Here is a 144179-nt window from a genome sequence, read left to right as displayed (position 1 = left end):
AGTGCTGGCCTTTTCTGATTTTTCTGGATGCTACTTTGAATCTTCCCAAGGACATTTATTATTAGCTCTTACATTGCAGCTGACTGGATATGGGTGTTGAAAGTTTAATCTGTTATCTCCATAAAATATAATTACTTGTACCCACTAACCTTGAAACAAGCCCATATTTATATAAAAAACCCTAACTATTTCTCAGTGAAAGCAAAATTTACTAGCTACCTCATGCCTTCCAGAAATATTCCCCAAAACTGCTTGCTTCATTAGATATATATCATCTCTTTCCTTAATCTCAGCTAGGCTGTCATATCTACGTGCATGTGCCTAATATTAATAAAAGTAAAATCGTACAACCTCCCACTCCCTGTCCCCAGGAAGAAACATGTTGTACCTGATTTCCTTCAAAACTTCCTGAAGATTTCACTGACACTGTGTAGTTCTCTGGTTTTTAGTTTCTTTTCCCAATATTAGTGCCTGAAACAGGTTCAGGTGGATCAAATCTGGAATGCCTATTTCTCTTCATTGAGTGTAAAGACCAGAAACTCTTGCAACAATAGAAATTGCATCTTGAACACAAATAGAATTATTAGGCTCGAGGCCTTGTTTCCATTCTCTGTTTTCCCTTCCCCTTTCCCTCTCATCCTTCCTGGGCAAGAATTTGTGGTTTGCACCAGACCACGCCTCATGACAGGTACATCATGGATCTCTGTGCTCTCAGGAGCAGCAGTCAACTTTGTGTGACCTTGAAAACTGCACATAGTTTATGCCTGGACCTACAGGGACCACAAGCAATTTTTGACACTGGAACTCCATAAAACATGTGGCCAAGCAGTGACTTCTACCAGCCCTAAGGGGATGAAGCTTGAGCTGGAGGGTACCCCTGCCACCACAACAAACCACCACCCAAAAGAAAACCTCCTCAAGTCCCTGTCATTTACATTTTCCACAGCTGATTTTAGAACATATTTTTGTGACTATCAGGGCCTTTATATTTATTAGCTCTTCTTGCTTCCCAGGTTTATTGTTTCACTGGTGGATTCTCTGTCTCTCTTTTTGCAGTTTGTTTTATTACACTGTGTAGACCAAGATCATTTACTCCTCTCTTAAGAGCAAAACCTTTTTCCTTGTAGACCTGAGTAATTTCTCTTCCTTGGTGAGGAACAGTCAGGAGAATATTAGATATGAGTCCTTTAGAGGGCCTTTTTGCAGGGCCATTAATAAGAAATCTCTCTAAATAGATACTAATACTTAACAGATAGGAAACTGCACACCAGGAAATTCACAGAACTATTTCACCCTGTGAAATATCTCTCCTCAAATTTTGCTATTATGGCTTTCATCATAAAATCATTTGGGTTAAAAAAGACCCATACGATCATTGGGTCCAACCACTGAGTCTTACCGTTGCCATTTGTTGGAATAAACAACAATCCTGTGTTAAAATAAAGGGATCTGTGGTTTGAACACCAGAGAAGAGAAGTAGCTGTTGAATCGTGTCCTCTCCTGCTGTGACCAACAAGCTCAATGACAGAGATAAATGGGTGCTGGCAGCGTTACTGGATCCATATTTTAAGCAAAAATTGAAGCCTCACTTCTACAAAATGCTGACAAGGCTATCTAGAAAGATGAACCATTAAGTGCAGGATCCATCCTCCCTCCCTTATCTGCTGTGCTGAGTGCTCTGCAAGTTGGTATTTCACATATCAGTGGAAAGATCCATCTGATGAAGTTAGGAAAGTCTTCTGAGTGGAAAAAAAATACCCTGAAATGAATCTCAGTCCTGTGCCAGTGTTTTAGGTGTTCTGTTGCATCTCATATACCACCAGGCACTTATGTACTGAAAATGAGCTGATCCCCTAACGCACTGAGCCCCTAAATGTGAACTGTTGGATGTATTTGTCTTTAGCTCAAACTGAATCCCACCTTCACATTTGTTCAGCTGAATCCCCCCCATATCTCTGACCTGAAGGTGTGGAAGCAGGACAGGAAATAAGGACCTCTGTGCTGGCCCCTTGGAGGACATAAACACAGTCCCTGAGACCAAAATATTGCCATTTATTATTTCTTGATTACTTGGTCCTAACTGAAAGGAACATGCCATTTGTTTCAATATAGCTCAGCAAATATTTGTGAACAAGACTCTGGTTACTTTAATCTTGTCCATTCTAAGAACAGGTTGATGAGAAAATCACTTATTTTGTACAATAATTAATCTCTGTTTTGCCTTAGAGATTCATCCATCCACCAGGAGCAATTTCCAGGTTTGTCCTACATTTCCAGAAAATCCTGTCTGACTTGAAGTAAGTGGTTGACTGCTAAGTGTTGGCCACTTGTAGATGTCAGCACCTTCAGTCACATGTCTGAGTGATCAGCTATTTTGAAAATCAAGCACATTTTGTCTGAAGGAGTAATTCTGGCTTCCTGTGCATGAAATGCAGTGTCAGGATAGTCCTTGCAGTCCATGTTTCCTATGTTTTTATCCCTGCACCCACCATTTTCATGGAGGAATTGGCCATATTTCATATGTGCTAGCTGTTCAATTGCTTATACTGGTAATGCTGGTATTAAATTATTTGGAAAAGGCAAACTTATTTCACTGTTTAATATCACATTTAGGAAAGACCACAAGAAAAAAGTCTGGGGATTAATCTAAAGAAATATCTTGATTAAACCTTTGTATTGAATTAGAGTGGATTCAAGCTGTAGGGCTGATACAGCCATGATTTTCCAACATTTCCCAAAGCCAGTGTTCTTTTGTGCTGCCTGCTGGGTGATTGTTCAGGATTATGTATTACCTTCAGCTCTATTTAATTTGTTCCCATACGAGGGGTGTCTGACAACGACAAAAAAGTGCTCTTAAAAGTGGAGCCATTATAGTATCTTCTTTTATTGTCTGGTGGCTACACTGTGTTCTATTACATTACCTGAAAAATAGAGTGTCTCTTCTCGGATTAGATAGAGGGGAAAGATGGGCACTGTATTTTGTCAGAATTTACAGCAAGTGATAGGGGTAAATGAATAAAATATTCTAAGTCAGTGTTTACCTTGTGTCCTCCTTTGCTGGCTATTGAGATCTCTTCAAATTCTTTCCTTTTATATAACAATCTTAGCCAGAAGCACATTTTTCTTTTTTTTTTCCTGATCTTCATCATTTTTTTAGTGGATGCTGGAACTTATGACAGTGATTCCAGGTCTTGCAGCAGATGGCAGTTTTCTGAGAGGGCTGGCAGGAGGATTTCTCTTGCACTCCCTAAAATGAGGCATTTAAATAAAAGGGTGGCTGAAGTTGACCCCGAAAATCTTCTAAAATCAACACTAAGAATTGTTCACTCTTTCACTCTGCTCATGTGTGTGGAAGTGAAGAAGTTCTGTGGTGGAAAAATCTAAATCAAAAACCAGAATTGCAGATTTCTCTCTCCAGAAGTTTAGCCTTTAATGCATGTATTTGCCTCCTTTTTCCCAGCAGGGTGTGGAGATCTTTCACAGGAAAGCTGCCATAGGAAAACCAACCTATGAGTGAATAATTCCCACCTATTACTTAATATCTATTACTAGTTCTACAAAAAGCTATCCCAGTGGAAGAATGTAATGGTCTACATCTCTAAAGGAGGCTGGTAGTTTTGAGGGCCTAATTTTCAAAGTAATTAAGTTACCAAAAATGAAGGAAAATCCCCTCAGAGCCATTCTTGACAATTCACAGTCAAGTCATGTACCTTCTTTTTCTCATGATAGATTGGTTTGTTGTTTTTTGGGCTTTTTTGCAAGCCTGAAAATCAGAGGCAACTTTGGAAGTTTGTGGCATTTAGGAGAGAAGGAATTCCATTCATGCAAAGCAAAGAAAAATGAAACACTTCTCTATAAACGAGCTCTAATCCATCTCCCATGCCCAATTAAGATGTCAATACATGTCTTGCCTGACTTATGTCTCCGCTCAAACTTGACATTGGTAAAACAGCATTCCTAATCTCCACCCCTTCCCTGAAGTTGCATCCTTCTCTCCATTTCAGTCATTCTGAAAAATAACACTATCACACTCATCAGTCAAGCTTATCATTTGGGCATGATATTTACACAGATGGATTTCTCTCCACTGCGTCAAGCTGTTTCTAAATCTCACTGACACTTCCTGACAAAACGCTACAAGTATTCTAATCCATGTAAGGAGTTAAATTGTATCCAGGCTCTTACCACCTGATGTCTCAAGCTTCCATAAACATAGTTCTTCCAATTTCCTTTTTTCACCTCTTCTGCAATGTCTATAAAAACTAGATAACATTCAGATCAGGTGGGTTTTGCAAACTACTCCCTGTAACATCCTCAGTTTCTTTGCAACTGCTATTTTACTTATCTATGAGAAACTACCTGCTTAAAGAGTTTTGAAGGAATCACTTTTTCTTTCATGTATGTACAGTAGCTGTAGAAACTTCAGTAAGATTAAAAAAAAGATGGCTATTACCTTTAAATGAAATTATTGAAACCATTTCTAAAAGTGAATGGCTTTTAAAAATACATTGAAACAGCTAGCTCAATTCTGGCCAAATATCTGAGTAATCTTGTGAGAGTCATCCCCATCTTTATTGAAAATAATGACCTGAAATAAAGGTAAATCTGAAAACATTTGGAGCTATCCTTCTCTATAAGACTCCAAGGCACACATTTAAATAGGAGCAGTGTTTACCTCTCATCTTTACTGAAATGATAATTTACTTTATTCCAGCTTGGTTACTCTACAAAATGAAGCTAATGCCTTCTAATAATGGCTGGCACAGAATACTGTGCTACTTGGACATGTTTACATGAATTTTACATAAATGAATAAGTAAAGTAATGGTGCCTGTCACTGCAATATTTATCATTACTTACCAAATTGCAAGTACATAGTTTAAAGGCCACAGCTTGCTAGCAGTGAGAATCTGCACAGGTTGCTCAAGCAAATGCAATTTTTTCTGTGATTTTAGTTTCAGCTGCAGCCTAGTGGCCAGCTGTATTATCTGTGATTCAGCTGTCAGCAGAACAGAGCTGTGTCAGTGTAAAGCACCTGCAGCCTCACTGCTCTCCTGGGCTGTGTTACTGGGATCCTGTCCAGTCCTATTCACACAGGTACAACTGACTGGGGACTTTTGGGGAGCTCCTGGAGGGAGGTGCAGGAAGGCACAGGTGTCCCACAGGATCTCCGGGCCAGGAGGGAATTTCAGATGTTTTGGTGCATCTCTAAAGGATTAAAATCTGGTGTGAGAGTTGTGATGAGTCCCTGGGTCATGTATAAACCTTCCTGTAGATGCCTGCCATAGCTGTGAATCGAGACTAAAATACCATTCAAGGTGTCTGTGTAGCAGACAGACTGACAGACAGACAGAGGGGAGAGGGACATTCCCTGAAAGTCAATCCGCTCAGCTTAAGACACAGAGAATTAAATCATCCCTGAATATGCCCTGAAGATTATTTCATCCAATTGGCCAGGCTCAAAAAATGTCATAACATTAGACTTATAAAGTGTGTGGAAATTATTCCAGTCCCAAAATGAAAAAAAAAGGAAATTACAAGGAATTGGAGCACAGGATTTTTACTTAATGTAAATCTGTCTGCTGACAGAGAACATGGATTAAGAGGGTGGTTCATCAGCACTGAAAGCACATGACCCTGTCACACAAGTTGCAGAAATAGCTCCTAAGGGTTGGTACAGATCAATCTGAATAGTCTGAGGTTGTGTTTTAGAAACATCTCTGCATGTGTCAACCCTCACCATAGTATTCCTATATTTAATTCTCATTGTTACCATGTACTTGCAGATAGTCCCTCAGAACTGGGGCTGAGGTTGAAAAAAAATCAGAATCACCTCACAACCCAGTCCTGACAGACTGAAAAGGTGAAAAATCAACCTTAAGTAGTTTATTTCTGAATTTACATGTGCAGAAGTCGAGGATGAGCGAAACACCGGAATGAGCCCAGCAAGAGGTGGCAGGAATTGGCAGCTGAACCAAACCCAAGCTCCAGGAAGGCAGTTAAACTCACTCCAGAGGAAAATGTTCTTACTAAGGATAGCCAACTCTCTCCAGATTTTTGTTTCTTTATTTTCTGTTTGCCTGCTTGCTGCTTTGTAGCCAGTGTAAGAGAGGCGGCACATCCCCCAGATCCCAGAGTGCTTCCAGGACATGGTTCATAGGAATATGGATAGATTCAAAGGAATAAGATTTCCTTTGGCATATTTCCAAAGTGCACAGGCTGGCATGGTGTAGGATTCTAGCCTTATGAGGGGAAGAAGGTCCTTTTTTTTTGGTTACCTTTCACATTCCCAACATCCAGTGCAACACCCCTACATCTGCATTCAGCCTTATTGCTCAGGTTTAAATTGGCTTAATTAGTAGCATTGATTGAAATGAAGATCATGGGAGTGGGGGGAACTTACATAATAACTTTTCATAATAGCTTTTTTTGCTAATTTAATTCTGAGTTGTGAAACACTGGAACAATTGTCAAGGGTAGTCAGCCATGGAGTGGACATTGTATTGGAGCTTGGGCCAAGTTGTACCCTACCCCAAGCTACTTCTAATATTAACTGAGGTAGCTAGGAGAGCAGAGAAGAGCAAAATTTGAGGAGAGATGGTAGGAGAAGAAATGTTTTAAACGAGATGAGCAGCTTGTTGTGACTGATGCCTGAGAGCAATTCCTTATGGCTGCCTGATCTGGAGCCACCCTGGATGCAAGTCATTGCCATGGTGGATGCTGAGCTGGACTCAGCTGGCCACGGGGAGGATATTTGCAGCCATTCAGAGCTTACATCATCCTAAGATTTTGACTTGGTGAGGTTTTAGCAGATGATTCCCTCATGTCTATAGATTTCACAGTGTCACTTCTTACTAATGGACAAAATCACCATGACTGTGAGTTTTTTAAGCTCTAGCTTCAGCTCACACATGGAATGTGCCTGGGGCAGGGTCTAGGTTGGCCACAAGGCTCAAAGAGAGGAGGAGATAAAAAGAACTAACCCATCAACAGACTCTCTTTAATTTGCCTTGCATTTAAAATATCTGTTCCAAGTTATTTTAGCTGAGAGATCACATTCAACACGCAGAGCTGAGATTTCATTACACAGTTTATCACACCCCTGAGTTTAAATCAGGAGTAACACTCCCTAGTGCTTATCATGGCCACTGTGCTGCATATAAAACCTACCAAGCCCCTCCTCCATGAAATGAAGGGGATCCACACAAACATCAGCAATCAAGGTGGCAGACCCTCCTGTGCCTCAGCGCCCAGGTTATATATATAATTACAGCTGTAATTTAGTTATAATTATATAAATATAACATTACATATCAATTAAATGCACTATAGTGTATAATTATAGATGTATAATATAGCTGTATTACATGTATGATTTTATCTGTGCAAGAAAGAGTATAAATATAAATGTATATAAATGAAAATCATACCTTATGCTCTTTCATGCATAGGTAAGTACTAAATCAGGTCTTGCTGTGTATCTAATGAAATGCAAATAATGTCTCCACCAGCTTTTTTATCAACTTACCTACACACTTCCTGTGTGCTCTGTTCCTGGAGGGACAACCATGTGGGCGTGGGTGTAATCTTCACAAGGTGTATGGCCTGCACTGCAGTGTGCAGCCATTCCCTTCCCCAGGGTTTGCATTTTGGTTATGATTTTCTCTCTGGATAACACAGGAAACATCCTATTTGAGATTCTCAGATACTGTTTCCACAAGGAGCAGGATTGCAATGTCCCTATTTCTCCCAGTGATCCCTCAGGCAGCTGCATTCCCTTCAACACCTGGATGTTCCACATTATGCAGACTGCTCTCTGTAAAGGGCTGGGATAAATGATGAGATTCAGCTGCTGGGGGAGTAACCTAATCAACATACAAGGTCACATTCAAAAGCTTGAATGTTGCTTCCCAATTAGAGCTATGTATCAGATGGAAGGCAAGGGATTAATTATTGATGATTTTCTTCACTGGGTTAGTGATTTTTTTCAGGGAAGCAGTTGCAGTTTCTCAGCCTTTATCCATGTGCCAGATGCATACTTGCACTAGGGGTTTGTTTTGGTTTTTTTTTTTTCATTAAATCAGAAGAATAAATCTGAAATAAAATTTGAAAAAATACCCTGCAGTGAAGACAAACTCAGAAGTGTTTTGTTCTGTTTTTTCCCCCCATTATTCTTTCACATTCTGGATAGAAATGGCAAAGGTAATTAGCCACATTCCATTTCCAATTACCCCAGTTTCCTAATCCAAATTCTGCTCTACTGATATCATTAGGGATTGCAAAGACACTGCAGAGCAGATTCAAGTTCACACATGTTCAAGGCAGTAGGTACTTCCAGGTGATGAGCAGGGTCTTTGATGGGAAATGTTTCTGGATGAGATCCAGAGGGAGCCTTGGTGCACTGAAACACCTGAATCTGACCGCTGTGAGAGATGTTCAGGACAAGGGACTTGGATCACTGGCACTGAATAGGTCTTCCCTCTTCTGCTTATAAAAAGTGACATGGCAAAGTATTTCAGTGACCAGAAGAGATTTCCAGCTGCATCTTTCACAATGGCAGTTTCAGGGCTGTAGCTGTCACCACACTGTGTAGCCAGAGCCCTCTGTGCACCATTTCCCTATTTAGTGAATCACGCAGAGGTCTGGGTTGGAAGGGACCTTTAAAGGTGCTCTGGTCATGAGCAGGGACATCTTCAGCTACATCAGGTTGCTCAGTGCCCGGCCCAACCTGACCTTAATTGTTCCTTACCCTTTTTACCAATGATTCATTGCCTTCTCAGCATCACACATTTGTGCTGTGGAAGAGCTGGGTGCAATTTTTCACTGATTTGTAGACTCATTGCACGAAGGCTCCAGAGCAGTTTGAAAGTTGGAGAACAGCTTCTGACTACAAATATTGGCATTTATTCAAAAGTGTTTCTTTTCAAACTGAAATATTCACTCCCTCCGCCAATAAAAAAATGGTCCCACATCACCTCGTCTTATCACAGAATTACAGAATAGTTTCTGTTGGAAGAGTCCCTTAGAGGTCATCCAGCTCAGCCCCCCTGCAATGAGCAGGGTCATCCTCAACTGGACCAGTCTGGACAGTGCTCAGACCGCCTTGAATGTTCCAGGGATGGGACATCCACCGCCTCTCTGGGCACCTGTGCCAATGTTTTACCACCCTCATTGTCTAAAAATCCTATTTTATGCCTAATCTAAATCAAATATCTTTCAGTTTAAAACCACTACCCCTTGTTCTATTGCAACAGACCCTGATAAAATCTTTCTTCTAGGCCCCCTAAAAGCCAAAAAGCCCATGGTAAAGTTTCTCTGGAACCTTCTGCTCTCCAGGCTGAACAACTCCTTATAAAATGATCTGAAAGTAATGAAAGGGGAAAAAAAAGCCCCAAACTAACACTTTCATGTCAAGGCCATGAAGTCCATCCTGGCCTGAAAATACTTTGTTTGCCATCTCCCTTTGCTGAGACTCTTAACCTTTCTTGATCACTGGATATTTTTGCTGTAATAACTGCCTCATTGTATAATTAATTTCACTGGAGAATTCATTCGTACAGTCATTGCTTTGCATTTTTCAATAATTAATTCCTTGCAAGCAGGTTCATATTTTTTGTATATTCCCTGTAATATTCCTGACTTGTCTTTAAGGTTACTGAACCAATCTTCTCCCCAGACGTTCTCTCTGTCCTTTTCTTGTCTCCCTTCCTCTGCCCCTGAGTCCTGCAGCACCCTCCAGTCCTCACACAGCAATGACAATCTTTGTTCCTTTCTTTGAGGGCAAATGAACCCAGTTTCAGGATACACACAAAAATTAAAATAAAATAAATTGTGGATGGATGAGGCAGTTACAAGGCTTTTTGGAGAACAATTCAAACTAATGCCTAACTCTGATCTTGGCAGTGGTAGGGTAGTCCCAGGGCCAGCAGAGTGGGCTGGAAGTGGCCAGTAAGGGTTTGTGAGGTCTGATGTTGAGGACTTAGAGGACTTTAGAGGACTTTATAAGGTTCCAAAGACTTGGAGTGAGTAAAAGGACCTGAGAGGAGATTTCAAGGTGCCTAGTGGGAGAAACATGTGATGAGGCCATTTAAGGGTGTTTTGGACGGCTTTTGGTAAAAGGAGGTTGTTTCTCTCTTTTCATGGGGAATAATAAATAGAGCAAGTTTGGCAACTCTTGGGAGTTTCAGGAAATATTCTGTATATTTCTGGATCATATTGCTCAAGTCTTACTCATTTTTGCTTTGTTTCAAATGTTGTCATTCACAAAGTTTGTGTTTCTTCCCAGGATGGTTGCTTGTCAAACACAGCCTTGATCTCAATACCTGTTTCAGAATTTCACAGAAGGTGATTTTTTATCAGTTGGTGTCCCCATATTTGAGTTTTCTGATCAAACAAATCAATGTTAGCGCAACAGTGCTTTGGGGTTTTTTTTCTGTATGATACATGATATTGATCACTGTTAATAAGTAAATGGCTTCTTGGTACAACTTGTTTTTGCAAAAGTGATTCTGACTCCAGACTTTTTAATCTTATACTGGAGTTATGCCACTGTTACACAGAATGGACTTGTTATACCCCTTAGGTAGCTACAGTTGGTGAGATGGATCCTCCACACAGTCTCTTAGAAGAATTTCTTAAGTGAATTTTTGTGCTTCCAGGTTTTTAAATTTGGAAATATGTAAATTATTGGAAATATTTTCTATTTCCTTCTTTTTTTTTTTTTCTTCCAAGTAAAATTCCTGCCTCAAACCTTAATTACTCTCTAAAGGAGGTGAAAAAAGAAAACTCAAAAAAAATAAATCAATGTATTATCTGGCTCCTTTGCTCAGTCCAGAGGATACAATCCAAACTTTCCTGATGACTTTGCTTGCTTTTGGGTTAAGTTCTGACCACAAAGTTTGGGTTTCAGGCACGTTTCTGAAGCACAAAGTACTGTTCAAATCACCAGCCCCAAAGGGATCTGTGCTTCAGGGGAAAGCAGGCAGAGGACAATTAAATGATGATATCTGGATTTGACAGGCTTATCGAGAATTTTTGTATCAGAGCAGAACTCACATCTTAATATGTCAGGGCTCATCTACCTTAAATAGTCCATGATATTCCAAATATTAGGTTCTAAGCTGCATCTGAAATATTATCAGTAACCATTGTTAGAAAAGTGATACACTCTTTAGGGATTAATCCAAATATCACTGGAGTTGTTAGGAGCTTTACTTTAATACATTGGATTGGAGATACACCTGATTAATCCACTTTTAATCTGCTGATTTCATGGCCTTTTGCAGCCTGGTATGAGTTCACTCAACCCACAATCTGCAATGGCTAGAAGCTATTGATAATGGCAGCATGATACTGACTTTGAATTATGAAACTCTTTTCCCCTGTGCAGCATCAGAGCTGGCTTTTCACCAGTCATGACTCTGCAGCTTCTCCTCATCTTGGCGTGTGGACACTGGAGGAGCTCAGGTGTGCACACAGACCTGGGACTGGCTCAGCTGGCCACAGCCTGGTGCTAAAAACACCAAAGCTGTAGCTTTAATCCCTATATGGACCATTTACTTCAGAGCTGGACATGGTGATCCGTGTGTGTCCCTTCCAATTCAGAATATTCCATGAATTTGTGAATAGATCAGATCCTTGGCCCTACTGGAAGCACAAAACCTTTGCTGTTGGAGCTCCTTATGCAGGCACAGCACATCAGGATTAGCACATTAGATGGACTCAAGATGCTCAGGAACTGTGCCCTTGCTTATCCCTCATTAAAACAAGATTTAATATGAACTTTATTTGAATACATTAGCATACATATATTACCATTATTTCTTAATATTTCATTGTTAAAACATATTAAGATGGCTCTATACGGGAAATTAGTCTCTGCTGGATGACATTTGCCTGCATAATGCATTCACACAGGATTCAAGCTTTCCCTCATGTCTGCCAGAAGAAGGTATTGTTAATAACATTAAAATGAAATTTTAAAACTGTGAAGACAGAGGTGTACATGGTTCACTGCCATGGAAAAGGAAATTAAATTTACAGATCAGAGAAGTTAAATTTAAAAAAAATAGGTTTAACATTGCACTATGAAATGACAATTCCAAATTGAAAAAGTTATGAGTTATGTGATATATTTGTTGAAATTTTAATTCTAGTTTAGAACTGAAATATTTTGGAAAATTTTTTTCCAATTGCGCAAATCTCAGTGTTTCCCTCAGGACTGAATCTCTCATTTGCTATTCCACAAATATAATGTACAAATTCTGGCAAAGACTATGTCTTCCATTGGAGAAAATAGAAAATATTCTCACTTGGCTCAGGGTCTTTGCACACTCAGTGAATGCCTGAAACAGAGCTCCACCTCCCCAGCATTTCTTGCTTCTTCCTGCAATAACCTGTGTCCATTAGCCATGTGCCCTGTAACCCTAACAAGAGTTTCTCCCATGAAACCCATTCTCCCATTACTTTGTGAACCAGTAATGGTATTAATTCTGATCATTAAAATCAAACCTTGGAATGCATCCTAATCATGAAGAGTAAATATGTGCAACTATGCTTTTCTTGTCATCTCAAGGAGATTTTTCAATGAGATTGAAACTCTAAATTAATGCTCTTGACAAACCCATATCAGCTTTAATCTGAGAGGACTGCAGAGGGTTTATGCTCAGCCATCTCTCTCATCAGTTGCTGCTGTAGAATTTACAGGCTCCATAGGTTCTATCTTTCTTATACAGAGATAAGTGTAGACTCTGTAAAGATGATAAACTTTGGATGAAGTTTTCTCCTATAGAGGAAACTTGTGGTTTCTTAAGCAATTTTGAAGCCCTGTTATTTTCAATAAAGATTTCTTTTCTTCAAAGAAATGGATTCCTGGGAAAATCTGCATTAAGACTAATTCAATTTGATCATATGTTAGTTTTACAAAGCCGCATATTCCAAAGAAAATCCATCTTACTTTTAATTTCTGTATAGCTTTCATGTCCAATTGTTCATTCTTCCTACCACTCAATCACACTGAGTCTAGGAAGAGCAGCTGTGACCTCCAAGAATATCAACACATGTCGCAGTTTATTTATTAAAATATCCCAAACAAGCACCTCCTCCCCAGAAAACTCCATAGCTATTTACTTCTTGCTTTAGTTCCCTTTCATTTTAGTGGTAGCTTAATAAGATAATTTTTTAGAAGATGTAAAGAAAAATTACATTTTACACTCTTTAAGCCATTCTCCAACATTTATTTCAAGCAGTCATATTCCCTTTCCTCAGTTTTCTTTCTGTCTTACACCTTTCTGCTCTTCACTTGCTGTCACAAGACAAACTCATGGGATTTGTTACAGTTATGCTCAGGACCAAGTTATGAGAACATATCATGTTTACATTTTTGGCTAAAATACCCACAAAATTTTACATCTGATGTTTTTTGATATGTACTGATCTGTGAAACTTGGTGTTAATGCAGTCATGCCAAAAAAACTTAAAAGAAAACAGAGACTTGTGACTGAAAGCTAAATTGTTTTCTTCTACAACCTCCTCCATCAGATATATCTTGTATTATGTATTGGGTTTTTTTTTAATGCACATACTCTTTAATATTACTGGAAAGTTTGGGAGGAAGAAAAGGGAATGTGTTTCAATGATGGATTCCAGCCAGACTTTCTTTGGCAGGTCTGAGTGAAAAAAGAAACAGCAAAGTTTTCAGAAACCTCCTTTAAAGAGAGATCTTTACCAGAAAAAAAGGGAAAAAAAATTAAATTGCCTTAGCATATTAAAAAAGCACTAAAAATTTTAGGAGTGAAATCCTGACTTCATTGAAATCCCTGGCAAAATTCCAACTTGTTTCAATGAGACCAAAAGTATTTGTTGTAAACTCTGTGATCTTGGAAGATTTTGGCTGGTGGAAGTAATTGCAGATGACCTAATTTGGAAAAGGAACAATCAATTAAATTATGAAGGATGTCACAATATTCAGCAGCCCACTGAAGAAAACAATCTTATCCTGAAAGATTGCAAATATCAAGTCAGGCAGGGTTTACTGTAAAGAACAAAATTAGACTTACCCAACGTTTGTTCTCCTAACTCAGGCCTCTTCTCTGAGCTTGTCAAGGCTGAGCTCCAGTTTCAGACATCTCCATGCTGGCAGAACTAGGTGGATTCCTGAAAGTGTTTAGATTGCTAATAGGATCAGAGGGAAGCTGGTCAAGCAACCTGCAAAGCAACTTGACTCATGCTACACTCAGTGTCATGAGTCTGTTCCAAATCATTCAGGGAGGAAAGCTGCTCCTCTGGAGGGAAATTTATCCCACTGATTTTCAGACAAGATGGACTGTGCTCCCCTACAGGCCATTTGACTCCTCATTGACCACAGAGGGAGCCCAGAAAATGAAAATAATTGAGCTTAGACCACCAAATTGTCTTTCAAATAAAAGAATCTTGTAACAGAAGGGCTTTTGCAAATGTTTGTGGCAGGCTGGCATGTCAGTCAAATTGATCCCTAATTATTACAGACATCTACTTTACTCCAGGAGCTTCTTGGCAGACAGAGGATGGTGATGGGATAATAGCTCAGGGAAAAATTTCTGGCTAGGAAAAAAAAAGTCAGAAAATAAGTGGCAATGAAACTTTGAGATCAATAAGGTGCTTGAAATTTCTGTGGAGGAAAAACATGTAAATGTTTATACCAGCCTTGAGCAGCACCATCATCATGTAACATCATAACTTCTGCATAAAAATATGTTTATTTTTAAATAAAAATAAAGGGGAGCATTTAAATAAAAATAAGGGGCAGGATTTACCTTCCTTGGCATGAGGCTTTTTTTTGACATCCTACTTAGGCATGAATCCTTAGTGTGCTTCAGAAGGGAAGATGGCTGAAAATAGAATCATTGCTGTTTTAAAAATAGGAAAGCTATTAAAAATAGGATGCTACAGCTTGAAAAAATAGTATTTTTATAAGTAAAGGCTACTGTGAGAAAGGCAATTCCAGGAGTCTAGCATTCACAAACTAGAAAATGACAGGGATGTAGTGTAAAAAAGCTATGCATTTAGAACTGGAGATAAGGAAAAAATGTAAATTAGATAAATGCTTACCTTGCCATTGGAAAACAGAACAGATATTTATGTCCCTTTTGGTGGCTCTACATAAGTGTTATCTGATATCTATCAGGAGCTGTGCACACTTGCCAGAGTCAGGCAGGACCACAATGCCCTTCATGCCAAACTTTCCCCCTCTGAAGGTACAGTTAAGCAATTTGGAAGTTGTCAAATACCCTGAGGGACTGGAAAGTAGAAATTAGGGAGTCAACATGGCAAGATCAGCATCTTTGCAAGCAGGAGCAGCATGAAACCCTAAAGAGAAGAGACTGTGAAGCTGCCAAATTAATATCCACAGCCTCCTTACCAGGGCTGCACATCTCACACTAGAAATTCAGTCCCTCAGTGGGAAGTCTTCTTGTTAAAACTAAAAATATTGCCTCTGCTTCTAATGAACACCAAAATCCTAAGAGTAGAGCTTATGTTCTCTGGGTGGAGGTTCACAGGAAGCCGCCTCTGTGAGGGGTAACAGAAGCAGGAAATTTAGACTGAAGGCAAAACATAAATGCAAGTTGTCAAACTGGAGAAGGAGCAGCTTTGCAAAGGTTGATGAAGGAGGAAGGAATTTCTGTATAGACACTACCATGCATTTTATTAATGAAATTGAACTAGATGGTTAAAATTCTGCTACAGACTCAGCACCCAAAAATTTATGAGCTTTCTACCCTGGGAATTGAGTCTGTGAATGTTATTAATTGGCTACAAATGGCTATGGTCTCTGCTTTTCATGGATTCCTGTTTATTACAACAGGAGAAAGCATCACTAAGGCTAACGAGAGGGATGGTCTTCAGGGGTCTCTGGACAGAGAAATTATCAATTCTTCTAAAACTGTACACCCTTGAAATACTGGAAAATCTTGTAGTTTCTTCCAGGGAGCACATATTTCTTGAGTAATTAGCAAACTAGAGACAGTGACTTTTCACTAGATCCACAATTTAAGAAATGTTTGCTAAAGAGTTTAATTTTTTTTTTTTTTGTATTGGAAATACTACAAATCATTATGGCAAGAATAAGCATAATTTGCCTGTTGCACTGGGTTGGTTTTGTCAGGAACCATATCTGGCCAATCTCAGAATCTTGTATCTTCATGCAGAAGTAAATTGATGCAAATTAACAACGTGTTCTGTTTACATTCTATTTTAAAATTTCATTACTGGGCACACGGTTAGGGTGATAATTCCCCATAAGATATCTGGTGCTACCAGGTTGCTCTCTTATTTGTTCCCAGGCACAGCAGATGAATTATTAGCATCCACAGAGAGGCTGTAATTCTGCAGTGACATCTTGCTCCATGCCCTTCATGCATGTAGCTCCAGAGTAAAGAAGGAAATAGGTCCCCTATTTCCATCCAGCTGCCAGGACTTTCCCCACTTCTTTACCCACTCTGATCCATCCATGAGCATTGATTCAGCCCCATCACCTGTGTGCTCGAAGACCTGCCCTACTTTGCTCAGAGCCTTCATTGGTGTGAAGCTGGGAATACCCACAGAACTGTAAATTCAGTACCAAAATTTGCCTAAGGGATAATGTCAGTGCAATACAGTGCTGTGACAGGATAATGGTCTCCTGGCACAATAAAACTGCCAAAAAGAAGCCAAGCAGTTTATGGATAATAAATGTCAAACAGAGGTAGATGTTTATTTTCAGAACATCACAAGCCTATTATCCTGTCAGACCCTCCTGTTTCGATTTCTTTATTTCTGTTACAGTAAATGAATAAAGAAAAGTAAAGAACGAGGTGTCTTGCAGGCCAATCACAAGCTGGTTCAGCCTGAAGCCTCCAGTAAGGCATTAGTTTACTTCAACTTACATTTTCTTGAGCATCTGCCTTGCTCTGGTTCACTGTCACATGAGCTTCAGTTGGACAGGAATGCCCCCATCTCTCCCAGGGGTGTTTGTGTTCCAGTCTTCTATCTCTCAATGCTCTTAAAACTTTCAGTCCTGTTAATTTTCATTCCGAAGGCGGGTACATGTGGCATTCACATTTTCTGGAAAAATCCCTTCACCCAGGATTTTTCTCCTGGGAAGCTGAGACGCCTCAAAGGAAAATGAAAACAATAATTATCTCCTTTTCTTCTCCTCTGTTTTGCTCATGTGGAATGTGTTTGGAGATTGTTTATCCAACAGGTGATTGTTTCATTGGTTTCTGTGTGAGTTGTTTTTATTCTTTGGCCAAACAGTGCCAAGCTGTGTCGAGACTCTGGAAAGAGTCACGAGTACTCATTATTATCTTTTTAGCCTTCTGTAAGTATCTTTTCTGTATTCTTTAGTATAGTATAGTTTAGTATCCTTTAATATAATATAGTATCATAAAATAATAAATTATCCTTCTGAGAACATGGAGTCCGATTTATCATTCCTTCCTCCGTCTGGGGGAAATGTAAATACAATAGGCACACAGAGGGGAAAAAAGGAGAAAACATTTGTCCCTGTGTCACACTGCTGGCATCTGAATCAGCTTGGCAGAGATGAGCATTAAATGGTCTTTAGATGGGGGTAGATGAGGGTTGTGGGCAGAGTCAAACTGGATGTGTTGATGTGGGTATGATCCCCCCTGAGCTTCTAGAAGTGGATAATGGGTATCTCCATTTATGTCCACATTACAAATAGATGTGTGTTGAGTAAACCCAAAGTCATATTTTATCATAGAATCACAGAAATCACAGAATGGTGTGAGTTGGAAGAGACCTTAAAGTTCCAAATCCCCTGGAGGCAGCGACACCTTCCACTGGACCAGGTTGCTCCAAGCCCCATCCAACCTGGCCTTGGATACTTCCAGGGAAGGGGCACCCACAACTCTGGGCAACCTGTGCCTGTGCTTCACCACGCTCATAGTAAAGATTTTTTTTTGACATCTGTTCCTTCAGATGAGCATTTTGTACTGTTTACTCCTTTTTTGTTGTTTTTATTGCTGGTGACGGTATTTATTAATTCTTAATTATCTATATATTAATATTTTATGTTGGTGTTTACCAATTAAATAATCCCTACATTACTATTAATTTTTATTTGTATTAATCAATAAGTATGGTACTGGTAAAAACAATCTGTGCCCCAAAAGATGGCACAATCTGTTGCTGAACAAAAAAAGGAAGTAGAAGAGGAGATGGTTGTGCTTTTATTTGCTGCTGCATATAATAAAACTCAGAGCTGCTGTAGTGGGCAGGGTGTCATGAACAAGCCATGGCAGGCTGGGTCTGGAGAGCGGATATAAAGGCAAGCAAGCAGGAGTACCTGAAATGGGGTGAAAAGGGTGTTTCCACTGGAAAATACATTGAAGTAAAGACCATCATGCGGGAAGAGTGCTGTGGTGACATTTGATCTCACAAACATTTTTTTTTTTTGTGTGCAGCTTTCCATTCACCATCTAAGTAAAGTCAAAAGGCCTCCAGAAAAAAACCAGCATGACTAAGGGAACTCTTGGCAGTTTTCCTGTGCAGAGAATGCCAAGGGCACAATATTAACCTTCAGACTTCACTCTGGTCCCTTTCTCTTCCTTCACTGGTTTTCCTGAGATTGCTCCACCTTCTCTTGAGGGAAGGGCACTGCATTAAGATTTTTTTACTCTCCTTTCTTTATGGCTGAAAGAAAAACATCCAAGACAAAACCCCTCCACAGAGGAGTGATCTGGACATAAGCCCTAATATTCCATGGATAACGGTCTGGACTTCAGCACATGTAGTGCCTAGGAATGACTGAACATCCAAGGATCAGCATTTGAAAACAGCATTTCCAGGGGGAAGATGGATCTGGGCACCAAGGGAAAGGCAGGAGGGTCATGATAAGGCTGCTTCAGGATTATCTCATAGTAGATGGATGCAGTTCTTTGTGCTTGCTGTGACTCTTAATTGCATATGTCCACAGAGCCTCGTTAATTAACATTGATGCAGAAAGGGAACAGATTTACTGAAACATTCCACAAATTCTGCCCATAGGGATCCTTCCATGCCCTTTCTGACTGGGCTTTTCTTCCCAGTTGCAGGGAGTGATGTCTTTGGTAAACAGCCTGGATGAATGATGGCACCTGGCAGCACAAGTGACACTTAGACTCTCTAAGAGTGAGGTCATCTCACCTGATTCAACCACCTTTACACAGGCAAGGCGTTACAGGGCAAGAGGGAACAGCTTTCAAGTAAGAGGGCAGGTTTAGATTAGATTTTAGAAAAAAACTTTTACTGTAGAGGATGGCAAGGCCCTCACACAGGCTGCCCAGAGAAGCTATGGCTGCCCCTGGATCCCTGGAAGTGTCCAAGGCCAGGCTGGATGGGGCTTGGAGCAACCTGGGATAGTGGAAGGTGTCCCTGCCCATGGCAGGGGTTGGAATGAGATGAGCTCTAAGGTCCTGTTCAGCCCAAACCACTCTGTGATTCTCTGATCTGAGGGATTCTCTGATCAGGCCAGGGATCTGGTCTGAACAAACCATCAAGCAGCCATCAATAGTACCTGGGAGCATACAGTCACATCCAAAGGCTGCTTCATCCCCATCTAAAAAGAGTTAAAACTCTAAGATGAATCCTCTGGTGTGTCACATTCACATTTTCTGAAAAACCCCTTCACCCAGGATTTTTCTCCTGAGAAGCTGAGAAGCCTCAGAGAAAAAAGAAAACACTTCTTATCTCATTTGATTCTCCTGTGTTTTGCTTGTCTGGAATGTGTTTACCAACAGGTGATTGTTTCATTGGTTTCTGATGTGAGTTGTTTTCACTCTTTGGCCAATCAGAGGCAAGCTGTGTCAGGACTCTGGAGAGAGTCACGAGTTTTCATTATTATCTTTTTAGCATTCTGTAAGTATCCTTTCTGTATTCTTTAGTATAGTAAAGTTTAGTGTTCTTTTAATATAATATAGTATCATAAAATAATAAATTAGCCTTCTGAGAGCATGAAGTCAGATGCATCTTTCCTTCCTTCGTCTGGGGGGAACGCAAATACGATACTGGTGAAGATGTCTTTTTGCTGATTATTAAGGGACCTACCTAAACTGATAAGACTAGGCACATATTTTAACAGCCAAAGTTATGTGAGCTGTAGTCCATCCCATAAATGAATTTCTTTACTTCCTATTGTGTGTTATTTCAATATTGCAGTACAAAATACGCTCTGCAAACTGAAATCAGAGGAAAAATGAATAGTTGATAAAATTATGAAAGTTAATTATATCAGATAAAATGATGTGATTTTCAATTATGTTTTTATTTCAATATTAACAGTCCTTAATATTTAATTTTAAATTCTGACACCTCTGTTAATCTACTTAAAATAAGTTGGGACTGAGATATTACTTCCATTTATATAAATAATTTAAACTAATTTCAATAAGTTTAGGGTTCTTACCAAAGTTATAAAATGTGAAATCATCTAAACTGTGAAAAGCACTGAGCAAGTAGCAGGAAGTTGGAATTTAGGAATCAAAAAGGTGGGAAATTCTTTATTTCTGTCTGGAAGGATGACATTTGCTATGGCAATGCTGTGATAAAATCTTATGGAGTTCTAAAATTATCTGTTCAATTTATTTGTACATATTAAAGTTTAGCTTCATCACAGATGCAAATCATGTCATTAAAAGCTCTCCAACCTTGCTTATGCATCTAGGACATACAAGATAATTTTATTTAACTAATAAAAATTATTTTTAAAACCTTGGTTTCTGTACTTTAATTAAATTCTTGGATCCATGTGTAAGTCATTTGGCACCTATTATGTAAGGGGAGGGGAAGTTAATTACATCTTTAGAAAATAAGAAATTTATCATTCACACTTTTTTTAGCAAAAGAGACACAGAAACCCCTAGAGAACTCAAAACAGGATATTCTGTGTTATTCTGTATATTTTTTTATTTAAATGCATACAGATAAAAAAAATCCAATATTTGCAAAAGTATGTCCCAGATTCTGCCAACCACAGAAGGTGAACATAAGGATAGATAGATAGATAGATAGATAGATAGATAGATAGATAGATAGATAGATAGATAGATATGTTAAAAGTATTTATTCCTTTCTCTTTGTACTATAGGGAAAAAACCCTCACCATCCATGTTTTCCCTTTTTTTCATCTCTGAGGAGGGTAAGGTTGGAGAAGTATGATCTGCTCAAAGTTGATGAGTTTTGCATCCACAGTTCAAGACAAGGAATATTAGGAAAGTCATAGCAGGCTCCTAAAACCTTCTGATGACGGAGGTTGGGCCCCTTCTCCACTTGGTTGGTGCCAGCACTTGCCTGTTCTGTGTTAGAAGGTCTTAGTGCAACAACCTGCTTAAAGAAGTTTCATGTTATCCCAGCCACCAAGGTCATGCAAAACACACTAATTCTTTCTTCCTTTATATCTGCTTTCCATAAATTTGAAAAAGACCATTGTGTCCCCTTTATTCTTTGCCTTTGCATACACATTCTGCAAGGAATATCCTCAGAGGGACCAAGAAGATAGAAAATGGGTAAAGCAGGAAGAACTGAAAAGTTTGCAGAGGGGAGATGGTTTTGGATTAGGGACAAGTCTCATAAACACTTGGGAAGGGGAAAGAGTGTGATATTGGTGGTGAGACACTGCACAGGCTGCCCAGGGAAGCTGGGGATGCCCCATCCCTGGGAGTGTTCAAGGGAAGCTGAACAGGGCTTGAAGCAGCCTGGGATAGTGGAAGGTATCCGTGCCCGTGGCAGGAAGGTGGAACTGGATGATCTTTAAGGTCACTGCCAACCTAAACTTTTCATGGTTCTGTGATAATTCTGTGATTCCCAGAGTATCACATCATATTCAATGACTTGGTCCTAATATTCAAAGTGCTTCATGATCTTGGCATGGCATTCCTCAAAGACAAATTAATCCATCTCCTCTTGGCAAGACAGAGCCATTCACAAAAAAGACAGGGCAATCAGGTTGACTTATAGCAGAGCTCTGTGCAATTAGTTTACTGAAATTCTACTTCATAATCCCTCCCCATGGGAGAGTGTGTGACTGAATTCAGCTCAGCAAAGATAAAAGAGGTTCTTCATGGGTTTCATAACCAATTCAGCAGGGCAACTTAACTTTGTGGGAGATAGAGACAAATATTTGAACAGAGGTAAATTTGCTTTTGAAAAGTTTTGTTTATCTATCTATTTAATTAAAAGCCATTTATAGCAAATCATGAGGTTTCTGCTGCAACAAGTTGCTCAGGCAGTTGTTTTCATGCTGATGATAAAAAATTATTGAAGCCAAGTCCAATAATTAAACTTAGCAAAGAACATCAGAGGAAAATTATTTACTGAGGCATCAGTTCATGGTTTGTTGAGGTATGACATCTCATGACAGAACCTGCTTGTTATGAAGTCTGTCTGATGCATTTTGAGGCTGTTTCTTGGATAAATGGCATGAGGGAAGTAGGCATTGATTCCTGAAACTTGCTGTCATGCAGATGTGATTTTGCAAGGGAGATAGAAAGAGGACTGCAATGACAGAGCTCTCTACAACTCAGGGAAAATGCAGAGGCTGTGATGATTTATGCCCCTTTTGGGATGGGAGTAGAAGATGACAGCCACATTATACCAACCCTGACTTATCTTGTCTCCTTATGGCTTCTCATGAAGAAGCAATGGAAATGGTGCTTCAGGAAATGAAGCAGAGGTGACCTTTTCAGTACAAAAATAGAAATCAAAGTTTAGAGTACACTATAACACAGCATTGAGGCAGGATCTTTCAAACAGCAACTTGTCCTTGAGCTGTTCACTCAGAATTAAAATTTCAACTCTGGACCATGCTTGCCCAAATCAAGTCTGTTTCTGGTTCATCTCTTTATAACTTCCAGCAGCACTGATGTTAAACCAAATCATGCCTTAAGGTGTAAGCAGCAGGATTAAGTGACATAACTTGGAGACACATTCCATATGAGGTTGGACTGTTTTGGAAAATACCCGGGGTTTTTTGAAACATGCTCAGGTTGTGATGAAGTGAAAACTCATTCTCCCTATTTGATCATAATCATAATTCAAACTACTTGGTGATACTAGACCAAAGAAAGAGTCTTGACTAATCTACCACAGTACATCCATTTGGAAAATGAACCCATGCATGATAATTACTTTCAGACAGTCATTTTCTAACCAGTGTTCCATCCATCTTACTTTAGAATTAGCATGACCATCTTTCTCCAGTTTGTTATTTGTGATAAAATGACATTAGACAATATTAGCAGACACCCTACAGTATAATAGTTAGCAACTGCTTTTAGCTATACTGAAGCCTGCTGCAGAAGAAGCTGACACTTTTTTTCTTTACAAAACCACGTTTATGCTCATTTCCTTCTGTGAGCTTTCAGATAGTTATTGTTTCATTACCTCTGGTTGACAGGTCAGTGGCCTTTGGCTTACTATTCCTCCTTTTTCTTTTTAAAAACCTCTACTTTATTTGCTTTATCCTATCTTATGGGACCTACCTGACATCTTGGAGTTCACAGACATCAGACAAAAATTCCAAGATATTTTTGATTTGTTATCTGGGAATCCAATTTAAATTCATCAAAGTGTTCTCAGAACCTCTTCTACTTTTGTTCTGCTTTAATTTGCATTCCTCCGCTTCTGGCATCACTTTTTTAGCCATGTGATTTGATCACACCTCAACCTCTTGTTGAAAATAGAAGCAAAAATGTTACCAAATATTTATAATACCCTGATGAAGAGTCAAGAGGATCCAGTCTGAAAAAATGTTAATTAATGTGGTGTACCACAGTGTGCATTCCCTCATGGAATGATTTAACCATCACACACCTCAGGTCTTTGGTGGGGGTTAGGATCCGTCAAAGGCAGAGGAAATTGCTTAAAGGAGAGAGTTTTAGAGAACCACTAAATGCAAATGGAGAAGGAGGGGGGGAAGCAGAGGGGGATGCATTTGTGTAATGGGGGAGGCTGTAGTGACAGTGTCAAACTTTCAAGGAATAAATGAGGTTTGTGTCAGGTCAGAATTGCCTGTTGATCTCCCTGTTCTATACTAATTCTGACATTTCAAGATTAACAGGTCCATTTGGGACTGGGCCTTTTTTATTCTGCAGTTGCTATCTCTCTCCTTTCCTCTGTATTCCTCCTATTCCTCCCATCAAAGTTGTCTGACATTACACCTCTGAACACAATCACAAAAAAGGAGAGGCTTTGTAAAACACGGGAAAATTTACATACAAGCCAGAGTATCTTGAGTGCCCAAGAGATTCTAGAGGAATGTTTTCCAGAAAAAACAGAATCCAGGGGATGTTCCAAAGGGTGGGAAGCCTTGTCAATAATATATATGTCAATAATAAACAACAAATGATATCTCCTGGGAAAGCCACAGCAGCATCAATAACTGAACTGATTGGGGGGGGGGGGCAGGGGGGAAGGCAAAATTAATGAAGTCTAAATAAGTAAGTAGGAATGTAATTAATTAATACTAGTCACCAATATTTTACAGAAAACATCCCATAAAACAAATGCAATTTAAATTTTTGATGATTTTCCAAGGGTAGCTAATTAAGGTAATAACAAAGCTATAATCTATTTAGAGTTCAGTCTGATGTTTGACTTTTTGCTGCATAACATTTAGATTAAAAAATTGGCTCCACATCATATTTATAAAGCAAATCATAGGAAGGAGATTAAGAGGGTAATGCAGAAACCTGCAAGAGGATTTTTCAAGATGGGAAACTTACTAGGATTCTGCACAGGCTGTTGCTTGGTCTGGTGCTAGCCTGTATTTCTGGAAGACTGGTTGCAATTGCCATTGGTTGGACTCACTGATCTTAGTGTTTTTTTCAGTCTTAATGATTCTCTGATTGTTCTTACATATCTTTTCCTTAGGAGGGATCCAGTTTTCCAAGGTTGTCCCTCTAACCAATAGCTGTATTTTTGGCTCCTATCAGAGCAGTCCTACAGTAAGCACCCAAGTTCCCAGGCAAGAAGTGATGACAGGTGACTTGAAACCCTTGTAACAATCCACTTTATCTAATTTAGGTGATTGAATTTAGGCAGGCAAGATTTCTTCTTGGAGGCCTGCAGAGCATCCTGTCTATCTCCATTGACCCTGTCGGGAATTTCAGCTCTTCTTTTGGGAGGAGCTTTACACTGAGTCAGATAAACTGGATCACATCCCCTTGGATCACTTGGCCTATATAAATTTACAGTCCCAACTGATAGGGAAGTCTGTATCATTCACTCAGCCTTTCTTGCTTTTTAATTCATTAAATTAGTCCAGAGCAACAAAAACCTGATACCATGCATGGGAATCACCTTTACTCTCTGTAGTGCATGTGCTGTGTCAAGAGTTAAGAGCATGCAGAGTTTTCATTAAGGGCAAAATATGACCTGAATTAAATTCTTGCTTTGCCAGGAATTTAGGGCATGAAAATTGAATTTCAAGCTGGTGTAAGTGGAGACAAAATCACCGAGTTCCTGGTTTTATGAAGAAATAACAGTCTTTCCTTTTTATAACATTCTGTTTTCCTTTTCTCTTTGCCTACGTTTTAGCTCCAATCATTCATAATCTGCTCTTCTATTTTTCTATTTTATAGCCATCCCACAGGAATAATGTGAAATATAACCAATCAGTATTTGTAAAGCACTTTGAGGCTATCAGGTGGAAGGAAGTGTATAAATGCAAATTGTTACTATTGCTCTTACATTGCTGCCAAGGGACCTGCAAACAGAATCAGGTCCCCATATATTCAGATATACACAGGCTTAGTCACATCTGTGAAAGCCTCAGAAGATACAAGCTGAGGAAGCATAAGAGGATAGAAGTTTAATAAAATATGGGAAAAGGTCGTTCAGGGATTGTTTATGAGTTCAAGACTGAATCACTTTTCTGTCACAGATTTTTGCTCCATTTTACTCCTGGCATTGTCCTCAATACCTGCTTTTGGAATATTATTACTGTGTTGTATATACTGGTGTAATCTCATGCAGCTTTTATGAAGCAATCCTCGTGACTGTGGTTAGACATTCACTTAGTGACAAGTAGATCTCATATGATGAGACAAATTATGGCCAAGTGCTTCTTGTCACTGACTGTACATTGTCTGGGGCAGACCCAGACTACTGTCCCAGATGTTGGCATCTACATTTGATTAGACAAATACCATCCTATAATTACCTCTGTCAGTAGATTAAACACTGCCAGGGATCATTCCCAAGCACTGGAATGAAATCATGTAAATTCTTCAGTTTTAGAATGGTGCCTGGAATTATTCTGGCCTGAAACAACCAACACTTTCCCAATGCATTCCTGAGAGTGGCTCAGGAGCCAGCACCAGCCAGGGACCATTCCAAGTGGTTAGTTTGGATGCAGTTACCCTATTCCAGAGACAGGGATATTTCATGGCTATAGACACTGACAGGATGTGCCAGCTGGACTCAGAGTTAGAAACTGGACCCTGTCACTGCTTGGTTTACCAGGGGAGTCGTGCCCACAGCTCGACACCCATCACAACTGTGACTGGGAACATTCAGTGGTTCACAAAAATGTGTCCTGATGTCCAAAGCTGACAGAACATTTAGTGCCCTAATGGATCAGAGCCTTTCCAGTACCACTCCATGGGAACAATGTGGCAAAGGCAGGAACAAGACCATATTCCCTGCAGGCAGCTTTCAAACACTTCATGGTCCTGCAACCACAGTCACGCTGGGTTTGGTTTGGTTTTTTGATTTTTTTTTCCTGTTTGTTTTCCTGGGGTTTTGTTTGTTGTTGTTGTTGCTTTCAGATTGTTTATTTGTTTGTTTTTGCTACTTTCGGTGTGGTTTTGTATTTTTTGTTTTGATATGGGTTTGTTGATCTGGGCTTTTTCCAAATGTTGCATTACTCTGTAAAAGACAGAAAGAAAGAAGCTGTGCTGATACATTTTGCATGGACTCATGACCACGTAGGTTTACTATTCATGAAACAATTTCTCTAGCTCCCTGTTATAAATATCTTAAAGCAATGCAGCTTTTAGGAGTGAAAAGTACTTTAACTTCAGCCTCCTTTCCTAGGTAATAAATTTATTAGTTTTCATATTCTTTTTTACCTCTTATTGAAACCACCATGCCCTCATGATGTCTAATAGCCAACAATATCCCAAGAAGAGTTATTGCATATCTCTTCATGTCAGTCTAAAGGAGTAAAGTCCTGGATTTGGCTGCTCTTTGCTCCTCCCCATCAGTTTCTCTTACCACACTCATCCCTGTCCTCACAGGATCACAGCAAAGGCCACCTCAGGCCACCTCCAAAACAGCAGACTAAGGAGGACAGAATTAGCAGAGGCAACTGCAATAAAGGAGAAGTAAGAAGCCCCTTAGGAGGATGTTTTATGAAGGTGATCTCTTCTACAAGATCTATGGTATTGTCTTTCAATCCTGAACCCACTGTTGTAAACAGAAAATAACACTGCTGTGATCAGGGCATCACCCTCTGATCTGGGCTAAGGACAACACTGCCTTCCATCCTCCATCAGGAGGTGAAATAGCACAAGGCAAGCATCCAAGATGTTGTCAGACCAAGAATTAAATCCATCTATTTTCTTACTGGGATTCCTGTGCTTAGGAGAGGATTTCCACCTTCCTCTGGAGCTGGAACATTAAAAATACATTGCAGTACTTTCCCCAGCCAGTTTGACAACTCACAGCACAGCTTTGGTGTCTGTGTAAAGCCCTCACAGAGGACGTGGGGAGCGGGAGTAATCGACAGTGCCACAGATCTCCATCTAGGGATGGGTTGTAGCAGACACCTTTGTCTTCAGAGTACTTTTCCAAATAGGCAGAGACATGAGAATCAAGTCATATGGTGACAGAAGAAATGAATATTCATTGTTTGCCTTTTATGATAGTAGGAAGCACAGCAGCAAGAGCTGAAGAGATGGGGTTTAATTGTTGCAGAAGTGATAAGGAACACACATGGGAATGCATTCATTTGATTTTTTTCACTCCTATGAGGGAGCTTCCTCAGTCATTTCCATTTTCTCCAGATGAATCAATATTTTCTCTCTAACAAAAGAAAACAAAGCCACAACTTAACCTCCCACCCACACAGAACATATTACTTAACTGCCTGCTGCTCCCAGCTATCTTCACAAGCTGTGTTCCTGCAGCATTTTAATTTTTCAGTCCTCTCAAGAAATGTCATAACATTAACATTATGCATTTTATGATGCTCTTACTTGTTACAGATCTTGCAGTTCTTTTCTAACACTGGGAGCTTTTATCAGGTTACAGGGCGAATTAGCTGTAAAAGCTTAGAAAATGGCAAGGATGGATTTGCAACTAAAAAAAATCTAAACAGCAGAAAAAACTGTCTGTATCTTCCTAAAAAATTTTCAAGAGATCTTCTAATTTGTCATTAAAACCCTTAAAACCCTCAAATTTAATAAGATTTTCAGAATTAATCAGGAGGGAAAAATTACCCAAAGCATTCTCCCAAAAGCTGGACTGACAAGCTTTTCATTTCAAAACTAAATTTGTAGGAGAGACAAAACAATCCTCTCAATGTATAATAAAGCACTGTGTTTGCACACAATTCTTTTCAAAATATGTTTTTCATATGTGAAAGAATTGGCCACGTTTATTCAACAAATATTAACCCTTGAAAACCTGTCTTGGCATTTTTTACTTATGTGAGCAGTATTTTAGCAACTTCCCCAATCACTCTGCAGCTCCTTAAGGAAATAAAACCCAACTGCAGGAGTAAAACTTCCACAATAAATCTAAATAGTTGAAAATATATCAATACATAATCCAATACTTGTTTCCTCCCATACCAGAGATTCAAAGGCTCTTTAGCTTTTGTTCTTACCTATTATTACCACTACAGCCTCCTGTGCCTCTTCTGACAGCCTGGCTGTCCAGACTTTTCAGCAGTGTCTGTGTTTCTGCATAACATCTCCAGTGCCAATGGGTGCAGGTTTCTGCTTCTGCAGGGCCTGACATTCTCCCTAAAAGGCACCTCAGTGTTTCATTCTCTCCCCTTCTTCAGCGGGAAGGGTTTTCTCAGCTATTTTCAAGACAACTACATAGCACAGGAACAAAACAGCCAATTCAACCACAGGTTTTGCTTTGGATTATTTTCCCTGAAGGGTCACCCCTGTTCTTTTTCCTTTCTCCCCTGCTCTCACCTCCCAGAAGGATAAACAAACCTCCTCTGTCTCCCCCTTTCCATCCCTGCTCTCCCTGAGCAGCGCTGGCCCTGCTGTTCAATGAAGTTCAGAACTGAAACAAGGATTCCTAAGGGATTTTTTCTTATAATCCATATTTCTAAAACTAAACTGTATAGCACATAAGACTTTTTCTTTCCCAGTTTGAGGTAGAAAATCATAAAAGTGTATGAACATGAACTATTTGGTCTGAAGTTGTTTTACTTATCTAATGTTCATAGCCTCTGTTGCTATTCTGAATTATCCCTCTGCATTATTTTTTCATTATTTAATGTCTTTTTATACCATTAAGTTTTACTATATCCACCCAGCTATTAAACCATAACAACTTAAAACCACTATGTCAATAGGACCTTTTGTGCCTTTACTTGTTTTTGAATCTCCATATGGCAATCTGGCTCCTGGGCACCCAATATACCTTTTCTTAGTACCTAATCAGTGCACTTATGCCAACCCCTCAAGACTGTTCATAATTCTTATTTAAACTATTGTGTCCCAGTAACTCTTAGATCTGAACACAGTCCAGAAGTGCAGCCCCATCAGAGAATCAGAGGGACTGTTCCAGTCCTCCTTGCTTTAGGTTACCCTGCAAGTAAATTTGGTTTGCTTTGACTTTCTGCTCTTTTCCAAAGCTTTTTCCAAAACCATGTCTGCTTTGCCTTGTGCTGTAATCCCATTATTTTCTTTTGTTGAAATGCTGAATCATTTGTTTCTAAAGTTGTCTCCTTTCTGGGAATAGGCAACTTCAATAATTTTCCTCAGACAGACCTGCACTTTTTCCAAGCTGAATAGTCTCAAATATTTTGGAGTGTTTTTAGTTTCTCTCTGTGATTTGCTATTTCTCTGAGCTCCAGGCTCTGTGAACCATCACTCAGCTCCCCCAGCTAACATCCCTGACATGTCTGTTATTCCACTTTAAACAGGATTCATTGGATGACACCAGGGAGGATATAAATATCAGCATATCCCAGTACTGTTCTCAGAAAAGGTGCTGATGCCCTGCTTGTTTCTGAGACGTACTTCAAGCTGACTTTTTAGATCCTCCATGGATTTTGCCATTTGGGATGACCAATATAATGCACTGTTCACTTTATCATCCACGTTACCTGCGGGGTAACACTTGCAGGCACCTTCAGATCAGCAGTATCTGGGCTTAAAATCAGCCTGAATTTGAAAGGCACAATGTGTTTGCAGCACATATTCAAGTATCTAAAAATTAGGCCAGTTTTACTGACACTAATGTTGGATTACACATTGTTACTGTGTACTCCCAGGGACAGGCAGGACCAGCTGGCAGAGCCCTTTATTCTTTACCTTCCTGCTCAGGAAGGAAGCAGCACAGTCCCAGCTGTCACTGCACAGCTTTCTTTGCCCCCTCTCTGTCTGCTCTGTGTTTCAGCCATGCCATGCTGGATTGCTCCACTGCAGCATCCTGGCCATTATTGTCCTGGTGTGGTCCAAGACCTCAAGAAGCTGCAGTAAAAAATCATCCTTTTCCATATCTTATTCAGGCACAAGAGGGACATGCCTCTCCCAGGGTGGTCCAGTTCAGTTTGTGCTGTGTTCCTGAACTGCTCCTGTGGTCACTGCCTGTAATGAATCATCTCAACTACTGTCTGCAACCTAACAGGTCAATGGGGAATGTCTTTAAGCTTAAAAAGGTGCAGGTTTAGATTAGATATTAGGAAGGAATTCTTTACTGTGGGGTGATGAGTCACTGGATCAAGTTGTTCAGAGACATTGTGGATCCCCATCCCTGGAAGTTCAAGGCTGGGTTGGATCGGACTTTGAGCAACGTGATCTAGAGGAAAGTGTCCCTGCCCATGGCAAGGGGCTGGAACTGGATGTTCTTTAAGGTTCTTTAGAACCCAAACCATTCTGTCATTTTATGATCTGGCCAAGATCCTGAGCTCCCAAGCTCCTCAGCTCTGTGAAGGACCCACTGGACAAAGCCACAGCAACCAAGAGAAGTGATTCCAGGTTTCTCCCTGCCAGACCAGCTCCCAACACCATCTCAGTCACAGGAGCAACAAGTGCCAAGGATCCAAAGGCTCCAGGCCCACAGCAGCCAGGTATCTCTGCCACCCACAGCTTAGACATGGTCACAATCCTTTGTCAAGGGCTGTTACAAGCCTGCACGTGCAGAAATTAGGAAACAGGCTCTAGCTTCCCACTCAAGGTCTCCCTTCTGATTTTAAGTACAAAGGCTCAGTAAAGCCTTTGCATTTAGACTTTATCCTCTGGGACCACTTAACCACTGGCATAAGTACATCATAAAATAGACAAAGAGCTGTAATATGTACCAATGGAACTTAGCATTTCCTGGCGTTATGGAGGAAGGCAGTACCTTAAGATGTGCAGACAGATGGCTGACAGGGTCTTTTCTGCAGAACTTTCTACCTTAGACTTCTCCTTGTTGCTTGTAAGAACTCCAATCCACCTTTGCAGATCAACTATATCTAGGCCACTAAATAAAAACAGCCTGAATTTGAAAGCCATGATGTGCTTGCAGCACCCAATCAAATACCTAAACATTAAGCCAGCTTGACCAATGCAGTAGTTTCCACACTTCTGAAAGGCTTCTGGTTCCCAAACTGAATCACTGCCTCTGCAACCTAACACAGGCCCTCCAAAGCCATCTCAGTTTGGCTCCTTCTCCACCAGTCCTGTTCATCCACACAGAACCATGGAGCCATAGCATGATTAAGTTGGAAAAGACCTCAAAGGTCATCAAGTCCAACTGCTAGTAGCAGTAGAAGCATGTGTAGAAGGGGTGTAGAAGCATGGAAGGGATTGCTGAATATGCTGCTTCTTCTCCAAAACATTGATAAGTACTTCAAACTGAGTGCAGCCTAGCACTCAGTTTTTGTCTAGTACTGAATGAGACAGAGGCTGATAACTGACATTTTTTGAGCTCCCCAGTTTCCACTCACCCTCCTGTTTCTGTAGGGGATTATTATGGAAGAGCCTTGTTCTCTCAGACTTTGCAGTGTCCTTGGTCCCATCCCAAGATAAATAATTTCTGCTGGACAAAACTCACTAAAAGGTAGCAGAAATTTGGTGGAAGGGGAGACACCAAGCTGTGGGTTTGGGGTTTTGCTTTTTAATTACACGTCTGTGATTTAGAATTACAAGTTAAGTACAAAGCTCCTGCAAAGCCAGCCTGCCTTTCCTCCTGCTTTTCCTGCAAGGGGCTGTCAGCTCTGCTGGGGCTGGACCTGCTGTCCCAGCCAGTCCTGGCTTAGGCTCCCAGAGGAGCAGAGATTTCTGTCTGGAGAGTTGGCGGGCAGCTCGCCTGCTGCAAATGCATTTCTCTGCTGCTCTCCTTTGGTCCGAAGGAGCTGCAGAATTCTCCTCCTCTTATGTAATGGCCTGCTGGTGTCTTTGCTTGGAAAACCTCTTTTTCAGCTGGAGGGTGTCAGGAGCTGTGTCCTACCTCTCTTGGGTCACTGCTGAGAGAGCATCTGGCCGAGGGAGATGTGCCAGGGTGTGGGGCAGCAGAAAGGAGCAGCTCCTCTCCCCTTCCTCCCCTTGTGTCCAGCATTTCCTGGGGTCTCCCTGTTCCTCTCAGGAGCATGGGGCATCTCCATCTGGGAGACCCCGGGCAGCAAATGGGGGAAAGGGGAAATTTGGGCTGGGAGCTTTGCCTGGAGCAGTGTGTACCGTGTGTACCCACGCCCCCAAGAGCCACAGCACGGATGGGGCAGAGCCGAGTGCGGGGGGGACGCGGTGGGACAGGGGGATGAGAGCAGGGCGCGGTGGGGCGATGCAGTGGGATAGCGGGATGAGAGCAGGGAGCAGTGGGGCGATGCAGTGGGATAGCGGGATGAGAGCGGAGCGCGGCCAGGAGATGCAGCTGCCGCGGGACCGGGGGATGGAGAGAGGAGTGCGGCGCGGGGATGCTGCAGCCGCGGGACCGCGGGACGGGAGTGGAACGCGGCGGCTGCTGCTGCTGCTGCTGCTGCTGCTGCTGCTGCTGCTGCTGCTGCTGCTGTGGAAGCGGATCGCCAAGTCTCCGGGCGAAGCTCTCCCTCCTCCGGCAACCGGCGGGGATGGGGAGGGGGAGCGAGGGAGGGGCACGGAGGGGTCAGGGGACGTTAAAATGCAGCATCATCCTCCGGCCCCGGCGAATTCTCTGTGTGTGTGTGTGTGTGTGTGTGTGTGTGTGTGTGTGTGTGTGTGAAGGGGCGGAGGGGTGATCGGCAGCGCTGCCCGCAGCTCCCGGAGTAGCGGAGCCGGGCGCGGGGCTGCGCGGGGCGCGGAGCGGAGCGGGCACTGCGGAGCCGGCAGCGCTCCCGGTGCAGCGCCCGAGCCTCGCCGGAGAAAGGGGGGCACCGCGCGGGAGGGGAGGGACGGGAAGGGGGGCGGCGATGCTGCCTGGCTTGGGGGAGGGAGGAGAGCGGGGGGGCAAAAAAAGGAGAGAAAGAGGGAAAAAAAGGCAAGGAACCCCCACCCCCCCTTTCCTCCCTCCCCTGCCCGGTCCCTTCCATCTCCGGCACACACACACACACCCGCACGCACACACACACCCCATTGATCAATATTTGGCTGTCTTGCTGCAACTTGCTGCAGTCTTTTAAAGGAGTAGTAGAGAGAGAGGGAGAGAGAAAGGGAAACTGGCAGGAAGGGGTAAGGAGCTACACATGTCACATGTGCTTTCTAAGACGGCCAGGAGCATCTGCAGGCTGGATCTGGTGGAGGATGCTGCGGCAGGTGATACACAGAGGGCTCCAGTCGTTTTTCTACAAGCTGGGCTTATTCGTGAGCAGGCATCCGGTGTTTTTCCTCACTGTGCCCGCAGTCCTGACCATCATCTTCGGCTTCAGCCTGCTCAACCGCTTCCAGCCTGACACTGACCTGGAGAGCCTGGTAGCCCCCAGCCACAGCCTGGCCAAGATCGAGAGGAGCTTAGCCAGCAGCCTTTTCTCCCTCGATCAATCCAAAAGCCAGCTGTATTCGGACTTGCACACCCCGGGGAGGTATGGCAGGGTGATTCTCCTCTCCAAACCCGGAGGCAATATTTTGCATCAGGCTGATGTGATCCTGCAGATCCACCGAGCCGTGCTGGAAATGAAGGTGAACTACAAAGGCTATAATTATACTTTTTCCCATCTGTGTGTGTTGAGAAATCAGGATAAGAAATGCGTGCTGGATGATATTATTTCAGTGCTAGAGGATCTGAGGCAGGCTGCCCTCTCCAATAAGACAACAGCCAGGGTGCAAGTGAGCTATCCCAACACTAAATTAAAGGTATGCTCTTACTGCATGCTTTTGCCAATTAAAGAGGCAGCACTTCATTTCTTGTCCTAAGCAGCAAAGAGAAATATAATCATATCTCTCTCTCTCTATGGAAATGTGTGTGATCTGGGCTTTCCTCGTGAAGCAGCTGAATCTGGTGCCTTGCTTTGCTCTGGGTGAGGAGGGAGGGTGGGGAACCGGACGCTGCTGCCAGAGCAGGAGAAGAAGGGAGCGGACAAGAGCCTGAGCACCGGCAGACCTTGCAATGCCTTGAAGGTTCAATTCACGGGGGGAAAGGGACAGGAGGTCGGTGGGGGGTGGAGAGCTGGTTTGCACTATCACCTTTTCCAGCCTCACTGCTGTGGTGGGATAATTTGTCTTTAATGTGGCCAAGAAAAGCTTTCCTCAAAGGCACAGTGAGGTCCTGTGTCTCCCTGCCCCTGCCAGTGCTGTAAGAGCAGCAGAAGGTTGGGCCAGAAGCAATTTCAGGTGTCCTGCCTTCTTTACCTGCATGCAAAGAAGGTGAAGGGAAGTGGGATTTTTTTTTTTCTCTCTCAGTGTAAAAATTGTTAATTCTGTCACTGATGGATGGGCTGGAGTTTTGGGATGGATCCCACCAGCTAGAGGCTTCCAGCAAAGTTGAAACAAGGTGAGAGGTGAAAGAAGTTTCAGTCCTCCCAATTAAAAGAATAAGCAATTTGGCACAAATTATCTCAGGACTATTTCCTTGGCACACAAGCACCCATCTGCTTTCCCTCCCATCTGGGGCAATTCCACTTACCAGGACTAACCTGCTGTGAGTAAATAAGGTACAAAGTTTGCAGTTAGCTCATAAAAGAAGTTTTTGTGGATTACAGTCCATCGGCATGCTCCCCTGGGCATTGCACCAGAGGCAGGATTTATTTAACAGAGTGTAACAAACTCCCTAGGACACTATTTACTCGTGGCTCAGGTCACAGGGGAGAGGACATGCTCCTCCTTGTAAACCAGAGATCTCTGGGGTTACCTCTCCCCCTTTTTCAAAGAGTTCCTTGGGGGTAAGGGACATGCTCTTGCAAGTACCAGCACTAAGATCCTGAAGTTATAATTTGTTTCTTACTGTACATTTACCAGAAAAAGATCCCATAAAGTCAGTGCCTGTTCCGAAATCTGAAGCAGAGACATAGATTGATTTTATTTGATTGTCTTTTTTCCTTCAATAAAAGTGCCAGGTGGAACAGCTTGGATTTGGTCCCGTGGCTGTAGATGTTACAGTAATTGCTTTGTACAGAGTTGTGGCTGCCTGAGTGGAGTGTGTGGAAATGAAAAGGTGTCCTTGCTACTGCTAGAAAGTCCTGAGTGCAAAGAGTGCTCAGAAAAACAAGTTATTCTGGATTAAATATCCCTGAACAAATTTTATCTTCATGCTATTACTGCAGAATTAAAGCAAATCCTTTACATTTTGTTTATTTTTAGAATTAAAATTAAGGTAGTTCAGTGGAGAACACTGATAATCTAGACTAACAGTGTTATAAAGCAGCTTTATACAGAAATAGTCATCATATCCTCTAAATCCAGGTTAATTTTCTTCTCTAGACAAACCCTAACTGATCTTATCAAAACTAGGATGCAGTCACTTGCACTGTGTTTTTTTCATTAGAAGATTGCCTACAGCTCCTCCTTTTTTTAAAGATAAAAGCAAAGGAAAAGATTATGTGGTCTGGATTAGCTACATATTGGATTGCCAGATAATTCACATACAGAGAAAAGTTTTCCCAAAACATAGAAGTTTAACTGTGAGCACTTCCAAACACCATCCCAGCACCTTCAATCTCCCAAGGAGTTGTGTTTCATCTTCTGGGTGAGGGAATAAACACCCTTAAGTAACTCAGTTTAAAGCTGGACAGAGCAGGGTGGGGAGCTTTTTGTCCTCTTGCCAGGGAAAGAAGGTAAAGCCACCAAAGCCTGTGACTGCACTTCAGATAAAAGCCAGCAATTACAACTCATTTCTGTGGTTCCTGCTTTTACTGAGAAAGAGAACCACACTTTGCCACTATTTTCCTTCTTCTTATATATTAAGGACTCTATTATGGACCTGTGGTCAGCCCTGAACCTGGGCTGGTCTTCAACAATGGTGTGTCTGCAGAGACTCACCTTCTCTGGTCTCTTTGGCTCCAGCTGCTGGGATTAAATTACTGTTTCGTATAAAATAATTCACTAGTTTATGTCTGTCATCTTTGCTGTCCCATCTACCAAGGGTTAGGAAGTTGTGGGCAAGATCTTGGTTTAATCCTGGCTCTCAGGCTGTATACTGACCTTCCTCTCTTTGCACCTCTGAGCAAAGGCTGTGGAAACTCAGGCCTGTATTTCTTGTTTTGATGTGTCTCATTGTGTTTAAACAGAAACATTTCAGATGCTGCACTCATTTGGGTAGATGAGTTTCTGGATGTCTAGCAAAGGCACAGAACCCCTGTGGCTGTATCTGTGAGGTTTTGTATTTCTTCACACTTGAACTGTGACATTAAGGAAAAGTTGTGGTTAAACCTCATGGGACTGCAAACAAGAGACCCAAATCTGCCTGCTCTTATTCAATGTGGGCCAGTGTTCATCGCATTCACTGGTCCATGCCCTTGGGATTCTTCTCAGCTAAACTTTCCTGCAACATTAGGACCCTGTAGGATCTTCTAGGTTGCCTCACTTTCTCAAAGGTCATGTTGCTTGGTTAATACTGGTAGGTTTTGCTCTTTTAATAACGGCCTCAAATTAAACAAAATTTTTCTGAAAACAATATGGGGATTTACAAACCATGAAGGTGCCCCATATGTGTTTAGTTTACAGAACAGTTTAGTTTACTTGACATGGGTCAAGTGTCAAACTGTGCTGGTCTGGGACACAATGACAGTGTTGAGCTCTTTCCCTCCTGCTCCATCTGGGAGCAGCAAAAACATCTTGTAGTTTTTTATTTCCCTCAAGCCTTGTGAGAAGCTTTCACTTTGTCTCTCTTCTCATCTCCTGATGGAGGCCAAATCAATTCAAACCTCTCAGGTGAGGCTGGCTGAAGGCTGACAGGGGGTGAGTTCTTGGCAGATTTGCCACAGGACTTTCTGGGAACCACTCAAGCAGGTTTGGGCAAACTGCTCCAGTTTTGAAGCAGCTGTTATCGGGCTGCAAAATCTGATGAAACTGCCTGGCTTTTCCTGAGGAAATCTGGATGTAAAGGACAATTGTTTAACCATTACATGCTGTAGTGTTGGAAGAACTTACAGCCCTAAATACTTCTACCCTCTGTAAGGCAGGAACTTGGTCTCTCCACTCACCAGACAAGGAGCAGAGACACAGCATTCACATTCAGAGCACAGACTGCAGGGTGGTTTCAAACGCCTGAGATGGGTTTAAAATCCACTCTGGCTACTGAGGGGTCATTGTAGGCAAGTGCAGGTGAACCAGGATGAAGGAAAATGCCAGCTCTCGTTGTTTTGGGGACACAGTAGCCTGCTCACTGCAGTCTGCAGCCCAGCCAGAGAGTGACTTGCCCAAGGTCATGCAGATGGACCGTGGCAGAGCAGGAAAACAAAGCTGGATATATGAAGTCTTGATGAAGATTTTTGAGACACTTCCTAGAGAACATTGCTCATGCCTTCCTCAGTTCAGGACATAAAAAAGATGCTCCTGTGCTTGGAGTCTGGACTGTGCCCTAACTTGCACAGACTGAGCACTCAGCATCAGTCATCAAACTGTTAAATCTCAAGTTTTGGCAAATATCAGCTTTGTTTTTGTCAGCTGAGACTTCCAGAACAGTGACTGGGCATGACTTGGGAGACAGCATGGAAAAGAGTCTGCTCTGGCTTGGTAAATCCGCTTCATCCTGCTGATAAAAGTGTGTGGTGTTCTTAGAAGTGAGCACATTGTGCCCCTGCCTCCAGGGCCAGAATGTGGTCTGAGGCACAGTTTATTTGTTGGTATAAACAGAATTATTGATTACCTGAGGATTACTTCTTGTGTACCATGAAATATGAGGGAAGAGATTGCTTTTTGACCCTGATTCGCCTATAACCACAGAAAATTTGCTGTCCTATTCCAGAAAAAGCCAAAAAAAAACTCCAAACAAAAATAATGAAAGTTATTTCTTAACACAGTTTTTATATGGAAGGGAAAAAAAAGAAAAGCATAAAAACATTTTTCAGGTATTTCATTTTATTGTTTCTTTGTTGCTTTTCATGTTTATTTGTTACTTTGTCTGAGAAAAGATAATAACTGAGAACTTGCCTGTCTGAGATCAAAATAAATATGACAACTGCTGGTTTAAAGAAACCTTTGTCAGCAGATTGGTTCCTGTAACATTGCCTTCAATTAATTAAGTATCAGTCATTTATGAACACTAGGCAAAATAGCAGCCAATAATCCAGAAATCTCTATTACCACATTTGTTATAAACACATCAGCTGGATATTGAGTCTGCTCTTGCTTAAGCTGAAGCATTACTTGCATTCATTTAACATCTTGAAACCTCTAATTGCAGTTTTGCTACTGGCCAGATTCTCAATTTTTCTCACATTAACAGCTGTACTTTTAAATGAGTCTCACTCCATTTGCATTTGTGGAGTCTTTCTGACTGATCTAAAATTAATCCCTCCTTATATGTCCCTGAGGGGGACACCTCTATGGGACAGAGAAGATATGAAACCAGAGCCAACCTCCATCAGAGTAGGCATCTATGCATCAATAATATCCACAAACTGATTATCCCTTCAGTAAAAGCACTTGGAGTGTAAGATTGCCCTAACTCCAACGAGCAGATGCTTCTCAGAAGCAGTGTGGCTCTGCACCCATTTGTGATACCACCTGTCCCAGTCCAAGCATGTGGTTCAGGATTTTGTGAAGTGTTCTGTGGCTGGAAAAAGCTACCAAGTCAAAGCAAAATAATAAAACATGTGCAGGGAGAAGATCAGAAGAGGGAGGCTGGAGGCTGCAGATAGTTTTCATCTCAGCCTTGCAGATGAAGACAGGATGGGGCAGGCTGAGCTCAGAATAACTGCTCAGTAGCATGAAAGCAAGTGGAAAATGTTTGAAGCCCAGGAGCATCTTCTGGCTCACAGATTGGGAAACTACTTTAGGGAAAAAAAGACACTTTTACCCTTCCAACTGTGTTTCCATACCGTCCAGCAGCACTGAGGAGGGTTCCTGACCCTCCTCACCTGGATGGGCTGGTGGAGCTGTGCCTTTGCTGGGAGATAGCTCTGCAGATATCAGCTTTTGAGGATGTGATCAGGCATCCTGTCTGCTCAGTTTGGGCAAGAAAATAAGTGTTTCCTTGCATTTTAGGAGAATTCTCCACTCCTCCCTTTGCTTAGTACATTAGGAAAGGTCTCTGCCTCGGCTCAGATAGGCCAAGCATTAAGGTAACACTCTCCTCCTGTAAAGCAAAGCCAGACTATGAGCCCTGACTACACTGGGAACATGAAACTGGGTTAACATGTACCAGGATAAGCCACTCCAATGTAAACAAACAGCAGAAAGGCAGCAGAAAGGCAGCAGAGACCAAGCAAAGCAAGAATGAGTGTTTGGGTGTTCTTTTTCAATTGTTGTTCTTCAGTTCAGAGCTTAGTTCCTTGTCAGTCTCTGAGGGACATTCCACCTTCAGCTGATGAGGGGTGTAGAAACCAAGTTCCTTGGGTGTGGGGCTCATTCCTTCCCATCCAATAGCTGAAAGCTCTGGCCATGTAGAAGACTGCAAGGAAAGTATTCTCCATTGACCTTTTGGATGACCTTGGTTGTCTGCTTCCTGCCTTTCCCTCCCAGCTATTCCACTTTTACTTTTGTCAGCACTTGCAGGGGGACATGGCCTTTTGTGCAGTGCCAGGCCTTGATGTGAATAATAATAAAGAAGCAATTGGAAGGTTGTTTAGGAGGAGAGAAGAGCAAGATGCAATTATAAACCCCTTCTGCTAGTGATAATGGCTCATCTCTGGGGATCTGGGATGAATGTCATCTGCTTGCCAAAGGGAGAAAGCCCAGCAGAACTTTGCCATTTTTCTAAAAAGTCCTCTGTGGACATAAAAAAACATTTATTTCCTTTACTTAATATTTTGTTAAGGCTTGCCAATGTTTCTACACTGATGTGATGTCTTCCTATAACAGCCATCTCTGTGTTTTCCCAAAAGGTCTTTGTAGCCCCCTACTGTACTGGCTGTGTGAGCTCTTGGAGGGCTCTGAACTTCTGTCTTCAGTTTTACAACAGATGGGTATTCTTGGTATCTGTAACAAGAATTAAAACAAAAATTAAAAAAAACAAAAATCAGGTACCACCCAGAGAGGCAGGAGAATAAAATTTATTAGCATTAGTAAAGAAGGCATGACATATTCCGAGAGGAGAGGAGAGGAGAGGAGAGGAGAGGAGAGGAGAGGAGAGGAGAGGAGAGGAGAGGAGAGGAGAGGAGAGGAGAGGAGAGGAGAGGAGAGGAGAGGAGAGGAGAGGAGAGGAGAGGAGAGGAGAGGAGAGGAGAGGAGAGGAGAGGAGAGGAGAGGAGAGGAGAGGAGAGGAGAGGAGAGGAGAGGAGAGGAGAGGAGAGGAGAGGAGAGGAGAGGAGACCCTCATATAAGTTAGAAGTCATAGGAACCTTGTAAGGATGAAATTAGACTGATAAATATAGCCAAAAAGAAGTTCTTACATTATTTAGCATCCATGTAGGTATGCATTTACAGGCATATCTTAGTGGGCAAAAAATGAAGCTGGGATAGGTGTTTGTAAAACAGTAATCTAAGAGCAAAACCCATATTAAATCTCTTCAGACACTGAGATAGAAAACCTCTATGCAGCGGTTATTACAAAAGAACCCACCTACTGGTTTTCCAAGAGACGTGAATTGAGTTGGGGACACCGTGATCTCGCATTTGTATTGAAAGCTTTTAATTTATGCAGGCCCCGCATCCACTGCCCCTTCACAGTGCAAACAGTGAGACATGGCTGGGACTTGAGCTGTGAAACAGCTTTAAACACAAATGAGAATCTTCAACAGTGCAGGGAAGCAGACACTCTGAGTGATGGAAAGGAGAGGGGAAGGAAATGAGATGCTGAAGGAGCAAGCTATGAAGTCTTTTATACCTCTTTTTCTCACTGTATTTGTCCTGTTCTCTGTTGTCCTACCTGCCCAGGGGTGAGGTGCTCATGTGGAGAATAGGCAGTAAAGGAAGTTCTTGGAAGTGAGGCTGTGAAGCATCCTACAAAGGGAGAGAGCAGTGACCGAGCTCCTGAGCATTGCAGAGATGATCCCATGCAGTGGCGCATGTCACTGCCCTAGCCCTGGACTCACTGGGTGTAAATTGGCCTCACTTTTACACTGGTCAGGCCCCTCGAGAGCAGGAGCTTAAGGTGAAGTGCTGGGGATCTCTGATGACACTGGCAAGGGTGAGCTGGTGGCAGCAGGAAGATTTCCATCTAAAAAGATTTACTGTGGGATCAGCTCAAGGGCAAACTGGCAATCATTTTTTTGGTGGCAGCCCTGGTATGAAATTTTGCTGAAGTTCTTTTTCTTCTCCTTAGCACCACTCATACATTGGTGGGCAATTCCTACACAACAACATTCCTGCATGCCAGCAGCAGCTCTGCAAGACACCAGACAGCCTTCACAGCTGTGAGCTGGCCAGATCAGCTTTTCTCCCTGGTTTTATGTTTTGCTATCAAACACTCCCTCCTCCAGTCCACTCTTGCCAGCAAACTGGCATCACAGACAGGGAACTGCTGGGTGAGCATGAGTTGTGAGACTGGCATGTCACTAGCTGGAGAATTTGCAGAAAGTTTTGGTCTGATAATGATCTATAGCTAAAAAATTAGTTGGCACTACATCTGTGTAACATTTCCTGGGTACGTATGATGGCAAGTATTTTGGTGTCTTGCAGACCAATTCTTTTTTAAAAATTATACAAACCCTAAAGCCTGCTTGTCTGTGCTAAGGGCATCTGAGAAGGTAAAGGGCAGTCCTGCCTTCCTGCCCCACACCTTTGAAGGCAACAGACACCACTGAGACTCCTAGTGCAATGCAGTGTAAGCAAAGAGGATTAAAGATCCATCTCCAGCCTGCCACAGTTATTTCCTTGTGCTAATGATGGGACGCCTCGGAGACCCCAGTTAATACTTCCACAGGGAAGCCCAAACACCTGACATGTATCTCTCACAATATGTAAGGATAAACACCACCTGCAGGGCTGGTTCTGGGGCACTGAGCCGTCATGCCCAAGTTTGGCACTGAAACAAGAAAGAAAAGCTTCCCTTACAATTTGTGTAATTGTTTCCACCAGTGTCACACGAGTGTTGTCAGCCTGATGGGCAGGTGTTATTCTTGCCACATGCATGGTGCATTTTTACATACGAGTCAACATCTTCCTAAAGGGTGCTATGATTCAGCAGTGGCCATGGAGGGTTTTGGTGCTTCTGTTCTAAATGTTGAATTACCTGGACTAAATTTTGCATAACCCCATTTTTTGGGATGGCCCAAAAATCTTCAGCTGCATCTTTTTCTATCTGAAGTTACAGTACTCTTGAAACCAAAAGCATTTTTGAAACAATGTCCATCCTGCACCTAATTTCATTTTGAAGGATGGAAGGATAAGGACAGGTCCCCACAGTTTCATTTTGACATGCCCTAACAAAATGTTCCTGGTTTTTTGTATTAAAAGGGGTCATTCTAGGTAGTCTTTCAAAATTATTCCAAAACTCACATTATACTTTAGATTAGAAAATAAAGGAGGAAAAAAAACAATGTCACTTTAAGAGGAAATTTTTTTCTTATATTCAAACTTTAGGGAAGGAAAATCACAGCAAAATAAAGTCACCCAGCTGGCTGAGGACACAGCCCAGTGCCCCTGCACATGAATTTACCCACCAGGAGGGTGCTCCGGCTCTTGTTAATGCAGTTTTACACTGAAGACCAAGGCACTGTATTGATGGGACAAGTGATTCTGGCTTCCAGTTTTCCAAGCCCGTCTAGTTTGTAAAAAATTGTGTGGTTCATTAAGAAGAAAGATGTTGTTAGCAGTATTTCATTATGCAATTCCATCTCTTTGGCAGAATCTGTGACTTCAATATAAATCAACTTTTTCGTAATCATTTTCCAGGATGATTTCTTAGTGCAGATTTTAATACATTAAACAAATACATTAATAAATTCAGTGCCAAGTAGATGCAACATGGAAATATTCATGTGCATTTTTCCCCTAAAATTTACAGTTCGGTTTGTTCATGTTCTTGACTCTTTGAGTGAGGTTTTATTCACAGATAAGCACAAAACATCCCTCAAAAGAGATTTCACCATGTAGACTTTTGCATCTACATGACAAACCCACTTCTCTTCAGGAATGTCTGGAATATGTGGTAATAAATATTCTTACAGTGGTGTTTCTTTGTTAACTAACCTTAATTTTCCTGTCCATAACTAATTTCCCAACTGCATGTAGAAAACACTGGTCACCCAGTGGATGCACAACAGATTTGTCATTGTAAGTGGCATAGAAATTTGGGACACCCACAGAGAAATGCGAACATTTCTGAAGATTTACAAATGTCTCTCCACTCTTTTCTATCCCCAGGCTTCAAGATTAGCACAAGCATTAGGCTTTAGGTATATACCCTAAAATAAATTTCACAAGCTTGACAAGCTTAAGAGCTCCCCTGGTCTCATAAAGCGTTTCACTTTTGGTTTTGAGAATTCAATTCTAAAGAAAAGGGTGGCTTTTTTTTTTTATACTCCTAAAAGAATAAAGCCTGTATCCTTACAACTTTTACCATCTTCTTGCCTTAATTATCGGATTTTGGAAGTGGGAGAAGGAGGACATCCTTGAAGGGAAATTTGTCTCATATAAATGTCAAATGCTGTAATTGCATATGATCCATGGTTTTTTCATTACAACATTCACCTCAAAAGGCAAGTTAAAACAGATCATTTGTCACTACTTAACAGATATGAACAAAGCTCCTTTAGGAGCTATTCTGATACTTCCATTGTGGAAAACCCAATTACATTTTAAAATAGTAAAAATAACAGAAAAATAAGGCAGAATGGGATGTGTTTTCATTTCCTTTAGAGCAGCTAAAGAAAAGATAACCAGGATAGGGAATAGCCCAGGATGAAACTCAAAAAACTCAGGTTCACACCTAAACAATTTGAATTGCCTTTTCCCACAGCTGCTTCCATGAGGATACAGCAAACACAAAGGACAACATTCCAGATGTTTGGTAAAGGAGCAGTTTGGGATGTTGGATGGTGGTTTTGGTGCAGGGCTATGCATTCAAGAATTCATATTCTGCTGTGACTTCTCCTTTACATTGATTTTTCCCATCATAAAGGAGGGCTGTGGTGCTGCTTGAGAAATTTAGAGCTGTTGGAGTTTTATGAGACTCTTCCATGTAACATCAAGAGGTCAAACACATAAAAGGTTTATAAGGTCAGTCTAACCCATTCCGTGGCCTGTGCAGGATTATGAGGAAACCCTAATAGAGAAATTAATTCATATTGGCTTGGATGGGAAATCAGTCATGTGGGTTGGAAACTGGCTGAAAATTGTAAACGAGGAATCATGATAAATGATAATATAACAAGTTTATGGAAGGTATCTTGCAGGGTATCTGGAGAATTTGTGTTAGGTCTGGTCTCATCTAACATCTCTATTAATTATCAGGAAATGGAATTGAATTGCACAGAAGTGAAGTTCACAGATAATATTAAGCAAGAAGGACATGTCAGCAGCAGCTGAGTCACAGAATTTACACAGACAGATCCAGAGCAGTTAGAAAAATGAGCAGAAAATAATACAATTTTCTGAAGAGCTCTGTTTGCATTCTGGTGCCTAAAGGGCAACATAGACTCCTCCCTTGGAACTGATTCATGTTAGCTGAGTTCTGCCCATCTCAAAGTGAAGGTGCAGCACTTAAATGACATGACCAAGGTCAAAGACAAAGTTGAAGTTGAAGTTGGTTTTGCAACCCCCAGAGAAAAGGCACTTACTTTTACCTCTGACTCTGACACTGCTTTGCAAGTAGGGACATTTCAGTACTCAATGTTCTCCTTTCTCCTTCACCTTCTTGCAGATCAAGCTCAGCAGGACACACACAGCTCCCTGTATAGAGCTTGAACAGTGCTTTGGAGGCTGCAGAGGATGTGTGAAATTGTCAGGGAAGCCTTGATGGAATTTTGCTTCTCTTTGTTCCTTTTGTTCTGTTCCTTTCTAGAATGAAACAAGTCCTCTTCTGGAGTTTTGTGCTGACTGTGGATTTTTGATGGGTGATTTGATTTGGATTTGGATGATTTGTAAAAGTCCTTTTGCCATGTTGTGCATTGTTTGATTGTTCCCTAGCACTTCAAATTTGAAAATCCTCATACCCCTAATGTCACAAATTGGTCCATTTTGTCCCTGTTGAATTTTGTCATTTCTTAATTGTATTCTGGTTGTGCCAGGGGAAAATTATGGTAGCAGACAGTCCTAAAACTTAGTTGAACAGGATACTTATGAAATATTCAGCTGGATCATATCCTATTTCTTGTCCAACTTGAGCATGATTGCAGAACGATTGTCTAGGAAATGGCTGGTGATGTTTGTGAAAATAATTGTGGGGTCAGACCATTTCTTCTCCTCTTTTTGTCCACAACATCAGGGCCTTTGCTGCAGTGGATGGGACCTGGTCTGGTCTTCAGAGTCAGGCTGGGACCCTTCCAATGAGGGTCTGTGATGGAGCAATTTGTGGGTGCTCATGCAGAGAGTCACGATAACAACACATCTCTTTCCTCTAATATGAGCCCTTTCCTATTCAGCATCTAATCTAAAGTGTGCAAACAGAGGATAGAAGGGTGAATCTGCAGGAGTAATTAATTTCAGTTTTTCTAAACATCTACATTAGGACAGGAGAAACTCACCATTCAAAGACATTATGGACCAGAGAAATAATATTCATATTATGCATTAACCTTTCAGATGGTGAAAATTAGGTGATGTGAATGAATGCCACTATACTTTTATTTCAAATCACCCCAAAAAAAAATTCCATGAAATTTCTGAAGTATGAGGATATGCTAAATCTAGAGATCTTAACAGAAGAGACTCATGTCAGATGAAGATTTTCCAAAAATCCTAGGGAATAATTAGTGTTTGCCCTGACATGAGAAAAAAACCTACTAGAATAATTTCACAGGGAAAATCCAGGCTGCTTCTCAAGTCCATTGCAACTTCTTCTCACCCCAAATCTCTGGCAGGGCTTTGAAAAACTCTTTTTGGAAATTATTATTAGACAGTTGCAAAAGAACTAAAATACATTAATCTGAATAAGGAATTAGCTCCCACTGAAGGAACTGGAATTAAATGCCATCCTCATCCAAAATAGATTGCCAGATATTGGCAGTTTATTGCAGCAGGGAGACAGAGATTTTGCAGAGTGCTCAGAAGACAAATGCTGAAATTCCATCATCTGGAAGTGCTTTACCATTTGATTACTCTTTGGCTTACACTATCAGAATTTTTCCCTAAATATTTGCTTGAAATCCAAAGGTGGCTAGATACCACAAGGTCCCACCATCTGCAACATTTTTATTTTATAATTAAAAGTCCAATCTTTCCTGTTCTGCCAGAACCAAAACCCTTCCAAATAGACTATACTAATATAAAATTGAAAAATCACTTTGTACAGCAGGTGATTTTGAAAAACCTTTTTTGTTTTTTAACACCTATGGCATTACAGTAATTGTAAAATATATATTTGGGGAGAAAAGCTTTGATGTATTGTAAGGAAACATCTGAAATAGTTGAAAAGTTGAAAATATGGTTGTTAATATTATTTACAGAGAATTTCTGCATTTCTCCAGAAGTGCTTATACACAGTAATTAAATATTAATCTCACTTTGTATCTTGTGCTCATTCTTAACAGCATCACTACATTAACTTATACATCTAGGAACAGACATAACCTAACTTCAAGCATTTTATGAAGGTACATAAACTTGGCTTTGGGGTATTGTATGCTTTAGGAGGACTAAAATCCCTAAGAATGAGAATCAGTCCATTTAAGATAAAAATTGCCCTCCAGAGGTGCCCTGTTTTCCTGTAGCAGCCAGTGAAGTAGTCCTGACATTTTCACAGTAGTCCTGACATTCCCAACCTGGTGCCTTGGTTAGACAGCCTGGCTCAGGATCTCAGAGCCTCAATTGGGGCTTCTCATGCTTTGTTCTGGCTGAAGAGGCACATCCAAATCAGAAACTCTCCTTGAAGATAATCGAGATTGTGTATCCAGAGTAAGGACAAATACTCAGCTGTGAAATACAGCCACCTTCAGGTATGGCACAGCTGATATCACCACCAGACCAGGGGGTCTGAGCAGAGAAAATTAAAGAAACCTTTTGTCAGATGGCAGTAAGGAGGGAATGAGGGGATTAAATCTTTGTTTTTTCATTTTTTATTTGTTTGTTTTTTTTTTTCTTTTTCCCTTCCTGTTCAGTTTGCATAAGCCTGGATTATTTCCCCAATCCATTTCACCACACACCACATGAGCAGCTGCTCCCATGCTTGGCAGGGAAGAGATGCAAGCTTAGGACAGAGAGGAAAGGGACCAGCATCACCAGCTCACACTGAGAAATACAGCTACTAAAGAAAGTCCAGCACCAGAATGGGAGGATTTGTGGAGCATGGGCAGCTTCTCCAGCTGTATTTGCACAGCAGGGTCCTGGGCCCTGCCGAACCTCACTGGTGACCAATGATTATCGTCTGACCTGAGACCTCAGCATCTGCTGGACTTTCTCTGTGTCATCTCAGTCCTCCACAGCACAGAGGCTGCATTGAGATAATTTTCTAGGCATGCAGACCTTGCTCAGTGGCACCCCTTGCAATCTCTAGGTGAAGGGTTTGGGATGATGTAAAATTTCCTGATTGTCTCACACTGTTGTGTAACACTGGTATACCACTGCAATGTGCCCTGTGCTGAGACAGTGCAAGACACCCTCTCCCACAGAGTATGACTGAGAAAATACAGAAATCCAACCCTCCTAGTGCTGGTGAACTTCCAGTGTAAGAGCTCTGCAGTGATGAGAGCCAATGGGAAGCCCAAAGTGGAGAATCATAGAATTATTTAGGTTGGAAAGAACATCAGGTCCAACAACTAACCCAACACTGCCAAGTCCACCATTAATGTCCCCAGACACCACATCTACATGTTTTTGAACAATTTCACATTGATGCCATGGCATGATGTGGTATTACCTGCCATCATGCCACAGGCTTTCCTTTTTTAAATGGGATAAAATTAAAGAAGACCTGTTAGAGGATTGCACATGACAACACCTTCATCTCTATGGGCTACTAAGAACACAAGATTTTACCAAGAAGGGAACACATTCCAAGGTGATCTTGAGCTATAATTTAAAAATATAAAAGCTACCTGCTGATGTTCAAATGTGGGTGTCAAAAACCTCTATGAATGTACTGAATTCAAAAGTACCCTGGGTGGGAGTTAGCAGAACCCCAGCTTTAGTTAGATTTTAATGCATAAACACAGACCTAGTTAAATGCCTCATTCCCACTTCCCCTTCCCAGATCCTTGTCCAGCACCATGAAAAAAAAAAAAGAATAAAAAAGAATAAAAAAGGAAAGCATCTGAAAGTAGACATTTTTTTGGCTCTTTCCAGCTAACAAATGGCCAAACTCATTAAAAGCCAGTGTGTTCTGGAGAGAAGGGAGGGATGCTTCACGGTAGAGAAATTGCTGCACAATGCCAAATTCGAGAATAATAAAAAAAAAGGGGAAACTGATTAATTATCTCTTAGAAAAGAGGAATTTTCAGCTAGAAGTGTTAAGTGTCCTCAACTGTATCTGCTTTGTGCAGTGCCTTGTTATATCTTACTGAGCATTGTGAGAGTAGAAGTCCCTGCTAGGACTTGGATAAGAGCACAGCAGCATCTTGTATTCAAAGGCTGGGTTTATCTAATCCAGTTACCTGTAAATTAACCTCAAAACTATTCTAGCCTCAAAATCTTGCCACATCACACTTGGCTCTGTCTGATTCTCAGTTACTTCTTTTCTTCCTGCCTTTGATAGAACATTTTTGCAGTGTTTCAGTACTTTGGCTGCTGATCCCTGGAGAAAAGAGGATGAGCAGAGACAGATAAAATTAAAGAGATGTTTGCCAACATAAAACATAATTTAAAAAGAAAAAAAGCACCCTTTTCTGTGTCATTATTGAAACTTCAGATTGTAAAAGCTTAAATGATTCCTGTGGATCTGCTTTACTGCTCACTTGTTATTCTCTGCTGTTTGTTTTTTAACATTTCCTTTAAATGAAGTAATAAAACCAGGCAAATCCAACACCTTTCACTTTCTGGCAGATTTTCTTCCTATTTCTTCTGTGTATTGGACTTCAAGGGGTGTAAGGAAAGCAATTAGAAGAGGCACAAGGTGGGATGCTCTCAAAGCAAGAGGGCCCACAAATCTGTCAGTGAAAATCTGTATCCTCTCTTTAGAATCTCCTGTCAGGGACAGTCACTGGATCCCATTCTCATCCACCCAAATCTCTTTAGCTTGGGTTTATGGAGTATGGGATGAAGTTTTTCAAGCAGTTTTTGTCCTTTTTTTTGCTGATATGGATAGAAGACAAGAAAGAAGGCTTTCTATATTTCTGGTGTATTCTGCTGTCTTTTTAATTTAGTAATTAAGGTCTTGTTTAACCTGTATCTCCATGGACCTCAAGAAATCTTAAGATTAAATATTCCCAAGAGATAGAAATAATTTGGGTTGTCCTGTTTACTCCATTTGGAGAAATGCAAGACCCTCTTGAGATAACAAAACTGTTGAATTTCACTGGGGTACAAAGATAGCTTTAATTCATTAATTCATTTGCTTACTTTTTGTTGCTAATATAATTCAAATCACTGCATTTATGAGAAGAATTCATCTATTTAAAAAAATTGAACAGTTCTATTCCTCCTCCTCCTTCCAAGTAGGTAATTTCATTTCCTTTTTTGTTGAATAGCTGGAAAATCAACAATACTCTGAGACTCCCAAACGCATCTTCCATCTGTATTGTGGAAGACACTGTCTTGGTGCATCATAGTTTAGAAATGGACAGAGAGTGAAAATTGGGCTAGATGGACCACTGGTCCGCACTGAAAAAACACTTCTTATTTTTTTAACACTCGTAATTTTCTTCCTTTCCTTTGAACATTTTTAATATTGCAGTTAAGCTGTGGAGGAAATTGGAATTAATATAGAGTATTTATTGATTAAAAGTACACATGATATAGATTCATAGAGACTGCCAAACATGAGAGACAGTAAATGCATTCTCACTGACATTCCTGCATATGTCAGTGAGAGTGTTTAAATACAGTGTTAACTGTGTATATCCAAATATTGGTGCTTTATGCAATTCCCTCGAGGCATTGCTGTCAATGATTCATTCCTGTGTTTGCACAAGCAAAATCTTTTGAGATGAAGAGTAGCTGTGGGCAAGACCACAGAAACCAGCACCTTTTTCTTTTTTTTAATTGTATCTGGGCAGTTTTCATGGCTTAACAACTGGCAGAGGTTTGAATGTTTTCTCAGTTTGCATAGGTGGACAGTCACAGCTCTACCAAGCAATGCAGGAGCTTGGATTTCCCCCACTTGGCATCTCCTTGCAAAAGTTCTGATCTGCACTGGCTACTTTCATCATCATACTTCATCCTGAAGGACTTAGGGGCCAGATGCAGCCTTACCTTTGCCCTGGTAAAGAACAGGCTGTGAAAAGCAGAGGCTGGTCCCCAGGTTCTGCCTTGAGGGCTTGTGATCCTGGGCAGGGCAGAGCAGAAACTCCAAGGTCAGTAAATGGTGAGGGGGGAGCAGGAGCTCTGTGCCTGCTGGAAACAAGAGGACAATCATGTTTTAATACCTGGTAGATTTACACACCCAGGGTAACCTGCAACTTCAGAGGTCCTGCTGACACAGATCTCCTGTGAAAGGTGAACTTGTGTCACCTACAAACCTTTCTGAGTCACCCACATTCCTCCTGAGTGAGCCATCCCAGCGTCCCCAGGTTGCTGGGCATCCAAAGAAAGCTGTGCCCTTCACCCCTGCACCCATCTCATGGGGCTGGGATGCTGAGACCAGCTCACCTGCCTGAACACTCCATGCCAAAGCTGTTTCACTGCTGTGCCTGTGTCCTGCTCCTGATGGAGGGCAGAGAAGAAAAAGGCAGAGAGACCAGATGTAGCCCAAAATTATCCCCCAGTCCTTGCAGTTCTCTTTGTGCTGTTGGTGACACCCCCATCTTCCAGCACCCTTCCCACCTAGGGAGAAGAAAGATCACAGCCCACGTGGGTATTGCTCATCAGCTTCAAGGACACCACTGTGTCCTTGGGTGCACAGGTGCTGTTCAGGACAGCTGGGGACTAAGCTCTGCTGGGCACTTAATCTGTTCCTCTTTTCCCAAAGGAGCTGGGATGGGATATGAGATGGACTGAATGGGAATCTGACCTTGTGGGTGAAGGGATCAGTTGGGCAACAAAGAGCTTGAAGATAGACAAAGAATGAAGGGGGGTTGCAAAGGATGTAAGAATGAAATATAGTCTAGGAGGGAAGTGGAGTGAAACTGGTGTAGGAGGGAGAGAGCTTATCTTGTATTTTCTTTTCAGAGGGATGTGCAAGGGAAGCAGAAGGTGAAGTTAGAACCTTTTTTCCTTCCCTTCTGTCCTTCCCCTGCCTTGACAGCCATTGAGGCTGATGGGACACAGGGACAGCTTGTCCAAAGAGATGGTGGAAGCCCCATCCCTGGAAACATTCATGTCCGGGTTGGATGTGGCTGAGCAACCTGGTCTAGATTAAGATGTTCCTGCTCATTGCAGGGGGTTGGACCAGGTGACCTTCAAAGGTCCCTTCCAAACCTGATCACACTATGATTCTCAAAAAACCTGACAGGGTGACACTGAAGGAGCAAAGTGAGGAGCACCACTCAGAAGCAGCCTGTCCACTGCCAGAAGCTCCTCCAAAGAGAAAAGCTCTCTAACAGCAGTCACACTTTGCTATTGCACCCTTATGAATTCTTCCACAATTTGATTTACTTCTAGGGCCATTCTCTTATTCTCTGCTATTAACACTACAATATATGTCTCTTGAAACACTTTTCATCTGTTCTTGCTTCTTTTATCAAAAACTAGAAACAGAAAGCTGTTAAGGGTAGGGGTACAGGCCCAGAGTCATTAGAAAGAGGTGTCAGATGTTTCTGGCTCCCTTTTGGGTGCTCTGTGTACTTCTCTTTTTCACTTAAAAATCACCCTAGAAGCCCATAATTTCCCTGGGAAGGGGCTGAAGGGCTGTGGGTTTGTTAACCAGCAGTACACGTCTGTGAAGGGGCCAGCGTGAGCCAGGAATGACAAGGCAGGTCAGGGATTTTTTAGCATAATAAAATCTGGGGTCAAGTCTCAAGAAATCTTATGCCTCTGCTTTAAGGGGAGAGAGACAGGCAACTGCAGAGAACAAATCTGCTTCTGACCTGTACCTCAGGATGGAGTAGATCATCCTTTAGATGTGCCTGACTCTTCACAATGACTATAAACCAAATTTTCTTGGCCAGCTGGTGAGCTGAGCTTCATCATTGCTGAGTAGCCAGAAATAAATGAATTTTTCTTTATTGCAGCAGAGAGTCAGACAATTATTTCCTGGATAACTTCTCATGCCACTTTCATACAATTCATTTTTGGTGTGTGAACAGATCCCTAGGCCATGCTCTGTCCCTGTTCCCAGCCAGACAAGGTGTAGCTCTACCTCAAATGTGCTGCCCTCAGTGTTCACCTGCTCTGGATGCTCCCTCCATCCTTCATCACTACAGAACAGCTGCACAGCAAACAGTGCAGGAGCACCTACACAGCTGCAAGGGCAGGAAAAGTCGTACATAAAAACATGTGGGAAAATGCTGACATGAATCAGCATTATGTGCTCTGCTCTGGAAAGGAATGCTGCAAGAATTTTTGGTAATTGGTGGCTGTGCAACAGGGATCGACTGGTACAAGGTCTCTATGCATAACTGTACTAGGGACAGGGACAGAAAAATCAGTCTGATTGAAGAGAAAAAAAATCTTCCTCCAAAGATTTTCAGTGAGGCCGAAAGGGACATGAGCAGCCCAATATGTTAAACCCTAAATGAAAGGGGATTTAAATTTTTTATTACTTTTTTACCTTGAAAACTGGCAGCTGGCTGAAAAGCAACTTGCTTCATCCCAACTTCTGTGTTTTTTAGCATAATACTTTCTGTGACCTACAGTAGAGTAGGAATGTCCTTATCAGAGGGAGAAACAACTGCATTGATTTCATTAGGATGTTTATCACACAATGTATTTCAGCAGACTTTCCTGGTTGCCCTCTGTCAAACACTTTCAGCTTTTAAGATAAAATAGCATGCAAGTAGGATGGCATGCTTTATCCTAACATTTCTATAATGTAGCTTGATAATGATCTATCACTGATGAAAGGAAGCAGTTAAAGAAAAATAAAAATAGAGATAAGTTTGCTGGCTAAGGTCCTGTAGGTGTACTTGAATGAGAGTGATCAAGCAGTAGGGAACAAGGGCTCCTTTCCTTGTTGCCAGGGATCTGAAAAGAGTTTTAAAACCCTCACCAGCCCAACCTCTGCTGAGCAAGGTGCTAAGGAGGTAGAAGCCATGTCCTTCTCAAAAATAGCTCAAACCCTCCCTTTTTCCTGTGAGAGGAAAGCCAGAGGAGGCTGATGCCATTCGGAGCAGAGATGAATGATGGAATAATTTATATTCGAAAAGACCTCTAAGATCACCAAGTCCAACAATTGAGTTGCCACTGCCAGGCCCACCACTAAACCCCATCCCTCAGTGCCAACACCCACAGCTGGCCCTCCCTGCCATTCTCTGCACTGACTACAGCCCCTTTCTTCCTGACTTAGAGTGATTTTGGACAAAGAAAACCCCCCAGCATAGGGCAAGGCCCTGCCAAGGGCTGGTGCTGCAGTGACCACACAGGCCCCCCCAGTGGGAGCTGGGCCTGCAGCAGCTGCACTGAAAATATTAAGGAAACAAACAAAAAAAAAGGCCACAGGTAATTTTAGTAGTGAGGGAGTATTTCTAGTGTCCCTCTGGGCTGCGTGCTGAGAGGATCTGTGCCTACTACTATTATCACTAGCAGAAGACATTTAGCTCAGTAGGAGCAGCTGGTTTCCTTTAACCTGAGAGGCCCTCAGCTCTGGAGCAAGCCAAACTTCCCATGCCACTTACATATCTTCTTAGGAAATTAAGGGTTCAAGCATCATTTACAGATAAGTTTCCATCCTGAAACATAGCAGGGGTTTATTCTGTACCCATTCATTCACAATTAGTGAATCTTGCTGCTGAAAAAACAAGGAGTTTGGGTTTTCAACCACAAGCAAGGTCAGGTCTGCATCGACACCGGTGGCAAAGTCCATCATGCTGGGGGGAAAGGAAGGTGAAGCTGTTTATGCCTGTCATCTTAGTTCTCATTCTCCTCCCTTTCAGAGCCTAAATACATCAAATGCCTTTGAGGCAACTAGAAAAAGAGGAGGAAGAACACAAAAAACAATTTAATAATGTCCATTGAAGCAAAGAATTTTGCTTGGCCCCTGTTTTAGATGATATATCACATGCCCCAGCAGGTGATCTATATTTCATTGCATCTTTAAAAATGCTCAGGTCTGGAGAGAATTACCTGCCATGAGAATCTGGAAGAACAGACACTGTTAAGACTTCATTAGATATTTTTAAAAAATTGAAAAAGAGAAGGACACATTCTCAGCTTGGGAATTTGAAACAAGATTCCAACCATGCAAGTGACCTTGCTAAAGTCAATTAGCATCTTCTGTTGTAGATACATGGGTATAAAATCATCTAGGACCAATAATTATTATTATTACTTATTTTGGGGGTTTGTTTTTCTGTATATAGTATCAAAGAATAGCAACAGATGTAGGTAAAAGTATGAGGGGTTTGTAGTCTGGAACATCAAAATATGTTATGAAATTAAAAATAGCAGCATGCAGGCATATGCCAGGAAGGACGTACTAATTAGCAGAAAGCACCTTTTTTAATGAAGAACTATGTGGATTCTTATTCAAAACCTGCCTGGCTCTTCAGGCATCACTTACACAAGTCATTTTGGGCACATTTTGTTTCCCAGACCTTAGGCTTAGTTCAGGAATTTAGCCCTTCATGCCTTGTTCTTTCACTCAGTTGGTCCTGGAGGACAACAGAGGACTTGGGGCAGTGAATAATTCCTCTGAAGCTCCCATGAGATTCCAAGAACAGGTAGGTCCCTGTCTTGGACTCTGGGAGGTGCTGAAATTCATGTTAGAAGCACTGGATCTCTATTTTCCTACACATCAGTTGTCATCCATAAAATGGGGTGAACAGAAGACTGCTGTCCCCCATATTTCTTCTGCTTTCCTCACTAAGATTGTAACCACTGTAGAGAAGCTGTGGCTGCCCCAACCCTAGACCTGCTCAAGGACGGGTTGGACAGGGTCTGTAGCAATCTGGACTAGTGGAAGGTGTCCCTGCCCATGGCAGGGGGCTTGGAAAGATGATTTTTAAGGTCCCTACCAATCCAAGCTCTTCTTTGATTTTGTTATTCTCCAAGAGCTGTGTCAGAGAAAAGCCCCATTTTCCCAAGTGCTGTGGTGCCACATTCATGTTTAACTGCAGCAAAGGCAAAACCCTTGCTTGGATAGGAAACAATTTGCCTCCAGAAAGAAGGGAACAGACAAAATGTCCTCACAGCAATCCGGTGCCTGTGATTTCCCCGATTCCATCTGAAAGCTTACTCTCTGTTTTGCTGACATATGAGCTGGGTGCCCTATTGTACATCAGTGTAAAAAATAGCTGTTATCTGCTGTTTCACAGGAGATACAGCAGAACATGACTTATTTGTGCCTGCTCTGCTGCCTCCTTTGAAATGTGGCCGTCGCTCGCTGCACCCTTCGCAGGGGAAGGCAGATGGTCATCACAAAGTTTCCCATAACCTTGCGGTGCCTGCTGCATAGTGAATCAATGAAACCTGAATTACAGTGCTCTGCCTGGGCTGGGAGCTGTGCTGCTACAGAATCCTGCAGCTCCTGCAAGCCTTTGAATGTCAGCTCTGCCCAGACACTGAGGAAATGGGAAATTTCTCTCCAAAATTTCAAAGAGGTGCCAAGTGGGGATTTTTAGCAGTAAAGTTGCATCCAATGTGAGCCAGGAGTCCATTGCTCAAGCCTTAATTACCAGCTTGGAAATGCACTTTTTGTGAGTGTTTGAGTGTTAGGTGTGACCTCTCCTTAGAGAGAGTAGTAATAAAAAATCCAAACAGGATTCAAGCATTAAATGCTGAGGATGAGGATTTTTTGGAGTCTGAACAGCAGCAGCTGCCCCTCTGTGATAGCTGTCTCTGCTTATGTGACATTTGCAATGAGGCTCCAGGTGATTTGGGAAGCTGGCACTAGACTGCAGTTCACCTTTTGTGTCAGCTCGTGCCAGGATACCCTTGCCAGAAGCCACTATTTTGGTGGGAATAACAACTGGGAATAGGGAAAAAAATGAACTTCTGAAAAGCACTTTGTCATGTTCCCTGGGCTCTGGCAGGCAAAGCTGGGAACAGTGTGAGCTCCTGCCATGAAAGTAGGCATAGGGAGACATTTCTCAGTGGGAGGATTACCTCCTTTACATACCTGATTGAAATCAAGGTGAGTACATAAAACATTTTAAACAGTCTCCCAATTTCTGATATTTATTTGCTCTATGAGTCAACATGCTGGAAGACATCTAAATTTTATAAAGCCTCATTTCACTGATTTTTCCTTAGGATGGGGGTCATTGCTATGAGCAGGTCTGGCAATTTCAGATGATGACCTGCATGCAGCACAGGTGCTTCTAGAAATGGGTAATGCTGGATGCAATACATGTTAAAGTGTCTCCCCCAAATGGTTCTGGCCTTTTGCAGATGACTGCTTCCATGTGTGCGTGTGGAGGGCAGAGCCTCTCCCAAATTCAAGCTTTCAGCTCATTCCAGTATGTGCCTAGGCAAAAGATGTTATCTCATATAAGATAACACTGCTGTAAGATAGTTTAGACAACAATGTCTTGATAATTTTATGTTTTTATTAAAATACAAGAGGAATAAATCTGAAAACTTATAATTTATGTTGGGGAGAAAGCAAAATATTTGGTGTGCAAAAGACAATCCCTGGATTTAGAATTTTTGATAAAAGAGATTACTTGTGCCAGGAAAATTTTATCATTGAGTCTTATTCCTCAGTTTACAACTGGATTTGATCTTCTGAACCAACACACGCTTCCCCTGTCTTGGAAGGGGCACATACAATTATCCTACAACCAGTGGCTACAGAGAGAGGACCTTTCTCACAGGACTTTTCTTATTAAATCCTTCCAACAATAAAAGAAAAAAAAACTCCAAACCAAATATTTAAATGGAGCCAGATAACTTTACAGAAAAAAATGCCTGATCTGGTTAACAGGCAGAGGTTGAGTGGACTTGATATGTCCTTTACTGATTGTCGTGGAGTTTTATATGTCCTAGCATTTACTGAAATAAGTGAGACCAAAGTAAGGTTTATACTCTTGAAATGAATTAAAAAACTAAATCCTGGTTAAATTTAGGTTTAAGGTTGATTATTTTCTCTGTGCCACTGATATAAATCCATGAAATCTCAAATTAACAATTCAAAAAGTCTAATTTTAATTATATTTTTCTGGAGACAGAATAGCTATTAAACTTTGTGGATGTCTGTATCCTGAGGAATCAGGATTCATTTTCTGTACATTTTCAACTTTTAAAAATAATTTCTGAAGTGTCAAGAAATCACAAATCATTCAGAAATTATTCTTCATCTCAAACTTTTTGTAGTAATTGGAGATTTGTCATTGTCCAGCAGTTAAATGTGGAAGCTCATCCTCTCCCACGGGGTGAGGAGCTTGCATGCAACATTTTGGTCCTGGGTATCTGGGAATCCCTGAGACTGCAATGAATATCTGAGCAGCCACTGAACTGCAGCACAGAAATGCAAATGAGCCTGTAATGAGTAAGACAGAGTTGTGGCAGGGAGCAGGGACAGATCCCAAAGCCCAGTGAGGTGAGTGGCAAGGCTCCCATTGAGTGCAGTGGTGTCTGAGCAGAGCTCTTGGCATGTCTGTGAGAGGAGACTGAGTTTATCTCTGCATCACGTCACAAGCACGATAACCACACGCTCATCTTTTCTGCTTTCTCTCCCAGGATGGAAGGAGCAGTTTCATTGGCCACCAGCTTGGAGGGGTAATGGAAGTGCCAAACAGCAAGGACCAGAGAGTCAAATCAGCCAGAGCCATCCAAATCACTTACTACCTCCAAACGTATGGCTCTGTCACCCAGGACCTCATTGGGGAGAAGTGGGAGAGTGAATTCTGTAAACTGATGCACAAGATGCAGCTGGATCACCAGGATCTGCAGCTCTACTCACTAGCATCCTTTAGCCTCTGGAAGGACTTCCACCAGACCAGTCTCTTGGCCAGGGGCAAGATTTTGGTGAGCCTGATGCTGATTCTCCTGACTGCTACCCTCTCGAGCTCCATGAAGGACTGCCTGCGTAGCAAACCTTTCCTGGGACTCCTGGGAGTGCTCACTATCTGTATTTCCAGTGTCACTGCGGCAGGGATATTTTTCATTACTGATGGAAAATATAATTCTACTCTGTTGGGAATCCCTTTCTTCGCTATGGGTAATTATTTATCTTCATAATAATAGGATTAACAGAGTTTAATGACAGAATTGTAAATTACATCCTGGGTTATAAAGTGCAGATTTTACTTTGAGTGAAAGTCTAAGTCATTTTCATCTTTCTAAATTGATCTGTGCCTTGCCAAAAAGAAAAAAAAAAAAAAACAAAGAAAAAAAAAAAAGAAAGAAAAATGGAAACAAAACAAAACAGTAGCAACAATAAAAAGCAAATTACTTTCCTGGAATCTCAGCCAACATGAGAGAGGGGCAGTTCTATTGATCTCTGTTACAGAATGAAGGAGAAATTGTTATTGAAAACTAGTCAGCTCAGCAGACAAAATGGATATGTCTTGACCCAACTTTGACGGGAGGCCAGCCAAAAGAGTAAGTTAAACAGGAGGGTACCAAGGAAGGGCAGATTTTAGCATCCCTCCCAAGAAGGGCTTTTCTTCGAGCTCTGCCTGAAGGGCAGAGTGGGAGAGGTTGGTGTAAGAATAAGATTGATGGACTTTATCTCAGAGAGGAGATTACAGTTGTGGTGTTTGCCAGGCTGTGAACACAGAGGCCTGTCAGGATCTGTGGCATATAATCCCTTGGTTTGTGAAATCCCAGATCAGTTGCACAGATTTCCTCTGCATGGCACCCTGACAGGGGAAGGTGTGGAACAAGAACAAATGTAATACCCAGCTCTTTAGGCAGAAGAATTGCTTTCAATCAATTACTTTCTAGTACTGTTTGGTTCCAAGCACTTCCAGTGCATCCATGTGGTTGATGAGCTTGCTGGGAAGTTGCATTGGAAAGGCAGAGGGAAGGTGCCCAGCTCAGCTATGGAGGCAGCGTTGTTTGGTGCCCTCACATCCAAGTTTGTCAGAGTTTTGCCATACCATGAATCTGAACCCCAGTGATGACTCTGGGCAAAATCTCAGTGGTGGCAGCCCATCACTACACATTTACATGCTCAGTTTCAGATGGCAGAGAATCTTCCCTGTGGCCAGAGCTCTGCATTCTTACAGCTAATTTCTTAAGTGCTGTTCATGCTTCTAGTCCTCAAAACAAGTACTGTGTTATGTAAGAGTCAACTAAATATGCAAAGTCACAAGCCAGAGTCAAGGTTTGAAAAAGGGTCTTATACTTTCCTTAAAACCCCCATCTCCCAAAATACCATATTTTCTTATCTTCCCCTAAGAAAACTCACATGGGTGTAGGCATCCCCAATCCCAACCTCCTATTAAATCTAGCCCCTAATAATACATCTGTGTCACTAAACAAAAGGGCAGAGCTGTGGCCTCATCAGTCCTGCTCTCAGAATCTTTGGAGCAGCTACTTGAGGTGGGAAGGAGTGGAATGGAGGGACTGGTCAAGATTCCAGAAGGGAAAGAGAGGAGTGAGGCAAAAGACCCCAAGGAATTGCACGTTTTGTTCAGCTTCATTAATAGTGATAAACAAGGCTGTGCCAAACCCTCTAATTCAGTCATCTGCACTGTGGCAGTGGCCCCTGACATGGACTGCCCTGCCTGTGCCAGCTCTTCAGATGTTGTGCTTGGCTCTGTGGTGCCAGAGGAGTTGATGGAAAGAAAGTGCTGAGATGGGGAAATGGAAGAAAACCAGCAGAGAATGTGCCAGGTTGTGATGGATGGATCCTGACCTGTGCCAGGGGGTGGGTTTAGGAAACAAAGAATGGAGAAAAGGATGAAGTGAAGGGAGGGTCATGCCTGTTATCAGATTTGGGCAACATTTTCCTTGTGTGTCAGGAAGTGCATACCAAAGGAGGAACCAAAAGACACTGCCTTGCTTGTGCAGCAAGTTGAAGTAAAGGTGAAAAAACCCTGAAGTGATGAAAAGCACCTTCCCTAAATTGTGTATTCCTCTGTCGGTGTCTCTTTTTAGATGGTTGGAGAGATGGGTAGCACATTCTCTTTGCTTGACAGGTCCCAGACTTGTCACTCCCAAAGGAGCTCCTCAATTTAAACCCTCTCTGCAGCCCCAGGGTGAGACACAGGTCAGAGTGTCTGAAAGCAGAGCGCCTCAGTTTCCCACCTTGGTAGTCCATGACTTTGTTTGCTGTCTTAGGAAAAGTAACATTTATAACTTTCTGTTGTGTTTTGCTCTGTCATTCTTGTCACAGCCACTGCCAAGAGCAAAAGGAAAAGAAAAAACAACCTCTCTTGAAGTGAGATGTTTGCAAGGATTGTTTCTATAATATTATATTGAATGCAATTCAGGTTGAAAAAGAAAGCATTTATGTAACTTCTTCAGAAATTTCATTCAGGAGTCTCAGACTGAATTGAAAATATCATTACAGAACAGCTTGCAATGCTTGAGAACTGCTGGTTATAAATATTAGACAACACTTTTACAGTTTAGTGGAGGAAAAGACAGGCAGAATGCCGTACCAAAGTCTAACTGGGTTATAATCTGCAAAGTACCATGTGCCTTTAGTCCCTTAAGGGACACTGCCACCTAATGAGACCTTGCTCTGCCCAGAGTACACCCAGGACCTCACTCACCTGGGCCCTTACTGGGCTGGGTTTTCTGCTGTACTGGCTGTCATGGACTGATCTGACAGCCCAGAGCAGAAACAGTGAAGACCCCAAGACTGTTGATTCTGTGGGTCAATAACTCACCCTGGCCCACGCTGTACCAGCATCCCTTGCTGCTGGCACTGCAGAAAGCAAACAGCACATCAAATGGTAATTGAGTGAATATAGAACAAAAGGTGTGCAAGGTGGGGTTTCCCTGAACTGCAAATGCCAGATTTGCAAGTCAAACTTTCAAAGTCAAGTTACTTAGATTAAAAAAAAAAAAAAAAAGCCAGGCAATAACAGTGACAAAGACCCTGCAAGTACAATGCAGAGTACACAGGCAGCATTAATTCTGGCAGCTCCCAACTTTGGGACAGTTCAACCTGACATTTGCAAACCATCCATTTGAAGCACATTTGTTTAGTCAAAAATATGCAGTTTCTTCTAGCATTCACTTTTCAAAGGATTAATTTTAATGGAATTTTGTGATATTCTGGGCTTGTCCTTTTCCCTGCAAGGGTGGCAGGATGCTGCCATCTGAATAAGCCTGGATGTTTAGATCCACAATTCCTCTGGTAGTGCAGAGTTTCTGTAGGTTTCAGTAGGTGACAGAAGCCTATTGAAAAGTGGAATGTTTAATATTTTCCTAAATTTAGACTGAGTGACCTCCACCATAAGTATTTATTGTAGTCCGGCCGTGAGGGAATGGTCTGCTGGGATAAAGCACATCTCTGCTCTACTGGGGGAAGAGTGTTAGCTCAGATTGGCTTTTCTTTATCCTTGAAGGTGAAAAATTTCAGTCTTAAGTTAGATATGAGGACAGTGGTGGAAAATCCTGTTTTCTCTGACTCCGTCTTCCCAACCACAGTTTCCTCAGACAGCCTTGGAAGTTTTCTCAGTACAGTGTCTCTCATTGTATTTGTGCAGTCATTCAGGAGAAAATCTTTGGGAAGTTCTCCTGAAAATAATTCTCTGGCTGCCAGGATCTCCTGCAAACAGGAGCAAGGGAGACTGATTTTTAGCTGTTCATACCCCAGGTAAATGGATAAATGTTGTGAGTTAATGCAAAGGTGCTTCTTTAGATTCAGAGCTTCCTTGTTTATTAACTGAATTAGGCCTAAATGTTTTATTTCTCTTTTTTTAATCAGAATTTAATAACCTGCATGTGAAATCAGAATATGAGAATGTTCTACTTTGTATTTCTTTTCTGGGACAGATAAAACTTGCAGTTTCTTCTACAAATTTAACATCAGCAGAGCTGTCATGAATGGCTGTGTTTCAGACACAGATAGAGTGTCATATAATCAAGTTTCAGATTTGTTCTAGCCCTGGTTAGATGTTCACATCTGCCTTTTGTGTTTAGATTCATATGCAATTTCAAAGGGGTGTTATGTACGTGACATAATTATGGTTTCCCATGCCTAATCATCACTAATTAATATAACCAGAAGGTTAACTACATAATTGAGATATTATTGCTCCCATGATCTGCTTTTTAATGCACAGGAACCAGACTGATATCATCAGGGAGATAATTATTTAAGTCAGCTGAGGTCCTGACTGTATATTTTTAAATGCAGGTGTACCAGTTACATCATTTTACATTGCAATTATTTTTGGCCAGTCCATGAAGTACTTCATTATATAGATTAGTGGAAATCTTATGATAAAAAACCACCTACAATATAATTATAGTGTAATTATGCTTTTTGTACTGTAAAGTGTGCGTGTTTCTAGAAGTCTGGGTTCACAGTGGATGTGAGAAATATTCCCTGTCATTTGTAAAGCCAGACAATGGAGTCCATAAGATATTTGTGGGAACAGCTGATTGTGGCTGACACTTTAGAGAACATTAATCTCCCTGAGTGCCCTACCACACACTGCAATATTGCTGCCACTCCTGCCAGTAACCACACTGCTGGTAGAGATGTAGCAAAGAGATACAAAAGTTTTAAGAACAAATAGGCTTCCTGTGTCCAGCAGTAGCCCCATGCCTGTTTTATGAGCTCAAGATGGATGGCAGTGATTGTACTTTCAGTGCAGAATTCTCTTAAAATTTCCCATTATTCCTTCCCCAGAGTTGTTAAAATGGAAGGAGGAATCAAGGCAATAGCAGACAAGACTCCAGGCGGTTATTAGCATTTCAGATAGAAGCCATCTAACCTCTTTCAGATGGCAGTTGTTGAAATAATGACTGGTGATCATCTTTCAGTAAATTTGAGATGTCACAGTATTATATTAGCAGCAGAGTCATGGAAAATTGCAAAAAAAAAGTCCTAGTTCAGATGACAAATTTTTTTTTCAAACCTCAGATGACAAATGTGAGAGCCAAAGTACAGGCTGTCACTAGTTTACCTGAACATGAGGTATTACAGTATTCTAACCTTTGCTTCAAGCAATGGACTTTCTGATTACAAATGTGACAGAAACATTTCAAGAGTGACTCAGACTATGGGTTTGTCATTTTGATGCAGCAGTAAAGTAAATCTCATACGAATCTCATGTTGCACCATCGCCTCCTCTCTGGATGAGGAGCAAAAGAACAATCCTTTAGAGAAAAGAGACCTCCTGACATAAATCCCCACCCCTCCATTCCTTAGAAATTCAGTGAATCTGCTGTTTAGATGTAACAGCAGTTCATGTCTCCACCCATTCACCAGATCTTTAAGGGCTTGGAAGTACCTTGTCCTTAATTATAAAATTTCTGGTTCTGACTTTTACAGAGAAAAATGGGAATAACAAAAAAAATAATAAAATAGGAATAACAAAAAAAATAACAACAAAAAAAATTAAAAAAACCCAAAACCAAACAAAAACAAAAAAACACAGTCAAAATAAATTGCAAGATTTAAAAATGTTTAAGATTACTTATTTGGATGAGCATCTAGCACAAATAATTCATATGAATGGGTTTAAAAATTTGCCATATATGTATATTTGTAAAGTTGATTTCCCTGTAACATGGTATATTTCCTGTTGCAGCAGGTGGGATTTTGTCATTTCTATGGGAAAGAAATTTCATCCAAGAACAATCTTTCCTGCAATTTGAGTAGAAGAATAAAGCCTTTCTGGGATAATTTGCTGGACTTTCACCATGCCTTGTCCTGCAACTATGTCCTGAAGTGGTGATGGTTAGGAAGAGGCAACTGGACTGGGACTGTCCTTTCCTCAAACACATGAGGGGAAATTATCTCTGAGCCAGTCCTTTGGGCCTTCTCACAGCCAGCAGAAAGGATGCACAAAGCAGCTCAGCCAGCCTCAGTCCCAGCAGAAGAGTTTGCAACACCCAATCCAGGTGTTCCAAATGTTCCCCCCTTAATCTCAATTTCCTTTGCAGGCAATAAAGAGAAATAGGAAAGCTCGGAGCTGTTTGGAAAATTGCTTAGTAGATGTTTGGGATGAGCTGTGTTAATCTCTGGAAAGTTTTATCCATCTCTGAAAAAGAGTGACTTCTTAGGCTTCAGCATCTCAGGTTTTGTGGTTTTGGGGTGGTAAAATAGGCTCATTCCTACACTGGGTTATTTAAAGTCCTTCATTGCATGCACTTTTTCTGTGTGTTGATCTCATTTAGGTTGGACATTTGGTTTGGACACGAGAACAAATTTCTTCACAGAAAGGGTGATGAAACACCCTTGGAACAGGCTGGACAAGGAGTTGGTAGAGTCACCATCCTGGAGGTGTTTAAGGAATAACTGGATGAGCCACTCAGGTCTACTCAACATGGTGGTGTTGAGTTACAGGCTGGACCAAATAATCTCAGAGGTCTTTTCCAGCCCAATTGATTCTGTGATTCTGTGATTCTGTGATATACATAAGTTCTAAAACAAAGACACTTGGATGCATATACAGCAGACTGCCTTGAATCCCTTAGAGATGGAATTCTAGCCCTTTTTTTCCTGTAGAGACTCTTCAAAAGGTCTCTTATCAACCCAAATGGCATCCTCCAGGGATGCTGGCGCTGCAGGGCTGCAGGTCAGTGCTTCTGAGGCTCAGCACAAGTTGAAGCATTCATCTGTGGACCACAGCCCAAGCACAGACCATCACTGCCAGATCTATAATGACAGAGCAGATGCAAAATACATTTTCTGTGTTTGTTGCTTGAGAAAAGGCAGGTAAAGTCTGGCTTCTTCTGTCTCTAGCTGGAACTCAAGAGAAGTCTCCAAAAAATGTTGTCTGTTGTTGTTATTATTATTAAAACATCTTCCTCCGCTCTCCACCTGCAGCTAACAGGCTGGTAGCTGTCATTTGAACTGCTTCTAATTTTCTGTAAGCATTTCTAAAATCCTTTGTAAAAAGTCAATTGATAAAAGAAGAGACCATGACTTAAGCTAAAAAAGTCAATGGCTGAAAAGAGTCATTTGCTTTTGCACTTCAAATATATGATTACCTACTCAATCAATACACCAGTTCTGATAGAAAAATATATTTCCTCTTCAGATGCTTTGCACATTTGTCTGAACAGTTCTTGCTTTCATTTTTCTACTTTTTCATGGCAATGCTCATTCTTGTGACTGGGTTATTTAAGGTTCTTTATTGGATGCACATTTTCTGTGTGTTGATCTCATTAAAGCAGGAGTTTCATTCCTTGTGCTTATTATGTATCAATGCACATCACATTTACCTTTGGCTAATTTGGGCTGGAAAGGAGCTGCCTCATGGCAAAAACTATTTAGCTCCATGTATATCATCCTTAATAGAGCACTGACAAATCCAGCTTCAAATAGCACCAATAGCAATTCTACAGCCTGCCTCAACAGCTTGTTCCAGGGCTCAAAAAGCCATACATTTATAAAGGTAGTTCTTAAGATTCCCACTGCTGCAGTTTGCACCTATAAACTCCAGGGTCTGTCTCGCTCAACTGTGGAGTGTAATTTTTCACAGGAACTATGTATATGCAAATACCTTTATGATATTTTATATGTAGAGGGCTGTGCTTATTTCAATTTGGATATAATTTCCTGCCAGATCCTTTTCTCACAGATATTTTACTATTAGTTCACACCTTCCTGTGAGCTCCATACACACAGGAAGATTGATGATGGCTTCTGGTCTCTGCAGGAGAATGGTGGATTTGCAGGAAAGAACAGCTGTAGGGTAGGCTCAGGATGTGTCCTGTGTTCTTTGGTGTGTTGTGGAAATATTCAGCCTTGCCCTGCTGCCTCTTTTGATCTGGGAAGGAAGGGTGGGCTCTGTTACTCAAGGCAGCACAGAGTGAATAATCTAGGCTCCATCAAGCAGGCTGTCTGCTTGCCTTAGACACCATGATCCTCTGTAGGGAAATCCAAAATTGTGCTTCTGGGTTTTGAGCAAAAACTAAAGCCAGCAAATGTATTTGTTTTTCTCCTGTAACACATTTAGTGTGCAAATCATCCCTAGAATTCACTGTGGTGAGATACGGTTGTAGCTCAAAATTCAGCATGAATTGAAGGTTGGAATGAAGGTTGGATTTTTTACACAGCTAGCTAAAACATCTTCATTATTTTGAATAATATTGCAACATTAAACCATAACCATAAGGAAGACACATAAAAATTAATGACCATGCTAAAAACCTGGTCCAAAAATTGGTATAAAGAAATTTCACTTGTGAAGAAATCTTCCCATAGCTGCCTTCTTTTAGCCTGATGATTTTCCCTTGAAGAGTTCGAAAAAGGATATTCAGTAGACCACTTGCCAAATGTTCTAAATCAATATTTATCTGCTATATCTGCAATGTTAAAAACTTTGCATAGAATCAAAGGCTTAAGGAGTCTATTGCAAATACCAAACGAACTAAAAAGACTTTACTCAGTATTGTATCATTTATATGTCCTTTGTGCAGCCAGTAGCTAGTTGAGCTTTTAATAATTCAGTTTTATCTTTCCATTCCTGATTCTTTTTCACTCCATTTCCTTCCCGTGAAGTGACTTCTCCTCTCTGGTGGGATAACTGCCTGCAGTCACATCCAGCATGCAGGACCTACACTGGCTCAGAGCTCACTGCTCCATGAGCTGCAACAAATGAAGAAGCATCCCATGTTACTCATGCCACCATCATGTACCTGTGTTCCTGGCCTTCAGGGAAAGGTATTCCCAGGTGTAACAGCTGACTTTCCATGTGTTAGTCCTGCTGGATATGTACAAACAGGTCATGTTCCATCCACATCTGATGGTGAGATGAGGAAGGAGATGTTATTTTGGATGCCCAACGTGGCAGGGAGAGCTGCAGCAGCTGAAGATGCAGGCACAGGTCTGAACAGGGTGAAAACCTCAGGCCTTTGCAGCTGTGGATCACTAAAAATGCTCTTCAGTTTTTGTTCTGCAACAGTGAGCACACTGTCCTCACTGTCTTGGCTGGTTTTCAGTGAGGATAATTGCATTTGTCTCTTCCTCTGATCCCTGCTGCTGTGCAGGTCAGATGCAGAGCTGGTGAGCCCTGCCTGGCTCCAAGCACTGTGCAGGTGCTGCTCTGGGAAGCAGATGCTGGTTTTTACCCAGACATGGCTGAATTTCACTGGTGAATGCAATGGCCACATTACGTGGCTCAGCAGTCTCTAAAAATCATTCTGAGTTCCCTGAGAACACGTAACTGTGCCTCAGCATGTTGTCATTGCATTTTCCTGCAGTCAACCCTGGCATTTCAGCACTTTGCTCATACTCTATATTTCTAAAGTCCAAGGAAGAAAAGCATTCCTCTACAGCCTGATATGAAACTTAGACCTGTCCTACACACTTATCCCAATCTATATTCAAATGCAAATTTGCCCTGGAAATGTTAAATATCATAGCTTTTCCTGGTGTTCTGAACTCCATTGATGTTGATATCTTGCTTTTAAAGAAAACTCTTGTGCTAGCATTGCCATGAAACCATTCAGCATTACAGCATTTTCCAAACTTTGCAGACTCTCAGAAACCATAGGCACAACCTACTAGAGGGAGCACTTGCACTGTTTTTTAAAGGAGGACCTAGTGGCAGATTAATGCACCTGGTGATGACCTAGAGTGTGAAAAATTCTGTATTTCCTTAAGTTTCTAGCTGATATTTTTGCTGTCGCTCTTGAGAAATTATTATCCTGCAGGGAAGACATAGCATTGCAGGAAGCTGAGGGTGGGGAGGTGCTCGGCATACTGAGTGCAGGGCAATGGAACCTTCTCTCCTTCTACCATAACTGGAAACTGTTTAACACAAAGCTCTCTGCTAATGCAATTTAAACCTTGTAAAACTAGGCTGGGAGACTTTGGAACAAAAACCTGTTTGTGCTTAGAGTAGATATCCCTGGAAAAGGAAACTGCAAAGAGCAAAACCCAAACCCATCTAAAGCACGATCTTCTTATGGGAGCAGCTGAAAGAGGCGGCTTCAAAGGAGAGATGCTGGCTGCTCTGTTGAAAGCATTACCAGAAATGCCATGTTGGACCTGTATAAAAGCTGAGTATTTTGGAAAACAACCCACCAGTGCAAATATCCCTCCCATCACTCTTCCAGTCAATTTCAAGATGCCATTTTTTGGAGGGGTAACTGCTGGGATCACCTCATCTTCTACTCCATAAGTAGAATCATAGAATCACAGAATGGCTTGGATTGGAAGGAATCTTAAGCATTATCCAGTTCAAATTCCTCTGCCATGGACAGGGACACCTTCCACTAGACCAGGCTGCTTCAAGCCCTGTCCAACCCACCCTTAACACTCACAGGGATGGGGCAGCCACAGCTTCTCTGGGCAACCTGTTCCAGGCCCTCACCACCCTCACAGGGAAGAATTTCTTTCTACCATCTAGGCTAACCCCACCCTGTTCCAGTTTAAAGCCATTCCCCCTTGTCCTGCCACTACATGCCCTTGTCAAAGTCCCTCTCTGGGCAGCTCAGTGCCTTTTGTATTCCTTTATTTGGACTTTCAATGCCTCTCCCATCAGAGCTGAGAAACAGCAAGAACTTTATCGTGCAGTTTAAATGAATAACCTTGGTAGGACATTGAAGCAGGGCAGGCTTTAATAATCATAGATGGAGATGTTCTAACACTTTCTTAGGTTATTGGGAGTCAGACAACACAGTTAATGAAGCAAGTTTCAAAAGATCTCTCTTACATGGATTTTGACCTCTAATATACTGATTCTTTCCGTGAAGGGAAAGTAATAGAATCCCTTTACGGACTATTTAAAAAAAAAAAAAGTTGTAGAAATTTATGATGATTTTAAAATTGGTCAGAAGGTGTTAAAGTAATTGGTGGTCGAGGATAGACAAACAAGAACAAATGCATAAACTGAGCAAAACAAGGCAAAAATGCTAATCAATTTATTTAATATTTTTTAAAGTAAAAAACTGTATATGTGGTTCAGCTTTATAGCAATGAAATTGATAACCACTTGGGAGTTTTGTTCACAAGCTGAAAAAGACACTTGTCAGCTTTTAAATTTCTAGAACATTGTCAGTGATCCAGGAGACCTTTTCTTGTCTTTTGAGACCTCCTCTACCTGACCCTGTCTACTTTGCATTCCACTTCCTAGGACCTGCCACTGTATTGCCAAATGCACAGCAAATAATTCATTCCTTAGGAAATCTTATATTTTAGCTATTGAGAAAGTCTCTATGGACTTCACTCAAAGTTTATTTGAAAAGACAAACGTACTTTTAATTTCTTCCATCAGTGACACAAATATCAATTTCATTGTCTTTTCCTGGAGCACATTGCAAGGTTTTTAATTCCCAGAGGGGATTGTTTTACCTGGCATGAGTAAGGAAAAGTGAAAGCATTATGGAAATTGTTGAAAAATAGACACTGATTTTAACCCGTAGATCAGGTTCTTTACTTTTCCCTCCACAGTGAACTGTTCCCCTATTAGCTTAAACAGGCAAATGGAATGCACTGCTCTTATTGGCAACTCCTCAGCCCCAGGTACTCCTCAAAAAGGTCCCTTCCATCTTTTCCATGAGCTTTTTCCACCATCTCCTCTGAATTAATTCAAGTACCTTAAAGTTTTCAATTCAAATATCACCAAGTTCCAGCAAAATTAGACAGTTATTTCACACAAATTCAATTGGAAAGAAATGGTCAAGGATTATGTCAGTAGTTCATGAGCAGGAAGCCTTTTATTTTCTGAGGAAAAAAAGTTATAACTTTCTAGTTTTCATAATTTTCAAATTATTTATTTTCCAATCTAAAACCTCATTTGTCCTTAGAGTAGATTCCTTTTTTTCCTCTGAGGAAAAAAAAAAAAAACAGAAAAAATGGCAAAAAAAAATCAGGCTGCCAGGAAATAAATAAAGGGAAACATCCAGTAATTCCTTTCACTTTTTAAATTGTAAAAACAAAGAAAAAAACCCCACATTTTGTTAGATAAAAGATTTAAGAACAAAAATTCCAACAACTTTATTTTTAAAAACCTAATGTAAAATATGTTGGTAACAGATGTTTTAACACCACAAATCAAGCATGTATCAAAAAAAATCAGTGCATTTTATGCCATAAAATGATTTTTAAATGTGCATGATATTATGGAAAATACATCCTGTTAGATAAACCAGATTTTTAAAAATTAATCTCCATGCTTACAGGAGAAAAGAAACCATGCTGGTGTAGTCTATTTAAATAATGGCAATTTGACTCACTCTTGCACAACATTTTGATACATGCACGTATTTGTACTACATTAAATCATTGTAGCTTATATTAAATATAATAATGAAATAGTCAATTGTAAATGCATACTCTTCCTTCTGGAAAGACATAAATAACTGGGGAAAAAATTCTATGGTATTCAACATCTTTCCTCATGTTCTGGAATGAAAAAGAAATCAATAGTAGTAAACTTCTTGGATAATGCAAGGTTTGGCAGATAAAAAATAATGAAAACACAGCCCAAGCACATCGTTAAGCAGCTCATTTTGTCAACATGTGCTCCATCACAGTTAAGTGCTGGATTATGCATCTACAAACAAAGACTGTATTCACATTTGCAAGATGAGCAATTGCATCCCCAGAACAAAAAACAATGAGATCACAGTAGATAATGCAATGAATATGAATTCCCAGTGTGCTGCTGCTGTTAACACGGGAGGAAGAAATGGGAAAAGTCTGTTAGGAAAGAATGGGAAGGTGACATCAGTGAGCAGAATGACTTCAGGAAGATGTTGGTTTGCCTGCTGGGGGGACTCACCCAATAAAATGCAGATGTCTATCACGTATGCAGCATCTCTGTGGCACTGCTGAGCTGTTCCTAGTGCACATTTCAAACCAGACTGGAAAACTGGAGTCCTCTGGGAGGAATGGGATGTTCATGTAGCACTCAACAACTGTGCAGGGCAGGTGGAGATGGCATAACAGGACCCTCCATATCTGGAATCTGCAGGAAAACCACTTCATATGACATTAAAGACAGAATTCTTTCACATGGAAAGCATTTCATCACTGGGCCAGTTCTTCAGGGCTTGATGGACCCTATGATTAAAAAGAATTAAGACAGACTTCATTTTGTAGTGTACAGGTCAGACCTCAGGACTGTGATTTTGATGCAGACATGAATTGTTGCAGTGATTTGGCATGTGATGGAAACAGTTTCCCCTAGGCTCAAAATGCATGAAGTTTCTGTTACAGAAGAACATAAATTTTGTCTTCTGTCTTTGTAACAAATCAGATTTGCTAATGCTCAACCTAAATTTTCAGCTTCTCAACTTTATCACACTATTCCCATTTTATGCCTGCCTTTAGGGAACTTTGGATAATTGTCTTTAGTCACCAGACTCCTACAAATATTCTTTCAGAATAATCTTATGCTCATATCTCTGTTGTATATGCATTATTCTGCAAAACTGATAATAAAAACCACTCTGCTATTTAATGGTATTTTTAAAGACTGTTACATTACAACCAAAATCCAAAATAACTTCCAAAACCTTTCTTCTTAGAAAGTTTTGATATGTGTACAAGGTCATCTGGCCACTTGATATACAAAAATGTTTAGTGTTTTGCTTCATTTGTTCTCCAAAATTTCTAGCTTTTAGGCTCTTCAGAGCAGCTGTGACTCACACAACAAACTCTTCCAGGCCTACATATTTTCTGCTCATAGGAATTCATCATGTGCAGAAATTACTGGAAAGCTGTTATTGCTCATATGCTCTCTGGCTTTTGCTCAGATTTTACCTGAACTCATACAACAGTAGGACTCTATGAGAGGCTGTATCACAACGCTTTTCTCTAATGAAGACATACTCCATCTCTTCTATTGGTTTCTGTTTTCATGCTACATACTGATCTTAAACCTTTGCTCTTCCATAAAAAACCCTTCCAGTGTTTCTACCTTGTGGCTGTCCCAACAGAGAGCTGGTGAGTGCTCGTGTGTCTAATAAACCATGTGTTGCCTCTCAACACAGAGATTAATTTCAGCTACTTCCCTTAACTGGTACCTTGCTAATGATATTGCCCTTTAATACCACAATATTTGCATTTTCCTAGACATGAAAGCTGGTTTTTGTGGTTGGTAATTGCTGCACTTTATCTCTTAGGGTCAGCAGCAGGATTAGCTCTTCACATCTTCAGTTCTTTGACATCCTTTTTATGTCTTTCCAGTACAAACTGGCAGTGATTCAGTGAAGCTGGTCACAACATTCCCTTCACACTGGTATGGTACCTGAGAAGGCTGAGTATTTTGGATTTATGAAACACAGCAAAGCAATAAGTCTCAGTAAGAGTTCAAACTCAAACTCTTTTTCATGGGAATTGTGGCACTTGCTTCTTAACACACTTGCTGGTTTTATGATCATCACAACCTGGATTTCACAACAGATTTGAGCCTGTATACAGAGGGTCAGATTCTAACACAGGGCAGGAATAGGCTGCTGAAAGTTTTGTCTCATCACAGCTCTCCCTTTATGGCTTTCTTTTGGTAGCTTCCATTCCTCAGATCAGTGCTGGGTACTGGATTTACAGGATAACAGATTAAGTCAATATCCAAACCATTTGGGAACCTAGTACTTTCTGGAAATCAGAAACTGCTTCATAGTGCAGTCTATCTTTAGAACTACTAGCAGCAGGGAGCAATTTTAAAGGGAAATAGAAATAAAGCAGTGATAGTGCTTTTTTTTTTTTTTTTTTTTACTTTTTATCCCTGTTATGGCAATTTTACTTGCTGCTGATCACCTCCTAGATAGAGTCACATTATTTTCCTCCTTCCACAGATTCCTCTAGTCATACCTTTTTTCCACTCTTTATTTTTGCCTTCTGTCCTCCACGGTTCCCCTGATCAATCTAGTTCATCAAATATTCTTCTTTTATCCTTTCTTCCCACAACATTAAATGCCCTTGGCTGTTCAGAATAAAACTGTGGTCTTTTTTCTCTGTTTTCAGTTACAGCATTTGATCCCTATCTGCATCAAGTGTATGGCATGTGGCCACGAGCCTCCTCAAACTATTCTGCAAATCTCTTCTTTGGTTCCTAAGGAATTCAGAATAACAGTGTTCCCCCACTTGTTCTTACAGGCAGCATCCCTGTAAATCCCTCTGTGCCAGATGCCTGCTGCCTGCATTGGTAATCCCCCCACGAGGTGACATTGTCAAACCATAATCCACAGTCTCCTTGTTGCCTCTTCCTATTTGCAAACACTGTTCTTTTAATAGTCAAACACAATAATCTTCCAAGTGACAACTAAGGCCTCAGCTTATCTGCGTGGAGCAGCAGAGGATCCCAGCAGTCAGTAAGGCTGGAAGGAGAATTTGCTTCTAGCCCTATCCCAGCAATCCTGGCACATGTGCTGCTTGCTCACCCAGGGGCTGGTTTGTGGTGTCTGCCCACACCAGCTCCCAGGGTCTGGGAAAACTCAGTTTCATGGGAGAAGTGGGAGTAGGACCATTGAGGAGCATTGAAGGATCTGACTGGCCAGAAGGTGCTTGGCTCTCAACTTCCTGACTTTCTTTCTTACATCTTTTGAAATTTCCTCATTGCTCTTGAGATGATCTAGTTGGTAAAATGAGCCTGGCTGTGCCTTTCATCTGCACTTTCATTTTTGGGCCTTGAGGGGTGAAAACCTGCCATGGGCTGCAGTAGCTGTGTTCCTGTTTGCCTAAGTAGAGTCTGTTCCTGCTCCTTCAGGGAAAGTCCAGCTAGAAGGTTTTAACTGTCTTTCAGACCCCCATCTCCTCTGATCACAGGTAAATAAATGTCTAAAGGAAGGTACTCTGCTGGCTCTGAAGAACTCCACAATGGCTGTGTCAGAAAAGACTTGCTAGTTTGTTCCTGTAAGAGCAGAGAAATGGGAACATCATGAAATAGGAGAGCTCCTTGTACAAGCGACTTCAAAATACTTGATTAAAATGTATCTGTATTTTTTGTGTTAGAAAAAAATATATATTGCTGGCTTTGTAGTCAGGCAAAATATGTATATGGTGTACCTGAGAAGGGGCTCCTCTACTTCACCCTTCATTGATCTTCCACCTTCCCAAAACTCTTCTCAATAAATCAGTGTGGAAATGGCAGAAATCATGCCATTTTTGCTCTGGCTTCTCATTGTTATGGTTGAGTTCACAAGATAAGTCCATCAAAGTCAGTGGAATTGCCTCAGAAATTAATTTGTCTGGGATATCTTGCAACAGATGTGCTGTTAGCTTCTGCTTTTATAAATGTTGTGCTTGTAGCACAGCCCTATTGTGTGAGATCCTTTCCAGGCTCTGAGGACCCTGCAACATAAAATCATTCCAGAGACTGAGAGAAAGGAAAACAGAAAGATTTCATCGATGCCACAGAGGAGACCAGGCTTTAGAAATTTAATGTGTCCTTGTGGCTCCCTTGCATGGTCTGGATTGGGACCACACCACCCAAGTGTTGCAGAGCCCAGGTGGGAGCAGCCATGGAGGAGGCCAGATGCCTGCTTGGGAGGGTGCCCAGGGCCTGCCACCACTGCATAAAATGAGAGAAGAAGCCACTGAAACTACTTCCTAATTTGATTTACTTGTGAGTTGAAATATTTTCTCTCACTACAGTGTTTGTTTGTAATAGATGCAGCTGAATTAGGCTGTAATGAGGCCATGGGTTACTTGGCTGACAAAGGTGTTGCTGCAGAGGTGGAGGTGCATTGCACCACTGAGGTAGAGCTGTTTCCTTCATGCCTGGCTGTGAGCCACCACCAAAACTCTGTCAGGAGGACTGAGACAGCTGCTCTAATGCTATATATGTCTATACTATGCACTCTGGGACCTCCATTCAAGGGCAGATTAACATTTAAAGAGGATAACGAAGGGTAGCAGCTGGCTCATCTGCTCATCTACACCCAGACACACTCACCCAAAGAGCTACAAGCAAGAAAGAATAACCATATTCACTTTGGAGAGCCATAATGATATTGGGAGGGTCAGTCCTGCTGGAAATACCTCAGACACACTAAACATTGGCTGATAAAGGGGAGTAGATAAAAATTCTTTTACTCAAGGAAAAGATATAAATGAGCAGGAGATAGCCCTGGTGCCAGCAGAACTGCTACAGGGACCAGCTTCACCAGAAAAGCATCAACAGCAACTGCAAATAGTTTAAAAATCCCTGGCTGATATCAGCATCCTTCTGCTCAAGTCTTTAACTGAAGTCAAAGAATAATTGACCTTGGCTGGGTTATAAGATCAGCAATGTCCTGAAGAGACTTGCACTGAAGGAATATTTGCTGTCATATATGTGGGCAGGAAAATCACATCAATTTCTTACTAGAAAGTTGACATTGGCATTTCACAGATAAACGAGCATTTATAGGAATGGAATATGCTCAAGGTGAGATAAAAGGGCTGAGCCTTTGTAAGAGAACTCTCTTTTTCATCTCAGGGATAGGTGCAAAGTGCATCCAGAGTCACCAGTGGGATGGGGTCCCCAAGAGAGTAGCATACTATGGAACTTTGTCTATCCAGGTACCAGAGATTTGTTGTATTTTACCTTAAAATACGCAGTTCCACTGACATGTGCCTTCACACCAGGCAAGGCACTCCTCCCCCAGGAAACACCAGCAGGCAGTTTTGCACAGCTGTTCCTGCCTCATGGAGTGATTTTATGAAGAGACTCTCATTTTTTGGCTTAGTGGCTGCCGGCACATCTGAGACAGACAAACAGCAGCCGTCATTGCAAGACTATTGATAAGGCTTTATCCTGTTTCATCCTCCAGCATTGCAATGTGTTTAAGTAAGAAAAACCTCCAAAGTTATCATTCTAATATGGATTAAATCCAGATTTGATCCTTTAAGCATGTTTTTTTTGAGTAGATAAGGAGGTTAAAACTTCTGGGTTTTTTGATCTGAGAACTGAGCCTGAGAAACTATGAGGTTTTTTATGCTCCTCTGCCAGTAAAACCTCCTTGTATGAAAAAGAAGCATCTACCTAATTGGGAGAAATTGTGGTGAAAAATAGTTTAGTTGAAATTGTGTCCTTGAATGGGTGAAGATAGTCAAGATGAAGCTCAGGATAGGAAAAAAAAAAAAGAAAAAGAACAACAAATCATCCCAAAAGATACAATTTGAAACTTTTATCTATTCTGATGAAGTTTTAATGTCTTAAATTTCTTCTTCGTGTTAGCTGAAATATTTTAAATATCTTTCTATAGAAATAAATTCCTATCTGACAGAAGAAAAGGCAAAAGTGATGTATTCTCAGAAGCAGCTTCTATGATGACACTGTAGTTATGATGAGACAATAACATTGCAGTTAACTTTAAGACAATTTTCATGTCCATTTTTCACATAACTGGCAGTTCACCTACACGATGGAGTTATCACATTTTTTATTATTTATTTCTTGCTTAATAAGCCCAGTTTGTGGCATAGAAGAAGTAATAAAAGCATTTTAGTCTAAAATAGAAGTATACGGAAGCAGCTTAAAAATTACAACATAATTGAAATGCTATTACCCTCTACAAGCAGTTTTATATAATGAAGTGTACAACCATGAATGCGTATTTGGAAACTTTTGAAGTAATCATGGTTATGAAGTGGTCACACAGACTGGCAGATCTGGTGGGAAACCAAAGCTATATATCTTAAGTATTAGTGGGTCTTCCTTCAGAAGGAATTTCAGCTCCATGGCCTGTGCTCAAAAGCTGCAATTCATTAATTCTTATTTATTCTAAATAAAATATTCAAAAATATAGATTATTTTATGGCATCTTGCTGCTTTGCGCATCTGAGGGTTTATTATCATTTCAGCTTTAGCTTTCTGTCCTTCCAACATGCCCTTAACTCCAGTATAAAAAGGAACAAGCTGAAAGTAGGAATCTTTGACTTATGATTTAAAATGTGAGTCTGATAATTAATGAATTACAATAGAAACATTGCTGTCTGTTTTAAGCCAAATTAAATAAAGAGGTTAGGGGCATCCTTTAATAACAAGAAACATGGAACTCTAATTTCTTTTTATGCTCTATGATCTCATGCAAAAGATCTAATATAAATAATTGCATTAGATGTCCTATTTTAGGAAAAATGCATAGCTAGTATTTAGGAAGAGTCTTATTGCTCTGATTTATCTATTAATGAAGCAAAACCCAGTTAATTACCTAATTTGCATGATATTTTGTATCCACATATATGCTGGGATGAGCACTGGGGAGAGGTTTTGCATCAATCCATTTTTAATAAGCTAATGAAGTTGGCTGGGCTGACACTGCAGATCCAATCACTGGATGGTTTCCTTTTGCTGGACTGAGAATTTGTGATCAAGGTACACATCAAATGAGCTTGTGAGCTGAGAAAGCGAGACCTTTCCTCCTCCAGGTCACAGATCCTGTTACTGCACTGGATCTGTGAATCTCAGGAGCCTGTTTGATGTCCCACATTCTTGTCCCATGGCCTTGAGTGAGGAGAATATTGCAGCTTGTAGATTCCTGTCCCTCACCTTCTTCCCTGCCTGCTCCTCTGCCTCATTGCTCTGAGACAGGGCAGGACCCTGAAACTGCCAGCCAGAGTCACTCAAATCAAGGTAGAAAGTGGCAGGGTCTGCTGTTGCTTTTGCACCCTTTTTACATCCCACCTTCATGTTCTGGGGTGTTTCTCCCCACTCTTTGTCTGTCCCTACTCTTTTTCAACCTGTCTGTCCCACCACGATCATGTGCCTGCTGTTGCTGCATCCCATGTGTCTGTCAGGAACTGCTGCCTCCAGGAAAAAGAGACTTACACAATTTTCCCTGAGGCCTTCCCAAGCCCTGTGCAGCAGAGGGTCTGATTTGCCATGTAAAGCAAATTTGTACAAGAATGCATCCTCTCTGACATTAACTATTTAAAAGCAGAGCATTTGGTTCTAAACCAGCTGGTTGTCCAGGCTGAGCCTACCATGGCCAGGCAGAGCAGTACCCCCAGGGAGTGGGGGCTTCTTCCCACACCCAGGTGAGAGTTGGAAATAGTTTTGAGTCCCCATTGATGTTCTCTTGTCTGTGTTTTGGACAAGAGAGGGAGTTAAGGACAACAAGTTTTGTGTGCAAACTAAACTCTGCATGGCTAAAGTTGAGAGAGAATAATTTCATCCTCAGGGCTTCTGAAATACTCTCCCATGCTCTGTGAGATAAAGTGCTCGTTCTGGAGACTCAGCTATGTTACAACCAGCTAAAAAAAATATTGTCCTAATTACACTGGGTCATATATCAAAATATGGTAATTTGAGTGATGAGTCACTTAGACTGCTGAGGAAAAAGAAGTTTTTACTATTAAAAAAAACTGGTGAAGTCTGCGTTTTCTGGTTTTAAAGCCATCATTGGGAATAAGATAAAACTACATTGGCCTTTGATTGAATCAATGCAATTTTGCTTGATTTTAATCCATAATTTAAAAAAATACTTTTGGATTTTTATTCAAATTTTTTTTACCTTTGTGTCTAAGATGAATTTTAACAACTAACATGAGGATTGAAGCTCAAAGAGTAATTTGAGTTCCTTATTATTCAGGACAGAAAGATTGTAGATCCAGTGGAGACTGGTAAATGCCTTCATAAAAGTTCATCTTAGCTATTCAAAACTTAGTTTTATAGACCAATTAATTAACTCTTTTTATAATTGCTAGTGACAATCAGTAGCCCTAGAAAGTGATAAATCTTATGTATTTTACCTACCTAGTGTTATGGTGAGGTGCCTGTCTCTCAACTGACTGTAGTTAGACTGTGCAGACTGCTCTAGACCAGATGCACAACTTTTAGATCTCCAAAATCAGTGAAATTATTCCTACCTAGACTGATGGAGTAGATGCATTTCCACATGCTCCTAATTTTAAAACTGCATTGTGTTTAGAGCTGGCAAAGAATATATTTTCACTCCAATATTCTAAAGAACTCAATCCAAAGCTGAGTGGGGAAAAGGAAGGGTGATTTGTTTGAAATATTGTAGAGGAAGAATTATGAAATCACAGGTTGGCAAGACATTGACATTTCTAGCTTGTTGATATTAAACACAAATGTCATTTAAAGATAACACCTGCTTGAAAAATCTTGCAAATGGTGTTGTTTAATACCAGTGGAAGCAAGCAGAAAACCTATTAACTTCAATTAGTATTTACATCAGGACACCTGTAGTTCAGTGAAATGCCTCCCTTAATGAAAGCCTTTAATACTCATGTTAAATATGACAAAAGTCTCCTGAAGAAGAATGGGCTCAGCACACATTTAATGGTTGTGCTGAATTAAGGTGTTTTGGACAACACTAGAGAACAGGAGAACAATGAAATAACCATTTTCATCAAGAGCTCATTTAGCAGACCAAGCATATGCCTGAAATGCCTCCATGGAGACTTGCTTTTACAGTCAGTGGGGAGAAGGACACAGCTACAAAGGTCAGTCATCCCTTTATGGCCTCCAGAGGATACAGAGCATCTGCTGCTCCTTTGCTGCAAAGATCAAGGCTGTCCTCAGCTTGGACATCTCACCCAGGGGTTCCTGAGAGGACAGAGTGCCGCCTCCACCAGCAAATGTCTGTGCCAACATCCCTATCATAAACATCTGGCCTCACTTTCCTGTTTGGATGGAGAGATCCTCCCTCAATATTTTTATCTGAGCATTTTTCTGGGTTTTACCTCCAGCAGTGTGTGGCCTGAATAACCTGGTTTGTACCAGATTGTTGTTCTGCAACTTCTCTGAGAATAATGTGAGATCTGTGAAGCTTTCACACTCATGATACCATCCTCTCATACCATGCCATGTAAACATTTTAAGAGATAAAGATACTTCCAAATACAGGCTTTAAATAGATCTTGGCTGCATTGAAAAATGTTCTGCCAGCCTTGGTCTCCCTTGCACTTTGCAAGGGAGGACAATGCCAGCTGACAACAAAGAAAGAATACAAGATGATAAAAGTCTCGACTCAATTCTAAGAGTAATTGCAAACTTTCTCTATTTTCTAAATGCCTTCCTGAGCTTAGTCCAATTATTGCCTGTGGGCACTTTTGATATTTTGATCCAAATTTCCTAGTTGCCAGACAGACAATGAAGAAGGGCTAGATCATGACAAAAAGGAAAATGTAATCCAAAGGATTTCACTATCAGCTTAACTACTATTATAATAACATAGAATGAATAACACAACATAGAGACATAAAATTCTGCAGCAATGCTTCCCTACTGTCCTTCTTATTTTAAATTCCAGTGGTCTTGAGGAGCAACACAAAAATTTCTATTTCTATTAGGCTGGAATTTCCAGCTCAAAGTAGCACAGAAACGGGGTGGAGGGGGGAGGGGAGTTAACATCAATCACTCTTTGATGAAGCTTACCATGAATTCATCTCTGCTGTGATGAATATTTTTCCCTGAGCATTATTTTCAGCCCTGGGTGATGCTCTGATGGAGCCCATGGCCTCACAAAGCACAGGCTAACGGATCTGATCACATATATCAGCACTGTGTCCATATAAGCACCAGGATAGCAGCACTACCAAGTATGGTGGGCTCAGTTTTCTAACCACAATGCTGGAAAATTACACTGAAAAAAACAGGTCATAGAGAAACTGTTCTAGAATTTAATAAGGAATCAGCTGGTGATTTAAGAAGCTTACTTTCAGGAAACAGATAAATAAGAACAGAAATTATCCTCTCCTCTCCTCTCCTCTCCTCTCCTCTCCTCTCCTCTCCTCTCCTCTCCTCTCCTCTCCTCTCCTCTCCTCTCCTCTCCTCTCCTCTCCTCTCCTCTCCTCTCCTCTCCCCATATTTTTTTCCCAAACACCTTTTTCTGTATCTTAGAAATCACTTTAAAAATCACCTCTAGGAATAACAGCCCAGGCATTCCAGAGCTTAAGCTCTGATCAAGAGCCAAACAATGGGATTCATCTTTAATTGCCATGGGCAGCACCCTTAGTGGAACTAGATGTCAAAATTTTAAATTCCCTACTCAGACTGGAATTTATTTACTTAATCCAATGAGATGGAAAAAACGATCTTAAAATAGAACTAACTATCCAAATACATGTTTATATTTCTGAGGATAGAATTAAGGAGTTTTGTTTCATTTGTGAGAGCTTTGCAATTTTTTTTTCTGCAGCTGAATCTGAGCTCTGACAAAGTAGGAACCTGCTCTCTGTACTGATTAAATCCAGCTAATTTCATAGCATTGGCAGAGTGGGGCTGAAGGTCTCCTGGTGCAGTAATGGTGCTTACTCCACTCCCAAGAGGTGGAAGAGTATTATTTCAGGTTTTCTGGAGGCTGGGTGTTTTTGTGAAGGTTTTTTAATGCCACATTGAATTGTTGTGTGCTGAGAGATCCTTCCTCCATGAGAAAAAGCAGCTGACAGTGGCAATTTTCAGGAAAAACTCTTTGTAGGGCAGAATACCAAAAGCACCATTGTGGTTTTCGGATGTGACCTCCCTACAAGGACAGAAAAATTCCTGCATTTCTGGATCCAAGTGGATAAAGCAGGAAATAATGAAAGACAAATTTTTTTCATCTTCCTTGTGCCATTTCTTGCCTTAACTCCATTGAATTTGGTGTGAACCTTCAATTCACAGCCCTTTCCAAAAGCACAGACAAAGATTGTTTTCAAGATGGTACCCAAAAATAAGTGAAAACATTTGAAAATGTAGACTGCAATCTTATTATTCCCCAAGGACACTGCATTGGGTCCAAGAGAAGGAAAACAGTAAACAGGCAGAGAGTGGGGGAAGGAATGTGACCATGAGGAATAAACACACTCATGAGGAGGGGATGGGAACAAGAAGCCTGGCAGCAGGTAGAGTTCCTGGGAGTTTGTCAGAAATGACACTCCAAAGGAAACTTGCCTCTTGCAAAGAGGGGGAAAAAAAAAAACCAAAGCAAAACAAAATAGTGAAGGAACTTGCATAAAGAGGAGAAGCACTAAGCCAAAGGGAAAGGAAGAGTTTATTTAAGAGCAGGCTATGATACTTGAAGAGATAGAGGTGGAGGTGATGACAATGAGGAAAACACATTCCAGGCTTCTCACCACCTTGGAGCCTGTAACACTGACAATCAGCAGACACATCCTGAAAACCTGAATCCCACTGTTGTCATCACTGCTTGGATGCTTCTCCACTTCTAGCACCTGTTGGTACAACCAACCCCCCTGCAGACCTTGGGCTGCAGGGCATGGCTGAGGCTGCAGGACATCCCTGTCATTGCTGGGAAATGCATTTCTTCTTTCTGCTCTTAGATCATTTCTCATTCACTCCTTCTTGCACAGCATTACACCCCATTCCTCTAATGATTGCACAGTCCTTACTCAAACAGAAATACAACTCTTAGGTACTCCATCCCTGCATATGGAAAAAAAAAAGAAGATAAAGTTGGTGTGACCAAGTACTGCTCCTTCCTTGATGCACATACTCTTCTGATATTTGATATTGCATTACCTTTGCCTCATTTTTTATTTTCCTCAGAGCATGATACAGAAACTTCCACCTTCACTGGGTTGTGAAGACAGAAACTCAGCTGGAACAGCCTGCAAGTCAGGCCCCTTTTCAGCTCATGGCTGGTTTCCATGAGATGGAAATGGATCATATGTATTCAACACCTTCCTCTGGTGCACCCTGAGGCTCCACCTGTTCTCTCCTACTTTCACACTCTCATCTGAGATTTCTGCTTGCCCAAGGCTCCCTAAAGCCAAAAGCAAAGAGGGATCCCCAGCAGGTGTTTCTGATCTCAGTAACCACTAATCCCAGTGATTACAAGGAAGAACCAGTGCAAAAAAATACTAATATAGGTGCCTCTTAATTGCCTAAAATGGTGTGGGGAGTGAAGCCAGGAAGCAGCCCATAAACTGAATGCAGAGGATGTAGAGATACTGCCCCCTCCGCATCTCTGGGCTGGTGCTAAACTGGATGAGCCTTTCTTTGAAACCATGGAACACAAAAATCACCTGTTAGATCTGGTCTCTTTCAGCATTAGCCATCCCTTGTTACTCCATCACTAGTCACACAAGTGTCTGGATCTTGTCTTCTTTTTTGCTATTGGATTGCTATGTTCATAACGATTTCCACTGTGACTTCCTTTTTCAATGAAAATAATTCTGTTGAGTTTTGCTGGTGGCATTTTTCAGAGACAGTCAGCTCAGGCTAGGAGAAAATAGGCAGAAAAGGGATGATCTCCTTCACAGTGAGACAGAGCCCCTACCACTCCTGGCAAACTGAAGGTGGTTTCCTATTCTTTAGTCTCTCTAAAATGGTTTTTCCTCTACTTTTGAATTAATGAATTGTGTACAACTCTGAGCAATGAAGCTGGAACCCACAAGACTAAAATATGAGAGAAAAGTCTCATCTAAGCTTTTCTGTAGAATTCTGTGATAATTGTACTCAGCATCATTCACCACTGCCTGGGAATATTCCATAATTTATCACTTTAATCATTTGTTGACAGTTTTTGCCAAAAGGAAAAAAAATCTGTGGATTATTTATTTGACTGGATTAAATAGGAATACTTTAGTTAACTCTGTAGGGTTCAGTTCTCAAACACCATGTAAGGGATCTGGGGCTCTTTATCTCTCATGGAATAATGTGTAAATACAATGGACTAAAAAATACCTCAAGACACCTGTGGTCTTGCAAAACAACTGGGTTTTGACTGCCATGTAGTCAAATAACAATATTAGCACAATATTAGTACAATCCTTTATGTAGTTGGTAATATCTATATCCTTTTTATTTCTTTTTTTCTTTTTATTTATTTATGCCATACTTTGAGGGACCAGGCAAAAATTTTACTTTTGCTGAGCTGAAAATTGCGATGGGAGTAATCAGATAACCTTAGCTGGCCTCACAAGGGAAATTATCTTCTCTCTATTTAGTGCAAGTGAGAACTTGCCTCATTTGATTGTATTGTGCTAATTGAGGAAACCTAATTTAAGAAAGCTGGTCTGTAAAATCCTGCTATTTTCTTTTAACTTCAAGGTGTTGATGTTTCTCCTAAGAATGAAGCAGGCACGTAAATTTATGCTGTTGTAATTTTATAACGGATGTCTCTGGCAGGTGGCACATTTTAACAAGGTTGAAAAATCCCCATGGGCTCAAAAGAAGAACTGAGAACACAACAAACATTTCATAAGGAAGATAAATTCAATATACTCAAAAAGAGAGGAGAACTTTTTCTGGTAGCCAACCTATATATTAAATGCTCTTATTCTCTGAGGTTTTTAAAACAAAACAAATCCCAACCATTTTAAATGTGCTTGAAAATCTTTTTTGTTCTCCTTCTATGTTGTTTTTCATCAATGTTTTTACCTCTGGTTTCCACCATAGTCAAAGAGTTCTGTACAGGTTACTAAAAATGCCAGAGTATTTATATTGCCTAAGGGATGTGACAGAAGAAAATCACCCCTTCCCTAATTCCCATCAAGACACACTCATCCTTCATACAGCTTCTTCTATGACTGGAGACCAACTTTGAATAAAATGAAGCTGAACCAATGGAGGTCTTTTGCACAGGAGCGAATCCAAAGTAATTTAAGAAATTGTAGCAGATGTACTTGGGTTTAAGACAGTATAATTGAAACGACAATTCAGAAAAGTATTTAAGCACAGACATAACTCTATCTCTGTTCATGCTTAGCTTTAAACATGCATTAAAATCCAATCACTTAAACACATGCTTAAATATTTCCCTACAGGATTCTTTCTTGAATCCCATCCTAGACTCTGAAGCACAGTTTATGATGTGCAGTATATTTAAGTAATATCACACTTCAGAGGCATTTAGAATGGGAAACTTAAAATGGTTAGTGATATCTTAGAACAGCTTTTTTATTTATTATGCAGACTTGACTTGTGTCTCTGTGATTAAGATAATTTTAACTTTTCTACTAAAAATATAATTCATATTCATTATTTTCTCTCAGACAGCTTCAATTACTTCAGCATTGGGTAATTGGTTTTGAACTCTTAGATCTGAACAGCACCATGAAAGATGGTGAGGAAAATCAGGGACTGTAAAAAAGATGGGGGCAGATATTTTATGATTGGACAAGGAGTAATGGTTTTGAACAGAAAGAGGGCAGATTTAGATTAGATATAATGAGGATGTTTTTTACACTGAGGATGGTAAAATACTAGAACTGGTTGCACAGAGAGGTGGTGGATGCTCCATTCCTGCAAACATTCAAGGTCAGGTTGGACAGGGCTCTGAACAGCTTGATGGAGTTGAAGATGTCCCTGCTCATGGCAGGGAGGTGGATCAGACAACTCTTAAAGATCCCACCCAACCCAAATGATGCTGCATGGCAAACAATGTACATGGAAATTCAAAGCTCTGTTGGAATACCATTTCTAGTCCTAAGTGTTACCTCTTTAGGTTAGCTACTTTTGTTCCACATCCAAATATTTACAAAGGTCTCTCTTGAAACGCACACTATGTCAATTTATTTTTTCTCAGACTCTGAACCATAAGACTTGTGATACTTTTAGATTTCAGATCTTGCCTACATATCAGTCTCCACAAAAACTCTTTTAAGAGATTAAGCTCTTTAAGATTGTCCATTACAGGGAAGACAATGTGGAAAAATAATCTATACCCTGTGTACTGTCAAGCATGATTAAGGCTTTGGATATTATTTTGAAGCAACAAAGCCATAATAATCAAAAATCACTTCCTAATATTTCTCAATAAAAAGATGTCTTTATATCCACAATTTGGAGGATCTCCTTTTTTCTCCAGTGCCCAAAGGGAGAGCAGAGGTGATCATTTGGAACTAGATTTCCTCTTTTCTTGACCGAAGATAGGGAAGATGACTCAAAACCCCTGATGTCACCTTTGCTATAGTGTGATCCATTACTGCAGTAAAGGCATCTCCATTTCCAGCTGAGAAAGTGTGACATGAAGTCAGGCTTCATTATAGCACTTATGCAAGGCAGTTTGGGGGATTTGCATTTATGTTCCCTCACTTTTTTAGTTCAAAAGCCTCACTGGTCAGAAAATAATTTGTTCAAGACATTCCAAGCTAAAGAATTTCTATATGACAGCACAGGCTTTTCCCCCCAAGAGTAATGCTTGTTTGACAAAAACTAAAGAAAACAATCTCCTCTGATTTTCAGCAAACACTTTTTTTTAGACAAACAAAAAAACAAACAAAAACCCTATTTTGAATTGCTATACATCTGAAATCTTAACCAATCTGAGATTAGATAAAAGTTCCAGCTACCTAAAACTGGAAACTATAAAAGAATTAAGGTTTCCCTTGAAAAGCTTAAACCAAAATATGAATTTTCTGATGGAAAATAACCTTTTTTTTCCCACTGACTCTGATAGTCAGAGCTGTTATTTTTAAACACAGCTTCTTGAAATACTGTGCAGTTTTATTCTGAATGAGATTTGCTGTGGGTGTGCAGCTGATTTTGTGGAAACACATCTACTGTGTTCCCCTACATGAGTTCAGAGATAAGTTGCGTAAGAAAAGAAAGTGGGATGATATTTCTTCATGATTCAGGCTCTTCTACACCCTCACATTTCTAAACTGATGGCACTGCTGGTGCCACTACCACAACACTGCAGCTGAATACTCCTGGCTAGTTTTGCAAATTAGATTTTTGTTTAGCTTAACATCAGAGAAGAGAATCTCCTCGATCCCCCGCATTTGATTCTCTTCAGAAAACACATATTATAGTCTTTGAGCTATAAAGAACCTATGCTAATGTATCTCTAATCCTGACAGATGTCTTGGGACAATATTTCAGCAAAATATATTTACTGCCAAATGGCTTTTCAAAGGTAATGGTCCGTTGTTAAAAATGGTATTTCATGGTAATTTGAGTTCTTTCTGAATTTAGGACACTTCACCATGCAAGAATATAACCTCATCAGAAAGAAAAATGAATTGCTGTGAGTGGTATCCTGCTTTAGTTTCCATTTTCCGTCTTCTCACCCAATACAGTTTGATCTGGTTTGCAGGAGAATCATACAGTGAAACAAATGTTGATTAAATCTGAGTGTTTCCCAAACCCATTTTTATTAAAACTTGCAATGTGTTTTACTAGCATTATATCTGAAAGAGAAAAGCTTTGGGATTTCTCTGTTTCCTCTTTTAAAAACAAATATTGGCAATCTGATCCAAGAGAGTGGGAAAAGGGAAAAGCACAAGAGAGGCCCCAAAGGTTTTCTTGCCTCATGAGACACCAGGCATATAGGATTTGTACCTTGGTATTGGCAGGATGTCCTTTGTCACCTCTGCTTCCCTCAGATGCCAACCGCTCAGGTAAATGTACAACCTTTTATGATTTGAACTCATCTTAAGCACACAACCACTCTAAGATGCTGTAAATTTGTCTCCAAGATGAAATTCAGGTTTAGACCAAAGTAAAGACTTGCAGAAAATATGAAAAATAATGTTCCTCCACATCTCTGCCTCATATTTGTAGAGATTGAAAGGAGATAAAAAAAAAAACCATTCTTTGATCTCTTCTTTTCCACAGCTACAAATCAAGCAAAGTCTGAGTTTTCTGAATTAAACTTTTCAGTTTATATTTACTTTTTTTGTTCTTCCTGATATATACAAGATTCTGCCAATGTTTGCTGACCTGACAGAAATGCTTTGCTGAATACTGATTGAAAACTTGACTTCCAGATGCTTTAGTTAAGATGGAGTCTTCTTTTATTATAAGGCATACACTACTTTAGAAAAAAAATTTCACCTTGGGACAGTGGCACCTTGAACCAAGAACTTTCTATTGTGATGACAGCTTGTTCTTCCTACGAATGTGTTGGAAGTAAGGACATTAATTAGGTGTCGCAGACATCTTTTCACTAAAAATCCTTTCTCTAAGATTTTTCCTTCTGAGAAGCTAAGAGGCCTCAAAGACAAAATGTAAACAATGGTTATCTGCTGCTATAGAATGCAACAGGTCCACCTGTGATTAACCCATCTTAAATGTTTATAATTAATAGCCAATCAAAGACCGGGCTATCTTGGACAGAGTCTGAGAGAGCTGCCTTTGTTATCAATCTTTTCTTTTCTATTCTTAGCTTAACAAGCTTCTAAGAAAACCTATCCTTCTTTTTCTTTTTAGTATAGTTATAATGTAATATATATATATCATAAAATAATAAATCAAGCCTTCTGAACATAAAATCAACATTCTCATCTCTTCCCTCATCCAAGTACCCCTGTGAACACAGTCACAGTTAGGCAATGTGATGTGCAAGATGCAGGAGGAAAAAGATGGAGAATCTTCTTGCCTTTTGAGGAAACAGGCTGAATGTGTTCATTTTCTCTGAACTGCAATAGTGGAGAGAGGCAGGCAGCAGAGGGGAATATCACCCATAAGTGAACAGGCTAAAGAAACATCACTTCTGGTACCTGGTGACTTCTAATACTGCTAAGAATGATTTCCAAACATGTTCACATAGTCCCAAAAACCAGTGACCCTTTGGATATTCCAGACACCTGGAACAGAAGATCCAGTTCTTGCCTCCACAAATTTTTAATGCTGTATAAAAAAAATCATGACACGACGGGAAACCCAACCACATTTGGATTTCCTACTTGACAACTGCTGCTGCCAATATTAACTTCTTATCTACTTTATCTGCTTCTGCTCCTGCTTTCCCTAGTCATTGTCAAATATTCATTTTGCATATTTTCCTCTTCCTAAGTAGTAAATCTACACATGGAGAGCACCTGAGTCCCTCTCCTATGACAAGTCTGTCATGATGGCCCTGACAAGGAAGCTCAAACTCCAAGTTGGCTCTTCCAAGAAGAAAGCTTTTATTTCTGTGAATGGTTTCCAATGGTTGAACAATTCAAACAGTTCATCAATTTAAAATGATTCAGCCTGGTGCCAGGCCTGTGAATGAAAATATTCAAGGACTCTTAACGCCAAGCTGATTGCTGGAATGCATGAGTGTAAGTTGGAAATTTCACCTGGCAGGGAGAGAACTTCATATGGGGTTTCTGCTCCAGAAGAATACCTTATGATGGGGAACTGGAGAGGGCCTATGGGGTTGTCTGGCACCCCATGCAAGAGTTGCACAGGACATCATTGCCAGACCATGATATCTGTATGAAACAATTGACAGAGTCCATTTGCAATCAAGGAAAGGGAATCATGACCGACAAGGGAGGAGGAAAAGGTGAGAAAATCAGATTAATGAACAAGAAGAGAGAAAGTGTGGTATTAAATGAGATTTGCATCTCTCCCCTCTATTTTAAAGGATAACAGGCAACTCCATCCATTGCAGGATATTGCAGCCTCAATGAAGAAGAGTTCATTTTGTCTTTTGTTTAAATTCTGCAAAGGGGTAGTGTATTAGCAAAGATGTTTACGGTTTGCCCATCCAGCAACATGAAAGCAAAACCCACAAATAAAACAAACATCTTCTCTAGACCTTCAAGCCAGAGAGGAAATGATTCTCAGCCCAGGAAAGGTCATCAGACATAACAAAAACACGTCCGATGTTAAGATATCCAAAACCTCAAATGTATTTGGATATCTTAACCCACTGATAGGTGAGGGTTAAGTTTCTCTGTACCTTAGAAGATTCAGGAAAAAATTGGAGCGTTTTTTATTCATAAGACATCTCTACCAATCAGTTACAGGAAGGAAAAAGCACAGGACCACTGAACTTCATTAATTATTTATTCTGACAGTCTGAACAGGCAATTGAATTGAGATAGCTTGGGTGTCTCTGTTGACTAATAGGGGAGAAATATTCCAGAGTTTAAAGGCAAAGAGTGAATTGAGAGTGAGTGTTTATTAATACATGGTTGAATTTACTACTCCAAGGAGAAGTTTATGTTACAGCTATTTTGCTTCTCATCTACAGAAAAGAATAATTTGAGAAGGCTTTAGAATTGTTGCGCAGGCTCTGAAACATGAAAACGTTACGATAGTAAAAAGTTAGTGGGAAGCTCCCAAGCGCTAATAGATACATTGATCACAATTCCTATAAAAAGTACAAACTAGAAAAAACAGAAAAGAAATAAGGTAACTGGATAAAGGAACATTTTTTAATGAAGACTAAAAAATAATGACACGGCATAATTTATTATCACAGAAAACCTGAAAGACAGCAGATTTATACTGAGCTTGTTTTATTCTGTTTTTGTCTCTTAGTTTCAGTATTATGATGCCAACTAATTCTTGTGGAGCAGCAAAAGCTTTCTATAAAAAAACTAGAAGGCAAAATTGAAATTCTGAAATTCACAAAAGCCTGAAGAAATAAAGGATGAGCTGTACACAGTACAGCAGTCTGAGGTAGATAACTCAGCAGGTCATTGTAGGTTCTCTCTGTAGTCAATGGGATGAAATATGTACTGTTGAGTCATAATTCATCTGTCCTGATTTAGAAGCCTTACTGCACTGAAATGAAAGCATTCCTCTTTTGTGGATAAAAAGCGTCTAAACAGTTCACAGTTCATCTGTGTTTAGATCACCTCACTCCACATGTTTTGTAAATGCATGAAATTCCAGGAAAGAAAATTGAGTCAATTCAATCCTAAGTAGAACCTATATGTAGCAAGGAAGCAAAAAAAATTAACAATAATTTGTACCTTGGATTCCCATTCTCTTAGTTTTATTTATCTTCTATCTCTGGAAGCAATGGCTGCATCCATAGCAGTTAGCAAGACTGTGCCACTGTTTATTCTTTATCCTGGAGGCCAGCTGGCATTATCTGACAACATCCATATGTTTCAATTCTCCTAGCCTTCAGAAGAGAGGGGCCATATCCAAATTTCCTATTGGGAACAGTTCCTGGCCTGTAATACATCCTCAACTGTGCCTGGGAACAATTTATGAGAATGTTACTTGGCCCAGCTAAAACCTCTCTGCCAATCAGAAATATGGCAAATAGTTTTGGGGCATCCATTCCAGGGCATTTTTTAATGCAATGATATAAAGGTACCCTCTGAAAATGACTGCATAGCACAGCTTTGGAAACCCAGGCTACAATGACCCGCAACACATTTCAATAGAGACAGTGGCAAAAAAATACCTCAGTGCATGTTGGATTCAGCTCTGTGCTATCTCGTCTCCATTTTCAATAAAATATAAGAAGATAGTTGGGAGCTACAAGGAAGCTGATAATATAGTGAGAATGACTGACAGCTAGTGCTGATAAAGGGGAATATGTGCTGGATAACCCAAGTATATATGAATACAGGAGATACAATCAATGGGAAATGGGCATTAAAGTGATCACTGTCAAAAAACTGAAATCAAAGCAGGCTGGAAGAACAGAAAATGACTATATGATTTATTTCTGATCTCTTTATATAAGACATGAATCAATCACAACACAGAGCTACACTTATAGTTTCTTTTTTATGTCAAGAAGAGGATAAATCTGGAGTTCTACAGTATTGCACATTGGCAGATGAGTAGTGAGGGGTCCAGGCTAGCAATGGGTGTGTCCTGACAACTCAGGGCCAGCCTTGCTGGAAATAGGTTGAATAAGAATGTCATCAACCATAACATGAACTAAATATCTTGATCAATCTGGAAAAATAGACTTCAAGAAGAGTGCCAAGGAGATTAAAATCCAGATTGGGGAAAAATGGACAAGACTTGGATTGTTATCACCCATCTTTCCCTAACATCATCAAGATTTTTAATCATACAATAGGATTATTGCAAAATATAAGCTTTCTTTATAAAGGAATAGCATTAGAGTAGAAATTAGATTTGAAAATGAAAAAAAAAAAAAGAAAAATTAGTTTTACTCTGGAACTCTAGATGTGTATATATCTTATGTGACAGAATTTGATTCAGCTTCTCAAACAACTTGATTCAAGGTAAGGCTTTCTTGGTTCCCATTGTATCAACAGATGTCAAAGCTGGGATTCAGCTGCTTATTGCATATATCTTGTGCAGTTTAAGAAGCCCTGGGATATATTTTGTCTGGCCTTCAGCTACCAAAAGAAAAGGACATGAAGAAACATGTATCAAAGTATCTAAAGTATTAGTGACCATCTGCATTTCCACCACTGGATTTCATCACTAAACAAACAAACACAGTCAAATGCAGCTTTTCAGTTGATCAAATGTACTTCTCTTTTCCACAAATGCATTCCACTTTCAGGACTCAGGATAATTTTCCACGAGTATGAATTTTCTAAGAGTATGAATCTAAGTCGTGTTTGGGTACCTCAAATACTCCAGTCCTGGATACCTATTGTTGGGCATGTGAATGGAGTCCCTACTGATTTTGTGTAAACCATATGTTGCCAAGCAAGAAAATGTCTCCAACAGCAGAGCCTGCTGAAAATTAATTTCCAAAGGTTTGAGAGACTACCTCAAATAATCTTGTAAACATTAGCAATTATTCCCTTAGAACTTGTGGAGGCAGGCCCCAGAGGATGGGACTAAGAAAACATAATACTTACCTTTAAATAGCAGCATAATCAGAAGGATCCAGAAACTTGTAGACTGGCCGGCCTAATTGTGAAAGCCACAAAGACAGTGAAGAAGGTTGTTGAACAATCAGTTTGCAACCCCTGGCTAGATAATAAAGTCATAAGAAAGCATTAACATGAATTTGTCAAGAACAGGTCACATGCAATAAATTTGATATCCTTCTCTGATGAAGAATGTGATATCACATCATATATTTTCGTTTTCCAATAAAAAAGAATGCCAGATCATTAGTCCATCTTCATGTGGTTTTTTATGTCTTGCATGTGTCAAGTGCCACTGTTTAATGTGTGGCACATTTACCAGGAAAATGTCATATTTTTAATTGACACCTTGCAGTAATTGCCATACCTTGGCAAGAACAAAACAAGACAATCAGATCAGAACTTGTGATGGAAGTATTGCCACCATAAGAAATTGCTCACATCCTTGAGGCATTCCCCCTTTTTGAATGACAGTTCTACACCTGCATCTATCATGGGTAATATTTCCCAAGTAATAAAAAACTGATGCAGTCAATCATTGATGTTATCAGCCAGATTTCCCCAATACCTAGACTGGTATTCAGAATGCTGTGATCATTAAACTACACTGATATCAAAGAGGTACAGAGGAAAAAACAAAAATTCTTGATTTACAGAAAAAAACCCCACAACATTCAAAAGCCCCATTTAGAGCAAAAAGAACTATTCAGTAAAATGACTCATGAAGAACCAAAATCCTGAGGATTTAATATGAAAGTTATTGACTAGAGTTTGTGAAAGCCCAAAGCCTCACTCTTAGTGCTTTTCTGCTAAATGTACTATAAGATAAATGTCTACAATGTTCAGTGGTTTTTCCCACCTCAGAATTATCATGGTGGACTTTTCAGTATGGCCTTCTAATCTTGTTCTGTTACATGAAACCTGCAGCAAATTATAGGTTGGCTTGCAGTGAATTTTTAAGCAAATAAAAAGATACTTAAATATTAAATTAGCTTGATGCATTCATCTTTCTCTGCATATAGCCTGTCAGTGCTTCTTCAGCAGTTTTAGTTTAAAGAAATTCTCAAGAAAATTGTTAAGGTGACATTTGTGAAGTGGAGTCTAATAAATTTTCAAAAGTTTCTGACAGAAAATAGTCAAATGTCAATATGTCTACACATGCATACATAGTGGAATTTTCAAAATTGTCTTTGAGGTAGACGGAGAAATGACTTAGATGTCTCTCCATCGGTTCAGATGTCTACATACATTTTTAATTACCTCTTTAATGTTAAGAGTGACTAAAATGCCATCTCACCTAGAGTAATCAGCCTGAAAATTAAACTTCTAGACTCCCTCAACAGTTGGTGATGTGAAGTGGGTGTCCCCAGAGAATCCATCCCACCTATTTTAAGATCCAATTAATAATTTCTTTGTCTAAAGAGGAAGCTCAGGTGCCTATCCTTGTCTCAGTGCCTTTGAAGACTAAACAACAAATATCAGGACATAACATGTTCATCCTTGCAGACAAATCAGCTGGGGGTCGAAACTGAGGGACCATTGAGCTGGGTGCTTCCTGTTTTACTTAATTATGGACTGAAAAATGAAAGTGAACAAGCTGAGCATGTCAGATGTTGGAGTGAGAGTGTGTGTACTAAAGTACCTAGAATTCATTTGGAAGGGTTTACTAAGGCTGTTTTCTTACAAAGAAATGTCTAGGTTCTTCTCACAACTCTCAATATTTCTTTGAAAAGTCTACCAACTTACATTTAATCACCCAGGGATGTTCTATAGAAGTTCTTCATGCATTTGTAAAATTCAGGCTCAAGTTGAAGCATCTCAGTTGGAGCACCTCAACTTTGAAAAACTTGCATCCAACCCTCCATCCCTTTCTTGCCAGAAAAAGACAAGAAAAAAAAAATTTCTTTGACATAAAATGTTCAATTTGGCCTGAATCCCTTTTTTAGAGTCTTGGGGAAAAAACAGCAAAGGAAATGAAAGAAAGCTCTACAATAACAAATGATGAAAAGTTTCTCCTTCCTGTCAGTAGATCAATGGAAGGAGCACCTACACTTGCTTAGATCCAGTTCCAGCATTAATTCTCTGACTATCTGAGAGAATTAGTGCCCACTTGGTTCACAGTCCAGCACAGTCTCTTCATCACCATGCAGCAGAAGCATTCTGGGAGAGGCTGTGCCTATCCAGGCACTTTTATTCTGTCCTGGAAATATTCCTTAAATCAGCGATTGATTTGAAATGTCACTGGATTTAGTCCCAGATGAGTGACATAGTCCTCAAATGAGACATTCTCTGCTCTCTTACTTTGTCTCATCTGCCTTGATTTAAACATTTAAAGACACTTTTAAAGCCAACTCCTAAGATCATGAAAGGGAAGAGTTATGTGTTTCTACAAAAAAATATTTGGACTCTGTAAATTTACTGCAAACCAAACTTTATGGAGCAATACAGTAACTTGTACTAGCAATGGCATGGCCAGCTTGACCAGGGCAGTGACTGTCCCCTGTGCTGCGCACTGGTGAGGCCACACTTTAAATCCTGTGTTCAGTTTTGGGCTCCTCATGACAAGAAAGACACTGAGGGGCTGGAGCGTGTCCAGGGAAGGGAAGGGAGCTGGGGAAGGCTCTGGAGCACAGGTCTGAGGAGGAGCAGCTGAGGGAGCTGGGAAAGGGGCTCAGCCTGGAGAAAAGGAGACTCAGGGGGGACCTTCTCACCCTCTACAACTCCCAGACAAGAGGGTAGAGCCAGGTGGGAGTTGGCAATAAGGCAAGAGAAAACAGCTTCAAGTTTCACCAGGGGAATTTTAGATTGGATATTAAGAAAAATTTCTTCACTGAAAGGATGGTCAGGCATTGGAACAGGCTGCCAAGGGAAATGATGGGGTCATGTTCCCCAGAAGTGCACAGAAATGTGTGGATGCAGTGTTAGAGACAGGGTTTAATGGTAGATATTGCAGTGCTTATTTAATGGTTGGACAATCTGCAAAGTCTTTCCCTACCCCAACAATTCTGTTATTCCAGAGTCAGATATAAAGGCAAAAATTCAGTCCTGAAAGAACAAAGATAAAAGAAAATCCCACCAAGATTTTTCATTGTTCTATATTGACTCTCAAATAAGACTAAGACACTCTTTTTAATGCTGAATAATTACCAACAAGGCTAAAGAAATTCTTTAATTTTAATACAAAAGAGAGGTAGGTGGGAAGGAGACATGAAGATCAGCAATACAGATTGATGCATATAGCTACAATAAAAAGGTTTGCAGTTATATAATTTTCATTATCTGTTCTTTCTAGTCAATATTCAAGTCAAATTGTACCTGTGCAGGTTAGAGTCTCTCCAAAGTCCATTTCCAAGAGATAGTGTTTGTGGTGTGAAAGTGTAAACAAGGACCCTGGCTAAGTAACCTGAGAGAATAGGCTACCTTGACTTAAGTATCTTCTATACCCTCATTTTTTAGTTTAGATTCTTCATTCTTGTGTTCCAAGAACTTAAAAGTTCTGCTTTCTTTGAATGAAAACTTGTGATTTCCATCAGAAGTTTGCCTTCTGTTTAAGGCAAGCTCTGGGCTAACTGATCAGCATTAATTATTTTGCTCTTGGAGCCAAATAGGGGTGACAGAAGTGAGATCATTCACAGCAAGGCTGGATTAAGTTTCCTAACAAGCTGCAAGAACCAGGGGAAATCACCAAGTGCCAGGGCATACCCTTCAACTATGGATTGGACCCTGGAGAAGAAGAAAATTACACCTGAACAAACAAATCTACAAAAAGAAATTGAGAAAGGTCTGTCAACCAACTATGCTAAAAGAAATAAAAAAGAGAAAAAAGGTCAATATAGGAAAATGAGCATTTTGGGTCTTGTTCTACTTAGTTCATACCTAAGACTCAGAAACAGACAGAGGAGATATATGAACCCATCCTTCCTACATCTGGGCTGCTGACAAATCTGCCTGGACACATCACCTCCCAGTTTGCTGTTCCAGAAGTAATAAAATCTGCCATCATCGTTGTTCTGTTAGTGATAAAGGCAAAGGAGAATTTTCTGCAGAATTGTTTGTGAGAAAATTAATTGACAGCAGGCTTCTTGGCAGTTTGCAACCATAACATTTGTATGATCTGCTGATGCCACAGTTTTATTCCCTGCTAATCAGATATTGCTCTCTTTACTGTGCAAGGGCATCTCTTGTAGCTGTTGTTGGCATGCAGAAGGCAGACCTCGTAACAGCAATAATTCCACAACATCTTTCTGTCTATATGGGCACATATTGTCTCAGAACACTCCATGGAGACAACCCCAACACACCACAGCCAAAATGTGACCATCTGCTTGATCACTTCATGATGTGGAAATTCAGCTTTGCCAACCATTTTCTTGGATCCAGTACAAATCCCTACCTCACCAAAGGAGCCAGTTCCTCAGAGATAATTGTGGACTTTATTTACATGCACCTGGATTGATCCCACTTGGCATAAATGACTTGTCAACATCTGAAGCTCCATCTCCTTGAGATTCCTCTGGGTCAATGGAAGGAGACAGATACCTGTAGATTTCCAGATAGGCAAGCTATCCAAGGTTGTCCTAGATTTGAAGGGCAAGAGGAATAATATGTGCCCTGCACATGACAAGCTGTGGGATGGTACACCAGGATTAGAGGGATTCAGTGCTATCCAGGACCCTCAGCTTGTTGCTCTGAGAAAAGCTGGGTACCCTGAAAAGCACTTACAGAAAATCTGAAATTATACAGAAACAAGCCAGAGTCTCCTGAGGTAACAGAAGCAAAATGGAAAATATCTCTAAGGTATTAAGAGGTGTTCCTTTAGAAAGCCCAGCTGAAGTACCTCTACATGAATGCCCTTACATTCAGCAAAAGTAACAAAATGGAGAAATTGGAAGCCACCATGCTGTCAGAAAGCTGTGACCTAGAAGCCATTCCTGAAACTTGGTGGGATGAATCCCATGACCAGAACATGTCTATCAGTGGCTAAAGGCAGTTCAGAAGACACAGGGGAGGAAGCAAACACGGAGGAGATGTGGGTCAGGTGAAGAGACAAGATAAGCCCCTGAAGTTTAAGCAAATAAACTTCCAGCTCTTCAAGAAGTTTGTCCATACAACCCCACAGGAAACTGTCCTTAGGGAGCAGAAGAGAGCTAGAGGATTTTAAGGATTTCTTCCACAGAGCACAAGACCTGGCAATTCCCAGGAGCAAGAAATTAGGAAAGGAAGACAAAAGACCAGCATAGCTGAGTGGGGTCAAACTAAAGGCAAGAAGAAAATGTATGGGCAGTGGGACAGTGGGAGCAGAGCCAGGTTTCCTGGAAAGATTACAGGACACACACAGTTGTGTAAGGCTGGGGGGAGGAAGACCAAGGGACACCTGGAGCTGAACTTGGCTAGTGACACAAAGACTAACAGGAATGGCTTCCACAGACATGTTGGCCAGAAAAAGGTCAAATAAGGCATAATCCCTTGGCAAAAAATGCTGGCAAACTGGTAACACCAGGCCAGGAGAAGGCTGAGGAACTCAGCAGCATTTCTGCCTGAGAAAACAGCACAGGACTGCAGTGATCTGGTGCTAGAACAGCAGAACTCCATGTCCATGGCTATGTGAAGCTTTTGTCTTCCTATTTAAAATGAAAAGATACTTATCATTAGCATTTCACATGAAATAACAACTTTAAATCTAAAATGATGTTACAAACATGCAGATTGTGCAGCAATTTTTTCAGTGGGAACATTTTATGGGAACATTTTCTGTTTTCATTACTGCTTTTCTTGAAAAAATACATTTCAAAATCATAGAAACAGAGAATGGTTTGGGTTGGAAGGGACCTTAAAGATCAGCTAGTTCCAACCCCCTGCCATGGCCAGGGGCACCTTCCACTTTCCACACGGGATATTTTACAGACCACAGCTAAAACTGTTTTAAGAAAAATAATTTTAATATTCCTTACTGAAACATTTTAGTATTTTGCCAGAGTATTCTGGTTTGTATTTAGCAATCTTTTAAGCCTGTACTGTGCAGTTGGAGCCTTATGAATGAAAACACCATTATAAGAACCATTTATCAGCTTGAGAGATATAGACTGAAACGGTACAAATTTCTGGCTCAGTCTTATAATGATAACTCATGACAATATCTAAAATCATTTTTAGTTCTTTAAAACTGAAGGGAAAGAACAATTTGCTATGTCATTGCTGCGATAAATGGGCAACATTCTCAGAAGCAATCAACTAAAATAAACTGATATATAGGTTCCTGTAGGAGGCAAGCAATCTTAAAATCTCTTTCTAAAACAAAGCATAACTTTCCATTCTGTCCCACACTTAAATTGCAGTGATTTACAAATATAGTTCATTTTATATTTATTGTTATTTGCCTTTCTGAGTAAATTCAGGGTAGTGAGAGCACATAGTGAAGTGCTTCTCACAACGCTTTGCTGACATAAAATTAATAAAACTAAGCATTCCATAAAATCAGTGATTTATTGGGAACAGCCAGCACCTTGCTCCTGGCATAGATTATAATTTTCTTTCTTCTGAGCTTTGCAAGCAAAACCTTCTTTTGGTAGCAGACTTATGAGGCTGCTTCTTTCCAGATTTTTTACATCTCTCAGTTACATGTACCAAACTATTAAATGGGATTTGTGGTCTGGGTTTGGGGTTTCTCTGCCTTACTCCCATTGCAATGACTGACAATACAATGTTTTAAAATCAAAAGCACTAAAAAGTAATGGTTTGAAGTAGTTTGATCCAGCAGTTTCCTCATTCCCCCTTTGTCTTTCACAGTGTTGAGCTTCCTTTAAGGGGTAATCAGACTTTTTAGAGAGGAAGGACAGCTGGAGCAGTGTATCAGATGGAAAGAGAGGCAGAGATCATCTCCCCAGTTCCTGCTGCCATGATACTTTTAATGGTCTGAGAAATTAATGAATGCACACAGTAAAGGCAAGTGGGAGTGATGGGCTCAAAACAGCAGAGGGTTTGGTCCTAAAGCAGTAGGGACACCCTGTTGTGTCAGTCACCCTATAAAGTAAAGCAGCCCCTGGCCCTACCACCAGCTGAGGGTGCTTTCAACCACTGAAGCCATTGCTGTAAAAATCTGATAAACTGAATTACCACACTGTGTTTCTGCAATGTCCATGGCTATGTGAAACTTTCATCTTCCCATTTAAAATGAAAATATATTTATCATTACCATTTCATATGAAATAACGTTAAATCTAAAATTTAAGTTTATAGACACCACCCCCCCAAGTTTATAGATATAAACATGGTACCTCACCAGAACTCAGAAATTCAACATCAATGTGATTTTTTGCACTTGTAGTGGCAGAACAGCATCACCCTTTGGCCACAGCCTTTACTAGAAAACAGAACAGAGCCAGGGCTGGGACTTTCTATACAATATTAAATTTTTTGCATGCTCCCTGGCATGCTTTTACTCTGTCCATGGCACTTTCCCAAATAATTCCCAGGTGCAAATTAAGGTTTGTGCATGGTCACTCTGTTCTAAAGGCTAAAGGAGTAACATACCATAGTTTACATGCTTAGATTGCACCAGCTGGCCTCTGTGACAGAAAATTAACCCTAGAAATAATTAATTCATTAGAATGGATGCAGATTAGGAATCTCCAATGACCTCCATAGGGATGTAAGTGCAACAAAAGATTCATCAATGAAAGCACTACTTCTTCAGACTCCTTGATGTGCTAGGGAAACACATGTTCAAACTATTCTCATGTTCAAATTTTTTCTCATCTGAAAAAATGGATATTCAAAATAATAATGGGAAAAGGGAGGGCAGCCAGCTGACTCACTGCTCCTAGTATTCCAAGCAAAAACAATTCTCCCCAAAACTGAAAGGTGTCTCATCTATTGTTCCAGGACTAAAGTTTAGCATTAAATTCTCAGAATTTAGCCAGAATAATAATTAAGTGAAAAGCTTAATGATCATCCCGCTGGGATGGACTGCTAAAGGTCAGGTTTCAGATACATTAATGAGCTGCTAACTGCTGCTAACTGGAAGAGGCTTTTTTTTAAGTCCTGCACTAGCCAACCCACTCATGTTTTTGATGGCAACACTGAGCATATCAGATGGCTATGGGAGTTTTGCCATGAAATGAAAGCTCCTCTTGTGCTTTATTTCCAACCATTTCAGCAGAGTTTATGAGAAGCAGCTTGAAGGTGAGGCCATGCCCTACAAAACTGAGAAAGAGCTTTTTGGTCTAATTCCATCTCGTCATGGAGTCCTCTGGTCAGTGATTTGGGGAATGAATCAGAGCCATGTAGAGTAGGAGTCCTTCACTGGTGACAGCCCTGACTCTTGGAAAGGCTGAAAAACAACATGGGAAGGAGTCAAGGGCTCACAGGAAAAGCAGCAGTCATGTGCTATCTTAAAAATTGGGAAAGCAACATATTTTAATAAATGTCTATGAGTTTGCATGGTTTACTTCTTCTCTGTCTTGGTCCAATACCCAAGGTATGAATTTCCAAAGTAAGATATATACATATATTGATTGGTTGATTGATTGATTGATAGATATCAGGTTTTAAGCATATAAATAGCAATAAAAATCCTGTGCTACATGAGAACAGTAAGGCTGAGCAATGCCGTGGGCTTGCTGTTGGATCCTTCTGATGGTTCAAAACTAGACAGTTTAAAGCTAGATAGATTAAAACCAGATTTCCTTTTGCCTCAAGTTCCCTGCCATAAAATTGGTGTAATACCCACAACAATCTCTCAGAGGTCATGGTATTCATTCATATATATAGTGCATGAGAGAATCAATGCATGCACTGCTATGTCATCCTACAGCAAAATAATCAATTTTTAATCACTGCTGTGCACAGGTGGCAAAGGTAAATGGGACTTGAGACCAGGCATTGAAAGAGGCAGGTATTTGTATCAATTCAAAGCTAGGTTTCTAAATGGTATTGCTACAATACTAAAATTAGTAAAGTAAACAACTTAAACACCAGATCTAAGGGCCTGATGAGCTGCACAACTTTAAGTCATGCTTCTCATGCATTTGGATTTTAATGCAGTCAGCCCCATGAATACAAAAGAACATAAAATCATTCAGACTGACTCGGGCCAAAGGGTTTATCTAGCTCAGCATCCTATTTCTGATAGCAACCAATGGGAAGTGCTTTAAAAATGGGGATTTCAACAGATCAAGCGTCAAGTCATACTCTCCCAAAACACTCCCCAAGGCTCCTGCTGCTTCTTGACTCATTGACTTGTGTGTCCAAATAAGTTATCTCTGACTTTAATGACCCTTTCTGGGCAATTTTCCTCCATGAATGTGTGCAAGTTCTTTTAACTTGCTGAATGGTCCATATTAGTGTTACAGGGGTTTGAACCAATTTGATACAAGAGTAGCTGCAAGCTGTGGAGCAGCAGGCAGAGCATCAATGTGTGTTGCAGTTTTCATTTTTCAATAAAACTGCATAAAGAAATTTGAGGAAAATTATTTTATTCCAGTCATCAGATAAGTCATTTCTTCTCTCTTTGGTTCATTTTGCTTTTAACCTCTTGTCTAATGAGAGGAAACCCTTAGGTCCAAGGAAAGGCTTTTGGCTGTGAAGAGGAATGCTGAGCACCTTTATAACCATTTGGTAGCTTGTCTGAATGAATTCCTGCATCTACAGCATTGCCTGTCACTGCTGTCTGATAAATAGTATATATGTAACTTACACATCCTGTATTGGCAACTTGGCTAAATTTATAGGGACACGCTGGGAATGTGGGAGAGGGCTGCTGCTCCCCCAGAGCATTGCTGTGTGAGCAGCTCAGTTTGTGTTTCACAGAGCAGGGCAGCAGCCACAGTGCTGCATCAGCTGCTTGGCAGCTGCCTGTGATCTGGAGCAGCCAGATGTGAGGATGTGAGGATGTGGGGATGTGGGGATGTGAGGATGTGAGGACGCTTCCCAGCCTGAGCAGTCCCACTGGTGGGAGAGCCTGAGCTAGAGCCCTGGTGCTGCACTGATCCCAATGCTGTCCCAGGCTTGGCAAGGGCAGTGGAGCAACCTTTTCCCATGCTCCTGTGCAGTGCAGGAATGGGGCTTTTTGGGAAGGGAAAGAGAGATTTAATACCTATTTTTCAAGTTGCTGAGTCAGTCCCTGTATTTCCTTCACTCCCAGCAAACAGAAGGAAAAGGCCCATGTCACCTCCCCCTCTGCCTTCCCATCCCTTTTCTGAAGTAAACAAATGTCAGCAAATCCTGCACTAACAACACTGTTAAAAATATCACCCTGTCAGCAGACAGGTTCATTCCCTTTGTCTGAAGCTCTCTTCATTGCAGTAAAGGTGTGCTGTTACATCAAGATAAGCAGTCTAGGTGGAAATCTCAGTGTCCAGGGGAGGAACAGAGACGTGCTCTGTGCCACAGTGTCACCAGCTGGAGTAATTTCCAAGTAGGAATCATTAGTGTAGGAATTTGACAGGATTTGACCTGGTAACTATCAAGGTAGAGGCTAGCTCTGCTTTACTCAGCTGGAACTTGTCCCTGGGATAGCAACTGAAAATGAGCTACTTCAGCCAAGATGCAGCACTCACTCTCTTTAGTGAGCTTCAAACCAAGTTAACCTCAGCACCAGCTCCACACTCAGTGAAAAGATGGTGCCCCATTAGATTTTGAGGATGTATGGAAAATATTCATGATCAGAGTGACTATATCCCTTTCAAAGGGAGATAAATCTCCACAAAGCTTTTCCCAGGTGATTTTCCATCTGTTTCAGGAAGGGGATGTTGGTTGTTACAATGAATAATTTCACTGGGGAGAGTTGAAGAATGAACTGTTTCTGCTCATTGCTTGTTATGTCAGGAATCTTGCAATTCAGAGACTTCAGATTGTGCAGACAAATGGATCTTGTCTCTGAAAGGTAAAAGTTTCGTCCCTTCACAACTGGGTCCCACGACTAATAACATTATACACTTGCCTCATGGATAAAACTCCAGGAATTTGTCCCACTCCTTCAAGCAGTGCTTCACTCTCTTCATTTGCTCAAACTTACAAAGGCACAGGTTATTTTTTGGACATATCTTTTTTCACATCTATTTACTTCTCCAGTTATTTTACCATCTTTCTTTGAAGAAGCTATTATTCCTCCATCTTTGCCAGAAAGCAGAAAATGGCCAAACATTGTTTCTATAATAATTCAAGTACAGATTATTTTCTGGATTCTGGATTCTGTATTCTGGATTCGGGATTCCAGAATCTACGCTTGATTGAAACATTTTCCTTTCTTGAGTCTCACTGATACTTTATTCTTTTGGATGTTACTGGATTATCAAATCCAGGTGATAAAATATTCTGATCAGTGCCACAAATTCATCCTATGCTTTTAGCCTAAATAAGTGTACAATAAATTCATTTAAGATTGATCTAAATTCATTACCTTGTCTTCTACATGTCACTTAAACGCTCATCAATAAATAGCAGTTTCCATATGTGCAGTTCTTGCTTACAGTGTTCATTAAAAGGCTTAAATGAGAAACAGCAAAAGCATTTTAATTCATTGCTAAGCACAGCAGAAAACTAAGCAGGATTCCAACTTTATGTACAATTTGCAAGCCATATACATTAGCTCAAACGTAAATCTCCCTTAATGAGGTGTGCACACCAACTATTAATCACATCCATTGAAACATTCCCCATGTTCAGCTCTATTTCAGTGCAGGGGGGTGCTATTTAATATTTCTGTTCCTACAAAAAAGAAGAAGAGTCTAGGCATGAAAAATTGTAAAATTCTACCTTAAAATGAACTGTAGCAACCTTGAATACAAAGAAGTGTCATTACAGTTTAGTTAGAAACATCTTTGTGTCTGGACTAACAGCTCTTTGGCTTATCTCCAGGGCTCATCCTGGGCTTCTACCCAGGGATGCTTATGGAGAAGCTCTGGAAATGTCTTTTGAATAAGAAAGATCCAAAACTGGATAAGATTCAAAATCAGAGATGCCAAATTCTTGTTAGCATTAATTATTCTTAATTTAAATCAAGATCAAGGTCCCTCTATGGTGGTCTCTGTGTAAACAAGAATAACAGTGTTTGCCTCCAAAATGAGAGACAGAAACTGATGAAAGATCAAGGATGTGCCAGAGGGATGTGATGTGTAAGTAAATGATCTCCATGTGATTTAGCTCAGTTCCCATAGTTGCTTACTTATGTTTGAGCTTCTGTGTGTAGTCCAGGACATTTATTTTAAGTTGGATTGGAAAGGGTAGAATGAGGGGGCTGTCAAGGTCTGTGGAATGAATTACCTGAAGAGGGAACGTATAAGAAAGGAGACTAAAAGAGCTTGAACTACCACTTGTAATCTGTGTTTCCAACAGAATGGTGTTAATCTAATTTATATCTTGGTGTTTCTTAGGAGGTTGGAAGGCAAGGGAGGAACTACAGCTGTGACTGCTACATCCTTACACCTTTTCCTTCCTGTACAGGTGTCTACAGCTGGGCTGTGGTTGAGAAGTTGGCAGAATTTCATGGGAGCAGTGTTAGGCTGATGCTGATCATTTCTGAAATGCAATTATACAGCCAACAGCCTCTCAGCTTCTCAGGAAGAAAAAATCTTAAGGAAAGATTTTTAATGAAAAGATGTCTGTGACATGTCACCTTTTCTTATTTAGTTAAATTAAAAAGAAAACTGTTTGTAATTTCATCTGCTGTACCCATGCAGAGGAAAGAACACTTGACAGGTTATCTGTTGCCAATCAAATCCTCAATCAAGTGCTGATGTGGAATGAACAGGGAAATTCTTCACCTGTTGAACATATAATTCTATCATATCACTAAAACAATTTTACAATATAAGAAAATGCAAAAACAATGCAAAGAAATTTCAAGTTCAAACAGCTGAGTTTCAGGAAAAGTCCATGGACCGAAGATGTTCCTCTTTGACATCTCTGAAAGTCCCTTTTGGTCCTGAAACAGGCTTGCAGAATCCTGAAACAACAAATTGCTAAAGAAAAATCCATCAATAGTTATCAAAAATCCATTGACAGTCATCAAACAATTTTGAGAACATTTCTGGAATATCTTGGCCACAGCCCCATATTGGACCACTTGGGCTGAGGCTAAGTTTTGCTCTTCAATGCTTTCAAGCTGCTGCCAGCTCTTTCAACCCTTTTTATTTAATTTTTTTTCTTTTTTTTTTTTTTTTGGAAAGAGCAGCAGCAGACAGCCTGAGAGACCCTGGGGGGCCCTGGCCCTCTTGGAAGGATCAGGAACCCCAAACCTGGCCCACAAAACGGTGGCCCAGGACCTGAAGGGGAAAGTGAAGCCCCCAAGCCCAACCCCAGGCGGCCGGGCGGTAGCCCTGGCCCAGGGATCCGAGCCAAACAGCCCAGGCCCAGCCCACGAGGCAGGCCCTGTGTTGCCACGAACCAGCACCCTGCTTCCAGTGCAATGGCAGCATGCGTGACCAAACACTTCCTCCTCCCCTGACTCCCAGTACAGACCAGCGCCTGGGGAAGAGAAGCTTTCCCGAGAATCGTCATCTCGGATCTGGGGATGGTTCATCCCCACAGCAAGCGAGCAATGGTCACCTGCCGCTGTTTCCTCTGCCTCTGCCATGCAAATGCAAAAGATGTTCCTGCCTCCTGCCCCACAGCACCACGCCAACCCTCTCTGGGCCAGGGAACAGAGGCAGAACCCCCAGGAGCCACCTCCCCCTTGCTGCTGGGGCATGTGAGGGATGGCAGGGATTGCAACCCCCAAGGGGGAACCACCGACCAAACACCCCCTAACCTGCCAAGAATGCTGAGTTTAAAAGCAGGCAGCGGGGCTGTGCCCGCACTCAGCTGTCGGGCCATGCCTCCTCCACATGCGCAGCCACAATCTGCGAAGGGCAGCATCATCAGGAAGGGAAAAGCTAACAGTACCTTGTGACAGTGTCCACCACTCTCTGGCCGGCTTCTTGATAATGCTGAGCTTTCCGGACATCTTCTCTAGAGGCTTTTCAAAAGGTTCTCTGTGTGGTCAGCCTTGGCTGTGAATTCTGTCCAAATCAGGATGTTCCGTTCTTCAGCTCCTGGCTAGAATCCACTTCTGTGGTCACTTGTGAGGTGACCATCAATGCCACACACTCAGGATTTACCCAGTGTAGCAGTGCTCCTCTGGGGGTCTCATCAAGTGAGGAATCTTCTCCACTCGGGGGTCACCATCTGTGACGCTGTTCACAGGGGTCTTCAGGTGAGGGAAGCGATGAGAATGTTGACTCCATGTCCAGAAGGCTTGATTTATTATTGTATGATATATACATTACATTAAAACTATACTAAAAACAATAGAAGGAAAAGTTTCATCTCAGAAGGCTAGCTAAGCTAAGAATAGAAAGGAAAAGAATGATAACAAAGGCAGCTGCCTCAGACTCTCTGTGTCTGAGTCAGCTCTGCTGTGATTGGCCATTAATTACAAACAAGCACATGAGTCCAATCACAGATGGACTTGTTGCATTCCACAGCAGCAGATAACCATTGTTTACATTTTGTTCCTGAAGCCTCTCAGCTTCTCAGGAAGAAACAATCTTAAGAAAAGATTTTTAATGAAAAGATGTCTGCGACAAGCTGCAGACAGAATCAAATGTTTGTCTCTGTCTTCACTGCTCCTCAGCCTCAAACAGTCATGGGGTTGCTGTCTGCCAGGCTTCCCCAAAATACCTGTCAAGAGACCAAAGCTTTTATGTTTTGGTCTCATTGGAAAGTCTCAGAATTATTTAAAGGGCTTTCAGAAGTGCTCATGCAAGCAGAAATAAATACAATTACTCAGAGTACACATGAAGGAATAGTCTGTATATTTAACACCAGTGTCCCATGATGCACTGCTACTTTTTAAATGAGGTTCATACTGTAATGGGGATATATCAAAATTTGGAAGCTGAAACAATTGACAAGTTCAGCTGTATGGCAAAGTGGCCATAGTCTGGCAGAAATATTTTTAAGGAAATCAAAGTATCTATTATATAAAACTGACTTTGCTGCTGATATTTGTGGTGGATTTAAGTGTATTTTCTGTGTTTATCAGAAGTGCTAAAATCTAGCAATAATGAAATCTCTTGTGCAGTACTGGAGATTTCCCTGAGGTCCCTGTCACTAAAGATGAGAGCTCAGCTGGCTGAGGTTTTATTGCACTTGGTTAAATATTCTTTCTATAAAACCAGCTTTAAAATTAGACAATTTATTATGATAGAGATCTGTTACTTAAAAGAAGAATTCTACCCAGAATACTTGTCAAGACAGAAAGGCACAGCAGGGCGTAAAACCCCTCTGTCGGCATTTCTACACAATCTGGTTAGAGAAGAAATTGTGCATGTAGTGACCTCACAGGAGAATTGACCTAGAAAGGATTTAATTTCTCTGTTTAATGCTTTTAAATATCATGAAATGCCACATACCAAATGAAATAAAGAAGTATAGGTTTAGTGAAAACAAAATTCCTGCAGGAGCTTCAGCAGGAGATCTTGACTGGACTTCATTTTTTGCTGCAGTTGCTGTAAGCTCTGTGATATTCAGAAGATGTAAATACTGAAAATTCCTATTGTTTAAGGAGACTCCTCCCTTTGGACAATGCTACTCATCAGTGCATCACTGCCACAGTTAGACCCTCTATCCACAAAGTCTGAACCATTCCAGGTTCAGGTTTACTGGCAGGATGAGGTCTGACTTCGCCTCTAGTGGGAGATTCTGGAGAAAGGGTAAACCAGTAATCACCAGGAGAGTGGTTAATTCCTCAGCTGCCTCATCAGACCCTCCCAGTTACCACTAAAGCAGCACAACAGCCAAGGCAAAACTAAGTAAAGAAGAAATTGTCAACAATCCAAGTGTGTGAATAACTCAATTACCATTACTTTACAAGTACCTAGAGAGATGTAAGATTAAAACCATTTTTTTCCTACCTATATTTTAGATTAGTTTGAAAACATATTCTCTATCTTTTCCTTCTCCTTAATCAAGCTGGGAATTTACTCAGTGTTATAGTTATGGTCTACTTCTTAGCTGGATGCATTGTTCTGAGATTTACCTTTATGGAATGGGATCTAGATTAAGGTACACATTTCCTACTGCTACCTAAAGTATGACCAAGCTTCAAATTTTCTCTGCCTTCTACATCAAAATCCCTAAGGATTTACTGACTCTTCATAAAGAAGTGGTTTAATAATTTTTTTTCTATTGCTTCTTCCCTCCCTGAGATCCAGAGAGTCCTTGGTGACTGTGATTAATTTTTTTAATCTCTGTGCTTCAGTTTTTAAATGTAAATGGGGATACCAATATTAATGATACTACTATTAGTGATTTAGCAGAACAACAAATGCATCCTACACTGCAGTGTGTTGAGATGCAAAGTTATTCCTCCATAAAAAAAGTGATGATGTGAACCTAAACTCTCTAAAATGGGGTGTATTTTCTAATCAATAAACCTGGATAAGAGTCCAAAGAGCCAGCAGCCTGGTCTAGTAGGAGGTGTCCCTGTCCGTGGCATAGAGTTGGAATTAACTGGTCTTTAATGTCCTTTTCAACCCAAGCCATTTAAAGATTCAATTCTTCTGCACTTCAATATGCTCGTAATGATCATGGCCCCTGCTATTATGGGGCATTGATTAGATAAAACTAGATGAGTTTTTCTAGGACATTAATTGCCTATCCCCAGTGGAAAAGAAAGAGAAAAAAAAAAAGGTGTTTTCCCCCTAGGCAAAATAATGTAAAGTTTATTTCCATTGGATCACAGCAAAGAATTATAATGTAAAAATATATTTCCTGCCCACTACTATGATTTAAAAGAAAGCTGCCTCCTCATCATTTGTATACATTACAAGTTACATGTGTGGCTGTTAATGAAAACTGAGTATAATACTTGGATTTCTCAATGCAGAAATGCTGAGTAATCTGTGCTATGGGACTTCTAAGACTTTTTTTGTTTGTTTGAAATATAATGTACAGGCCAAGGTTATCACCACATTGACTGCTGTCACCTATTGCAGCAAATAATCTTCTTTATGCCTTGATTCAAAAAAAAGTGCAGAGTCATCCTGATCTCCCTTCCTAGAAAGTTTACAAAAGCTGGCAGCAGCCAGCAGCTCTCCTTCCAGCAGAGCCTCATGGCCTCAGACTGGGGTACCAGTGGCTGTCATGAGGAGTGATAAATGCAGGATCAAACTCCTGTCCAAAGAACCTGACTGATTGTGGCAGAAGCAACAGCTAAATGCTGAATGGGCATTATTTGGTTAAGAACACATTGAAGACAGATTGTTTTTCATGATTAAAAAATCCTAAGCATTCTAAGCAGAGATAGGTATGATGGTACTAAAGAAAGAGACCTCAGGAATGTGAACAGAATCTGCCTCCCAGCACAGACAGGATGTACCCAGCACCTACATTAACATTTATTAATCTGACCTTTAGACTTGCAGTGAAGAAGACTTTATCACCTCCTAGATTGTGTGTTCCAGAGTTTAATGAAGCTTAAAGAAAACAAGAAAGCTTTGTTTTTTCTGATATCTAATTTAATGGTTTTGGGGGATTTTTTTTCCAAATGAAACCAATGACTTCTTCTCCTTCTCAAGTAGAAATGAGAACGATTTGATTGTTGTCCATATTATACTTTTTTTAAATGTTGAATATTGTTGAGTCCTTACTGGCATTCCAGTCTATGAGTGGAAAAAAATCCAACTCAATCAGTTTCTCTTTGATTTTCATGTACGAATAACAGGGTATTGTTTGCTGGTTTTATTCTCCAGGACATTCAGCCTATTTTGCACCACTTTTTTTAAATGTCATCCACAAAAGAGGTCTAGAGCTAGGTGATTTTAAAGGTCCTTTCCAAAACAAATCTTTCTATGATTCAGTAAAAAAAAATCATGCCCCATTTCAAAACAGTGCTCCGGTCCTCCTTTTTGAAGATGGATACTTTGCTTCTTCTTTCCATTCTTCTTGGACCATCCCATCTACATTTATCCCCTGAAATGATTTCTAATTGTTCAGAGATTGCTTTGGCTTAACTTTTAATTGATTCATTTCTCCAGGTTGATTGAATTTAACTCAACCAAGTTGTCTTTAATCTCTCATTTCACTCTTTTTGTTTCTGTCCCTATTCTCATCCAATTTATCTGCTCATAATTAATATTTTGCTCTTAAATTGAGGCAGAAAAAATGCATTATTTATTTTTGTCTTCTCTGTGGCTTCCCTTTCTTGTTATCCTACCCTCACAAATAATGGACTAAAAATTTCTTGTCTCCTTTCCTTTAAAGGAGTCATAGGCCATTGCCTGTCCAGCAAATAAAAAATTGCTGTACTTCATTCATGTCATGTTAGTACCAGAAAAACTCGGCAGTTTTGACCCAGAGCCAAAGACCCTCTGAACCTTCCTAGAACTTCTCAGTGAACTCAACTCCACTGTCAGTGTTGTTGTGGCATTAGGAATGAGGCTGAAGGAACAGAATTTTATAGAGTGACTATGTTGTCTGAATCTTGAGAACTGTCAGAAGACATTCAGGAAAAATGGATTTGTATCCTTGTTGGGAGAAGGGAATAGACCTGCTTATCTGGGGAGAGCAACAGAGGTTGACTGGAAAACTTGGTATCAGGCTAATGACATGGGCAAACCAGTCAGGCAAAGATTTCCTTTTGTGTCAGCAAGGGAATTACTGTTCTGTATTCCCCAATACCTGTGTTTGTGTGATAGAAATGAAGATACTTGTAAAAGAGGAATAAATGGAAATGTAACTTCTGTATAATAAGAATCATAAGAAAATCAGTGCCAATTTTGATACTCAAAAAAGCTACAAATATCAATACTTTTTTTCCTTAAGATAATATTTCTTCTACTTGCAAAAAAACCCTAGAGTTTAATCAGAGTGTTTTAATTTTAAACATTATCACAAGTTTGAGTACACACATTAGTGCATACTCTTGCATAGCTCTTCACACATATGTTTGACAATAAAGCCCCTCTCTATTATTTATTGTGTAATTACCCCAAGGTTAAATGCACCCAGGTACTCATCACTGAGAGTGTGATATGTTAACACTTATAAATTGATAACAATAAAAACATGGCAAAAATGCAACTGTGAACACAAACTTGCAGGAGGGCAGATAAATGAGATTTTGGAATAAGGAGAGAAAAGTCCATATTGTTGTTAATTGCTGATAGAGCCGGTAGTGCATTGCTTCACCCATTCCAGTGCTGGAGTTCATCCAGGGAAGGGAACAGAGCTGGGGAAGGGTCTGGAGCACAGGTCTGAGGAGGAGGAGCTGAAGGAACTGGGAAAGGGGCTCAGCCTGAAGAAAAGGAGGCTCAGGGGGAACCTTCTGGCTCTGCACAGCTCCTGACAGGAGGGGACAGCCAGGTGGGGGGTTTGTCTCTTCTCTCAGGTGATAAGCAATAGAACCAGGGGAAATGGCCTGGAATTGCTCCAGGGGAGGTTCAGGTTGAATACTGGGAAAATTTTCTTCACTGAAAGGGTTGTCAAGCATTGGAACAGACTGCCCAGGAAAGTGGTGGAATCACGGTCGCTGAAGGCATTTAGAAGATGTGCAGAGGTGTCACTGAGGGCCATGGTTTAGTGCAGGGCTTGGCAGTGCTGGGTTAATGGTTGGACTCGATGATCTTTAAAGGTCACTTCCAACCTAAATGGTTCTGTGGTTTCTGTACCATTAAATTAGGCCATGCCAGGACATGGGCCCTTGAAGTGGTGACCAGCCTGGTCCACAACCTGCAGGAGACTTAAACACTTGCTACAGTCATATAAACATTGCATTCAAGTCACTTGATTCTGCAGATTTATTCAGCTGAAGGAGACAATCCTTTCTGCTTGATGGCCCAAAAATGACAGTGTGCAAGGCAGCCGTGCCTTGAGAATTTAAACAACTCACCCTAAACTTACCAGGGAATTCAAGGTCCCTCCTGAGCTGAGATGCTGGCTCTTAAGAGAGCAGCATTTCCACACAGGCTTTTTGCTAGCTGCAAGACTTCTGTACCAATGCATGTTTATCTTTCACTGGGGATACTGATCTGCAGTAGAGCAGGTAACATTCACAGAACCTGACAGTTTATGCTGTTATTTTCCCTGCCTAGAATGGCTGTCAGGAGTCTGCTTTGGGCAACATAAGCAGCTGTATGAATCCAAACAATTTCAATCTAAAGACAAACTCAACAGACCTTTCATTGCACACACTTGGTTATTTGCAAATCTCCTGTTGTCATATTTCTGGGTTTGATCTGAGAAAATTTGCTTTGTGCCTGCTTTGTTTCATGCAATTCTTCTACTACAGTGGGTGAAGGCCCACATACAGAGGCAGAAACCTCTGCAATCTACTCCTTTTTCTGCTCATAGTGTGTCTCCTTACATTGGCCAGAATTTTCTCAGGGCTAGATCCAAAATGAAGAGAACTTTTCACTTTCTAATCGAAATTCAAATTTCTGGTTTTAATTGTTTAAATTTTTTTAATTGTTTTAATTATTATTTGAAAGCCAAATTTAATTGTTATTTGAAAGCCAAACCATTTTGGATGGGTTTTTTGAATGTTGACTTTTCTATTTTCCCTCAAGTTGAAATTCTCTAATTGTTAAAAAAAAAGAATGTGTATGTGTGTATACATTCTTTTCAACATACACATTATATGAAAATGTATATATGATACATAACTTATCTGTTAAACTTTTTCAGTAAGATCAGCTTCAGCTTTATCATTCTGTCACAAAATATATTAGCTGTAGACTTCCTAGACTGTGACTGTGACTGTGACAAGTCATATTAAAGTAAGTCTGTATTAAATTTTAATTTATTAAAATATCATACCCATAAAACACTTAGGAATGGAATACAAAGTCAGAACCTGTCATGGAATACTGACCACATCTGACTTTTCTGAACGTCCTCTCACATGAGCTAAGAGAACTCCTCACCACCAGGAGGAGCTCTGGATAGCAGAAAGAGACACAGATATAATCGCAGAAAATAAACCCATACATTTTCTAGACAAAGAATGTGGACCAATGGCTTAGCCAGTACACTACTCTCCATCATCACCACCAGCATGCCAATTTTCATAGTGTGAAAACTGTGTGCTATCATTGAGAGTTCCAATTTCACTCAGTAGGCAAAGAATCATGATACAAATTACTCTGGTTATTTGTATTTACAGCATAATTTTTCCTTTATCATTTACAAAGAAACAAGGTGTCCCATTCTTGGTCACAACCACTCATTTCTCAAATAATCCCTTTAATTTATACTCTTTGGAAGAAAATGTTACTTGTATTTTAAGTTTTTCAAGTTGAATCCCTTAAACCTTGAAAGATGTAATAGGATGAAAAAAGGAATTTTTAGAATGAACCCCAGACTTGAAACCAAACTTCACATTCTCCTGTATTTGCAGTCCATTTGTGAAGTAATTCAATGTCCACTAAAATCAATTAATATTGTCATTTTTTTTCTGAGCATGGAGAGTCTTAGAATGTCAGGGCTGTTAATTTAAGCACCTGCAGGTGAACGTGGTATTTAGCTTTAGACAGACACTTAAGAGTTTTCCATTTGTTTAACCGGTGACAAAAACATAACAAAAATTAGGTGACAAAATTTTTTTACTGCTGGAGGATGAAACACCTGGGGGATGATTGGACCCTCTATATTTATGCACGAATTCAAACTTTGTTTTCTCATTTCAGGTCACGGAACCAAAGGAGTGTTTGAACTTCTTTCAGGATGGCGTCGGACCAGGGAGAATCTGCCCTTCAAGGACCGAGTAGCAGACGCCTACTCAGATGTCATGGTCTCCTACACCATGACCAGCTCCTTGTACTTCATAGCCTTTGGCATGGGGGCAAGCCCCTTCACCAACATCGAAGCTGTAAAAGTCTTCTGCCAGAACATGTGTGTCTCCATCCTGTTGAACTACTTCTACATCTTCTCTTTCTTTGGCTCCTGCCTGGTCTTTGCTGGCCAGCTGGAGCAGAACCGGTACCACAGCATCTTCTGCTGTAAAATCCCCTCAGCAGAATACCTGGACCGGAAACCGGTGTGGTTCCAGACCATGATGAATGACGGCCATCAGCACACTTCCCACCACGAGACCAACCCGTACCAGCACCACTTTATCCAGCATTTCCTCCGAGAGCACTACAACGAGTGGATTACCAACATCTACGTCAAGCCATTTGTGGTGATACTGTATCTCATCTATGCCTCTTTCTCCTTTATGGGGTGCTTACAGATTAATGATGGAGCCAACATCATCAACCTTCTTGCCAGTGAGTCCCCGAGCGTCTCCTATGCCCTCATACAGCAAAAGTATTTCAGCAACTACAGCCCCGTGATAGGCTTCTACATCTATGAACCTCTGGAGTACTGGAATGGTACTGTGCAAGAAGACCTAAAAACTCTCAGCCAGGGGTTCAACACCATGTCCTGGATTGAACAATATTACCAATACCTTCGAGTGGGTAACATCAGTGCAACCAACAAAAGTAACTTTATCAGCATCCTCCAGAGCTCCTTTTTAAAAAAGCCAGAATTCCAGCACTTCAAAAATGACATCATTTTCTCCAAAGCTGGAGATGAGAACAATATAATTGCTTCTCGTCTGTACCTTGTGGCCAGGACTAGTGAAAACACACAGAGGGAAGCGGTGGAACTGCTGGAGAAACTGAGGCCACTTTCTCTTATACAGAGCATCAAGTTCATTGTGTTCAACCCTACTTTTGTTTTCATGGACCACTATGGTTTATCAGTAACTATGCCTGTCCTGATTTCTGGTTTTGGCATCCTGCTGGTGTTAATACTGACCTTTTTCCTGGTTATCCACCCTCTGGGAAATTTCTGGTTAATCCTCAGCGTCACCTCAATAGAGCTGGGTGTCCTTGGCTTGATGACCTTATGGAATGTAGACATGGATTGCATTTCTATACTGTGCCTTATCTACACTTTGAATTTTGCCATAGATCACTGTGCACCCCTGCTTTATACATTTGTATTAGCTACTGAGCACACCCGAACTCAGTGTATAAAGAACTCCCTCCAAGAGCATGGGACAGCCATTTTGCAGAACGTTTCTTCCTTTCTTATCGGGTTGGTCCCCCTTCTCTTTGTGCCTTCAAACTTGACCTTCACACTGTTCAAATGCTTGCTGCTTGCTGGCAGTTGCACACTTCTGCACTGTTTTGTTATTTTGCCCGTCTTTCTAACCTTTTTCCCACCTTCCAAAAAGCACCACAAGAAAAAGAAACGGGCCAAAAGGAAGGAACGAGAAGAGATCGAATGCATAGAGATTCAGGAGAATCCTGATCATGTTACAGCAGTCTGAAAGGCTTAGAAAAATATAATAGTATATTCTCTTTTTAAAAAAGCGTTGCACAGAGATGCAGGGAAAATAGAGCAAAGATCTCAGCTGCTTGTGCTGGCCAGGTCTGACAAGGCAAAGGAAGATCAAGAAGGGGTATTCATGACACCTCAAGGTGCAAACTTTTTTTAACAAAAATAATGAAAGCGAAATAATCTCAAATGTTTCCTTTGAATCCTCATTCTCCACCAGAGAAGAGTCTGTTGGCCATTAAGTGTTCCTGAATCTCAAACTATAGCTCTAATGGGAATTGCTTAATATGTCATATGTAGGACTAAAGCTAAGGTGAAAAAAAGAGTTGCCATTAAGTAAACACTAGGGGAAAAGGCAGATTTGCTTGAAAAAATTGTCCATGGAAGAGAATTAAACAATATTTCAAATAAGAAAAGGTTACAAGACCAAGAGAGATTGAAAATGCCATGGTAATTTTTTATTTTCTTGAGCAAGTTAGTTAAGATGAAACCTATGCACTTGGGAAGTAAATGTTTAAAACTATCTAAGCCAAAGTACTTCCCAAATCCAGTATACCTTGTATATCTGTAACACCACAATTATTGCAAATATGGATGGCAAAAGGATAGAAGTACTATTTATGCAGGAGAAGAAACAATCATAGCCATTTGGAAATCTAACATGTAGTTCCTTTAAATGTGACATATCACTGTTATCCCAAGAGGTCACAGCTGGTAGTTAATACCATACACCTATTCTGGTAATTATGAATTTCCCCTTGAATTAACAGATCTCACAAAACTAATCCAGGCCATCATCACTGCAGCACTGTTTGCAGTTCCTGCAGTGTAACACTTCTGAATCCTAATTTGTTGGTGTTGACATTAAATACTGAATATTAATCAAGCAGGAGCTACAAACGCAATGATGGATTGCATTTCACAGGCACAATGTGACCATGTAGCAGCTGAGTCAGCTCTGGAACACCTGCACAGTCTTAGCATCATATATTTGGTCCAAGGGATGAAGGGATATGTTTGCTGGTCCCTGCAATATGCTGCAGGAAGTGGGATTTTCCCCTTCTTTAAGCAAAATATTATACAAAAAACTTGCCACACATTTAAAAAAAAAACCACCTTGTAAATGTTTGCATGGGGTCAGATCAACCCCTAGTTGTAAGAAGACAGACTGGTCCCCTGTGGGAAGGGGAGGGGAGGGTAAAATGTCTTTTTTACTGTTATTATTATTCCTAAATATTTGAGTGTTGATCATCTGCAACATAAAGCTTTGTTATGGCAGTTAAAATTTCACAGGAGAGTGCAGTAAATCCTCAGTTACTATGTGGCACTAGAAATTGTACTGTAAAGGACTATGAAAGACTTTCTCTGCTTTGTAAACTATTCAGCTTGGTAGCCCAAGGGAAGGGATGAAAACAGACCTAGCCATTTCAGTTTGCTCTTGGCCCAGTTTTGCACTGGAGCTTGCCATGTCAATCTCTCCTTTCAGTATTTTAAAAGGGCTTGCTTTCTACTTCCTGGAATATGGTATAGCATCTCCTCCATGAGCAATGTCTTCCTGAACCTATAGTATCCATGAGGACACTATGTAAAGATATCACTATATGAAGTGTCTATGTCTACTTTGTATTACTTGTGGGTACCTTTAAAAGATAATCTGGAAGCTGTTTACCTTCCAAAATGTGTATACATGTCTATTTGTGGCTGATAACTCAGTCTCAAACTTGCAGAGTTTGCTGACAAGGAAGTGTACATATGTCTTACTAAAAAGCTCTCTGCAAGATGTTAATTCTTTGCTATGTGACATGTCTCACCTCTTCCTACTGTTTTATGGTTAGGAAGAGACAGAAAAAAATCACCTGCAGTACAAAAAAAAAAAAAAAGCCATTTGAATGCCAGTTCTAATGTTCATGAGCTGTTTCTGCTTCCAAGGAATGAAATTTCACCTCTTCTCTATATTTTCTGTACTTTGCCATTATCATTTGCCAAAAATGACCTCTGTGTTGTAGGAGTGGTCAAAGCTCTTGATTGTTGGAGGAAACTTTTGAGTGCAACATGTCTTAGAGAGAGAGAAACTTTCTAGACAGGCAAAGCTTCCAAAGTTTGACTCTAGATCGAAAATTCAGGGGTAGCTAGATAGCTAGATCAAGGTTACTGGTTTGACCCAAAATATTCAAGGGCCAGACACAGAACTGACATATAAATAGTTCAGTAAGGTTTAGAAGCAGTGGACATTTTAGTGTTGGGTTATGGGTCAGATGTGCCTCTAGTTGGGAAGTTTTTATTGACCTTGATTTGTATCTTGATGACATTGTGCAATATCCATCCTATTTTGAACAATCCATTGTGAATGTCAAGCTTCCCAATCTTTTTAGATTTCCTCCACTGCCCACACAAAACCTGGATTGTTGCAGCACTGTGACCCTTGGTTATCACTTCTGGAGGTGTGACCTGGGAAGTTCCTGGTCTTCTCTTGCACTGCCCAGATGTATCCCAGGGATGTCTGTCATGCATTGTGTTGAGGGAAATAGCACTTTCCAAAGCCATCAAAGCCAGGATTCATCTCATCTAACTTCAGATATTAGCAATGTAGATATTTATATCCAAACTTCCTTTTGGGCCATAAGAGAGTGACAGACACTTCTGATCCATTTTACAGCTGTATATTAGGAGTAAATGAATCACATTTTTTAAAATTCAGATTTCTGTCCACTGGTGATCAAGGAAGCTCAGCAACTGGTTCAAACACAGACATCAGGAATGCTGACTCATCCAGTCTTGGGAAGATTAACCCTACTTAAAATAACAAAATATCAAGAGGAAGAGAAAAGATTATAAACATGCCTCCCAAGCTTCAATTTTAGGCATAAGTTCCAGGAAGAACTCAGCCCAAATGTTATGTTTTGCTTATGAAGTATTATGCACAACAAATTGTTTTAAAAAGTGGAATTCCCATAGCAGAGTATAGTAAGCCAAGACACCAGAAAATGTCAATATTAAAGGTGGGCTCACACAAATGAGCAAGAATTTGATGAGGTGTCAAACCAGCTCCTCTCAGTGTCATGCATGTGCAGTAGCACTTGTATAACAGGTACCAAATATACAGATCACACACTGGGACTAGAAGGTTTTTATTTCTCTGTTGATGCAGGAGTGAAGCAGAAAACAAACCACATCTTTCATGGATGTAATTTTGTTATTTTTTTCAACCAATTTCCACATCCACCAAAAAAGAACCAGTGCAGCCTTTACTTCTGCAAATAGATCAGTTTCTGTGGAAGAAGGAAAACTGGAATAATTTTGGGACGCAGAGTCCATATTTTTTAATTCTTTCTACTTGTGTTTGTTTACTTTTCTTGCATTTTTTTTCAGTACTCTATATCTTTTTCTACAGCATCTTTTCAGCCTAACTGGAGCTGCAGAGCACTTGTGAAGAAAGCACATAGCTCATGCCAAGCAATTTGACACTCTGATAACATGCTGCATACTGGATCTTCATTACACACATTTTTCCCCAGTTACCATAAATCCCCTGCAATACTGTGCATATTCCTTTAATGTCTGATTTTATATATGGTCTAGATAATCTCCCAAGAACCTTGTGTGCATCTCCTGCTTGGTTTGGTTTCATTCCCTCAAAGTATATTGCTTTGAATTTATTGTTGAGATAACTCTGTTGAAGTCAACAGATTTATTGCCATGATATATTTGACTTTGCATGTCTTCTACCTGGTAAGAAGTGATACCATGACAAATGAGCCTCTTACATTGTTGGTGTGCTTGTTAAACAATATATCTGTCTATACTCTATAGCCATAGTTGCATGCTGCACTTGGGGGGCTGCAGTGAAGATTTATTTTTTTACACTTTGTTCTGTGGGCTATTTTAATCTAAATCTAATATTCTGTCTTTTTTTTCCTCTTTTTAATTAGAGTTAAGTCTTCATCTTTGTAGTCCAGTACTTGATGTAGGTTTAAATTAGATTTTAGGAAGAAATTCATTACTGTGAGGGTAGGGAGGCCCTGGCACAGTTTGCCCAGAGAAGCTGTGGCTGCCCCACTCCTGGCTGTGTCCGAGGCCAACATGGACAGGTCTTGGAGCAGTGCAAAGTGTGCTGCCCATTGCAGGTGGTTGGAACTAGATGGTATTTAAGGTCCCTTCCAACTTAAACCATTCTATGTTTCATAAATTTATTGCCTAACAAAGCAAAGCACTATTTAAGGTCAAGGTAGATATGGATGCATGACACCTTGCATGCATAATTTAAAGAGATTATCTTCAGGGTTATCACCCTCAACTTTTTACTTCAAACAATTCCTATTTAGATGTAACCTGCCACAAGTTAATGTCTATTCAAGTTCCTTGAACAACTCTAGTTTTGAAATTTTCTCTGATGGAAGGAAAAGAATCAGGGGGAAGGAAGAATATGCAGTTAAGTGGTTGTGTAATCAGCGTTCTTTTTTTCCCCAAAGGCTTTCACTGCTCTACTCCTAATTAAGTCACACTGAGTAGCAACTCTAGCATAATTAAGATTTATTTCAACGTAGTTATTCCATATTTCACTATGACAAGAGCTTGGCTTATTTTCTTTATGCAAGTACCATGCTAAGTCTCTGATTAATTTTTCAGTAATTATAAACTTTAATAAGTTATTTTTCATTGCCACACTAGGTTTTTGAGTACTTCAAGCTCCCATTTGATCTCCTAGGAAACACTGTGTAGAAGCAAAGTTAGGCAGTCAGTGAGCAAGAGACGTGTTGTAGTGTTGGGGAAATTGGATTCTTCACAAAGAGGCAGCATCTCCTCCAACAGGCTTCAAAGAAACAGTGATACTCAGGATATCTGAGAAAATTAAGGTGAAGTGGAAACCAAGTGAAACATTGTTTGGAGTGTAACCAAATTATTATGGGCAGATAAAGCTTTGATTCTTCTTTCATAACTTCTTACACAGGCAAAAGACATTTGGAAAGGAAAGGAAACTGGATATGGAAAGCACCTCATCCATCACCTAAAATGATTCTTTTCACTGTAGTCTTGCATGAACAATCTCACACACCAGGTTAGTACTGGTTGTTCCACCTCAGCATGGGCCTCCCCTTGGCCTGTTTTCCATGGAAACAAAGGAAGGGATTCCATGTTTGCTTTCACAAACCCCTGGGGAGGGGATTGAGAACTGCTTCCTTGCCTGACAGAACTGTGTATGGATGAGAGCTGAGAGATGCAAGTACAGGTTATTTCATGCCCCACTTGCTCTCTCTCTGCCTCCTCAAGAGCAGCAATACCCTCAACCCTTGGTACCAATCCCAAGCTGAGTGCAGGAATTCATAACTTCCCCAGGAGGAACTTGGAATTTGTGACCACAGCTGCTCACAGGCTGACACAAGCTGATTCACCTCTGTCCAACAAGAATTTAAGGGCTTTTTTTAGAGATGTTCTTTGAGAGATTCCACTTGTCACTACAGAGCCCCACACAACACCTCACCTGCCCAACACTGGAGTGGTGTAAATCCTTCTTCTGATATGGCAGTCAAGTAAAAGAATTTTCTGGAAGCTTTTATTTTTGATCCTAGAGGCTTTTCCCAAATGCAATCTTTTAATTTTTTTTTCCCTCAACCATTTCTTCATCTCTTTCTACTTCCTTCATTGTTTAAAAGCAAAGGTCCCAATGTGAAATTTGGATGCTCGTCCTACCCATCACAAAACATCATTATCTACAAATTTGAGGTGGGTTATGGATGTTCAGGTCAAACACAGGGATCAGGATTTCTTGCCCACACTGGCAGTCGAAACCCTACTGAAAACAAGTAAATGTGAAAACAAGTTCATCTTTCCTAGCTCTCTTTGTTTCCTCTCTGACATACCAGTGTGTACACAAAACTATTCTCACTTTTATCCTGCTTCCTCATTAAAACAGAGTTTCTTTTTCCTGCTCCCTGAGGCTATCTTCTTTTTGCAGCTCAACTTATTTCACACTTTACTCTTCTCTGGGTGCTCTCAACCTCTTCAAAATTTCCCTATTTATTTTTGAAAATTCTGAGAGCATAACTCTGTTGAAATAAATAGAAGATGTTTCTATGCTTCAAAGTGCAGCCTGTGGTACAGACCTAACTAATTTATAACAAAGCCCAAATAGCAAAATACTTTCTTCAGACAGAAAAGTGTCTGTAAGAAAACTCAGGAAAAAATTAAGCCTAAATTTCCATTTTTATGAGGTTTTTATCTCATAAACTTCTACTTTTGATTACTTTACTGTAGGCATTTATTTTTCAGCACACTTTTATCATAGAAATGCCTAGTTTTTCTCTGCTTTTCTGTCTCAGCAAGAAAAATAAGTGGACATTCCTTCATGACCTCTAAAAGAAATTATTGCCCCTGCATGGAACAACTTTTTTATCAAATTTCTGTCCAGAGCACATTTTCCAGCACATTAATTGTACAAATCACTGGAAATAAGTATTCTAGTGGAAATGCTGATACAGCCTTAACTACAGAAAAATGACTGGTACTTCATTAGTGTTCTGCTTAATTCCAACCCCTCAGCGTCAGCCTGCTGGATACTCCAGGCAGTATTCCTTACATGAGTTGATAATCATCTCCTTCACCATGTGGGCAACATCAGCACATCAGAGTCTGCCCTGCTTACACAGCAAAATCATTAACAGATAATCTTAACTTTTGCTGGAGAAGGGAAATATCCCAGAGTAAGGCAGAGTGGCAGCCCTCTACTCTGAGAGTGCTTCTCACTTTCCCGTCTGTGTGTTGGATTTTGCACTGAGCTGCTCTTTGAAGGACAAGCATCACTTTTCTTTCCATAAGCCATTTGAGAATAGGATGTGAAATATTTAAGATTTAGTTATGGATAGACATTTTTTACATGGGAATTTGAAAGGGATGTCAATCAAATAGAGTAAAAGTCCCCATGAAAAGAGAAATCTGAGTCCACAACATCTTGCAATTCTGACTTGATACTTCCCTGATCTTATTTTCTTTCATCAATAAGGACTGAACTTTTTTCACACTTACCACATTGAAGATAATCCCTGACCTACAAAAACATCCTGTTTGCCAGAAGCAGACATTCTCTTGGAGGAAATCCCATTGGTTTCAGCTCCATGTCAAGGGAGATTTTGCAGGATTTGGACAGCAGTGGTTAGTATGTACCTCCCCAGGCACAAGTCCTCATTCCCAACATGCAGACCCAAACACTAAATATGTAGGATTAGTAGGATGGGTGATTTTGCCTCTACAGAAAAAGAAGGGGTCATTGCAAAATCCAGTTCTGAATTCACCATAGGTGGAAAAGCAAAGAGTGGTCAAGGAGTCAGCCTTGCTATTACTGTACCTGTGTGAGAATTTCAGAGAGGACTCATCCAGCTGTGAAAGCTTAAACAGGGACAGCATCATGTCCTGAACAATAATTTGTTCTTTACTCTCTACCTCAGAGAGCCCGACTGCTCCTGAACAGCATCATGGAGCCTGTCCTAAGTCCTAGGTACAATAAAGTTAAGTACAGAACTTGGGGTGTAACTTCTTAACACCAGGTTTTGTAATGACACAGGTACTGGAATTTAATCCTCAAAGCCATTAAATATCTAGAGAAGTCCCTACCTAGCACAGCTTTGCTCCAGCAAATCAGCTCTCTCCCCAGCAACCCTGGCACAGTCTGGGTGCTGGCATGGTCCAGGGACAATTCCCACCAGACAATTTAGTTACAGTCACCCCATTTTTAGACTACAGGGCTGTTTTACAGTATGGACACTGACAGACCACATCAGTCTCCTTCAGGCCTGCAGAGAAATCCTGACATTGCTCGATTTATTCTCAAAGTGATAACTTTAGAAAGCAATGCAGCCTATGTTCACAGTGATGTTTTACATCTGAAGATCTTCATCTGGCAAAATACTCAAGTAAATGATTTAGTTTAATCAAATTCTAAAGTCTCATGGACTGGAACATCTTTAAATTTAAGCACGTGTTTAAATACTGAGCTAAATAAAGATGCACTTATCTCTGTGCTTCGAGTTAAATAGAAGTTTTGCAGGAATAGAAGTCTTAAAAGAGAAGGCCTTTATTCCCATAACATACTAAATTCTACAATTATAGTAGCAATTTCACAATATGTAGAAAAACTGTGCCAAGCACATATATTTTTCAGGGTTTCAATTTCCCTGATGTAAGACATCTCAGGGACATTTTAGTGATTTGTTACAGTCATACAACACTCAGGCAAGAACAAAGCCTTGCTGAGCACTTTTTCTGGGAAAAAAATAGCAAGATATTTGACTCAGAATGAGAATACTGTATCTTGTGATATTAAAGCTCATTTCTAAAAGAAAAAATGAAACTTTTCATTTAATTTAATTCATTATTTCTTTAAAGTGACTCACTAGAGAAGTTCTGGATATGTCTTAATATGAATAAGACAGGAATTGCTCAAAGAAGTTAAATTCAGCTTTGCCAATACAACTATAACAACACCCCACATTAAAAAATAAAATAAAATAAATTTTAAAAGGCTTTGTGCCTAGTGTAAAATTTTTCATGTCATCATCTATTGCTTTTTAATTAAATTAAATATGAATGGTGGCATAAATAGGACAGAAGTTAAGAATCATATGTCCTGGGGCTGCATCTAGTAAGGAACACATATAGACTGAGAAGAGAAATCAAGTCCCCACTTCTGTAAAAACAAATGCAACTGCCAAGCCATAAACATGGTGAATAATCCAATTGGCTTCAGTGGAGCCATCAGGATGCATATGAAGATATGCACATAAGTCTTTGTCAGTCTGAGGACTGGGGTAAACTGATATTCTAATCTGAAAGGAAACAGAATTTCTTAAGCCTGACATTTCCTCAAAACCCTCAGAAAGGTTCAGCTTAACCAATCTCTGTCTCTTCCAAGAGCAAAGCTTTTTGAAAAACTTTGCCTAAAAGCATAAACTCAGTAGGTACACAGGCTCCATATGCACTTAAGAGTGTAATGAAAACCATGGAGTAACTCCTCCCCTGGGATGCCTGGAGACAATACTTTGTGGAAGCATGGGTGGAAAGGACCATGCAAAATATTAGAGGTGTCCCCCTCCCAGGCTACAGTCAAAGGAGAGAAACATGCACTGCAATTCCTGAGCTCAGATGGATCCTTTAGGATGAGGGCCCTTGCACAAGTCTGACAGCAGCTGCCAGAGCTGGGGAATAGTCGGGATAAGCAGTTCATAAACCTGAGAGCACATGCATAAAATGGGGTCAGGCTGATGCCTCTGGGGCATCTCTGTTCATTGTAACTGCAATGAAAACACTGAGAAGTGGCTCTGGGGTGGTGAGCAGTGACCAGTTTGCCTGTTCTCTTTGGTTGGTGGGGGTTAGGGCAGCCCCATTAGGGCTCCATGAGGGCAGCTCAGTGACTGGAGCAGCACAAACAAGGCAGCTGTGAGCAGCCAAGAGTTACTAAAACAGGGCCTGAATTAAGCAGGTTCTGTAAGGAAAATACAGGTAACTTTTTCCATTGTTTATTTCCATTTGCCCCTTCTTTCAACATAATACTTGTTTTTAGGGGGTTTTTTTTAAGCTCATAATGGTCAGATTTTCTACCTCCCTTTAAGTTGCAGAATTTGCTTAACTCTTTTTTTTTTTTGTATGAATGTAGATTAGATTTTTAATTACTGAGATTTCTCAGGTGTAGGCAACTTTACTATGCTATGGATAAATAGCATAAGTAAATATTGATTTTCCTCCCTTGTAAAGCTCCCTTGTAAAGCTCCCTTGTTGCCGAAAACTGTTAACATTTTTCAAGATTCAACCATGACCATATTTGTATAAAAGCCTTTTACTGAGCTTGAAACTCTATACCAAATACTTATGTCTTTTAAAGACTGAAATCTTCAATAAAATATGTTACTCGTAAATATTAGAATTTCCCCTTTCTTCAATAGAAAGATATTCAGTATTAATCCATATTACAGTACCATTTTGTCAGCTGCCTGTTGCCTTACATTTAGATTTAGAGGAAATGAACAGGCTTTTTTTTAAGAGCAAACGTGGAGCTAAGATGCTGGGCAGCAGCAGGAACTGGCACCTCCGTCCTCACAAGAGGTACAGGGCATTTCAGGACTTGGGAAGAGTGGGTCACAGCCAGGGAATTGGCAGCCCTGAGCTGGCATATGGTCCCTCACTGATTATCTGCAGATAGGCAATTTACAGGTGCCCCGAAGCTGTGTGAAATGCAACCAAATATTTCAATTTCCCAGACAGAGCTGGCTACACAATGGCCTCCACAGAGCTCAAGCCAGTTCCATTCCTCACCAAACACTCCTGCCAGTGGATCCTTTCTCCCCAGGTTTCCTCCTGGTTTCTCATTCAACCTTCTCCCTTCTTCTCACAGCCGCAGCAGCTCTCAGCTCCTCTTCCCACACTGGTAGAGTTGGAATTTCAAGCCCTTCCAAGTCAAAGGCATGGGGTAATCTTTCCCAGGACTTCTTGACCATCTCTGGGAAGAACAAGGAGATGTGCTCACATTGCACCCAGTGCTGCCCCATGGCTCAGAGATCTGTCTCTGCCTCTGTGTCACCTCTTCTCTTGCTCGCAGCAGTGCAGGTACCAGCATGAGCATCCCTCAGACCCTGCAGTTTACAGCAAGCTTCTAAGGACACATGAAATCATTCACGCATTCACATTCCTCCATCCAGTGCAAATGGGAATATTTGCACTTTTCCTTCAAGTCTCTGTCTGCATCCTGAAGTCCTGGTCTGTGGCACCCTGTCTAGAGGCAACATACTGGACTCAGATTATGTGCCTGGTTTCCTTTCAAATGAAAACAGGCAGAAAACACAGCACAGCAATTTTCACCTGAATGTGAGGAAGAACTTATTAGCTGTAAGGGTGATTGGGCACTGGAACAGATTGCCAAAAGAGATTTTGGAATATCTTTGTCTGGAGATACTCCAAAATCATCTGAACATGATCGTGAGTAATACAATTTCAGGGACCCTGATTGAGGGGGGTTGGACTAGATATACCCTCCAGTTGTCCTTTCCAACCTGAACCACTTCTGTTTCATTTAACTAGGTGGGTAAAAAGTAGAAAATCTCTATTTTTCTTCTAATAGATTGATTTCAAGGGGAAAAAGAATTTTCCTCTATTACATCATAGCTACTAACCCAGCTTTATTTGGGAGAAGGTGTTGACACCTGCCAAGGTGAATGAAGCAGAGAGCCAGTGATGCCTCAAGGCCAGGTTGGATGGGGCTTGAAGCAACCTGGTCTAGTGAAAGGTGTTCCTGCCCATGGCAGGGAGGGTGGAACTAGGTGATTTTTAAGATCTCTTCCACCCAAACCATTCCATGATTCAATAATTCTATTTCTCCTCATCTGAGTTAGCTCCTGCTGTTTCTGTTTGTGTTGATTCTGTGCTAGTTTCATTTTCATGAGGGAGGATGCAGATTTGACCCAAAGTAACAGAAGTACCCGAGAGAACAAAAAGAGTTTTTCACTGTATTCCAAGGAATAGTTCAAAAACTCCCTAAACCTAAATTGTTATGAATAAGAAAAGGTAGCTTAGAACTGTGGCATGAATTTTTCCTCTTCATTGCCAAGGACATAGAAAACATTGACCAAGTTTTCTGTGCATGTTGCAAATAAAACAATTAGAAACTCATTTTAACCAGCAAGGCCCTAAACCTGCTGAGCTCCTAGAAACAGGGTAATCTATGTCTGGCTGTAAGAGAGAGATCCCAAAGGGTTGAGACTGCATGCAGGTTTGGTAGTAGCCATAATATTATGAGAGCTTTGGCAAATACATTTGCTATTAAAATTAGGGGTGAGGGGAAAACTTTAATATAAATTTTGCAAATACATTTCTCTTCCTCTCCAACCTGGGTTTGGTCTGGGAAATTACAACAATAAAGTAAAATTATTGACAACAAATCTGTCTTTCAGAGGCAAGTCAGACCTGCTGGCTGCAGCATCTCTTGTTTGCAGCTGTCCACTATAAAGAAGCAGCAGTTGCTGTTCTGGCATATAAAGTAACAGCTGAAAATACTGGGGTTTTGTTATTTTAGCTTATATTGGTACTTATGCTGCCCTCCAGTGATAAAGACAGTTGTTCCAACCTGTATTCTAGACTTCTGTAGCATTTTATTTCTGGTCTGCTCAATTTGCACTGAAAACTGCAGTTCTCATTCCAGAATTTTAGCAATTTCTTGTCTAAAACTAATTGTAGTATAGTTCCAGTTAATTTTATTTGTAGCATTTTTTAAATCAAAAGAAATGTAGATAAATTTAATGTGAGAGATAAAATAAATAGCATGGATTTAAATATGAAAAAACCACACAAATACATAACTTTGGACCTACTAAAGTATCACAGTTAATAAGAGTTTCAATTAAAGAATTTTTTATTCAGATTGACATTTTAGTTTTAGTTCTGAAAAAAAATCCATGTTCATTGTTGTTATTATGCAAACAGTACTTTCAGTGCTGAATTTTGGTGGTGTTTTGATGGATGGATCTTAAATTAACTCTGTTTTGAGTTCCTGGTTCTCTCCCATGCTCCTCTGAAATCCATGAATAGTGGGAAAGTCAGGTGGCACCTTCCTCGCAGCACACAGACAGACAAAGCATTGGTAGCATTGAAGTTTCTGTGAGCTCATGGTGCAACAAAAGAGATTTATATGTTCCTCAGCTCAAAGGATTGGCACAGCTTCTCACAGCAAATTGAGTGTTCCAGAGGTATTATTGGTGCTGTAAGAACCCATCACCTGCCAAGAACTGACCTGTATTTTGGCTGATTGCAGTACCTGTAGAAATATGAAAGAGTGGAAAAGTTTGAGCGTATTTTACTCTGCTGTTTCATTCATGACCACTTTTGGATTTCTAGCTGCAATTTACATTTCATTTGGGAATGATGCAGTGGTGCTGGTTGCTTTTTCTGTTCCTCCTTTACTTAGTGCTTTTTCTCAGATATATGGCTGCAGCTCACACAGACATTTCTGAGTTTTAGAGTATGGGACGCACACAAAATATTTATGAGAAGCTGAATAAGTGCCTGAGTGAATGGCTTGTGTAGAAACCCCTGTTGCTCTCATTATCAGTGGTAACTTTTCTGTTGCTCTTAAAACTAAATGAACCTTTGGTTCCCACCCCCTTTGCAGTGCCTGGGTTCGCACAGTGATCAGCAGACAGGTCAGAACAAAATTCTGTTCTGGACCTCAAGGAGTTTGCATGATCTCCCCTTGACAATTGAGAGTTTAACCACCATTGACAGTTTAAAGTCCATTCAATTCTCCAATGAGAAGCAGCCACAGAATTTTTTAGGTGTAGGATCAGTCCAGGCTGAGCAGTTCTTCAGCTACAATGAGCAGAGCCCCACTGTGACGTGGTGTGTCCACAAGATCCCCCTATATAGAAAGAAATGATTTCTTGCCTTTTAGTAGTCTGGGGTAGTAATTTTACCAATCCTTCTGGTCTAGACGTCCCCAAAATAGTACTGAACAAGAGCATGAATGGGTGTGTGTAGCATCCAGGCAGAAAGCTTGCTGAGCAGATAATACTCCCTGAAAGAGTTAATAACCAAAAGGGTTTGCAGAGTATCCTCAGGGCTTGCTGGATGTAGGTCTGGTTTTCAGCAGCCAGCTCAAGAAACAATTTTATGTAAACAGATGATGTGCCTAAAGGTATCACTGAAGAACAGGCCCAGGGATGGAAAAATACAAGACCTCATACCACACCAGAAGTTTTTCATTCTTTACACAATTGGAGCTGCCCTCTTAATTATCTCAGTCTGGGCCAGGTTAATTGGAGCCGTCCCTGACGTGAGTCAGTCTCACACATTTTCTGCAACTTTGCTAATTAAGATAATTTTCACCTTTTATAGTTGCTTTAGTATTCAGAGCAGTTTGCCATAGGCTAATTATAATTATTGAGTGATGGCTTTAAAATTTCATGTTTGTGATGACATTTTATCACATTAAATTGGAATCCCATAATCCTTCTTGCTCTATGATAGACAAGGAGGTCATCTCTATTCTGGAAGTTATCCACTGTGTGATACTGTGCTGACATTGGCCATTTTCATTCAGAACCACTGCAATCTCTTCTACTCTTCAACTGAAGACATTCAGCATCCATCTGATTCCAAAGGAATACAAAAATACTGAGTTCAGGATCCAGGGCACAAATCTGTTTGCTTTCATCCTATAGATGCCCTTGCTCTGTGTGATTTGGGTGAACTGGACATGCAAGAACTGAGGCACAGGAAGGAAGAAGCCAAGGCACCACATCATTTCTCCTCTGTGTGCAAATCCATGGCATTTTAAGAGCATAATCACTGATGTCTTCCCTTGAGATTTTCAAGGTTCCCTTGAGCTGGAGGAGCAAGGAGAAAAGCTCAGTCTCATCAAGCAGTCATTGCTGCTTGTAGGCAGTGCTGTATCACAGCCCACAGCAGCTTTTCCCCACCACTTTGTGATGGTGAAGGCTCAGGTGAAGGACAGCAGCTCTAATGCAGATGTTCTCAGGGGCTTTCCAGAACTGACACTTCCCTGGAGTAACTCTGAACAGTTCAAGGCTTGACAGCAAAGTCCCAAAACATCCTCTTTGCTTCATGGCCGTGGCTTTGCTCCTTATCACTCTAGCTGCAGTCCCTTGGCTTTTGGTTCAAGTTTGAAAATGCTGTAAATAGAAAAATCAGGGCATAAAGTAGAAGAAAATTCCTGATTGACATAAGCATAGTTTACTTGGATTCATCCTATAGTGTGCAAGGGAATTTACTTACTGAATTGCAAATCTGTGCCAACCTACAGCCTTGCAGAGGGATTTTCTACACTGAGTGGTGCTGGTGAGGAGACAGAGCAGTTTGCAAGCAGAGGCAGAGCTGTGTCAGCACAGCCTCAGGCTGGAGCTCATCCCTCCTGTGTTGAAACAAGGCTGTCCTGTGAGTAACACACACCAGCACAACCACACCATTGTCAAAATCACACCAGTACCTTTGCTCAGGTCCTCTACAGCTAACCCTGCTATCCATAGCCTGGAGTAGTTTTACAAGCACAGATATTCCCATTTTCACCCAAAACTTCCAAGCACATGCTCCCATCCCACTGGTGTCTGTGGGAGAGAACATGTGCTTATGGGCTTTGTTCATTTTGTTCACACAGGATTTGAAGACTTTATTGAACTGTAAGTAGCTGGGTGTTTAATTCCTTCTAAGGCAGGAATAAAGACAAGTTCAAATGGGATTTTCTTGTTCTTGGTTGAGGAAAAGAAGCTACAAAACTAAAAATTAAATTTGGTGGTGCAGAGAAGCTGCCATAGCATAACCATGCTGTTACTTCTTGTTGGCTTCTTGTTAGAAGACTAAATGTTTCTGTTTGTTAAAGTGCCATCGTTTCAGCCACGTGATGCTGTAGCCTGTTTTACCAGAATTTCAAATAGACTTGAAAATTTGAATTTATGGTGGGTTTTTTGCTGAAGAAATAATGTAAGATATAATTAATGAGTCATGATGACTGCAAATTTGAAGCTTATGATTTGTGACTGATTATATAGACTTCAGATAAGGTAAATACACCTCATATCTCTCTATTCTGTTGTGCTGTGCAGATCACAGTCTCTTCTAAGTAGGTAACAAAATATAGTCCCTTGAGTGTGTGTAGACCACTTCAAATTTTACCTGATTTCTTCAGTTCTTGGTCAAAGCACCATGAGATTTTGGAAAGGTAATGGTGTCAGCAGAGGTAAGCAGAAACAGCTTTGAAACACAGCCCTGAAAAATGCTGCTAAACATCTGGTTTTTTAGGACTGCCCAATAAACTGTGCACCTGTGGCAATACAGAATTCTATTCTAGAAAACCTCTTCAGGCTCCTGTGCCATCAGAATAGTTTCAGAGATATACAGAATTTTCGTTCAAAGATGCTTGCATATATTTCTTAACAAATGGTTGGAAGTTCACAGTCCTAATAATTTTCTCAGAGTACATCTTAAAAGAGAACATCTCTGAAGGAGTTCACAGCCCTTGGAGTATCAGTAAATCTGCAGCAGCAGAAGGCAAGGGAAAATTCACTCCCCTACTACATTTATAATGTCTAACACCAGTCAAAAAGAAAAAAAAAAGTTAATAGAAATTGAGATAGGAATAGATCTATTTTTAGAGCTTAATTTTTTCTTTCTTTCCCTTCCTGGCAAATATCCGTATTTTGGAGGTTGCAGTCATTTCTGTTGGCAGGAGAAATCAATAAAGAATTCAGCTATTTCTTCAGTATCCTCCTCTTTCACCTACAAAGCATGTGAAAGGCACAGCCTCCAGGCAGGAGGGAGCAGCTTCTCTGGCTCAAAGTCCCCTCTTCTTCCCAGATTCAAACTAAAAGTCTCCCACGGGAGTTTTCAGAACTAAATTCCCACTCTGGCTGTAGTGTGGATTTTTATATCTCCACTTTCCTGGTGTCTTCTACATCCTTCTTATGGGTTCTTCTGATTCAGAGGTTCAAGCACCCCAAACTTGTTGAGTCACCCGTTCCCACACAGACCCTCTGGATAACATCACAGGCTTGTGATGGATGGAGAGGTGAAGCTCCTGCCTCCAGGGGCGAACTGCATATTCCATTTATCTCTCTTAGCCTTCTTTTTCCCTTTCTCCAAGGCATCTCCTGGAGTCACTGAATGGTTTGGTTTGAAAGGGACCTTAAAGATCATCCAGTTCCAGCCCCCTGCCATGGGCAGGGACACCTTCCACTATCCCAGGTTGCTCCAAGCCCCATCCAACCCAGCCTTGAATATTCCAGGGATGGGGCAGCCACAGCTTCTCTGGGCACTCTGTGCCAGGGCCTCACCACCCTCCCTGCCAAGAATTTCTTCCTAATGACAGTTCTGAAATATGGGGGTCACTAATGTCTAATGGTAGACAGCAGCTCTAATGCTGTCACCAGTGGTGCTCATGCCACACTGCCCTGGACTTCTAAATCAATGGACAGCAGGGTTTGACCTCTGAGAGCTCCAAATGAAGCTAAATTCACGTTTTTGGATTTGCAGGCAGTTCAAGTATTGTGCTACATCCACTGAGCAAAACAATTAGTCATTCACTGAAATAATTTTTCCTGCTATCAGCAATGGTTTGGTCTTTGCTGTAAATTAAAATTATAACTGTGATCATAAAAATGCAGCTACACTGGAACAAATTACCTATCCAAATTCAGCCACAGAGATGACAGACACCTTTCTAAATAGAAATGTATCCATTTCTGCACTGTAGCGTTAAAACTCTTCCCCAAATGAATTAGTACTTGGGTGGAATACAAATCAGGTTATCTCATCATCACTTTTTTTGACATCCCTATAATGGAAAAGCCTAAGTTTAAAGAAATGTAGTTGGTAGCAACTGACAGCTTGGCAGCATAGAAATTTTGTGTATTTCTGTATGTTATTATTCTCTCATTTTTCAAGTATTTAATTCAATCCCTGACATTCAAACAATGGAGTTTTTCCCTAAGACTTTGTTGTGACATTATAGAGCAAGTTCTCTAAATAGTTTTACCGCATCATTTTGGCCATCCTGTTATAAATAGCTCCTCAGCATAAATTTGCACTTATGTTCTCAATCAGACAACTTTCTATTTTTAATTCTTCAGAGGAATTCCCAGAGGAATAGCTCTTTTAAGACCACAGAACTGTAAGGGATCTCCTGCTCATAAAATCTAACAAGAAGTCCCTTGACAGCTGGTTCCTGAAAAATGTGATTCATGTGCTGACTTGCTAAAAATAGATGTGGCTGAACCAAAATAAAAGTTCCAATGTAACAGAAACCCCCTTGAAACACTGCCAAAAGTATAAGCAGCCTCCACAAAGCATTAATGACCCACGGTGGCCAATGTCTACAAAAGTCAGGAAACAAGGTAGAATTTTTAAGAGATTCCTAAAGCTGGTGCCTGGCTCCCATTGAGGCTCAGTGCTTAGGAGTTTTTTAAAATCTGGTAGAAATGTACTTTTATCATTGCAAAGGCTTTGAAAAGCCTGGCTGTACAGCAGCTTTGAGATTGCCTTGTTAGTGGAGCTCCCCAGACGAAGAACTTTCAGAAGCCCATTTTTCTGAGCTTGTACTTTCATCACTTTCGTACCCAGTAAGGGCTATCTAATCAAGGACTCAAAAATCCTTAGATGTGATCAAATATCCTGGCCATCCTAATGTTAATGGGAGAACCCAAAAAATGTGAAATTGCCTAGAAATTGAAATAGAGCAAATAAATTTCACTGCTTTTGAAGAGTGTATTGCAGAAGGAAATGGGAATCAAAGCCAGTTAAAAATGCATTAATCTTTTAAAAAGTCATTCATTTTTAATAATGTAAGGTATAGGTTCCATTATTCATGCAGGTAAAGTCAACTTAAAGCAGCTTTTGCTAAAATCCTGACAGAATCCCTTTGATGTCTCAACCCTCAACTTTCATCAACAGGAAGGAAAAGCTCAATTCTGCTCCCTAGATCCAGACAGAGACTCAGTGAAATCAGTCACATTGCATAGAGCCCTCCCCAAGCTGACCTACTTGCATCATCAGCTCCTCAAAAACAATAAGTCTGTGTTCTGGGAGATAAATCCAAGCAAAAATTAAATCCTGATTATGTCACAGTTAAAGTGCTCAAAAAGAAAACACTTTGGGAAAAGTGCTGGACACTTCTGTGGAAATTGAATGTAGGTGGAGCAGAGGCGAGACAATGCAGAGCTCTAAATGAAGCAGAGAACCTTTACAGATGAGGTTTTTAACATTGAGGCAGCATATTGCCCTCCTCCCTTCTGTTCTGCAGGTGGCCAGCACTGTCCTGATGTGTCTCAGGCAATCTGGAATTGTTCCAGAGATCTCACTGCTGACTTGAGAGCATTCAGGATGAGCCACAATCTTTGGATTACACCTTGAAGTGACAGAGTTCCTTATCTGAGAAATTATTCGTACACATACTGCCATTTCAGGTCATTCCCCAGTGGACACAATCTGGACCTTGGAATTTGGTTTCACTCCCTACAGCACTTGGAATTTGATATAAAACCATGCCCTGATATGGTTTGTACTTCTGCCTTCTGTTTGGAGGTTTGGGAACAGCTGTACCTGACCGCTTTTCGTCAGGAGCTGAAAAACCACATAAATAGGAGCAGAACAAAGATTGTCAAGTCACTGAGTTCTTTTTAGCTGAGTAAGCCAAGAAATGGAGCAAGTTTTTCACTGTGACCCAAAACTCAATAAACTTTAAGTAGAGCAAAGCAAAATGGGAACTTTTTAATTAGATAAAGCAGGCAGAAGAAACAGTATATTTTTACAGCGAGCGCCACTGTCAAGAAGATGTTTTTACCGGTGTGTCTGGTATAATTAACATCCTAAATGAAAGCCTTTGAAAAATGAGGGGTCTGTGGAGACCACATGGAACAGAGAAACTTGATGCCACAATAAATACATCCCTGGTGTCATCAGGAATGGCAGGAGAAAACTTGCTATGTGGTGTATTACTCTTGGAATATTATGTCCAGATACCATTAATTTCTCTAAGATCAATAGGAACAAAAGATTTCAAAATTTCTAGAGTGTGTGAGGAGCCAGATCTGAGGCTTTAGACAACAGCATATCAGAAATTTCTTTTTATTCTTAGTAGCTGACAGACTGATATTCCTAGAAACATAATTCCTTGACAAGAGAGAGATAAAGTGTGAAATGCAAGATAACACAGTGAAGAGTGTATTGAGGAGATGAAGGGCGATACAGTAGATAAGAACAGAATAAGAGGTCATTGTTAAGCGTTAATCTGCATGAGCAGCTTCTTAAAGGCATTGTAAGGCATTGTGCTAAAGCACATGAAAATATTTTGTCCTGTCAGAGATTATGTCTCTGAAAGATATTCATGTGCTCCTCAGAGTGCACATCCCCCTGCTCTTACACCTTACCCATGGTGTTACCTTTGTGTGAAAGCTTTTGCACGGCTGTAAGTACATGAGTACTCTGCCTAACTCTGAAACAAGCTTCTCCTGGACAAAGAAGGTTTGCTTTGGCACCCATGGAAAATTCTTTTCCTGCACAGAAAGATGCAATTATTTACCTGCTGGCAGTGTGGACATCTCATGTCCTGAGAGGGGCGTGTAAATGTTTTGTGTGTGTATGTTTGCACATAGTCAAAGTCAATTCTTTGTGTAAAGAGGTGCTGAGAGCCTAGGTTTTTGTGTATGATAAGTGTATTATCATGTCCCCTCCAACCCAAGCTATTCTAGGATCCCATTGCACTCAGCAACAAAACCTATCAAGTTTTCTCTATGTAAATTTTGAAAAAAATTTCAATCAACTGAGTCGCCAAAGCTGGGAAAACTTGGTTGAGATGTTGTCAAGTTCTCAAGGCAGCAGTGGAGTTTCTGGCCTCCTTGAGGTTGTTAACCATGAGCTGGGAGGATTTCCTAAACTACTTGCCATAAACTGACTCTTCAGCATCAGTTCATTAAACCCCAGCTGCTGATGACTTCCAATACCCTGAGGAGCAGTTGTACAAAGTTCAATCTCTCCACCATGTGTTTGTCAGGCTCTACAGCCAAATAGCTCCTCCCACGGGCTGCTAAGATGGAAGAATCTATAAATCTCCCTAAGAAAGGGGCCGTGGGAGCATTGAATCCCATGGGAATTGTGTAGGCATTGAAAGACAGGTAGCCCAGCTTTGAGCCATCCAGGATGCTGAAACTTTAATGCTTAAGAGGAGATAGTGAAGCAATGACAGGGAAATATAGTTTTATGTCCCAAGGACAAGGACTGAAGGAATTTTAGTTCAACAAACAAAACATAATATTTTCAGGAAAAATATTGAAATACTTGATTCCATTTCAAACACATGAAAATGAATAATTTATAAATCCATCTCTTTCAGGATTTAGGAATAAAATTAATAATAAATGATAATAATTACAAAATAGTCAAAACCAATAGTAAAACCAAACTGTTCATGCCATTTGTAAGAAAAGCAAGTGTTGATAAAACAGCACCTTCCAAGGACAAGGACAGGGCAGAACTCACAGGGCTCTGATATCTAGGATCCCTTGAAGCAAAAAATACTCAAAGATTGCACCAAGGCAGACAAAGCTGGGGGGGGGGGGGGGGGGGTGGGAAGAGGCACACAAATGTAGGTCCAAAAATCAATGAGAAAGTCCTGATAATAGCTGCCTATGAAAATTCCTACACCATCTTACTTATGTAATATTGCTCCACTATTGGTAAAATTATCAGTTTTGGATTTAAGAGCAATGGATTTATTGTGCCAAAAATAAACAGGGATTCAGCCCTCACATCTTCCTATTACTTTCAGAATTATCTTAGATTTTCTCTTGTGACAGGTTAAATTAGATTATTCTCAACAAAAATAAAACAAAGAACACCCAAAAAAGATAGCAAAAATAAAGGACCAAGATGCCATTTCTTGTCTGCTTGAAAGCCTGTGCAAGGAGTACCATGTGTTTCCCCATCTGTGCAGAAGTTTTGCTTATTGCTCGGGATCCAAATTTAAGGGAGAAGGGACTCAAGGGATTTTAGTTCAGAACGAAATGTTGTACACTACAAGCAAGAAAAATTTCAGTGAAATTTTGCATCCCCACTCTTGTTTTCCACTGCAGGGATAAATAATGGATGAGCAACCTCATGTTTTATTGCCAAATGTAAATAAATGATTAGTTTATATGTGTGTATATATGCATATTGTTTTAAGTTGTTTGTAATCAAATGATAAATTTTACTAGCTCATGACCCAGAGTTTAGGTCATGGTCTGTGAGGATGAAAATTTGCAGTATGAATCAGCAAAAGGTTCTGCTTTCTCAGCACATGCATTGCAAAGGGTGATGTCTTGTGTACATTTCAAACAGAAAATTCCTCATTTTCTGTTCCTGTGCCCCAGCATTTCCCAATATTAGTTACCACTGAACATTAAATTGTCCAGCATTTTAGTGAAATAATTTAGATTATGCTCTCCTAGGGGCAGTGTGTCTGGCGTTTGCTGAAGAGCTGTTTGAGACTCTCTTTGCAAGCTGTGTGCCATGGCCTTCACCTGAGTGGATGAGCGCCAAATGTTTTGAGTCCTGCAAAAGCTTAAGAAAGGATTTGTTCCCTGGCAGGTTTTGAGACTTGAGTCTCAAAAAGGAGATAGAGGCTTTTGGAGACTCTTTTGGATAGAGGTTCCCACTTGGGCTCATCCTGTATTTCACTTCATTGCACTGAGGATTGTTCCACAGCCTCCTGGAAATGTTGGAAATGCTCCCTTTGTCTTCTGCAGGGTTTTGCATCAGTTTGTAGGGTGACAAGAGAAGGCTGTGTCCAAAATTGTTGGTATAACTTGACTGAAACATAAGAGAATGCAGCCTTTTATAGAGAGGTCGATGGACTGGGCAGTAATACAAAAGCAGATGCTAAAATAACACCCAGGGTAACATCAGTCTTATATTTTTAATCCAAATCTTTCCCAGGATCCATTCAGTTATTAATGATATTTTCAGGACAAAGAGGAGATAATGCCATGCTTTCCAAACTGTTTCATTTTGACTTTTCCTTGTTGTTTTTGAATTTCAGGACATAAATTAGGAAGGGAGACTGTGTTGCCCTTGTTACACAAAGTTACCTTCTGAACTTAATTTCATGTTTGAAATTGAGCACCAGATCAATGAAGTCCAAACTTCAGTCTCATTAACACCAGAAGTTTGAATATGTAATTTTTTTTTAGATTTTTTTTAGTATACAGTACTTGCAGTTATGAAACCTTCAGCATTTTGAAACATGTGGAAGAGCTTGAAATGCATCCGTGTGTTCAGCCAAACCACCTGCACATCATAATGATGTTTCTTTTGATGATGATTAGTGACAAAAAATAAAGATAACTCAATTCCATTTTATTTTTTTGATAGAAGCTCTGATCCAGCTGTGCTTTCTTACCTAAGACAAATTCATCCTCCAGCAAAACACATGGTTAGGAACCTCTGTGCAATTTCAAGGTGTCAGTTTCCTGTAAAGTTGTCAAAATCAGACTTTTTGGTATGGTTGCGATAAACAACCTCATGGCTTCTGCAGTTAAACTTTGTCTGACCTTGATCAGTGCTGACAAGTAAATAAGGACTGCTTTTAAAACTTCCAAGACAAGCATACAAGCATGAGCCAAGACTCCAGCATGAGAGCCGGGATTTTCCTGGCCAAAACAGGGACATTTCTAGAGTCCATATTTGGCCCAAAGACAGAAGCAGGCATTTCCTGGGCACAATCCATTGTGTCATGACAAAGGTGAAAAAAAAACAGGAGAAATGAATTGTGCCCTGAAAGTGCCTGTTTCTTTCTGCTGAAAAGAAAGAAAGCTTGGGAGCACTAGTTCATGCACAGATGAATAATCAGATGTTATGCATAGATGTAGTAGGGAGGTGAAGTGAGTGCAATTCTGAAAGGATTTCTTTTGGAGTAAACCTCCTCTGATGGCAGCCACCAGTGGGAACAACAGGTACAGCCAAATATCAGCAAACTAATTCCAGGGAATAACAGGAAAACTACAAACACCAAGTAAGGCACATCCTGAGACCTGCCTGAAGCCTAGAAACAAGAGTATTTTTATGAACCTTAGTGGGCTTTAGAACAAGCCTGCTGAGAGAACAGTCTGAGAACATGTTGACAAATGCATCTCAGAAGAGGTGTGGATACAGGGAAATCAGCAATGAGGTGTCTGCCAAGAAAAGCTGCATTATTGGTACGTTCATTGCTGATCCCAACCTTGGGATGACAACAAATAATTATTTTCAGTGGGGCTTCCATTACAACCCAGACTTAAAACTGTATGTGTATTTGTAGCCTGGGGGGAGGGGTGTAAAATAATGGAAAATTATCTAGACAGTGTCTAAAAGTTGGTAATTTAACAGTGACTATTTCAGTGCAATATACTTGCTCAGTGTAGTAATAAATTATGTGCAGTTTGCCAAGTAATTTACCCAGTCCTCTTTTCATCATTTCAGCTTCAAAATGCTTTAAATAAACTGTGACATTATGTAAATGACTGTGTATTTATTTAACTGTTTCTCTTAGACTCTAACCATGCAAGTGAGAAAATACCGGGTATTAAATGGACTATGCAAAATAGATACAAAATCCCAGAATTTAGACTCTGTTCTATTAATTAGATATGAATGATAAACTGTTCATTATTTTAATGAGGAACATAAGGTGATGTAGATACTGTATATTCATTTTTCATATGAGATTTCATTCCACCGCTCAGATTCCTTTTTCCAGGGAAGCAGCTGCTTTGTAAACATGCTGTCAAGAATCTTTGGGCCATTTCCAAGTGCCCTTGCATGTCAGTGCATGGGTGAACTCAGCAGTGGTCACATCATTTGATGCAGCTCTATAAAAATGTCCAGGTCACAGTCCTGCACCTTTAGTCAAAGTCTCTTTGTGTCAGTCCCGTGTGAATTCACCTGGAGCATCCTGATCCATAGGCATGCCCACAGCTCCTGGGCAGCCCAGCACACCAGCACCACATAAGAAGCACCCAAATCAGGTGCCAAATCTGTAATATAAAACTGCAAGCTCGACTCTGTGATTGATTCGATGTTTTCATGCTAATCAGCGCTCGGAGTTTTCTTTTTAAAAAGACAATGTTGGCAATCATCGAGTTTGCCGTGTGCTCCCCTGCAGGTTGTTGTTTTGCTGAGTTTAGAACATTAAAATTCCATGTATGGGTTAAGATCCAAGCCTGCTGTGTTTCCACTCCTGCCATTTAGTCACAGGAAATGATTAATAAATCATCAAATATTAATATCATCCCTTCAAGTCATAAAAGGCTGCAATATACATCTATGGTTTTTAAATAAAAATTGATGACTATAAGTTTTTTTGTAATTGGGAACATAGTGGGAGGGGGGAGAGATAATCTGATGAATGCTGTTATTTATTTTAACTTTTATATTAGGTTCGTGAAAAAATATTCTCTCTATAACCTACCAAGATTTATCAGCCTGTGAAATTTTATAATAAAGAAAAGACTGATTTTCTAATTAAAGATTTGTCAAATAAAGAAAATAAGTGTGCATGTATTTTTTGACTTTGGGTGAAAGTCATGTGAAATGAAATCGAGTTGCATTTGCAAAGTGCTGTGACAATGCATTTCCTTGCTCTGTGCACATCCATTCCCACTGCCCTGAACTGGTGGTCACTGCATGTGGATAAAACGTAGAAAAGGGCCACCTCTCCAAATGATTAACCTGGCATTAATTTCAAATTTAGCCTACCCATTTTGATGCATGTGCCTGATGCTCTGAAAGCAGCAGAGCTGTGCCAGGGGATTATGCCACTGTTACACTGGTGCATGGCAGATTATACCATCCTTATCTCCCTCCACCAACTGCCCAGAGAAACCAGAGATGAGATTTGTGCTTCAAATTTTGCTCTATAAGAGATGGGATGAATCCAAGTTCAGGATTTCCATGAGTGAGGTGAAATTCCTTATCAAGTCCTACTGAAAACAGACGTGCCACATAAAATTTTTCCTGTGGGAAGGACTTGTAAATGCCATCAAGAAAGAGTGAATTCCCAGAAGGTACAAATTAAATGTCTGGAAGACAAGGTTAAAAACCCTTGACAAAGGCAAGGCATGTTTTGTTCTTATTTATTAGAATTTCTCTTGCTATTCTTGTTATCCTTGCAATAACTCACTCCCTCTTTGAAGGTCACTGTGGTCCATATAGTAATGCTGAGAGCAGGAATTCCACAGACCATAAATCATCTGAAAAAAAAATCTTATTCCAGGGTGTGAAACTTCTCACTGCTTGATTTCAATGACAATCTTGTTGTCCTTGTGCTGTAGATTTCTCTTTTGCTACCCCGAAATCAGTCACTGACAACCCATGTCAGGAACTCAGCCTTCCAATGGGATCATGTTAATCAAAAAAAAAAACAAACCTCAAACTCCTATTCTTTTCTTTCCTTTCACAAGGACAGAAAATTCACTCCTGTGGCTCCTGAGACAGAAATATAATTTTCAGAAGGACCTGTTTATTTTGAGACTCCTGGACACATTGGCACTTTTGGCCTTTCAGAGAAAGGTTAATCCTATTTTCTATTTTTTGTTTCACTTTTCCTACATCTCTCTGCTCTTGTTTACTTCATCTTTGAAACACACAGGATCAGCCTCACGTGAAAGGCATATCTTTGCAGACACAAATGTCCATTTACCCCACTTTGGAACACCTGCTATCTCTTATCTCTGTAAAAGCAGCACAGCTCCATAAACACCCAGGCAGGTGTCTGAAAGGAGATGATTTTCCCCACACAAAGTTTGGTGTGACAAATTCCCAAAGATGGTCTCTAAATCAAGGGAATTGGTTCCCATCTGTATAATGATGAGGGAAAGTACCCAAATAGAGTCATATCTGAATCATCTGAGGTTTTTTAGCTCAGTCACTTTGCACCACGGTAAGTGAGGAAGGATTTTGCAGTGGTTGCAACCCTGTATCTGTAATCTGCGTTGGACACGAGGCCAAGGGGACAAGCAGAGGGACACAGCCACTGCCCAGACTCCCCTGCCAGCTGAGATGCTGATGGAAATGTATGTTCTTCAAAAATGGGATTCTCTTCTCATACAGTGCTCTGTTGTCTGCATTTATTAGTGTCAGCATTAGTAAATGTAGGGAAAATTGATACAGAGAATTTGTTTTCAGCACACCAAATCACACTGCCTCCAGTAATAAGGGCTGCAAATGAAAAACTGGTTCAATGAGACTGCTCAGCACAGCTTTGGTGTGATGACTAAGTTCTCTAGGATCTCCAAAGGACCCTAAAACCCACATTTTTCTGCTATGCATTATGTATAAATATGAATTTCTAATCAAGAAATTCACTCTCCTCCTGGTATATATAGAATAGTCCTGAGTTAGTAAGAAATAACTTTCTGGTCTCTTAAAAAATGAGATTCTTCTCTAGTGGGTCTTTAAATCTTTGTTCCAGGAATTGATCATCCTGTTTTGACGTCAATGGCCCATACTGAGGTTATTGAGAACAGCATTTTATAGCCAGCTCCTCTCTTTTCCTTCATGTTTTACAATTAGCCAAAGTTTTAGCAGAAATATCAGCTGGGAAGAGAGCCTCTTGTAATTTCAGATTCATCAGCTGCAGAAGCCACCAAGGAAGGTCAAAACCAAAAGCAAACACGTGTCTTCATGTTTACATTTAAAGCAGGCAGCCCAAACAGCAGAGTGCTCTTTGCCTTTGTGAAGCACAAACAAAACCTTCTCAAGTAGTGAAGTGTGAAGGCGACTGGTAAATCAACCAACAATATTTTATCTTAAGTGTTTACAAAAAGAATAATTTAAGATGGAAAACACCACTACTCCCTGAGAGTATACTATCCTTTACTCTACCTTGAAAATAGCTCCACTTTAAGAAAAAGAAGGAATTATCTTACCATCACCATTTCTTTGCTTCTATTGTTTATCTAGCTGCCAAATTTTCCTTTTTGTTC

General features: G+C 40.5%; 1 protein-coding gene across 2 annotated transcripts; it reads left to right on the top strand.

The window, feature by feature from the left end:
• Positions 1-33686: 33686 nt before the first annotated feature.
• Positions 33687-116928, top strand: PTCHD4 (patched domain containing 4). 2 transcript variants are annotated; one of them, XM_066545825.1, is made up of 3 exons: positions 33687-34280; positions 58665-59145; positions 115062-116928. In XM_066545825.1, the coding sequence occupies exons 1-3, from the start codon at positions 33855-33857 to the stop codon at positions 116693-116695; spliced, it is 2541 nt and encodes an 846-aa protein (XP_066401922.1). In that variant the 5' UTR covers positions 33687-33854; the 3' UTR covers positions 116696-116928. The 2 variants fall into 2 exon arrangements, with proteins under 2 accessions (XP_066401922.1, XP_066401921.1); XM_066545824.1 differs by having other exon boundaries at positions 33687-34454.
• Positions 116929-144179: the final 27251 nt, after the last annotated feature.

Source organism: Molothrus aeneus, chromosome 3 (genome assembly GCF_037042795.1).
Source record: "Molothrus aeneus isolate 106 chromosome 3, BPBGC_Maene_1.0, whole genome shotgun sequence".
NCBI lineage: Eukaryota > Metazoa > Chordata > Aves > Passeriformes > Icteridae > Molothrus > Molothrus aeneus.
The sequence above is the reverse complement of the archived record's forward strand: the minus strand, read 5'-3'. Positions and strand labels throughout refer to the sequence as shown.

Coding starts and splice junctions, on each gene's coding strand:
- PTCHD4 (XM_066545824.1), top strand. CDS start 33,855: ATGTGCTTTCTAAGACGGCCAGGAGCATCTGCAGGCTGGATCTGGTGG. Junction 34,455..58,664: donor ATCCCAACACTAAATTAAAG/GTATGCTCTTAC, acceptor TTTCTCTCCCAG/GATGGAAGGAGCAGTTTCAT. Junction 59,146..115,061: donor AATCCCTTTCTTCGCTATGG/GTAATTATTTAT, acceptor TTCTCATTTCAG/GTCACGGAACCAAAGGAGTG.